Consider the following 106,418-nt stretch of genomic DNA (forward strand, 5'->3'; position numbering starts at 1 on the left):
ATCCAAAACGTTTTTTGCAGCCTGTTCGCAGCAGGATTAAATTTCTATTTGGAGAAATAGTTCAGGTCAGACCATTGTGAAAAATTTTGCAAAATGTGTAGAAAATAAATTCAAACAAAACTCATTATTAAGTGAGAAAGACGAGAGTAAAATTTTAAGCATTTGTTTTTTCATATATATGCAAATATTTTCCAAGTCATCAGTATAAATGAAATAAAAAAAACAACATTTCTGTTAATGATTCATTTTCTACATTTTCATTTGGTTGCAATTGAACCTTTTTGTTCATTTTTTGTTCTGTTTGCACCGTTGTCAATAAAGGTTGGTGAATTGAAGTAGGCACTTTACACATCCACTGAAGAAAATAGTTCCACAGCACATTTGAATAAGGAGGACTATATTTATTTATTTTCATTGAGAACGTTTGTGAGTGCTACATCGATTTTACATTTGTTAAACCGATGTAGCACTCTCAAAATGAATCTTGTGTTTCTTGGAAAACGTAAAATTGATAACTGCGGATGGATATGCGGTTTCAAAATCAAGCGTATTTTCTTCAGCAGTCCGTTGGCGCGGAGTCTGCAGGTTGGCTGTGCTACGAAATAATCTGTAAGTACATTTCTTCTGTCTGTTTTACTTGTAATGTATAAAATTTTAGGGATAGTTTTTAAATCGCTAGTTAAAAAAAAAAAATGCTGCTCGTAACAGATCGGATGACCGGAGTACACCAAAAGAGACTTAATTATTATTGTTATTTTTGCTTTTCTTTCGGGTGATAATTTTCCTGATATTGTTAACACACACAATAAGCATATTTTGGTGATCAATAACAGAGGAACAGCACTGATTAGGCGCATCTCCCCTCTACAGGTATCTTGGGCAGCGGCCTTTCCAGAACGAGCTGAGGCGGGGTTTTTTTGTTTTTAATTTGAATTATAGTAATGCACTCGACAACAGAGAGCTAAAGATGGGGCAGAAAAAATCTCTGGGGCAGAAAACGGAAGAGGGGGAGGTAAAGCTTCCTATCAAGCTAGAAGAATACTTCGCATACTCCTCAGAAAGTATGTAGTTGCGCCCCTGAATGTGACAGCCAATCAGAAAGCGCGGTGACGTAAGAAAGGCGGGAATCCCAAACAGTTGACATGGCAACTGAGAGTCCGTTGGACTGATATGTGGAAATGTTTATTACTATGTGTAAAGGTCATTTTTATATATGTTTATTATATGTGGTTATGTTTATTCAGTTAAAAATGTTAACTACAAAAAAACATAACTCACCTCCAAATCATAGTCCAGTAAGTAGAGCGGCTGCTCCCGCCGTCTTTTTATCAAACATCTTTTCTTTTGTTATGTCTTCTATCGCTTAAAATGAGTCCACAAACTATCACTACTGCTTCTACATTGTCATCCATGTTTGATTATTCTAAATTCACGTTTGGTATGTTGGGGTTTTTACTGGATTTTCTTCTGGAATCAGGATGTTTGTGAGTGGAATCGGTTAATGTGTGGTGTGTTGCTCCTGCCGTGTGGCTGGACACACGAATCAATCGAACCTATTGGACTTTTATCAGCTCGTGTCGTGTGTGGTCACAGAGGTTTGGAAAATCAAAATTATTTCTTGCGCGGCCCGGTACCAATTGGGTTGAGGACCACTGATCTCGAGAGCTACGAACACCGTGAAAGCTCAAACCACGTGTTTCAGCGAAGTTGTCCCCTACACACACACACACACACACACACATATATACATATATATATACTGTATATATATGTGTGTGTGTGTATTTAAGATGCTTTGTGTCAGTCAGCAACCCCTCTTCCATGACTTTGTTTTTTCTCTTTTTGTGCAGCTATATTGAAACGAAGCCTTCGTTTAATGAGTAATGGATACTACGACTCTAATGGGGAACCAACAGTTTCCTACCGAGAGACAAGAGTCATATATATTATATAAGCTTTTTTTTAGCTCTTAAGTTTAACAGTCATCTGCTGATCAATGCGCTTATTTTAACAAAAAACGCCCAGTAAACAGTAAAATTAAAGATGACTACCAGGATATCGATTTTCTTTTTAATGTAAAAGATGGGATTGTCAGTCAGTTACAACGTAATGGGATCATCTTTGTCATCTTGCTCTTGTCTGGTAAATACTCTCCTTCCACAAACAAGCAATTTGAAAGTTTTGTATAAAGTCTGTATTTTCTGTTATGTCACTGTCATCTTCTGCTCATGTTCATCAGGATGTAGCTGCATATTTTCTGCTCTGCACTTAAGACCTTCAGAGTCAATAGTTTCACTAACTTCAGTGGACATGGTAGGTTTTCTCTTCCTAATCTTAACTCTGATTTAAATATCCTGAACAAACTTGAGAACAAGCTGTTAATTTCAATGTTGTGACTAACTTTCTGTCTCTGGATAAGGATCAAGAAAAGCTCCCAGAGGGTTTCCACGAAGATCTGCAGGAGATGAAGAGGAAACTCAAATACCTTTGGCCCAACTTTGCTTCCCCGTCGGGGAATCAAACCCCAGTCTCCCGCGTGACAGACGGGGATACTCACCACTATACTAACGAGGAGATTTGAGAGCAACAGGCCATGCAGATTCTTTGGGATGCCTTTACAACAAGAACCTATAGGCCCAAACATTGTCATTCAGGTCTGTACAACACTCAGAACATTAAATGAATATTAGGCAAAGTGGTGTTTCTTTTTGATAAAATATTAGGCTTTACGATTTCCTTTTCTCTTAGTCTTGGTACCCCACCTAAACTTTGTTTTATACTCTGTCTTCAGGGAAGAACTCATCTGAATCCTGGACAATGCTGGGCCTTTGCAGGATTCCCAGGACGTTTATCCATCCAACTGTCCCATAAAGCCACTGTCACTCATGTGTCGCTGGGTCATATTCCTAAAATGATATCCCCATCTTCCACAGTCTCCAGTGCTCCGAGGGAATTCTTTGTCTATGTAAGTCAAGCAACACCACATGTATCACATATGTGTCCACCTATACTGTGGATGAAGGGGCTTTAAAAAGTGTTAGCAATGATTTAGTAACATATCACCTGATCTCATGCAAACTTTCTGTTTGCACAGATGAATTTTCTGCTTATCTCATCATGATGTTTTTAGATACACCAACTAACATTTTCATATATAGAAAGAACAGGATAATGAACTGCATTTCTATCTAATTTTGTCTCAGGGAAAGAAGAATATAAACGATGAGGAGAGTTTCTTGGGAGCTTTCCAATATGAAGAAGATGGCAGCAGGATACAGACCTTCAAACTTCCTGTAATTTGTCAAATTAATGTTTTATTAACCAAATACAACAGTTCTTATAGAAGCCCAGAGTGACTGATCCTGTTATAAATATTGGTAATTTTTTATAACATACAACCATAAGGTTCTTCAGACCAGCTTTAATTATGTCTTGACAGCAAAATACATCAATTTGTTATCACAAAACAGTCGTTTTTGTTGCCTCACAATAAGAAACAAATGAAAATAAACCCCAGTATTACTGGATAACATTTTGTTTTCTGGTTAGGAAGATATTAGTATAATTCCATGGTATTTAGAAAAATCGATGCAAAATATATTTACAGCAAGGACAGTTGAACTAGGCTTCCATGCACTTTATTCAGATCTCCTATGTTTCCATTGTCTTGTCTATTTGTAGCTATGGATTATTAATCTAACCCTCCTAATTTGTATCTGTCTTGGCTCACAGGATTATAAAATTGACTCCTTCACCCATGTGAGCCTACAGGTGAACAGCAACTGGGGCCATCCAGACTACACATGCCTCTATAACTTTAGAGTGCATGGAGAACTTGCTGCATGAAGAGGACACTGTCTTTCATATATGTGTTGTATATGTTTAATGTTTAATTAATTCAGTAAAAATATTAATTTACAGAGTGAAATACAGTCCTCACAACAACTAGCTGCTGTCAGAATCTGGGAAGCAGTGGCTGGTGTCAGAGCCTGGAGCTTGCCATTGTCTCGTGGCTGCTGTCAGAGTCTGGGTCTGTAAATAGCTTGAAAGGGGGAGCTGGTAATAATGCAAGTACCTAATCACCAGGACTAAAACACCGACGTTCCACCTTACTCTCATAGATGTGCTTCATTTTCTCCTGAGAAGAGGTCAACTTCTCCCTAGCCATTTCAACCCCCACATACAAACGATGCCTAAAACCATTGACATAGTCAGTTAACTTATTCGGAGGTTGTGAAGGTCTCACAGCATCATGCAACAGTTTAAGCGGCCCACGCACTGCATGTCCGAAAACAAGCTTGTGTGGACTAAAACCAGTGCTCTCCTGCACCACCCCACAAGCAGCAAACAGAAGCCATGGTAAACCATCCTCCCAATCCCAGTTTAACTCCACACAGTAACTACGCAACAAGGACTTGAGGGTCTGGTGGAACCTCTTGAGGGCACCTTGACTCTGAGCGTGGTATGCAGAATCCTGATTATGTTTTACCTGTAACAGTTTCAAAACTTGAGCAAACAAATGAGAAGAAAATTTGAACCTTGATCAGACTGGATAACTTTTGGAATACCAAAAATATAAATAAACTGGGTCAGAGCCTTCGCCACAGACCTAGCAGTAATATTACGGAGTGGATATGCAGCTGGATATCTTGTTGTCTGACACATTACTGTCAACAAATAATTATTCCCAGCCTTAGAACGAGGCAAAGGACCAACACAATCAATAATGAGATGTTCAAAGGGTTGCATAATTACCGGAATTGGATACAAGGGAACCGGCTTAATGTTCTGGTTTGGCTTTCCTGCCATCTGACATTTATGGCAGGTTGTGATGTATTCAGACATCCTTTTTTAACCGAGGCCAGAAAAATAATGCAGGATATAATTATTATAAGTTTTGAGGACCTCCAAATGCCCTGATTGATCATGGGAAACCCGCAACACTTCACTGCGAAATTTAGACAGAACAACAGTCTGCCAGAGTGGACCACCAACAAAATCCTCCCCATGTACCAACCATTTCCATACCAGTAATCCATCCTTCAACATGTACCCACTGGCCACACTCTCTTCCTCAGTGACAACCTGATCAAACACACGACGAAGAGAAGAATCTGCTCTCTGCTCTGCCATCAGGTCACTATGAGAAACAGACAAAAGAGAATGAGGGACATATACAGAGAAAAAAATCACTTTCCTCTGCTCCCACCCCCCCACCTTCATGGTCAGGGATAGATGCAGATTCAGCACGGCACATGGCTTGTGTCACTGCACAAGCTGTAAAAACCCCAGGGAAACACTGAGCACTCTCATCCAACTTTCCTAAAACGGGAAGAAGTTACTATGGGTGCAGGTAGCGGACAATCAGCCCACACCCGGGCACCAGCAAGATCATTGCCCAGGATTACATCCACTCCCACAAGAGGAAGTGCAGGGCGCACCCCAATGATAACTTCTCCCTGAACCAATTCACAAGTCAATGTCAGTTTATGCAGTGGAACTGGTTCCACCAAAAGCCCAATTCCCCGCATCAAAACATGGTCTCCAGTGTTGTTTTCCTCAGAAAAGGGTAATGCATAGCTCACAATATATGAATTAAGACAGAATGGGTCTGCCGCTGTTGTCACGGTTGCTTAGAGACGGACACTACGCAACTGCGGTGAGCTGCTATTGACCCGCGTCTTTTTAAACTGTCCATCTGATAGGTTGTTTGCTTTTGAAGCAACTGATGGCACATTTTGACTCACTGACCTTGAAGATGCATTTTTTCGTTCGGATAAATTTTCCTGAAACGAATTCTGTGAAGAAAACACATTTTTGTGGGTCAAAAATAAATTCGTCAGCCAAAAGTGCTGCGTTTGTTAAAGACGACGCTTTCTGTTCATTTAAATAAATCACAATCGTTCAGACACTTTTTAAACTCTTCCAACAAAATTAGATTTTAGATCAATAGTTTTTACTTTACACGAATGACACCATTTATCAAACAAAACGTTCTTCTCTTGTGCAAACTCAACGAATGTCTGATTAGCAGTTTTATTAAGATTTTGAAATTTTTGACGATATGCTTCAGGGACAAGTTTGTAAGCTTGCAACAGTTTTCTTAAGAATATCATAATCTAAACTCTGCTCAATAGACAAACTTGAACACACTTCTTGGGCTTTTCCAACAAGCTTACACTATAGCAAAAGGGACCAGAATTCCTTCGGCCAGCTCAAAGTAATGGCTATACGTTCAAATGCGCCATAATAAGAGTCAACCTCAGACTCACGAAATGGCGGAACCAATGTGATGTGCTTACTAATGTCAAAAGTATCAGAAACAGAAGAATCTGTGCTTGGTGGTTTTGGTGAAACTGCAGGTGCACTGTTTTGGAGCTCAAGAGCTCTGATTTGAAGATGCATGGCTTTCACTTCCAGCTCCTTGTTGCGGTTCTCCACCTCCCTGATATGGAGTGTGAGATGCAGATCCACAGACGGCATACCTTCAAGAGGTTTAAAGTCTTGGTTGATCTCCGAGACTGCAGCAGGCACATCAGCCAGTGCTGTGTCAACAACCGCTCCAAGTGCGGCGTCTCCCGACTTCCTCCACTGCAACACACCTTTCTCCACCAGTTTTTCACACAGGTTCCTTCAGTTCCGATTTTCGATCACTGCAAGATACCTGAACATCATAATGGTCAGCCACAATAAGCAGATCTGCTTTTCTACATTTTTCCAATTTTACCCAAGAAGGGGAACTCACAAAATCATCAAGAGAAAATCCCCCCCCTGCCAACAGAACGAGAGAAGACACGGAACAAAACCCAATTTCAAAATTGGGAGGGGTTTGAACAGACGAGCCCCCAATTCATGTTACGACCTGTCTAGGGATGGCAAGATCATAACATGAAGGATCTATTCTATTCAGATTCCAAGCAGCCAACACAAACAAAGTTGAACATTTTATAATGTCATTTATTTTAAAAAGATGTATTTTTACTGAGAGGTTACAAGTGGAGCATATGACTTCAGAGAGAGCTAATGCCAAAAACAACAAACAAATTAAACTATCTGAATATTAACCAACTTACCTAATTGAAAGTAAATAAACCAAATGACAAAAACTTACCTCCCTAACTAAGAAAAACATGAGAAACTAAGGAAACAGGAACAGCAGCTCACTCCTACAAACTCCAGAACTTTCCATGGTGTTAACAAACAAACAGTGTGGCCAGTTGGGTTCGGATGAGCTGAGGATGGATGGCAGGAAGTCCGTGTCTGCAGCTTTTATATCCGTCACCTCTTGGAGGCCACCAATTGGATGTCTCCGTCGTCTAGGAGATAATCCTAGACCAGCAAGATGACAAAGATGATCCCATGACGTTGTATCTGAGTGACAATCTCCTCTTACCTTGAAAAGCATATCAATATCCAGGTAGCTATCTTGCATTCTCTTGTTTACTGGGTGTTTTATTCGCCTACTGGCCCAAGATGGAAAAAATACAAGTGTTCAAATATGTGCATTGATCAGCAGATGACTGTTAAACTTAAGAGCTAACAAAAAAAATCAAGCTTATATAATATACCTGACTCTTGTCTCTCGGTAGGAAATTGTTGGTTCCCCATTAGAGTCGTAGTAGCCATTAATCGTTAAATGAAGGCTTCGTTTCAATACAGCTGCACAAAAAGAGAAAAAACAGTCATGGAAGAGGGGTTGCTGACTAACACAAAGCATCTTAAATACGCGCTCAGTTATGGATACGGAGCTGCTAGTTATGCTCATGTGGCACCCGAGTGGTGTCCCAAATAAATAACTGCAAGGGTTGTGAACAGAGTTTCAAAACAGACCAATAAAATTTACAATTATTTATTTAAAAGGTGAATAATTAAAAAGGAAGCACCGGCAGTCCTTGAAGGCAAAGTCAATAAACAAGTCCGTAACAGATTCTTAGCTGGCCCAAGGGGGGGCGGAGGGCGCGGTCCTCTACTGCTCCCGGTCCCTGGCGAACCTCAGCCACGATCCAGCCACTCCTGCTCCTACAGTCCGGCCGCCCGCTGCCCTCAACAGCGATCAGACGGGTGGTACTCTTTGGTGACCAGTCCGCCCGTCTCTAGTCCTCCGGTCCGCCTGGGCCGTCCTCCAACACCAACACCACTAACAACCAGCCCGGCTCCGTCTGTTTCTCCTCCTAGCTGTCTCACCGTCGATGGCTTATCACCCTTCCTGGTTTGCACGCTGCTTAATTAGATGCAGAACACCTGTGCCGCTGCAGTGGGGCGTCTCCCGGTGTACATGGCACGTGACCTCAAAACAACCAATCAAAAACATGCAACACAACACCCCAAAAATATAACTCAACTAAACCTAAGAAAAGTAAATAAATTCAAAATATAACAAGCAATCCAAAACAGCAATATAAAAAACATAAATTTAAACCAAAAAGAAAAACCAAGGCCACATTACCACACTCACCCAAGCTTCTGCGTGCCTCACCTGCTCCGCAGTCGGCCACCACCAGTATCTCCCAAGGTTTTCCGCATAGACTCCGGTCTCATCCAGCGTCCTCTTTCGGTTTGTCCGAACCTCCAGTCCGCGCTCAGCGAACCAGAAGTCGTAACTCGCCTACTCCATCGCGAGGTCTCCAAACTTTTGTTTTGTTTGTTTTGTCATGTGGTCCACACTCCTTACCAGTTGGTGGCGGTAATGCTCACCCAACGTTTTTTGCCAACCGCAAATAAATTTAAACAAGAAGAAGAAGAGGTCTCCAAAGGTTACATGATCAGGCCTTTCCGCTCCTCCCCGTCGAATTAGCCCGCTCGGCGTCGCTACCGTAAATACTCCGGTAAAAAATGTCTCATTCTCGATCTTTCCACCCCTCACCGTGGCCCGTTCCCCAGTATTAACAGCCTCATCCCCAAACCTCCTTTCTCCTTCTTTTATGCTTCGGTAGACCACGCAATTTCCCTTATTAAAATCGCCTGCGGGGGAGCCTGGCTCGCTAAGGCCGATATCACTGATGCCTTTAAAGTGATGCCAGTTCACCCCTCCGACTGGCGACTGCTAGGTGCTAAGTGGGATCGTTCCCTTTATTTTGCAGTAAGGCTTACCCCCGCTTGTTTGACAAGCTCTCCAAAGCCCTGTGCTAGATCCTTAATGTCTTAAGGCTGCCCACGGTCCTTCATCTTCTCCACGATTTTCTCCTTATCGACCCCTCCTCTGCCTCCCCCGGCCCGTCTTTAGCAAAGCTCCGTCGGCTCTTCCTCCGAGTAGGCGTGCCTCTGTCCGATGAAAACACGTTCGGGCCTAAACTTTGTTGTTGTAAAGGTATCCCAAACATTCTAAAGAAGCCAACGTCCCGCGGACATCCATCAACTTACTTCGGCCCTCAACCTCCTCCAGCGCACCGTGTCCTCTCTCTCCTCTCGCCTGCAGGAGATCACCTCAGCCGCTCCGGCTCGGGCTCTGTCCCCGCCCGTCGCACAACCCAGGTCTTTCCCAGCCGCATTTACTCTCTCTAACGTCCGCCCAGGACGCACATCCGGCGGGTCGTACTTAAAGCTCCGGTCTAAGATCCTGCAGGGCCAGTATGTGAATCTGGTCGCGCTGATCCTCCCGTCCTCCAAGGTCAACCAGAGCGTTGCCTCAACTGCAAGGCTCTGACAGCAGCCACCAGAAACTGGCGAGGTCCAGGCTCTGACACCAGCCACCGCTTTCGAGATTCTGACAGCAGCTAGTTGTTGTGAGAACTGTGTTTCACTCTTTGAATAAATACTTTTACTAAATTAAACATATACAACACATATATGAAGTTATAGATGTTGCACTCTAAAGTTATAGATGTTGGATTCCGGGGTTTTTCGTGTCTGGGTCCTTTTTTCGGCTAGTCACTAGCCTTCCAGCAGATGGCGCCACAGACTGCTTTTATTGGCGGGGCGTGCCGACCTCCAACACACCTGTTCAGCATCTCCTCATCATCTCTGGAGCTCAAGAGGAGCTGACTGCCAGTTCTTCGATGCCTGAGTGTTTGCCAGCAATGGTAGTCAGAGCCCTCCAGCGAAAGCTTTTTGTCCACTTGAGTAACTTCCCGAGTAATTCCTCTCGTTGTTCTCCTCCAGGTGTCCTCCTCGAGATGCTGAGTTCCTTTGTTAAGGGATTTTTCCCCCCTGGTTTTCCGGAACCCATTCCCTCGTGACGTCATGGAGATTACCCACTGGTTGCCCGAGTCCCCCGCACCTTCCCTGGGAAACGCCGTTCATCAGTCGGAACACTCCTCTGTCTCCAGCCCGCCAGATCCTGCCTGTCCGCCTTCCGCCGCCAGCTCCTGGACCCAGCTGGTTCTCAGACAAGCCCGGACCCATTGAGAAGACCCTTTGGACTAAACGACCTCGATCCAACAGTTAAACCCTCCCGGACTTTCACCATCTACTCTGCAATGTGCCGCATTTCCCGAGAGCCATATTTCCTGGAGCAGACGCACCTCTGCTGATTTTCTGATTATTCAATAAACCATTTTTACTGATTATCCGTTTCCCTGTGGTGTTCTGCATGTGGGCAAGAAAAGTAGACCCCAACATGACAATAGAGGCATGTGTAGTCTGGATGGCCCCAGTTGCTGTTCACCTGTAGGCTCACATGGGTCAAGGAGTCAGTTTTATCATCCTGTGAGCCAAGAGAGATACAAATTAGGAGGGTTAGATTAATAATCCATAGCTACAAATAGACAAGACAATGGAAACATAGGAGATCTGAATAAAGTGCATGGAAGCCTAGTTCAACTGTCCTTGCTGTAAATATATTTGTCAGATTTTTGAAGATACCATGGAATTATACTTACTGTATATCTTCCTAACCAGAAAACAAAATGTCAGTCACTCTGGGCTTCTGTAAGAGCTGTTGTATTTGGTTAATAAAACATTAATTTGATATATTTACAGGAAGTTCGAAGGTCAGTATCCTGCTGCCATCTTCTTCATATTGAAAAGTTCCCAAGAAACTCTCCTCATCGTTTATGTCCTTCTATCCCTGAGACAAAATTAGATAGAAATGCAGTTCATTATCCTGTTCTTTGTATATATGTGAAAGTTAGTTGGTGTATCTAAAAACATCATATGCTGAGATAAGCAGAAAATTCATTTGTGCAAACAGAAAGTTTGCATGAGATCATGTGATATGTTACTAAATCATTGCTAACACTTTTTAAAGCCCCTTCATCCACAGTATAGTTGGACACATATGTGATACATGTGGTGTTGCTTGACTTACATAGACAAAGAATTTCCTCGGAGCACTGGAGATTGTGGACGATGGGGATATCATTTTAGGAATATGACCCAGCGACACATGAGTGACAGTGGCTTTATGGGACAGTTGGACGGATAAACGTCCTGGGAATCCTGCAAAGGCCCAGCATTGTCCAGGATTCAGATGAGTTCTTCCCTGAAGACAGAGTACAAAACAAAGTTTAGGTGGGGTACCAAGACTAAGAGAAAAGGAAATCGTAAAGCCTAATATTTTATCAAAAAGAAACACCACTGGGCGTGCCGTGGTGGCGTAGCGGTTAGCGTGACCCGTATTTGGAGGCCTTGAGTCCTCGACGCGGCCGTCGCGGGTTCGACTCCCGGACCCGACGACATTTGCCACGTGTCTTCCCCCCTCTCCCCCCCCGTTTCCTGTCAGCCCACTATCATATAAAGGACACTAGAGCCCACAAAAAGACCTCCTGGAGGGGAAAAAAAAAAAAAAAAAAAGAAACACCACTTTGCCTAATATTCATCTAATGTTCTGAGTGTTGTTCAGATCTGAATGACAATGTTTGGGCCTATGGGTTCTTGGTGTAAAGGTATCCCAAATAATCTACATGGTGTGTTGCTCTCAAATGCTCCTGAGGTCATCGTTTGTACAAGTCTGGCACCGGAACAAAAAACTGAAATATTGAGATAAGAAACCTTAATACTGAAAATTTGCAATCTGGTTTATGATCGTTTTTCTAATAGCTCACCTTGAGACTCCAGAGCAAAGTTGGGCCACAGATCCGCTGGTGGTAGAAGGTAGTCGAATTTCTTCTTCATCTCCTGCAGATCTTCGTGGTAACCCTCTGGGAGCTTTTCTTGATCCTTATCCAGAGACAGAAAGTTTGTCACAACATTGAAATTAACAGCTTGTTCTCAAGTTTGTTCAGGATATTTAAATCAGAGTTAAGATTAGGAAGAGAAAACCTACCATCTCCACTGGAGTTACTGAAACTATTGACTCTGAAGGTCTTAAGTGCAGAGCAGAAAATATGCAGCTACATCCTGATGAACATGAGCAGAAGATGACAGTTAGTGACATAACATAGAAAATACAGACTTTCTACAACACATTCAAATTTCTTGTTTGTGGAATGAGAGTAATTACCAGAAAAGAGCAAGATGACAAAGATGTATAAACGACTAAAGAGGAGGAGATGAAATTTGAGAAGTTTGTGGCTGAGAAAGAAGAGAAGCGACAAAGAGCGCTGAAACAGTGTGAAGCAACTTTGGAGCAGAACATCCTGAAACAGAGACGGATTGAGAATTTAACAGAACTGATACTGTTACGTTTTAACTGAATGACAATGCCCTCCTTTACATTGAAAAGCATATTATTATCCTGGTAGTGATCTTTAATTTTACTGTTTACTGGGTGTTTTTTTCGGCTACTCCTGGCCCAAGATGGAAAAAATACAAGTGTTTATATATGTGCATTGATCAGCAGATGACTGTTAAACTTAAGAGCAAAAATAAAGGTTTATATAATATACCTGACTCTTAGACTTAAGACTTATTTTATTGTCATTGCTCAAGAAACATAAGTAAAACTGGTAATGAAATGTCATCGCTTGGCCACCGGAGCACATACAGAAACACAAGTGTGCCTATAATTACATAATAACAAATAATAATGTATTGCTAAATATATATATATATAACTTAGAATTTTCAAGCAGTCTCAGACAGTTTAAGTGATGGAATTGTTGAGCAATCTGATGGCCAGTGGGAGACAGCAATTTCTGAGTCTGACTGTTCTGCAGCAGATGCTACAAAATCTCCTGCCAGATGCCAACCGGATGAACAGACCATGGAGATGATGGGTGGAGTCAGAGAGGATCTGGGATGCTCTGGCTAAACAGCATCTGTGTGCAATGGTTTGGATAGGGGGGAGTGGAGTCCCAATGATCCTCTCCGCTGTCTTCACCACTCTTCCCAGAGACTTCCAATCTGAGGCCTTGCAGCTCCCAGACCAGATGGTCAGCAGGCTCTCAATGGTTCCTCTGTAGAAGGTGGAGAGGATGGGAGGCGGGAGGGAAGCCCTTCTCATTCGTCTCATAAAGTGCAGGCGCTGCTGAGTCTTTTTCACCAGTGAAGCGATGTGAGTTGTCCAGCTGAGGTTGTCTGTAATGTGAACCCCCAGGAACTCAGTGCTGATAACGATCTACACTGCTTTATCGTTAATGAGGAGTGGTATGTGGTTCGGTCGAGACCTTCTGAAGTTGACAATGATTTCTTTTGTCTTGTCAACGTTCAGGAGCAGGTTGTTTATTCTGCGCCAGTCCACAAGATGTTGTACCTCTTTTCTGTAGTTCATTTCATTGTTGTCCTGAATGAGTCCCACAATTATTGTGTCATCTGCATATTTCATGATGTGGTTTGTGTTAAACCTGGGACGACAGTCGTGAGTCATCAGGGTAAACAGCAGGGGGCTCAAGACACAGCCCTGGGGGGAACCAGTGTTCAAAGAAATGACATTGGAGATGTTATTACCCACACGGACAGACTGAGTTTTGTCAGTGAGGAAGTCCAGCAGCCAGTTGCATAGTGGAGTGTTGAAGCCCATGGAGACCAGCTTGCATACCAAATCCTGGGGAATGATCATATTAAATGCTGAGCTGAAGTCCAAAAACAGCATCTGTACGTGGGTGTTTCTTTTCTCCAGATGTACCAGGCTGAGATGAAGAGCAGTGGAGATGGCATCTTCAGTAAAGCGGTTAGATTTGTACGCAAACTGGAATGGGTCAAATGATGGAGGCAGTATAGACATTATGTGATCCTTAACCACTCTCTCGAAGCACTTCAGGATGATAGATGTTAATGCAATGAGTGGCAAATCATTCAGACATGCGATGATTCGTTTCTTGGGCACTGGAATAATAATAGATGACTTAAAACATGAGGGGACAATGGTCTGGTGCATAGACGTATTGAAGATGTTCGTGAGCACGTGGGCTAGCTGGTCTGCACATTCTTTGATCAGCCTTGCTGGAATGTTGTCAGGACCTGCAGCTTTTTATATGTTGACCTTCCCCAGGGATTTTCGCACAGCAGATGTTTCGAGCCTGTTCATCAGGGTGAGGGGTAGCTTTCCTGGCAGGAGTTTTATTTAAGGCTTCAAATCTTGAGCTCATTAAGGAAGCTAATGTCATCTCGGCAGGATGGAGATGTGGTTTTATAGTCAGTCACAGACTGGATGCCCTGCCACAGTTGTCTGGTGTAGCTGGCATCATGAAAGAAACCTTGGATCTTTTGACTGTAGGCATTTTTGCTGAGTTGATGGTACGTTTTAGATTGGCCCTTGCTGATCTAAGTGCGTTTTGTCTCTCGGTAGGAAATTGTTGGTTCCCCATTTGAGTCATAGTAGCCATTTATTGATAAACGAAGACTTCGTTTCAATACAGCTGCACAAAAAGAAAAAAAACAAAGTCATGGAAGAGGGGGACACAAAACATCTTAAATACACACACACACACACACACACAATATATATATATAGAGCCTGGTAGAATGAGGGAACCAGACAAACTTATAAATGGGGTTTTATTTCTCAAATACTCTAATAAAGGGATAGTAGTGTTAAAATTAATTTGGAGTTTTACATAATTGTGAATTTTTGTTAGACAAAAATCTTTCAGCTACTAGAATAGCAAAATCAAATAAATCCCTTTTCTTTTAAGCAAAGTTATGTATAAAACACTGTACTATAAGTTTAAAACTGAGTGCATAAACAACTGAAGCAGGCACGCTTTAAAAAATTAAAATAAATAAAATCACACAGACTTCTTACAATATGGTCAACTCAGTGTTATACAACATCTTAAAATACTCACTTAGTAAACTCTGCTTACTACTCGAAATTGCTGGTGGCAACTGGCCATTCGCTCTAACTGTCACTATAGTAAGGTCAGATTAACATACATTCAGTAAAATAACAACAGGTTATTGTTTAACTGTAACCTGATATCATTTAACAGAAACTCATAATATATTAAGACAGAACGAGCTCCACAGTTCTACACGGAAATCTTCTTTTTTAGGACAGTAGAAAAACCGTTAGGCACGTTAGCATACGGTAGCAAACAGTACAAAGCTACTCCTTCCGGTCTAACGTTTGTCATCCCTTACTCTATCTAACGAGTCGGCAAAAAGCTCAGGGCTCATCTACACACAGCTCCCTCTGGTGGTCATCATGAAGCCATGCTTTTCCACTATATATATATATATGTATATATATGTATGTATATATATATATATATATATATATACGTATGTTGCTCGGCTCAGGCACAGATGACATTCGGAGTTGTCTTTGCGAATTAAAAAAATATATTTTATTTACTTTTATACAAAAATACAGCTTGACATACTCGGTGCCTAACGCTCCCCAGAAGAACGGAAACCGAGCACTGCGTGGTTCCAGGAACACACGTCAAACACAGTCGCATTCAATGACATAAAGGAAATGTCAGTTACTAAGTTATCAAGCTACAATAAAAAATGGATGAACTTATTATAATAAACAAACCAAATTGGGTGGGGTACCGGTGAACTATAATACACACGAACAGTATAATAAATAAATAAACTAATGAATTCGGTGTCTCTTACACGCTCCCTCACTTTAGAAATGTTGTCTCGACATTCAAGTGTACCTGGTCATTAATGTATGGAGAATGGAATGGACATACAGGTTACAGTACAACTTTCTCTGTTTTACCAAGGCCGCCAGTAACCTTGTACACATTTCGTGGCCACTGTTCTGTCTGTGCAATTTGGTTCTCCAAGAGCAAAATATGTCAACGTCTGTGGTCTCCTTTGCTCTCTCTTTGGACGCGGACTTGGCTGTCTTGCCTCTACGGCCTCTTCAATGTTAGACCCACTTTCCACATCCCCTGAGACCACGATGTCCACATCCTCTGGCTTGGCAATGCCGGCACCCTCCTCAACAGTCTCTGCACAATCACCCTGACCATCCCCTGCTCTGTGCAGGGGTTTGTTGGCACAACTGTCCATTTGTGGCACAAATTCTGTAGCCATGGGGTCCGGTATACTGCTAGGCTCTGGAAGAGGCCATCTGAAAACCACATCAGAGAAATCCTCCTCTGGAGCTTCCTCCTCACTTCCCGTTTGTTGTGTCTGTTCCACACGCGTTCGCCTCCGTTTGTTGTCATATCTCTTCTTTGTATTTGTACGGGCTACAGTCATGTTCTCATCTGAACACAGAGGGAGGAAATCACAGGACAACAACATATTTAGGTGCAAAACTCTTGTTCTGCCTTTTCCATTTTCTGCCTCCAGTTCGAATACAGGACTTTCCTCCCCCATTTGACGCTTAACCACATAGATGTTATCTTCGCAATAGGAGCGGATTTTGCCTGGCCCTCCCTTTTCTGCCACATTTCTAACAAGTACACGGCTTCCGACTCGCAGTCTTGGACCATGTGTTCTCTTGTCGTACTGTATTTTCCCTCGGTCAGCGGACTTGGCTGTGTTTTTGGAGGCAATGCTGTATGCCTCAGCCATCCTTTGTCCCCATCTGTCCACATAGTCCTGGTAGGAACCCGAACCTTGCTCTCGCTCAAGGCCAAACAGAAGATCAACTGGTAACCGTGGCGACCTCCCAAACAGCAAGAAGAAGGGAGAGTAACTGGTGGCATTATTAACAGTGCAATTGTATGCACTTACAACTTTGTCGAGGTGATTTTTCCAATCTGTTTTCTGTTCCTCCGTTAGCGTTCTTAACATAGAAAGAAAAGTCCTGCTAAATCTTTCTGTTTGTCCGTTCCTTTGTGGGTGATAGGGGGTGGTGTGTGACCCCTTAACACCAGACAGTTCTTTCAGGTGATGTATCAACCTGTTTTCAAACTCTCGTCCTAAATCATGATGTAATTTTCTGGAAAACCAAATCTGAGACAAAAGTCATTAAACAGTTTATCTGCCACCGTTTTTGCTGATTTGTTTGTAGTTGCGTAGGCCTGAGCGAAGCGGGTATAGTGGTCCATCACTACCAGAATGTACTCAAAACCACCTCTGCATTGTTCCAAATGCAAAAAGTCAACTGACACCTTCACCACCCTTCTGGCTCGAAGACTTATTCTACTTAGATGGAAACTAAACGTCCCCCCGTCTCATGACCACTGGGTCAGAGAAGTTCTTTACAACCTGAAACTGGAAAAACTCAGATTTTCACTCAAGGGTTCCACCAGTAAATTTATGGAGACTTGGAGACCTTTCCTATCTGTAGTGGGTACCATGACTTTGCTACCTGATTCAGAAGGAAATTAAATTATCTGTAGGCCTTCTCATCGATATCCAATTCTTTTGTTTTTAACCGATATATATTCTTTGTCTTATAATTTATTTATTTTTATTTTATTTTTCTCTTTATTTGTATGTTGGTGTAATTTACTAGTACGAACGTAAAAATATATATTCATTTATTTACTTAGTATGAGTATTATTTTTTCTTTATTTCTTTTTCTGCCTCCTTTGGAATGTGTATGGATGGATGTGTGTGTATGTCGTGTTGCTAGAAGCTGTTGCAGGGACTGGATCTCTGCTGGCTGTTTGTCTTGTGCTTAGACCTGGACGGGGTGGGTTGGGTTCTGGGAGAAATCAGCTTGAACTTCCTCTTTTCTCTATCTATAACTACCGTGTTTTCATTGTACTAATGTTTGATGTATGTCAAGCACTGAATATCGCCGACACATTTTTTAATGCCCCTATTAAACTTCACTGTGATTGTTTAGCCTATGTCTTCCCACTACCATCTGTATTTTTGCCAGAGGTTTTACTTCTAAGGACTTTTTTTAAAGACCAGGTGTTTAAAATAAGTATTTTATAATAAGGTACAATGTTGGCTGGATGGGGGAGGAGTTTTTGCCCTGAATTATTTATTCTATATGTTGTATATACAAGTTGCACTGCTCCTTATGTAGATTTGAATCTCTATTTCTACATATCTACATCATATATCTACAGGATGGGCCATAAGTTTCCATAGAAAAAAAGAAACATTTTATATTGGACAACCGTTCTTATTTATATAATGTGCTCTATATGATTAGCATTGTTTTAATTACACATATTAATACGTGGACCATTTCGTGGTTGTTGTGCAACATTTCCAGTTTTCTGAAACTTGCAAATAAGTTTATATATAATATAAATATAAATAGAAACAGTTTTTCTAACGTCAACATCAGACCTATGTTTTTATTCACAAACCAGTGTATGAAAAAATATTCTTGCCCATAATTTGATAGTTAGAGGACACAGATCCGCCCCCTCCTCACCATGGACCCGAAGTCTGAACAACATGGAGGCTCTGAGAGTCATTATTAGACTGAGGGCAGCCAGACTAGTTTATTTTTACTAAATTATTTTGTTCATTTTGGCCACTGTTTCAGAAGTGCAATAGATATCCATATGTCAAAACATTTAAAGCCAACCACTGGATGATCTGAACCTGGGTTATAAATTCAAACTTTAATTAATCAAGAAGTCGGAGGAAACATTTAATAAATTTCTGTAAGCTCATCACACATTTTTCTTGGTTTTCTGAAATCTTTTTTCTTTTCTTTCAGACATTAAAATATATAGTGGGTCATTTTGTTTTAGTGTGATGTGCAGCTAAATGTATAGAAGTTGTGATATTTGTTAATGTAAAACATCAACTTCAACTCTCCCTTTACTACTTGTTTGAGGGCATTTAGCAGTTCTGTGTGCTTCAATGAGCAAAGGTTTTGACCGACCACTTGTTCTAAGCTGGAGTCTCTGTTTTTGTTTTACATTCTTTTTGGTGGTTTAATGTTTGTGATTCTGCCAAATGCAAGACAAACAGGCAGCATCTGCTATTTTTTTGTTTGTTTTAATTACTATTCTATTTTTAATTGCTCATTTTGTATTTGTTTTTCTCACATTCCACAAAGATCGGCCAGAACAAAAAGCATTGGTCAGTAAAAGCTCTGAGTCCAACTCACAAGGAGATGCTACAGTCATTAACTTAACTCTGAAAACCAGTTTCTGCATCGACGGCGTGCCTCGTGTTGCCTGCAGTGGCTCAGATGAACTGTCTGTCGGTTCTGCTCCCATGTTGACTCCAGCATTGATGGTTTACAGCCACAAACTTCAGTGGCTGAGACAACCGCCTTGTTTTTTGTTTGTTTTTTTCTTTAGGAGATCTGCAAGGTCGGGCGATGAGTGTATGTCTGAATTAACATCCAGTCAAACTGAAGAACAATGTTTTTAATTTAGAGCCATTGTAAACTGTGAAACAGCTGAAGAACCTGTACCAGCATCATTTAGGCATAAACCCAGTGCGAATACCAGTCTGTTACAACACATCAGCTATACCAGCATGGATATTTGATTGAATAAACTCTTAAATTTGAAAAAGGAACGTGGCTGAGATGGAGCTTCTTTTTTCTGTCATTGCTGAGATTTATTTTAAAGATGTCCTCCTGTTAGGTGTTTCTCTTTTTTTTCCCTCCACTAATGAAGTTTTGATTTCTGCTGAAGAAATTAACAAAATGTTTTCCAAAAAGTAAAGAAAAAACAACATGCTAACTCTGTTCTCTGTGTATTTGGACTGATGACATCACAAGAGGTACGAATCCAAAACTAATCAGCTGGTTTTAACATGTATTGGCAGATTGGCAAATTCTGACGCCTGTTGCATTTAAGTTGCAATGTGTTCATTATGTGTTAGAGCCATATTATTATAGCTTTAAAAAATACATAATACAGAACAAACATGAAAGTCTCTTGGTGACAAATTCAGTATAAAGTGACTTTGATTTTTATAGAAACGTTTGGATAGCAGATTAAAAACACCATGTGGATATCTGGTACTAACAGCACATTTAAGGTTAAATAATGACTATTGCATAACTAGGCACTTTATTATTGGCAATATGTAATAAATTCATATATATTCATAAACATACTTTTATGAACCCTAAGATCACAACATGCTCCTTTGAGATTTTTAAGATTACACACATTTCATGCAAGAAAACTTTAGAAATAAAACACAATGCATCCATTCTTAACTTGAACAGAACTGTATTTTATTAGATTCTGCAAAACAACTTTTAAGCATTATAAACAAGATTCATGAAAGAAGAAATGCCGTAAAGATACAGATGAAAACTATAATGTTTTATCACAAAACTGTAAAAAGATCAGATTAATTAATTGAGAGCTCAACCTTTATCAAAACTGATATGGTTAAAGCTGTTTTGATGGCTGTCAAAGTTCCAACAATATGCAAACAAAATAAAACAACAGAAGAAACAGGTGAAGATCTTTCATTTCTGTTTCTTCAGTTTTGTTTTTCTTTTCTTATCGGGGTTTGGAACAATTCTCTTTACTTTCAAAGGCCGCAGAGTGCAGGATAAGGCAGAGTCTGTGATTTCAGATTCAATCTCCAGTTTCCGTTTTTGTGCTCTTCTCCCACCTTCCTCCTCCTTCCCCTCCTCCATCTGCTCCTCTCCCTCCTCTTCCTCTTCCAGGTCAGCCGTGAGTTCAGCTGGCACTGCAGCTGCTTCATCTGTCAGCCAATCAACTTCCAGTGAAGGCACTCTGGGTATAATGGCATCCACCGTGTCTCTGAACATCTCCTGGTCTTCAGAAGAACACCGCCTGAACCCCAGAGAGAGGACGCTTTTGAGCCCCAGGAGCTCCGCCACGCTCTCGCTCAGGTGGGGCACCTGGCAGGCCGGCACGCCTCTCGTTGCGCTCAGAGCGATCAGGTGGTTCGTCATGAGCTGCGGTCTGACAGACTTACAAACAAGCAGCAGCCGGAGCTGGTTCCTCTCTAGTGCCTTGGTGACCTCGTTGATGCCGATGGCCAGCTGCCGTCTGGCCGCCGTATCTTTCCAGCCGTTTCTGGTCGGGTTGGGCCCCTGCGCCTCCTCACTCGCCTGGGGAACAGGCTCCGCAGCAACATCTGGTTTATTCTCCTTCTTTTTCCTCCACTGGTGAGGCATTTTCACCTCTTCCTTCTTCAGGCCTGTGGCAATTATTTTGTCCTTTAAAGTTCTCAGGATGAAATCCTTGTCTTTCGGTAAAAGTGGGCTCCATTTTGCACTGAAGGGTGACGTAAAGGAGGCCTTACTTCGGACCTGCTTTTTGAGAGCTTTCTTAGATGGTTTTGCTGCAGATGTCATGGCTCATCTAGATCACAAAACAAGAAAAATCAACTTAACACAGAAACTTTCCTGTATTTTCAGCAACATTCCTCACTATGATCTTTATGTAATGTTTTGAGGCTGTCTCTGGATTCCTAATTATATTTTTGGTCTTATTTCGTCTTATTTCTCAACCATTGCTGATTTGCTCCTAATTAAATGAATCCATTCTTTCCTCAACCTGTATAATTTTATCTGTTCCCATGACAGTAACACAAATTTGATGAATAAGCCTCTCCTGTTTCAAAACGAGGTTTCTTTTGCACCAGGAGTCATTAAAACTCATAAAGTTTGTGGCCATCTTTGCTTTGAGGCCATCAAGGCAGTTTGACTAGATAGATAAATAAATCTGACTGTCATCTAGATAGATAGAACATAATATATAAGAGTTTATATTTTTTCTGTTTCTGTGACCTGACTCGGATAAATAGTTCTCTGAAATTTCAACTTAAATGCCACATGTCTGAACAGAACAAAATAAAATAAAGTTAATCGGTATATATATACATATATATATGTGTATAGTAAATCTTTCTTGGGTTTTGTAACTGCAGGCTTCAGTGTCAGACAGCTGTTATTGAGAAAACCATAAGTTATTTTATATAAACTTATTGCTCAACAATTATGTATTAAACGTCACTTCGTTACTGATCCTGTGTAGGAACAATATATACAATTTATCGTTATAAAAATGTCCTATTGTCTTTGTTGAGGTTTGTTACTGCAGGCTTCAGAAGCTGTAATTCTGAGACAGTTTTAAAATGGGTTTATATCGACATATTTCTGATTTAAATAAACTAACGTTACCTTTCGCTGTCCTTTCACACGTTAACAATATAAAACACATAAAAGAAGTATGTTACTGTTTTAAACATACCTGCATTTATGTCGTCACGCTTAGTTTATCTTTATTTTTTTAATGTTGGATTCGTGTCTTCAGTCCTGCACGGGCTCACAGGGCGCTGCCATCTTGTTTGAATTTAAAAGTTTACAGTCAGAAACAGCGCCCACTAGCGTCATGGTGGCAGCATGACAATTACTGATAAGACGAGCAGAAAAGACTCTGGAGCATTATTGTCAAGGTTTTACACACCAAATCAAATAAACCGGGGCAGCAATTATTCAGGATTCATGTTTGGTGGGAGAAGAGGGGGTGCACCAACATTAGCCTTTTCCATAAAATAATTATTTTAGCTATTTTCTTCTGAGTTCCAACCAAGGGGCACACTTTGGCACGCCAAAGTGTTTTATTTGCACTGCAAATCTATCAGGATCTTGATAGATAACCTGCAATTTTGATAGGTTTTATCAAGATTGCACTGGAAGTTAGACAGACTTACCATGAGTTTATTTAAACTGCCAAGAACAAACACACACACATGGTCATCCATACAGAGAAAATATCTAAGTAAGGAAGGAAGTGCAAGAAAAATCTCAAAGAAATCACAGGAAGAAATATTCTATCCTGTCCATTTCCTAACTGCCTGATCCCTTTGGTAGTCCTTCACTGAAAATCTTGAATCGCTCTTAGTCTGATCCCTCCCCAATGGCATCCTGTCCCGAGAAACCTCACTAAAGGCTGAACCTCAAGACAAAATCTCCATCTGGTTCATAGGGATACTCAAACCCCTCCACCACGTTAAGGTGGCGATTCTGCGGAGGGGTCACCAGCCGATCGCGATGGATGTTTAATCCAAGGGATCCCCCATCCTGAGCAAGCACAAGGCAACAGTGGAGAGGATAACTCCCTTTAAAAGGAAGAAACCTCCAGCAGAACCAGGCTCAGGATGAACAGCCATCTGCCGAGGCTGACTGGCTTCAAGAGGGCAAAAATAAAAAACACACACACAAAAAGAAACACATTAAAACAAAGCTGTAACAGAATCTCTGAAAGAAGAAAAACACAGTTTTGACACCAGCCACCAGCCACTGACGAGATCCAGGCTCCGACACCAGCTACTGGCGAGGCCAAGGCTCCGACACCAGACACTGGCGAGGCCAAGGCTCCGACACCAGCCACTGGCGAGGCCAAGGTTCCGACACCAGCCACTGGCGAGGCCAAGGCTCCGACACCAGTAACCAGCCACTGGAGAGTCCAAAGCACTGACACCAGCCACTGCCAAAGCCCAGACTCTGACACCAGCCACCAACCACTGGCGATTTCCAGACTCTGACACCAGCCACCAGAGACTGGCGTGGTCCAGACTCTGACACCAGCCACCAGAGACTGGCGTGGTCCAGACTCTGACACCAGCCACCAGAGGCTAATGGGGCCCAGACACTGACACCAGCCACCAGAGACTGGCGAGGCCCAGACTCTAACACCAGCCACCAGAGACTGGCGAGGCCAAGGCTCCGACACCAGAAACTGGCGAGGCCAAGGCTCCGACACCAGAAACTGGCGAGGCCAAGGCTCCGACACCAGAAACTGGCGAGGCCAAGGCTCCGACACCAGACACTGGCGAGGCCAAGGCTCCGACACCAGAAACTGGCGAGGCCAAGGCTCCGACACCAGAAACTGGCGAGGCCAAGGCTCCGACACCAGACACTGGCGAGGCCAAGGCTCCGACAAGAGACACCAGCCACTGGCGAGGCCAAAGCTCCGACACCAGGCAGCAGCCACTGGCAAGGCCCAGACACCAATAGCAACCACCAGCAACTAGCCAAGCCCAGACTCTGACACCAGCCACCAGGAACTGACGAGGCCAAGGCACTGACACCAGCAACCAGAGGCTAGCGAGGCCCAGACTCTGACACCAGCCACCTGAGGCTAGCGAGGCCCAGACACTGACACCAGCCACCTGAGGCTAGCGAGGTCCAGACTCTGACACCAGCCACCAGAGGCTAGCGAGGCCCAGACTCTGACACCAGCCACCAGAGGCTAGAAAGGCCCAGACACTGACACCAGCCACCAGAGGCTAGCGAGGTCCAGACTCTGACACCAGCCACCAGAAGCTAGCGAGGCCCAGACTCTAACACCAGCCACCAGAGACTGGCGAGGTCCAGACTCTGACACCAGCCACCAGAGGCTAGCGAGGCCCAGACTCTGACACCAGCCACCTGAGGCTAGCGAGGCCCAGACACTGACACCAGCCACCTGAGGCTAGCGTGGTCCAGACTCTGACACCAGCCACCTGAGGCTAGTGAGGCCCAGACACTGACACCAGAGGCTAGCGAGGCCCAGACACTGACACCAGCCACCTGAGGCTAGCGAGGTCCAGACTCTGACACCAGCCACCAGAGGCTAGCGAGGCCCAGACACTGACACCAGAGGCTAGCAAGGCCCAGACTCTGACACCAGCCACCAGAGGCTAGCGAGGCCCAGACACTGACACCCGCCACCAGAGGCTAGCGAGGCCCAGACTCTGACACCAGCCACCTGAGGCTAGCAAGGCCCAGACACTGATACCAGCCACCAGAGGCTAGCGAGGCCCAGACACTGACACCAGCCACCTGAGGCTAGCGAGGTCCAGACTCTGACACCAGCCACCAGAGGCTAGCGAGGCCCAGACACTGACACCAGCCACCAGAGGCTAGCGAGGCCCAGACTCTGACACCAGCCACCTGAGGCTAGCAAGGCCCAGACACTGATACCAGCCACCAGAGGCTAGCGAGGCCCAGACACTGATACCAGCCACCAGAGGCTAGCAAGGCCCAGACACTGACACCAGCCACCTGAGGCTAGTGAGGTCCAGACACTGACACCAGCCACCTGAGGCTAGCGAGGCCCAGGCTCTGACACCAGCTACCGCTTCCCAGGGTCTGACAGCAGCTAGTTGCTGTGAGAACTGTGTTTCTCTCTGTAAATTAATATTTATGCTAAATTAAATAAACATTAAACAAATACAATACATATATGAAAGACGGTGTCCTCTTCATGCAGCACGTTCTCCATGCACTCTAAAGTTATAGAGGCATGTGTAGTCTGGATGGCCCCAGTTGCTGTTCACCTGTAGGCTCACATGGGTGAAGGAGTCAATTTTATAATCCTGTGAGCCAATGGAGATACAAATTATTAGGGTTAGATTAATAATCCATAGCTACAACTAGACAAGACAATGGAAACATAGGAGATCTGAATGAAGTGAATGGAAGCCTAGTTCAACTGTCCTTACTGTAAATATATTTTGCATAGATTTTTGAAGATACCATGGAATTATACAATTATCTTCCTAACCAGAAAACAAAATGTTATCCAGTAACACTGGGGTTTATTTTCATTTGTTTCTTATCGTGAGGCAACAAAAACGACTGTTTTGTGATAACAGATTGATTACCAATATTTATAACAGGTTCAGTCACTCTGGGCTTCTGTAAGAACTGTTGTATTTGGTTAATAAAACATTAATTTGACATTTTTACAGGAATTTTGAAGGTTTGTATCCTGCTGCCATCTTCTTCATATTGGAAAGCTCCCAAGAAACTCTCCTCATCGTTTATGTCCTTCTTTCCCTGAGAGAAAATTAGATAGAAATGCAGTTCATTATCCTGTTCTTTCTATATATATGAAAGTTAGTTGGTGTATCTAAAAACATCATATGATGAGATAAGCAGAAAATTCATTTGTACAAACAGAAAGTTTGCATGAGATCAGGTGATATGTTATTAAATCATTGCTAACACTTTTTAAAGCCCCTTCATCCACAGTATAGGTGGATACATATGTGATACATGTGATGTTGCTTGACTTACATAGACAAAGAATTCCCTCGGAGCACTGGAGACTGTGGAAGATGGGGATATCATTTTAGGAATATGACCCAGCGACACATGAGTGACAGTGGCTTTATGGGACAGTCGGACGGATAAACGTCCTGGGAATCCTGCAAAGGCCCAGCATTGTCCAGGATTCAGATGAGTTCTTCCCTGAAGACAGAGTATAAAACAAAGTTTAGGTGGGGTACCAAGACTAAGAGAAAAGGAAATCGTAAAGTATTTTATCAAAAAGAAACACCATTTTGCCTAATATTCATTTAATGTTCTGAGTGTTGTACAGACCTGAATGACAATGTTTGGGCCTATGGGTTCTTCTTGTAAAGGCATCCCAAAGAATCTACATGGTCTGTTGCTCTCAAATGCTTCTGAGGTCATCGTGTCCACAAGTCTGGCACCTGCACAAAAAACAGAAATAGTGAGTTAAGAAACCTTAATACTGAAAATTTGCAATCTGGTTTATGATCGTTTTTCTAATAGCTCACCTTGAGATTCCAGAGCAAAGTTGGGCAACAGATCCGCTGGTGGTAGAAGGTAGTCGAGTTTCTGCATCATCTCCTGCAGATCTTCGTGGAAACCCTCTGGGAGCTTTTCTTGATCCTTATCCAGAGACAGAAAGTTTGTCACAACATTGAAATTAACAGCTTGTTCTCAAGTTTGTTCAGGATATTTAAATCAGAGTTAAGATTAGGAAGAGAAAACCTACCATGTCCACTGAAGTTACTGAAACTATTGACTCTGAAGGTCTTAAGTGCAGAGCAGAAAATATGCAGCTACATCCTGATGAACATGAGCAGAAGATGACAGTCAGTGACATAATATAGAAAATACAGACTTTCTACAAACTTTCAAACTGTTTGTTTGTGGAAGGAGAGTATTTACCAGACAAGAGCAAGATGACAAAGATGATCCCATTACGTTGTAACGGACTGATAATCCCATCTTTTACAGTGAAAAGCTTATCATTCTCTTGGTGGTTATCTTGCATTTTACTGCAAACTGGGCGTCTTTTTGTCCTACTCCTGGCACAAGATGGAAAAAATACAAGTGTTAAAATATGTGCATTGACCAGCAGATGACTGTTAAACTTAAGAGCTAAAAAAAAGCTTATATATTATACCTGACTCTCGTCTCTCTGTAGGAAACTGTTGGTTTCCCATTAGAGTCGTAGTATCCATTATTCATTAAACGAAGGCTTCGTTTCAATGGAGCTGCACAAAAAGAGAAAAAACAAAGACATGGAAGAGGGGTTGCTGACTGACACAAAGCATCTTAAATACACACACACATTGTACATACACATACAGTATGTATATATATATATATATATATATATATATATATATATATATATATATATATATACTATATATATATATATATATATATATATACTATATATAGTGTATAGATAGATAGATAGATAGATAGATAGATAGATAGATAGATAGATAGATAGATAGATAGAGATACAGTATATAGATATAGATAACTGGGACAACTTCGCTGAAACAAGTTGTTTGAGCTTTCACGGTGTCCGTAGTTCTGTAGATGAACGCTCTGAACAAGCGCGTGCTTGTTACGCGCGTGCTTGTTATGAGCGCTGGGGGAACCGTATCTGATGGGGAAACGCGAATTGACGTAACACCTGTTGAGGTGGGTCAGGTTTGCCCTGTGTATTGTCTTGAAGGCTTGGCACCTGGTTAAACTGTGGAACAAATTGGTTTCCCCCAAACATGCAGAAGTTTGTTATTTTGAAGCTATTTTATGTATTTTATTCGGTCTGATAACTAATTGCAAAGAAAAAAATGTTAAGGAGAAGTATTTTTGCAAAGCATGTTCACTAGTCTAAGGTTAATTATTTAAGTGCTGAAGTCCTTAAACATTGCAATTTAGCAAATTGTTAATATTGAGTACAGTCTGGGGCGTGGGGGCTTCGCCCAGGACGCCAGACAGGTGAGGATCGCCCCAGGACAGAAGGCCAACTTTGTAACGGTCTTTACAAAGTCAGTTACAAAGTCATATTTCAGGCCAGATCACTAGCTGATCAGATTATTAATCTCTTATTACAGTGAGTTTAATATGTAAAGTGAGAAAACCATAAACTGGCTTTAAAATGTGTGAAACCTCTTACTATTTTGATGCTGTTTTCATGTTTACTCAATGAAGTTGTCAAATATGCAAAAAAAAAAAAAAAAGGTGCTAGAAGCACAACTGAGACTTTTGATATTTGCCTCAAAAGTAACTAAAATGATTTGAGCTCAAAAACAGATTACTCACAACCTTAAACAGAAAATGGGTTTGCATTTTCTGTTGATTCACCTCCTCAATTGCTGAGGTGCATTTGTGTGTTTTATATATGGCTTCTTAGAGTTGGGACACTCATGTTTCATGACTTATACAGGCAGAAAAATATTTTGGAGCACTGCAGATTGAGTCAATTGGGGGGGAAATCTTGTGACTATGAGCCAAGGACACATGAGTAATGGAGACTCAAAAGTAACTAAAATTATTTGATGTTGTGCTAAAAAACAGATTACTCACAGCCTATCGTGTATAAACTATCTCTAACATTGCCATCACAATTTCCTCAGAAATCTTACACAAAAATTAGATCTGGTTTCTTTGTCACTAAATTAAAAAACAAAGAACTTACTTTTACCGTGTTCCACCATGGTTTAGTTGAGCTATCAGGTCTTCGAAATCTGACTTTCTCCTTGAACTGAATTGCAACAAAAGTGAGAAATCTGAGTGGAACTCGTCTCTTATTGACAAAAGCTCCAAAAGCGCCTGATGACACATCAGCCTATGTGACATCACAATATTAAACAGAGGCTTTCCGCATATAATTAACTGCTGGACTTCATGAGAATGTTTTAAAACTAATTTTAGATCATCTTACAGCAAAAATTAATTCAACTCTTATGCTGTCAAATGAATGTATCTTTCTTCAAATCAGACAAAAATGGTTTGTCCTAAGTTTGCGTAGCAACATTTTTTGTTTGTTCATATTCCTTTATTTATTTAATCAGGTAAACCCCGTTGAGATCTAGATCTCATTTTCAAGAGGGACCTGAGCAAAAAGGAGAGTGGATAAATATGCTGGGGTTAGACCGAGTAAAGATTTATACATCAGGATCATTAAATGATTGTTTCTCCGTACACTTAAAGGAGGCCATTCAGCTTTACCCTACAAATCACAATGATGTGTCAGACGTCTACTACCGGTTATAAACCTTAAAGCGCAATGATACACAGTATTTAATGATTGAAGACATTTGGTCGAAGCATTCATATATAAAACATCTCCATAATCCAAAAGTGGCAGGAATGTCGCTGCTACCAATTTTCTTCTAGCTTTGAGTGTAAAACAAGATCCATTTCGATAATAAAACCCAATTTTCATTTTCAATGTCCGTAGTAGATTTGCTATGTGATTTTTAAAAGAGAGTTCATTATCTAGAATAAAACCAAGATATTTATAATTACTGACAAACTCGATTTGTGCTCCTACAGCAGTGGTAAGCAATAGGGAAGTTTCTGATATTTTTCTGGCATGTGAGAAAATCATTGCTTTTGTCTTGTCCACATTCAAAACCAACTTCAGAGTTTGTAAACGTGTTTGAACTACATTAAAAGCAGTTTGTTTGTGCTGCTATCATTTTAAAGATATTAAGAAATGTTTCCAGAGGTCACAAAAGGTCAATCTGCCCCACCCACCTTCTGCAAATCAAACAAAATCAATGTCAATCAACCTGACTACTTTTAGTCAGTTTGATTTTGTAAAAAGGGGGCAGTGAGCGGCTGGTTGACCTCTGACCTTTAAACTTTCTTTAATATCGTCAAAGCCAAAGCAGCACAAACAAAAATGTTTGCTGCACAAATGCAGTCGAGTTGATTGATAACCAATTTTTTCTGATTTGCAGAAGGTGGGAGAGGTCAGTCCCATACTTATTTGGAAATGGTGGCGCTATTTCCTATATTATTCATAGTTTCAATTATTTTTCCTTTGAAATGTTTTTGATTTCCAGTCATGATTAAAAGATAATAATGAAACACAATATATTTGTAAATATATTGATTGTACTCAATCAATATATTTATTGATTGATGAGTTACATTAATAATAACATTTATTTTACTATTAATGTGCTGCCGTAAAATAGTTTGTAATGAAAATGCGTTACATTGATAAATTAGTTCACAGTAAACAAATTGTATGTCTAAATTTATGCTTATAATGGTTAAAACGTGTTGAAATTCAATCAGAGTGGTTGTCACTTTGACCGACGGAAGCACTGCGTCGAAAGGAGGTGAGGCGAGGCAGCAAAATCTAGTTGGAGCAGCTTTATTTGGTGCTGCAGGTCACCATTACACCGACCAACATTTCCTCAGTGAAACAAAGAAGCTGGCTTTATCCTTTGGCCAATTCCACCCACACCAGGTAAAGGGGTGACAAACAAAACAAGAAATTATTTACACAAACCTAACACAAAACAATGGTACAAATAAATATTTACATGCATGCAAATTAGAAACAAACTAATCTTAAGGTCAATCAAAAGATTAAATTAAACTTAATAAAACTTTAAGAGCACTGCCCCTATTAGTTGACATGGTATGCTCCAGCTTTTAACTGCACCTGGAGAACTTGTCTCCCTTTCTGCTCCACCCTTCTGAGGAGACACACCCAAAAGGTAAGACTCAATTAACCCAACAAAAACACACTGAAATAAAGAAATGCAACAAAAAGAATTTGTTCTGTAAATAAACATCAATAATCAATAGGGATGGAGCCCCTGGACTCCATCACAGTGGCATATGTATTACTCTCTATTTGCACACATGACCATCTATACGGGCAAAATATCTAAGTAAGGAAGTGCAAGAAAAATCTCAAAGAAATCACAGGAAGAAATATCTTATTCTGTCCATTTCCTAACTGCCTGATCCCTTTGGTAGTCCTTCACTGAAAATCTTGAATCGCTCTTAGTCTGATCCCTCCCCAATGGCATCCTGTCCCGAGAAACCTCACTAAAGGCTGAACCTCAAGACAAAATCTCCATCTGGTTCAGAGGGATACTCAAACCCCTCCACCACGTTAAGGTGGCGATTCGGCGGAGGGGTCACCAGCCGATCGCGATGGATGTTTAATCCAAGGGATCCCCCATCCTGAGCAAGCACAAGGCAACAGTGGAGAGGATAACTCCCTTTAAAAGGAAGAAACCTCCAGCAGAACCAGGCTCAGGATGAACAGCCATCTGCCGAGGCTGACTGGCTTCAAGAGGGCAAAAATAAAAAAACACACACACAAAAAGAAACACATTAAAACAAAGCTGTAACAGAATCTCTGAAATAAGAAAAACACAGTTTTGACACCAGTCACTGCTTCCCAGGGTCTGACAGCAGCTAGTTGCTGTGAGAACTGTGTTTCTCTCTGTAAATTAATATTTTTGCTAAATTAAATAAACATTAAACAAATACAATACATATATGAAAGACGGTGTCCTCTTCATGCAGCACGTTCTCCATGCACTCTAAAGTTATAGAGGCATGTGTAGTCTGGATGGCCCCAGTTGCTGTTCACCTGTAGGCTCACATGGGTGAAGGAGTCAATTTTATAATCCTGTGAGCCAAGAGAGATACAAATTATTAGGGTTAGATTAATAATCCATAGCTACAACTAGACAAGACAATGGAAACATAGGAGATCTGAATGAAGTGAATGGAAGCCTAGTTCAACTGTCCTTACTGTAAATATATTTTGCATAGATTTTTGAAGATACCATGGAATTATACAATTATCTTCCTAACCAGAAAACAAAATGTTATCCAGCAACACTGGGGTTTATTTTCATTTGTTTCTTATCGTGAGGCAATAAAAACGACTGTTTTGTGATAACAGATTGATTACCAATATTTATAACAGGTTCAGTCACTCTGGGCTTCTGTAAGAACTGTTGTATTTGGTTAATAAAACATTAATTTGACCTATTTACAGGACGTTTGAAGGTCTGTATCCTGCTGCCATCTTCTTCATATTGAAAAGTTCCCAAGAAACTCTCCTCATCGTTTATGTCCTTCTTTCCCTGAGAGAAAATTAGATAGAAATGCAGTTCATTATCCTGTTCTTTGTATATATGTGAAAGTTAGTTGGTGTATCTAAAAACATCATATGATGAGATAAGCAGAAAATTCATTTGTACAAACAGAAAGTTTGCATGAGATCAGGTGATATGTTATTAAATCATTGCTAACACTTTTTAAAGCCCCTTCATCCACAGTATAGGTGGACACATATGTGATACATGTGATGTTGCTTGACTTACATAGACAGAGAATTCCCTCGGAGCACTGGAGATTGTGGAAGATGGGGATATCATTTTAGGAATATGACCCAGCGACACATGAGTGACAGTGGCTTTATGGGACAGTCGGACGGATAAACGTCCTGGGAATCCTGCAAAGGCCCAGCATTGTCCAGGATTCAGATGAGTTCTTCCCTGAAGACAGAGTATAAAACAAAGTTTAGGTGGGGTACCAAGACTAAGAGAAAAGGAAATCGTAAAGCCTAATATTTTATCAAAAAGAAACACCACTTTGCCTAATATTCATTTAATGTTCTGAGTGTTGTACAGACCTGAATGACAATGTTTGGGCCTATAGGTTCTTGTTGTAAAGGCATCCCAAAGAATCTACATGGCCTGTTGCTCTCAAATCTCCTCGTTAGTATAGTGGTGAGTATCCCCGTCTGTCACGCGGGAGACCGGGGTTCGATTCTCCGACGGGGAAGCAAAGTTGGGCCAATTTGAGTTTCCTCTTCATCTCCTGCAGATCTTCGTGGAAACCCTCTGGGAGCTTTTCTTGATCCTTATCCAGAGACAGAAAGTTAGTCACAACATTGAAATTAACAGCTTTTTCTCAAGTTTGTTCAGGATATTTAAATCAGAGTTAAGATTAGGAAGAGAAAACCTACCATGTCCACTGGAGTTACTGAAACTATTGACTCTGAAGGTCTTAAGTGCAGAGCAGAAAATATGCAGCTACATCCTGATGAACATGAGCAGAAGATGACAGTCAGTGACATAATATAGAAAATACAGACTTTCTACAAACTTTCAAACTGTTTGTTTGTGGAAGGAGAGTATTTACCAGACAAGAGCAAGATGACAAAGATGATCCCATTACATTGTAACTGACTGACAATCCCATCTTTTACAGTGAAAAGCAAATCAATATTCTGGTAGTCATCTTTAATTTTACCGTTTACTGGGCGTTTTTTTCGGCTACTCCGGGCTCAAGATGGAAAAAATACAAGTGTTAAAATATGTGCATTGATCAGCAGATGACTGTTAAACTTAAGGGCTAAAAAAAAGCTTATATAATATATATGACTCTCGTCTCTCTGTAGGAAACTGTTGGTTCCCGATTATAGTCGTAGTATCCATTACTCATTAAACGAAGGCTTCGTTTCAATATAGCTGCACAAAAAGAGAAAAAACAAAGTCATGGAAGAGGGGTTGCTGACTGACACAAAGCATCTTAAATACACACACACATATATACAGTATGTATATATGTATATATGTGTGTGTGTGTGTGTGTGTGTGTACGGGACAACTTCGCTGAAACACGTGGTTTGAGCTTTCACGGTGTTCGTAGTTCTCGAGATCAGTGGTCCTCAACCCAGTACTGGGCCGCGCAAGAAATAATTTTTGATTTTCCAAACCTCTGTGACCACACACGACACGAGCTGATAAAAGTCCAACAGATTCAATCGGTTTGTGTGTCCAGCCACACGGCAGGAGCAACACACCACACATTAACCGATTCCACTCACGAACATCCTGATTCCAGAAGAAAATCCAGTAAAAACCCCAACATCCCAAACGTGAATTTAGAATAATCAAACATGGATGACAATGTAGAAGCAGTAGTGATAGTTTGTGGACTCATTTTAAGCGATAGAAGACATAACAAAAGAAAAGATGTTTGATAAAAAGACGGCGGGAGCAGCCGCTCTACTTGCTGGACTATGATTTGGAGGTGAGTTATGTTTTTTTGTAGTTAACATTTTTAACTGAATAAACATAACCACATATAATAAACATATATAAAAATGACCTTTACACATAGTAATAAACATTTCCACATATCAGTCCAACAGACTCAGTTGCTATGTCAACTGTTTGGGATTCCCGCCTTTCTTACGTCACCGCGCTTTCTGATTGGCTGTCACATTCAGGGGCGCAACTACGTACTTTCTGAGGAGTATGCGAACATGTCATCGCCCCCCCAACGACATGAATTTGTACAAGTCATCTTTAATTAAGGTATCAATAATAATAAATGTACATATATGTGAATAAATTGCTGCCTACAGCGCAATTAAAAAAGAATGAAACAAAAAACAGGGCAATATTTCATAATGTAATATATTTGAGCCAAAGAGCCACTTCTGTTAGCCTGTGTCTAGAACCGCCTGTGTGCTGCAGGTCTGAGGTATTTTGTTAACATGTTTTCTATCATTCTTCTAGCTTGATAGGAAGCTTTACCTCCCCCTCTTCCGTTTTCTGCCCCAGAGATTTTTTCTGCCCCATCTTTAGCTCTCTGTTGTCGAGTGCATTACTATAATTCAAATTAAAAACAAAAAAAACCGCCTCAGCGCGTTCTGGAAAGGCCGCTGCCCAAGATACCTGTAGAGGGGAGATGCGCCTAATCAGTGCTGTTCCTCTGTTATTGATCACCAAAATATGCTTATTGTGTGTGTTAACAATATCAGGAAAATTATCACCCGAAAGAAAAGCAAAAATAACAATAATAATTAAGTCTCTTTTGGGGTACTCCGGTCATCCTGTCATGGTTTGATTTAGTTTGCGGACCAACATGCAGAAACCACACGCTGGATGGAAAAGGTAAGTGATTTATTTACAACAGGACAAATTATATTCAGTTCTCTGGACTTCGGCAAGAGGGCGAGGGTCGCCCGACCAGGTGGCCTGAAACGAGAGCTGAATTATAATGGGCTCCGAGTGAGAGAGTGTGGAGGAGGAATCAGGAACTTTCTTACATTTGGCGTGGATCTTTCAGAGCGTGGGGGTGAGGTGCCAGGGTCCGGCACGAGGGAGTGCAAGGCGGAATCGCGGGTGGTTGGAGCGAGATGGGGTCGGTGGAAACGGCGGAGCAGGCAGGTATTCTCGGCAAGTTCTTGAAAAGAGAAGACAAAAATTTCCTTAAACGAACAGGACTCAGAGAGATAGTCGCTACGAGTTGCACAACAAAGTTCTAGAAACAAGATCAACAGGTGAGGCCATAGTGACTACCGGTATGCGTTAACCATCTAGCGAAGACTGAAGGGTTCTGCAGCTCCTATATTCCAGCACGCTGATGAGACAGATCAGCTTCACCTGCGCTGGCTCCACAGACTCCTCACGAAGATCCTCGCTGAAAGAAGATGCAACACTCGCACTCACACTCTCATGCACACGCTCTCACACCGGAACTCTGACACTTCCGATCTGTTACGAGCAGCAATATTTTTTAACTAGCGATTTAAAATATATCCAAAAAATTGTATACATTACAAGTAAAACAGACAGAAGAAATGTACTTACAGATTATTTCGTTTTTTATTTTATTTATACTGATGACTTGCAAAATGTTTGCGGATATATGAAAAAACAAATGCTTAAAATTTTACTCTCGTCTTTCTCACTTAATGAATTTTGTTTGAATTTATTTTCTAAACATTTTGTAACATTTTTCACAATGGTCTGATCTGAACTATTTCTCCAAATTAGAATTTAATCCTGTTGCGAACAGGCTGCAATAAACCTTTTGGATAAAATTGACTCCTTCACCCATGTGAGCCTACAGGTGAACAGCAACTGGGGCCATCCAGACTACACATGCCTCTATAACTTTAGAGTGCATGGAGAACGTGCTGCATGAAGAGGACACTCTCTTTCATATATGTATTGTATTTGTTTAATGTGTTTAATTTAGTAAAAGTATTTATTTAAAGAGTGAAACACAGTCCTCACAACTAGCTGCTGTCAGAACCTGGGAAGCAGTGACTGGTGTCAAAACTGTTTTTCTTCTTTCAGAGATTCTGTTACAGCTTTGTTTTAATGTGTTTCTTTTTGTGTGTGTTTTTTTTTTTTTTCCCTCCTGAAGCCAGTCAGCCTCGGCAGATGGCTGTTCATCCTGAGCCTGGTTCTGCTGGAGGTTTCTTCCTTTTAAAGGGAGTTTAAAATTTTAAAAAAAGCAAGGACAAAAGTCCTCTCTGAACCATGACCTAATTATGAGTAAGAAGCAGAAGATGAGTTTAGTTTACATGACCTGGCGCACATTTAAAACAGATGATGTCATAAAAGTGTTAGAAGACATCCAGAATGGACTGGACTGGACTGTTCTAGTGTAAAATAATAAAAATAAAAAATATTAAGGTTTCAAAGTGTAGCTAGTACAATACTGAACTGGTTTAAAAAATAAAGCATTGCAGCATTATTTTTAATGGCAGTATCCTGGTCCTCTGGAAGCCTAGTGTTTGTAAATGAGCCAGACACAGAGATCGTACAGTGAGCATGTTTTACGTTCAAACATTAGCCAGGCATGGATGTTCTGTTCTATCAGCAAAATATATTCTCCTTGGATGGTGACCTCCAAGACGAGGTCACCCTCGTCTTGGTGACCTCAACAATGGTCGAGGTTTCCCTTTTCTAAAAAGAAAAACTTATACAATTGCTTCTACAATTTACCTTATATCAACTCCATTAGAGGCCAGTTGAGTAACAATTGCCTTGGCAAAGACCATCAAGCTGACATCTTGGGTAATTTTTATAAAGTTTTAATAATCTTGCTCTTGGAGTTTTTGCTTACAGTGAAAAGTTTTAAAGTGACAGGGTAACCACAGTGTCTATTGTTCTGCAATTTTGTCCCATTAGCCTATATAAAATAGGATCTACATTTTCCTGCCCAGGTCTAACCTATGTACGGTCAGCCCATGCTTAGGTCATGTGGGTTTAGTGTGGTCAGCCCACATGGGCTTCCCATGTTGAACCCATGATACTGAAACCACATGGGTCCCATGTAGCGTTGCCTATTTCTGTCCCATTCCCTTTTAGCCCACATTAATGTTGAATAAGGCCCATACATTTAGCCCAAATGGGCCAACAATATGGGTCCCATTTTAGGTTAACCATATGGTCCCATGCAGTTCGCCCAGATAAAACCCATGCCCACTCATTACCCATGTGGCCCACAACAAACCCAAGTGGGGTCCACCCAGGCATGCTGGCTGGGTCTTGGAATAAAAATGTATTCCTGCCAACAGGTTACGAATGTAGGGAGGTTTGAATCGACGACGGTCGAAACAGTAAGTGATAAAAGCGAGAACTGAAGGTATACTGAAAGGGTAGAGGGGTATTTTTCGAGCCGCGCAGAATTTGGCAAAAATTTTGTTTGTTGTGGGCTACATGGGTAATGAGTGGGCATGGGTTTTATCTGGCGTACTGCATGGGGCCCATATGGTTAACCTAAAATGGGACCCATATTGTTGGCCCATTTGGACTAAATGTATGGCTCATATTCAGCATTAATGTGGGCTATCTGGGAATGGGACAGAAATAGGCATTGCTATAGGGGACCCAAGTGGTTTCAGTATCGTGGGCCCAACATGGGAAGCCCATATGGGCTGACCACATTGAACCCACATGATCCAAGTCCTTTTTTATATGGGCTAATTGCAGAACATAGACACTGTGGTTACCCTGTCACTTTAAAACTGTTCACTGTATGTCAAAAGCAAAAACTGCAAGAGCTCACTGTACGATCTCTGTGTCCGGCTCATTTACAAACACTAGGCTTCCAGAGGACCAGGATACTGCCATTAAAAATAATATTTTTTCTTTTTATTATTTTACACTAGAACAGTCCAGTCCAGTCCAGTCTGGATGTCTTTTAACACTTTTATGACATCATCTGTTTTAAATGTGCGCCAGGTCATGTAAACTAAACTCATCTTCTGCTTCTTACTCATAATTAGGTCATGGTTCAGAGAGGACTTTTGTCCTTGCTTTTTTAAAATTTGTTGATCAATTGGATGTTCAGATATCCAAAAAGTTTATTGCAGCCCGTTCGCAGCAGGATTAAATTTCTATTTGGAGAAATAGTTCAGGTCAGACCATTGTGAAAAATTTAGCAAAATGTTTAGAAAATAAATTCAAACAAAATTCATTATTAAGTGAGAAAGACGAGAGTAAAATTGTAAGCATTTGTTTTTTCATCCATCCATCCATCCATCCATTTTCTGTTCACCCTTGTCCCTAATGGGGTCGGGAGGGTTGCCGGTGCCTATCTCCAGCTACGTTTCGGGCGGGAGGCGGGGTACACCCTGGACAGGTCGCCAGTCTGTCGCAGGGCTCGTTTTTTCATATATATGCAAATATTTTCCAAGTCATCAGTATAAATGAAATAAAAAAAACAACATTTCTGTTAATGATTCATTTTCTACATTTTCATTTGGTTGCAATTGAACCTTTTTGTTCATTTTTTGTTCTGTTTGCACCGTTGTCAATAAAGGTTGGTGAATTGAAGTAGGCACTTACACATCCACTGAAGAAAATAGTTCCACAGCACATTTGAATAAGGAGGACTATATTTATCTATTTTCATTGAGAACGTTTGTGAGTGCTACATCGATTTTACATTTGTTAAACCGATGTAGCACTCTCAAAATTAATCTTGTGTTTCTCGGAAAACGTAAAATTGATAACTGCGGATGGATATGCGGTTTCAAAATCAAGCGTATTTTCTTCAGCAGTCCGTTGGCGCGGAGTCTGCAGGTTGGCTGTGCTACGAAATAATCTGTAAGTACATTTCTTCTGTCTGTTTTACTTGTAATGTATAAAATTTTAGGGATAGTTTTTAAATCGCTAGTTAAAAAAAAAAAATGCTGCTCGTAACAGATCTGATGACCGGAGTACCCCAAAAGAGACTTAATTATTATTGTTATTTTTGCTTTTCTTTCGGGTGATAATTTTCCTGATATTGTTAACACACACAATAAGCATATTTTGGTGATCAATAACAGAGGAACAGCACTGATTAGGCGCATCTCCCCTCTACAGGTATCTTGGGCAGCGGCCTTTCCAGAACGCGCTGAGGCGGTTTTTTTTTTTCCTTTAAAATTTGAATTATAGTAATGCACTCGACAACAGAGAGCTAAAGATGGGGCAGAAAAAATCTCCGGGGCAGAAAACGGAAGAGGGGGAGGTATAGGAATATCAAGCTAGAAGAATGATAGAAAACATGTTAACAAAATACCTCAGACCTGCAGCACACAGGCGGTTCTAGACACAGGCTAACAGAAGTGGCTCTTTGGCTCAAATATATTACATTATGAAATATTGCCCTGTTTTTTGTTTCATTCTTTTTTAATTGCCCTGTAGGCAGCAATTTATTCACATACATGTACATTTATTACTATTGATACCTTAATTAAAGATGACTTGTACAAATTCATGTCGTTGGGGGGGCGATGACATGTTCGCATACTCCTCAGAAAGTACGTAGTTGCGCCCCTGAATGTGACAGCCAATCAGAAAGCGCGGTGACGTAAGAAAGGCGGGAATCCCAAACAGTTGACATGGCAACTGAGAGTCCGTTGGACTGATATGTGGAAATGTTTATTACTATGTGTAAAGGTCATTTTTATATATGTTTATTATATGTGGTTATGTTTATTCAGTTAAAAATGTTAACTACAAAAAAATATAACTCACCTCCAAATCATAGTCCAGTAAGTAGAGCGGCTGCTCCCGCCGTCTTTTTATCAAACATCTTTTCTTTTGTTATGTCTTCTATCGCTTAAAATGAGTGCACAAACTATCACTACTGCTTCTACATTGTCATCCATGTTTGATTATTCTAAATTCACGTTTGGTATGTTGGGGTTTTTACTGGATTTTCTTCTGGAATCAGGATGTTTGTGAGTGGAATCGGTTAATGTGTGGTGTGTTGCTCCTGCCGTGTGGCTGGACACACGAATCAATCGAACCTATTGGACTTTTATCAGCTCGTGTCGTGTGTGGTCACAGAGGTTTGGAAAATCAAAAATTATTTCTTGCGCGGCCCAGTACTGGGTTGAGGACCACTGATCTCGAGAACTACGAACACCGTGAAAGCTCAAACCACGTGTTTCAGCGAAGTTGTCCCCTACACACACACACACACATATATACATATATATATACTGTATATATATGTGTGTGTGTGTATTTAAGATGCTTTATGTCAGTCAGCAACCCCTCTTCCATGACTTTGTTTTTTCTCTTTTTGTGCAGCTATATTGAAACGAAGCCTTCGTTTAATGAGTAATGGATACTACGACTGTAATCGGGAACCAACAGTTTCCTACCGAGAGACGAGAGTCAGGTATAATATATAAGCTTTTTTTTAGCCCTTAAGTTTAACAGTCATCTGCTGATCAATGCACATATTTTAACACTTGTATTTTTTCCATCTTGAGCCAGGAGTAGCCGAAAAAGCGCCCAGTAAACGGTAAAATTAAAGATGACTACCAGAATATTGATTTGCTTTTTAATGTAAAAGATGGGGTTATCAGTCCGTTACAATGTAATGGGATCATCTTTGTCATCTTGCTCTTGTCTGGTAAATTCTCTCCTTCCACAAACAAACAATTTGAAAGTTTTGTAGAAAGTCTGTATTTTCTGTTATGTCACTGACTGTCATCTTCTGCTCATGTTCATCAGGATGTAGCTGCATATTTTCTGCTCTGCACTTAAGACCTTCAGAGTCAATAGTTTCAGTAACTCCAGTGGACATGGTAGGTTTTCTCTTCCTAATCTTAACTCTGATTTAAATATCCTGAACAAACTTGAGAAAAAGCTGTTAATTTCAATGTTGTGACAAACTTTCTGTCTCTGGATAAGGATCAACAAAAGCTCCCAGAGGGTTTCAACGAAGATCTGCAGGAGATGAAGAGGAAACTCAAATACCTTTGGCCCAACTTTGCTTCCCCGTCGGAGAATCGAACCCCGGTCTCCCGCGTGACAGACGGGGATACTCACCACTATACTAACGAGGAGATTTGAGAGCAACAGGCCATGTAGATTCTTTGGGATGCCTTTACAAGAAGAACCTATAGGCCCAAACATTGTCATTCAGGTCTGTACAACACTCAGAACATTAAATGAATATTAGGCAAAGTGGTGTTTCTTTTTGATAAAATATTAGGCTTTACGATTTCCTTTTCTCTTAGTCTTGGTACCCCACCTAAACTTTGTTTTATACTCTGTCTTCAGGGAAGAACTCATCTGAATCCTGGACAATGCTGGGCCTTTGCAGGATTCCCAGGACGTTTATCCGTCCAACTGTCCCATAAAGCCACTGTCACTCATGTGTCGCTGGGTCATATTCCTAAAATGATATCCCCATCTTCCACAGTCTCCAGTGCTCCGAGGGAATTCTCTGTCTATGTAAGTCAAGCAACATCACATGTATCACATATGTGTCCACCTATACTGTGGATGAAGGGGCTTTAAAAAGTGTTAGCAATGATTTAGTAACATATCACCTGATCTCATGCAAACTTTCTGTTTGCACAAATGAATTTTCTGCTTATATCAGCATATGATGTTTTTAGATACACCAACTAACTTTCATATATATAGAAAGAACAGGATAATGAACTGCATTTCTATCTAATTTTCTCTCAGGGAAAGGACATAAATTATAAGGAGAGTTTCTTGGGAACTTTCCAATATGAAGAAGATGGCAGCAGGATACAAACCTTCAAACTTCCTGTAAATAGGTCAAATTAATGTTTTATTAACCAAATACAACAGTTCTTACAGAAGCCCAGAGGGACTGAACCTGTTATAAATATTGGTATTTTTTTATAACATACAACCATAAGGTTCTTCACACCAACTTTTATTATGTCTTCACAGCAAAATACATCAATCTGTTATCACAAAACAGTCGTTTTTGTTGCCTCACGATAAGAAACAAATGAAAATCAATTCCAGTGTTGCTGGATAACATTTTGTTTTCTGGTTAGGAAGATATTAGTATAATTCCATGGTATCTTCAAAAATCTATGCAAAATATATTTACAGTAAGGACAGTTGAACTAGGCTTCCATTCACTTTATTCAGATCTCCTATGTTTCCAGTGTCTTGTCTAGTTGTAGCTATGGATTATTAATCTAACCCTCCTAATTTGTATCTCTCTTGGCTCACAGGATTATAAAACTGACTCCTTCACCCATGTGAGCCTACAGGTGAACAGCAACTGGGGCCATCCAGACTACACATGCCTCTATAACTTTAGAGTGCATGGAGAACTTGCTGCATGAAGAAGACACCGTCTTTCATATATGTATTGTATTTGTTTAATGTGTTTACTTTAGTAAAAGTATTTATTTAAAGAGTGAAACACAGTCCTCACAACTAGCTGCTGTCAGAACCTCGGAAGCAGTGCTTCGTGTTAAAACTGTTTTTCTTTATTTCAGAGATTCTGTTACAGCTTTGTTTTAATGTGTTTCTTTTTGTGTGTGTTTTTTTTTTTTTGCCCTCCTGAAGCCAGTCAGCCTCGGCAGATGGCTGTTCATCCTGAGCCTGGTTCTGCTGGAGGTTTCTTCCTTTTAAAGGGAGTTATCCTCTCCACTGTTGCCTTGTGCTTGCTCAGGATGGGGGATCCCTTGGATTAAATATCCACCTTGATCGGCTGGTGACCCCTCCGCAGAATTGCCACCGATTCGCCAACGATCGGAGCCGCACCGCGATTTCTCACCGAGATCGCGGTGGATCACAACCAATGCCCCATTATCAACCAGAGCCCTGGTACGAAGAGGCGCCGTACCATCAACCGAGGGCCTGCTGGGAACCGCCGCCGCGGTTTCGACCTGCGCCGCTCTTCCAGCCGGTACCGCCCTTCCATGCTCCATCTGCACGGCGCTGGGACTCGGGACCACGTGGGCAGCCTGCACCACGTTGGAACTCGGGGACACGGCGAAACTCCGTGCCGCGTCCACAACCTTCACAGCGCCAGCAACCCACATTGCAACGACCGTCACAGAGACGCCGAAGACAGCGGGCGCGCAACCACTCTGCCCAGCGTCTGCAATCCCGAGCGGAGGACCTCACGCTTCCTAACCAGGGGGGAGTGGGCCAGGCGCAGTCCACAGATGACGGGGGCCGGTCGGACGATCCAGACTTTTCTAAAAATGTCTGGATTGTCCACCGAATCATCAAGGTGACCCACCACCTACATAATGTTGCCGGGGACGCTACGGAGGACCTCCCGCCGTCCCTAAGGCGCCTCATGGACCACCTGGTGGGGGTCATAGTGCCCGCCTTCCCCACAGAAGAAACAAAGGCGAGGATCGAGGCTAACGCCAAGGAATGGACAGTTAACACCATCCAGATTCTGAGGCAGCACTACAAATCCTGTCTAGAAAGGAACCTGGACCTCTTATTAGAGACCGGTCCGGGTGATTGGGAGTCCACTTTCATCGTGGCTACCAGGTGGGCTCGGCGTAACCTGGGACGCCGCCTGCAGGACGCTACGGTGCACCAGGCTCACGCCTGGCTAGAGGAGCGGCTATCTCAACCTGAGCCGGTGGCTGGTCCCTCACGGCTCAGTTCTGGGACCACAACGGAACCACAGGTCCAAACCGCGGGAGACAATCAAGCTACTGTTCCGACACTGAACGTAGCCCGCCCGGGTTCCAATGTGGACGGTCGGGGAAAGACCTTTCAGTCGGTTGGAACCATGACTGATCCGGTTCCATCTGACTGGCCTTCGAGTCTGGCCGGGTCGGAGGCTGACGTAGCAGTCCCCAGTCCTTAACGTGGTGGAGGGGTTTGAGTATCCCTCTGAACCAGATGGAGATTTTGTCTTGAGGTTCAGCCTTTAGTGAGGTTTCTCAGGACAGGATGCCATTGGGGAGGGATCAGACTAAGAGCGATTCAAGATTTTCAGTGAAGGACTACCAAAGGGATCAGGCAGTTAGGAAATGGACAGAATAAGATATTTCTTCCTGTGATTTCTTTGAGATTTTTCTTGCACTTCCTTACTTAGATATTTTGCCCGTATAGATGGTCATGTGTGCAAATAGAGAGTAATACATATGCCACTGTGATGGAGTCCAGGGGCTCCATCCCTATTGATTATTGATGTTTATTTACAGAACAAATTCTTTTTGTTGCATTTCTTTATTTCAGTGTGTTTTTGTTGGGTTAATTGAGTCTTACCTTTTGGGTGTGTCTCCTCAGAAGGGTGGAGCAGAAAGGGAGACAAGTTCTCCAGGTGCAGTTAAAAGCTGGAGCATACCATGTCAACTAATAGGGGCAGTGCTCTTAAAGTTTTATTAAGTTTAATTTAATCTTTTGATTGACCTTAAGATTAGTTTGTTTCTAATTTGCATGCATGTAAATATTTATTTGTACCATTGTTTTGTGTTAGGTTTGTGTAAATAATTTCTTGTTTTGTTTGTCACCCCTTTACCTGGTGTGGGTGGAATTGGCCAAAGGATAAAGCCAGCTTCTTTGTTTCACTGAGGAAATGTTGGTCGGTGTAATGGTGACCTGCAGCACCAAATAAAGCTGCTCCAACTAGATTTTGCTGCCTCGCCTCACCTCCTTTCGACGCAGTGCTTCCGTCGGTCAAAGTGACAACCACTCTGATTGAATTTCAACACGTTTTAACCATTATAAGCATAAATTTAGACATACAATTTGTTTACTGTGAACTAATTTATCAATGTAACGCATTTTCATTACAAACTATTTTACGGCAGCACATTAATAGTAAAATAAATGTTATTATTAATGTAACTCATCAATCAATAAATATATTGATTGAGTACAATCAATATATTTACAAATATATTGTGTTTCATTATTATCTTTTAATCATGACTGGAAATCAAAAACATTTCAAAGGAAAAATAATTGAAACTATGAATAATATAGGAAATAGCGCCACCATTTCCAAATAAGTATGGGACTGACCTCTCCCACCTTCTGCAAATCAGAAAAAATTGGTTATCAATCAACTCGACTGCATTTGTGCAGCAAACATTTTTGTTTGTGCTGCTTTGGCTTTGACGATATTAAAGAAAGTTTAAAGGTCAGAGGTCAACCAGCCGCTCACTGCCCCCTTTTTACAAAATCAAACTGACTAAAAGTAGTCAGGTTGATTGACATTGATTTTGTTTGATTCGCAGAAGGTGGGTGGGGCAGATTGACCTTTTGTGACCTCTGGAAATATTTCTTAATGTCTTTAAAATGATAGCAGCACAAACAAAAATTGTTGCTACACAAACTTAGGACAAACCATTTTTGTCTGATTTGAAGAAAGATACATTCATTTGACAGCATAAGAGTTGAATTAATTTTTGCTGTAAGATGATCTAAAATTAGTTTTAAAACATTCTCATGAAGTCCAGCAGTTAATTATATGCGGAAAGCCTCTGTTTAATATTGTGATGTCACATAGGCTGATGTGTCATCAGGCGCTTTTGGAGCTTTTGTCAATAAGAGACGAGTTCCACTCAGATTTCTCACTTTTGTTGCAATTCAGTTCAAGGAGAAAGTCAGATTTCGAAGACCTGATAGCTCAACTAAACCATGGTGGAACACGGTAAAAGTAAGTTCTTTGTTTTTTAATTTAGTGACAAAGAAACCAGATCTAATTTTTGTGTAAGATTTCTGAGGAAATTGTGATGGCAATGTTAGAGATAGTTTATACACGATAGGCTGTGAGTAATCTGTTTTTTAGCACAACATCAAATAATTTTAGTTACTTTTGAGTCTCCATTACTCATGTGTCCTTGGCTCATAGTCACAAGATTTCCCCCCCAATTGACTCAATCTGCAGTGCTCCAAAATATTTTTCTGCCTGTATAAGTCATGAAACATGAGTGTCCCAACTCTAAGAAGCCATATATAAAACACACAAATGCACCTCAGCAATTGAGGAGGTGAATCAACAGAAAATGCAAACCCATTTTCTGTTTAAGGTTGTGAGTAATCTGTTTTTGAGCTCAAATCATTTTAGTTACTTTTGAGGCAAATATCAAAAGTCTCAGTTGTGCTTCTAGCACCTTTTTTTTTTTTTTTGCATATTTGACAACTTCATTGAGTAAACATGAAAACAGCATCAAAATAGTAAGAGGTTTCACACATTTTAAAGCCAGTTTATGGTTTTCTCACTTTACATATTAAACTCACTGTAATAAGAGATTAATAATCTGATCAGCTAGTGATCTGGCCTGAAATATGACTTTGTAACTGACTTTGTAAAGACCGTTACAAAGTTGGCCTTCTGTCCTGGGGCGATCCTCACCTGTCTGGCGTCCTGGGCGAAGCCCCCACGCCCCAGACTGTACTCAATATTAACAATTTGCTAAATTGCAATGTTTAAGGACTTCAGCACTTAAATAATTAACCTTAGACTAGTGAACATGCTTTGCAAAAATACTTCTCCTTAACATTTTTTTCTTTGCAATTAGTTATCAGACCGAATAAAATACATAAAATAGCTTCAAAATAACAAACTTCTGCATGTTTGGGGGAAACCAATTTGTTCCACAGTTTAACCAGGTGCCAAGCCTTCAAGACAATACACAGGGCAAACCTGACCCACCTCAACAGGTGTTACGTCAATTCGCGTTTCCCCATCAGATACGGTTCCCCCAGCGCTCATAACAAGCACGCGCGTAACAAGCACGCGCTTGTTCAGAGCGTTCATCTACAGAACTACGGACACCGTGAAAGCTCAAACAACTTGTTTCAGCGAAGTTGTCCCAGTTATCTATATCTATATACTGTATCTCTATCTATCTATCTATCTATCTATCTATCTATCTATCTATCTATCTATCTATCTATCTATACACTATATATAGTATATATATATATATAGTATATATATATATATATATATATATATATATATATATATACATACTGTATGTGTATGTACAATGTGTGTGTGTATTTAAGATGCTTTGTGTCAGTCAGCAACCCCTCTTCCATGTCTTTGTTTTTTCTCTTTTTGTGCAGCTCCATTGAAACGAAGCCTTCGTTTAATGAATAATGGATACTACGACTCTAATGGGAAACCAACAGTTTCCTACAGAGAGACGAGAGTCAGGTATAATATATAAGCTTTTTTTTAGCTCTTAAGTTTAACAGTCATCTGCTGGTCAATGCACATATTTTAACACTTGTATTTTTTCCATCTTGTGCCAGGAGTAGGACAAAAAGACGCCCAGTTTGCAGTAAAATGCAAGATAACCACCAAGAGAATGATAAGCTTTTCACTGTAAAAGATGGGATTATCAGTCCGTTACAACGTAATGGGATCATCTTTGTCATCTTGCTCTTGTCTGGTAAATACTCTCCTTCCACAAACAAACAGTTTGAAAGTTTGTAGAAAGTCTGTATTTTCTATATTATGTCACTGACTGTCATCTTCTGCTCATGTTCATCAGGATGTAGCTGCATATTTTCTGCTCTGCACTTAAGACCTTCAGAGTCAATAGTTTTAGTAACTCCAGTGGACATGGTAGGTTTTCTCTTCCTAATCTTAACTCTGATTTAAATATCCTGAACAAACTTGAGAACAAGCTGTTAATTTCAATGTTGTGACTAACTTTCTGTCTCTGGATAAGGATCAAGAAAAGCTCCCAGAGGGTTTCCACGAAGATCTGCAGGAGATGATGCAGAAACTCGACTACCTTCTACCACCAGCGGATCTGTTGCCCAACTTTGCTCTGGAGTCTCAAGGTGAGCTATTAGAAAAACGATCATAAACCAGATTGCAAATTTTCAGTATTAAGGTTTCTTAACTCACTATTTCTGTTTTTTGTGCAGGTGCCAGACTTGTGGACACGATGACCTCAGAAGCATTTGAGAGCAACAGACCATGTAGATTCTTTGGGATGCCTTTACAAGAAGAACCCATAGGCCCAAACATTGTCATTCAGGTCTGTACAACACTCAGAACATTAAATGAATATTAGGCAAAGTGGTGTTTCTTTTTGATAAAATACTTTACGATTTCCTTTTCTCTTAGTCTTGGTACCCCACCTAAACTTTGTTTTATACTCTGTCTTCAGGGAAGAACTCATCTGAATCCTGGACAATGCTGGGCCTTTGCAGGATTCCCAGGACGTTTATCCGTCCAACTGTCCCATAAAGCCACTGTCTCTCATGTGTCGCTGGGTCATATTCCTAAAATGATATCCCCATCTTCCACAGTCTCCAGTGCTCCGAGGGAATTCTCTGTCTATGTAAGTCAAGCAACATCACATGTATCACATATGTGTCCACCTATACTGTGGATGAAGGGGCTTTAAAAAGTGTTAGCAATGATTTAATAACATATCACCTGATCTCATGCAAACTTTCTGTTTGTACAAATGAATTTTCTGCTTATCTCAGCATACGATGTTTTTAGATACACCAACTAACTTTCACATATATACAAAGAACAGGATAATGAACTGCATTTCTATCTAATTTTCTCTCAGGGAAAGAAGGACATAAACGATGAGGAGAGTTTCTTGGGAGCTTTCCAATATGAAGAAGATGGCAGCAGGATACAAACCTTCAAAATTCCTGTAAAAATGTCAAATTAATGTTTTATTAACCAAATACAACAGTTCTTACAGAAGCCCAGAGTGACTGAACCTGTTATAAATATTGGTAATCAATCTGTTATCACAAAACAGTCGTTTTTGTTGCCTCACGATAAGAAACAAATGAAAATAAACCCCAGTGTTACTGGATAACATTTTGTTTTCTGGTTAGGAAGATAATTGTATAATTCCATGGTATCTTCAAAAATCTATGCAAAATATATTTACAGTAAGGACAGTTGAACTAGGCTTCCATGCACTTTATTCAGATCTCCTATGTTTCCATTGTCTTGTCTAGTTGTAGCTATGGATTATTAATCTAACCCTAATAATTTGTATCTCCATTGGCTCACAGGATTATAAAATTGACTCCTTCACCCATGTGAGCCTACAGGTGAACAGCAACTGGGGCCATCCAGACTACACATGCCTCTATAACTTTAGAGTGCATGGAGAACGTGCTGCATGAAGAGGACACCGTCTTTCATATATGTATTGTATTTGTTTAATGTTTATTTAATTTAGCAAAAATATTAATTTACAGAGAGAAACACAGTTCTCACAGCAACTAGCTGCTGTCAGACCCTGGGAAGCGGTAGCTGGTGTCAGAGCCTGGGCCTCGCTAGCCTCTGGTGGCTGGTGTCAGAGTCTGGACCTAGCTAGCCTCTGGTGGCTGGTGTCAGAGTCTGGACCTAGCTAGCCTCTGGTGGCTGGTGTCAGAGTCTGGACCTAGCTAGCCTCTGGTGGCTGGTATCAGTGTCTGGGCCTTGCTAGCCTCAGGTGGCTGGTGTCAGAGTCTGGACCTAGCTAGCCTCTGGTGGCTGGTGTCAGAGTCTGGGCCTCGCTAGCCTCTGGTATCAGTGTCTGGGCCTTGCTAGCCTCTGGTGGCTGGTGTCAGAGTCTGGGCCTCGCTAGCCTCTGGTGGCTGGTGTCAGAGTCTGGACCTCGCTAGCCTCAGGTGGCTGGTGTCAGAGTCTGGACCTCGCTAGCCTCTGGTGGCTGGTGTCAGTGTCTGGGCCTTGCTAGCCTCAGGTGGCTGGTGTCAGTGTCTGGGCCTCGCTAGCCTCTGGTGGCTGGTGTCAGAGTCTGGGCCTCGCTAGCCTCAGGTGGCTGGTGTCAGAGTCTGGACCTCGCTAGCCTCTGGTGGCTGGTGTCAGAGTCTGGGCCTCGCTAGCCTCTGGTGGCTGGTGTCAGTGTCTGGGCCTTGCTAGCCTCAGGTGGCTGGTGTCAGTGTCTGGGCCTCGCTAGCCTCTGGTGGCTGGTGTCAGTGTCTGGGCCTTGCTAGTCTGGTGTCAGTGTCTGGGCCTCGCTAGCCTCTGGTGGCTGGTGTCAGAGTCTGGACCTCGCTAGCCTCAGGTGGCTGGTGTCAGTGTCTGGGCCTCGCTAGCCTCTGGTGTCAGTGTCTGGGCCTCACTAGCCTCAGGTGGCTGGCGTCAGAGTCTGGACCACGCTAGCCTCAGGTGGCTGGTGTCAGTGTCTGGGCCTCGCTAGCCTCAGGTGGCTGGTGTCAGAGTCTGGGCCTCGCCAGTCTCTGGTGGCTGGTGTTAGAGTCTGGGCCTCGCCAGTCTCTGGTGGCTGGTGTCAGTGTCTGGGCCCCATTAGCCTCTGGTGGCTGGTGTCAGAGTCTGGACCTCGCCAGTCTCTGGTGGCTGGTGTTAGAGTCTGGGCCTCGCCAGTCTCTGGTGGCTGGTGTCAGTGTCTGGGCCCCGTTAGCCTCTGGTGGCTGGTGTCAGTGTCTGGGCCTTGCTAGCCTCTGGTGGCTGGTGTTAGAGTCTGGGCCTCGCCAGTCTCTGGTGGCTGGTGTCAGTGTCTGGGCCCCGTTAGCCTCTGGTGGCTGGTGTCAGTGTCTGGGCCTTGCTAGCCTCTGGTGGCTGGTGTCAGTGTCTGGGCCTTGCTAGCCTCTGGTGGCTGGTGTCAGAGTCTGGGCCTCGCTAGCCTCTGGTGGCTGGTGTCAGAGTCTGGACCTCGCTAGCCTCTGGTGGCGTGTGTCAGTGTCTGGGCCTCGCTAGCCTCAGGTGGCTGGTGTCAGAGTCTGGGCCTCGCTAGCCTCTGGTTGCTGGTGTCAGTGCCTGGGCCTCGTCAGTTCCTGGTGGCTGCTGTCAGAGTCTGGGCCTTGCCAGTGGCTGCTGCCTGGTGTCGGAGCTTTGGCCTCGCCAGTGTCTGGTGTCGGAGCCTTGGCCTCGCCAGTGTCTGATGTCGGAGCCTTGGCCTCGCCAGTGTCTGATGTCGGAGCCTTGGCCTCGCCAGTGTCTGGTGTCGGAGCCTTGGCCTCGCCAGTGTCTGGTGTCGGAGCCTTGGCCTCGCCAGTGTCTGGTGTCGGAGCCTTGGCCTCGCCAGTGGTTGGTGTCGGAGCCCTGGCCTCGCCAGTAGCTGGTGTCGGAGCCTGGATCTCGTCAGTGGCTGGTGGCTGGTGTCAAAACTGTGTTTTTCTTCTTTCAGAGATTCTGTTATAGCTTTGTTTTAATGTGTTTCTTTTTGTGTGTGTGTTTTTTATTTTTGCCCTCTTGAAGCCAGTCAGCCTCGGCAGATGGCTGTTCATCCTGAGCCTGGTTCTGCTGGAGGTTTCTTCCTTTTAAAGGGAGTTATTCTCTCCACTGTTGCCTTGTGCTTGCTCAGGATGGGGGATCCCTTGGATTAAACATCCATCGCGATCGGCTGGTGACCCCTCCGCAGAATCGCCACCTTAACGTGGTGGAGGGGTTTGAGTATCCCTATGAACCAGATGGAGATTTTGTCTTGAGGTTCAGCCTTTAGTGAGGTTTCTCGGGACAGGATGCCATTGGGGAGGGATCAGACTAAGAGCGATTCAAGATTTTCAGTGAAGGACTACCAAAGGGATCAGGCAGTTAGGAAATGGACAGGATAGAATATTTCTTCCTGTGATTTCTTTGAGATTTTTCTTGCACTTCCTTCCTTACTTAGATATTTTCTCTGTATGGATGACCATGTGTGTGTGTTTGTTCTTGGCAGTTTAAATAAACTCATGGTAAGTCTGTCTAACTTCCAGTGCAATCTTGATAAAACCTATCAAAATTGCAGGTTATCTATCAAGATCCTGATAGATTCGCAGTGCAGATAAAACCTGCACTGCACTGAAGGTTTGGTCTACAGTTCTCAAGTTAATGCACTGCTCTGCTATGCATTGCTATGGCAGGCCCCAGCTAGAACATTTCTGTAGAAATTTAAATAGGGCGTGCCAAAGTGTGCCCCTTGGTTGGAACTCAGAAGAAAATAGCTAAAATAATTATTTTATGGAAAAGGCTAATGTTAGTGCACCCCCTCTTCTCCCACCAAACATGAATCCTGAATAATTGCTGCCCCGGTTTATTTGATTTGGTGTGTAAAACCTTGACAATAATGCTCCAGAGTCTTGTCTGCTCGACTTATCAGTAATTGTCATGCTGCCACCATGACGCTAGTGGGCGCTGTTTCTGACTGTAAACTTTTAAATTCAAACAAGATGGCAGCGCCCTGTGAGCCCGTGCAGGACTGAAGACACGAATCCAACATTAAAAAAATAAAGATAAACTAAGCGTGACGACATAAATGCAGGTATGTTTAAAACAGTAACATACTTCTTTTATGTGTTTTATATTGTTAACGTGTGAAAGGACAGCGAAAGGTAACGTTAGTTTATTTAAATCAGAAATATGTCGATATAAACCCATTTTAAAACTGTCTCAGAATTACAGCTTCTGAAGCCTGCAGTAACAAACCTCAACAAAGACAATAGGACATTTTTATAACGATAAATTGTATATATTGTTCCTACACAGGATCAGTAACGAAATGACGTTTAATATAAAATTGTTGAGCAATAAGTTTATATAAAATAACTTATGGTTTTCTCAATAACAGCTGTCTGACACTGAAGCCTGCAGTTACAAAACCCAAGAAAGATTTACTATACACATATATATATGTATATATATACCGATTAACTTTATTTTATTTTGTTCTGTTCAGACATGTGGCATTTAAGTTGAAATTTCAGAGAACTATTTATCCGAGTCAGGTCACAGAAACAGAAAAAATATAAACTCTTATATATTATGTTCTATCTATCTAGATGACAGTCAGATTTATTTATCTATCTAGTCAAACTGCCTTGATGGCCTCAAAGCAAAGATGGCCACAAACTTTATGAGTTTTAATGACTCCTGGTGCAAAAGAAACCTCGTTTTGAAACAGGAGAGGCTTATTCATCAAATTTGTGTTACTGTCATGGGAACAGATAAAATTATACAGGTTGAGGAAAGAATGGATTCATTTAATTAGGAGCAAATCAGCAATGGTTGAGAAATAAGACGAAATAAGACCAAAAATATAATTAGGAATCCAGAGACAGCCTCAAAACATTACATAAAAATCATAGTGAGGAATGTTGCTGAAAATACAGGAAAGTTTCTGTGTTAAGTTGATTTTTCTTGTTTTGTGATCTAGATGAGCCATGACATCTGCAGCAAAACCATCTAAGAAAGCTCTCAAAAAGCAGGTCCGAAGTAAGGCCTCCTTTACGTCACCCTTCAGTGCAAAATGGAGCCCACTTTTACCGAAAGACAAGGATTTCATCCTGAGAACTTTAAAGGACAAAATAATTGCCACAGGCCTGAAGAAGGAAGAGGTGAAAATGCCTCACCAGTGGAGGAAAAAGAAGGAGAATAAACCAGATGTTGCTGCGGAGCCTGTTCCCCAGGCGAGTGAGGAGGCGCAGGGGCCCAACCCGACCAGAAACGGCTGGAAAGATACGGCGGCCAGACGGCAGCTGGCCATCGGCATCAACGAGGTCACCAAGGCACTAGAGAGGAACCAGCTCCGGCTGCTGCTTGTTTGTAAGTCTGTCAGACCGCAGCTCATGACGAACCACCTGATCGCTCTGAGCGCAACGAGAGGCGTGCCGGCCTGCCAGGTGCCCCACCTGAGCGAGAGCGTGGCGGAGCTCCTGGGGCTCAAAAGCGTCCTCTCTCTGGGGTTCAGGCGGTGTTCTTCTGAAGACCAGGAGATGTTCAGAGACACGGTGGATGCCATTATACCCAGAGTGCCTTCACTGGAAGTTGATTGGCTGACAGATGAAGCAGCTGCAGTGCCAGCTGAACTCACGGCTGACCTGGAAGAGGAAGAGGAGGGAGAGGAGCAGATGGAGGAGGGGAAGGAGGAGGAAGGTGGGAGAAGAGCACAAAAACGGAAACTGGAGATTGAATCTGAAATCACAGACTCTGCCTTATCCTGCACTCTGCGGCCTTTGAAAGTAAAGAGAATTGTTCCAAACCCCGATAAGAAAAGAAAAACAAAACTGAAGAAACAGAAATGAAAGATCTTCACCTGTTTCTTCTGTTGTTTTATTTTGTTTGCATATTGTTGGAACTTTGACAGCCATCAAAACAGCTTTAACCATATCAGTTTTGATAAAGGTTGAGCTCTCAATTAATTAATCTGATCTTTTTACAGTTTTGTGATAAAACATTATAGTTTTCATCTGTATCTTTACGGCATTTCTTCTTTCATGAATCTTGTTTATAATGCTTAAAAGTTGTTTTGCAGAATCTAATAAAATACAGTTCTGTTCAAGTTAAGAATGGATGCATTGTGTTTTATTTCTAAAGTTTTCTTGCATGAAATGTGTGTAATCTTAAAAATCTCAAAGGAGCATGTTGTGATCTTAGGGTTCATAAAAGTATGTTTATGAATATATATGAATTTATTACATATTGCCAATAATAAAGTGCCTAGTTATGCAATAGTCATTATTTAACCTTAAATGTGCTGTTAGTACCAGATATCCACATGGTGTTTTTAATCTGCTATCCAAACGTTTCTATAAAAATCAAAGTCACTTTATACTGAATTTGTCACCAAGAGACTTTCATGTTTGTTCTGTATTATGTATTTTTTAAAGCTATAATAATATGGCTCTAACACATAATGAACACATTGCAACTTAAATGCAACAGGCGTCAGAATTTGCCAATCTGCCAATACATGTTAAAACCAGCTGATTAGTTTTGGATTCGTACCTCTTGTGATGTCATCAGTCCAAATACACAGAGAACAGAGTTAGCATGTTGTTTTTTCTTTACTTTTTGGAAAACATTTTGTTAATTTCTTCAGCAGAAATCAAAACTTCATTAGTGGAGGGAAAAAAAAGAGAAACACCTAACAGGAGGACATCTTTAAAATAAATCTCAGCAATGACAGAAAAAAGAAGCTCCATCTCAGCCACGTTCCTTTTTCAAATTTAAGAGTTTATTCAATCAAATATCCATGCTGGTATAGCTGATGTGTTGTAACAGACTGGTATTCGCACTGGGTTTATGCCTAAATGATGCTGGTACAGGTTCTTCAGCTGTTTCACAGTTTACAATGGCTCTAAATTAAAAACATTGTTCTTCAGTTTGACTGGATGTTAATTCAGACATACACTCATCGCCCGACCTTGCAGATCTCCTAAAGAAAAAAACAAACAAAAAACAAGGCGGTTGTCTCAGCCACTGAAGTTTGTGGCTGTAAACCATCAATGCTGGAGTCAACATGGGAGCAGAACCGACAGACAGTTCATCTGAGCCGCTGCAGGCAACACGAGGCACGCCGTCGATGCAGAAACTGGTTTTCAGAGTTAAGTTAATGACTGTAGCATCTCCTTGTGAGTTGGACTCAGAGCTTTTACTGACCAATGCTTTTTGTTCTGGCCGATCTTTATGGAATGTGAGAAAAACAAATACAAAATGAGCAATTAAAAATAGAATAGTAATTAAAACAAACAAAAAAATAGCAGATGCTGCCTGTTTGTCTTGCATTTGGCAGAATCACAAACATTAAACCACCAAAAAGAATGTAAAACAAAAACAGAGACTCCAGCTTAGAACAAGTGGTCGGTCAAAACCTTTGCTCATTGAAGCACACAGAACTGCTAAATGCCCTCAAACAAGTAGTAAAGGGAGAGTTGAAGTTGATGTTTTACATTAACAAATATCACAACTTCTATACATTTAGCTGCACATCACACTAAAACAAAATGACCCACTATATATTTTAATGTCTGAAAGAAAAGAAAAAAGATTTCAGAAAACCAAGAAAAATGTGTGATGAGCTTACAGAAATTTATTAAATGTTTCCTCCGACTTCTTGATTAATTAAAGTTTGAATTTATAACCCAGGTTCAGATCATCCAGTGGTTGGCTTTAAATGTTTTGACATATGGATATCTATTGCACTTCTGAACCATTGGCCACTATATAGTAGCTTATTTGCACCAGAGAATTTCTCTGCCGAGTTTTCTTGCAAGTGGCAATGGCTAAACTAAAAACATGAGACCGTGGTTGCTTGACTATTTCATTTTGAAGCCAATAAGCCATTTTTCAGTTTAATTTGTACAAAAATCCCAATGAAAATGAAATATATTGCCTCTTAGAGCTGCCGCTAACTGGAAAGTGTACCAAAAACAACAATGATGGAGTGCAACAGCAAATGCTACCACATGTATGGGTATAATGTTAAATTACAAAACGTCAGCCTTATAACGTAAAACAGTTCCCACCATTTGTCAATACCAAACGTTTAAGATCTTAATAAGCAAACCATTTGACTTGTTTGTAAAATTGTGCTTCATCAATGCTGTACATTCGTCATTAAAAAGCCACCGACTTCTACACAACTTAAGAAGAAGAAGAAGAAGGTTTTAGATCAGCCCTCACAAACCTGCAACTCAAACTACAGGAATAAATGGGGTTTTGTTTTCAATGTAAACTACATGTTACAGTTCTTGTGTTGTCTTGTACGAGATTTCCTTTGTTACATATATTTACTGAAGAAAAAGTGTTTCGGTAGGAGTCTGAAACACTTTTTTACAGTTTCTAATCCTACATAGGCCTAAAACAGCCACATGACTGACCACAGTGGTATGAAAACAGAAGGAAACAATAAATGGTGCAGCGGCACGATGGCGGACTGGAGAGGATAAACATGTTAAAAGGTAACTGCCTTGTTGATCATCACTTACATACTGTAGCTATATGAACAGGTATGTCATACCAGCCCCCTGCTGAGAATGTCTGTAGAGAATGAAGAAATAGAAACAAAATTCACAATGCCAAGGCATCCTCTGGAACGTCCGAGCGTCGTGTTTTAGGAGCGGGAGCGCATGTCAACAGCACTGTAACTGTAAGGATATCTCAGGCATAGCATGACTTCACATTCAGGATGATGATTGAAGAGTTTTCACCTCCCAGTGGACTGCAGGAGTTCTTAATGAGACCACCGCCCGGTCACGAGGTTGGGTGACTTGTGGAAGATGTCACTGTTGAGCTCGGGCGACCCGCAGGTCCAAGTGAGGAGAATCCAGAAGCTGAAGGTAACGACGCTTGTTTGTGGAGCAGCAGTGAAACGAGCCGCTACTGAAGGACGAGACCGACCTGAAAGACGAGCATCAGCAGATTATTAGATGAGCTCTAACACTACATTTATTCACTTAACAAACAAACTAACCAACACTGAAAAGATCTGATGTCAATAAATACAATGGAACTCTTAATAACGTTAACCTTAAAACTTAGTAAAACCTTTAATTGTTTTCAGATTCAATGCATCATCCTTGTGGAACAGTTCATAGTCGTGTGCATCATTAGTTTTAGTTTCTGTGTTCAGTTTATAACATAAAATACAAAAGTTCACAAAGAAACTGAGTTAGCCAATCCTACAGGCGGCGGTCTGAAGGAAGCAAGAAACAAAGACAACAAAGGAAAATAAAGCAGAAAAGAAAAGAAGATATAGGACACAAGGAAAGAAGAAGCACAAAAAGGGGAAGATGGAAGGAAGTGAGATAGGAAATCTCACTTCCTATCTCACTTCCTTTGTCTCAGTAAATTAATATTTACTGAGACAAAATATTAATTATTATTAAGATGCTGCTGACCTTATCAGGATCCATAGGGGGACATTTCCAATTGTAGAGGTAATACTGCAGATTTCCATCTCCTATGCCGAACTTCAACTTCTCCAGAAACACCTTATTCTCCATCAGATCCAAGGCATTGAAAACATCAAAACCTTTCTGTCAAACACAACAACAAGCACTGAGATGACGAGTCACCTTAGGTTTCTACATTTAATTGTATACAGTTCAGATATGTACATACACTGTTTAAAAAGAGACATCACATTTTTTTCCCTCAGTTCGTCAATAAATCAAACTAAACATTCCCTGTTTTTTATTTGCTAAATACCAGATTTTTACTTTTAAACAATTTGTAAAATTGTGAGCTTGTAACGAGTTTAATTCACAACCTGATTCACACTAGCAGATGCATTTAAAGGTAACACCTCAAAAACACTGATAGGCAATGATATCAGGAGAAGTGTTGATCTCCACATGTCTGCTTCATTCTTGGGTACAACTTCCTGAAGGCGCCACGTTTATCTCTTCAAGTACTTATAGAAAATTATTAACACCATGGGAATGTCCAGATTAAATATCTCAATTTTACTGAGACATGCTGCTTTCATGAGCAATAAAAGAAAAACAGGTGAGATTTTATTATCACTGTTATCAAGTACATTTTTATTGGTAGTGTCATTTTAAAATGATAATAATTAATGACAGAATTTCCTTCTTGGTAATTGCTTCAGTCTTACCAAGCTGCCAACAAAACTAAGTTACAGAAGCTCTGGGTGTCAAAATTTGAGCAAGCTATTGTGGAAAAACCTGTGGAAGGAAAACCCAAGTTATACCAAATATAAAGAAAATGTATGTAAATCTACTAAATTTGAAGAAAATGATCTAAACACTTCCAGAAAATATTCTATCCCTTTCTTTACTCAGATATTTAGCAAAAAAGGAATGATTTGGTAACGGTAAATGATCAAAACCACAAACGGTTTAATGTCAGACAGCGAGGAAAACTATGCTTAAATGTTTTTACGCAATATGTGTAAATATCTGTCATCAACTGTGAAACTGAGGTTTTTGGTAGGAAGTAGCTAGTTACCATTTTTGCCAGGATCAGTGCATCATTCATTAAGTCCAGTAGTGGCGTTACAGTATGAACACTGTAGAATGAGTAAGCTGCCTTCAGGCTCCTATGTAGAGGGTGGTGCATCACAGTTGAGGGTAAAGTGTAGAAACTAGTGAAGTCTGTCAGTACGCCACCTGCAGTCTGAAAGAGAGAAAAGCTCCTCTTTTTATAAGAACAACAACAAAAAGAGTTGTTAGCTTGAGGACAGGAAGTAGATGTACAGACCTCTACAACGTAAGTGTCAATTATGTTTTCCTGTGGTAGGAACCAGTGAGCAACCTCTTCTTCTCCCATGGACGGTGCGAGGTGGAAACGTCTCAGGTATTTCTGCAACAGCTCAGTGACCTGGTGGAGGTCACGTCTCTCCATCAGCCGCAGGCCTCGAGTCTTAGTGCTCTTCATGCAACAAAGAAGCAAAAACATTTGTTTATTTTCTCTTACTAGAAGAAAAGAGTGAGATAAGTGTAATCATTTACATCTGGTAGCCTGTAGAGCTTCATGGTTCTTTGCAACGTCATGTTTCTGCTAAGATGGGAAAATTTCACTTCCACGAGTTTCCTCGGGTTCAACGAACGATGCCAGTACCTGACGGGGGGGAAAAAAAAGACAGGGTAATGAAACGGGAAGATGCCGTGCCACCATGTTCTCATGTTCTACATCGAGTACGGTTCGTCAGACCTGCATGTAGACACGGGTTTAGGGAGCACAACTCCGGCTGTATACACCGCCTGGAATATTCCCTCCAGGTTCACCCTCCGTGTTATCTCTCGGATCAGCACAGGAGCAACACGCTTCGAGCGCAGCTTCTTATGAACACAAAGGAAGTTGATTTCTACCATCTTCTTTGTCCTGCACCAACAAGGAACAACAAGGGTTGAATCACTGCCTGAGTTGCTGCAGAACCTATAGACCCGGTTAGCTGAGCTCACGTGTCATAGACGCGTATGTCTGCAGGGATGGCACTGATGAATCCAACAAGCTTCTTATTTGAGGACACTCGTACTCCACAGTGCCACTGCGGTAACCAACCAGGTGGACGCAGAGCCCTGAGGGACAGCGACATTTCCAGCAAGTGGATAATAAAGTAAAAGTAAAAGGGCTGGTGAGAAGTTTACACAAAGTTATTAATTTGGAGCTTTTAAAGATTCACTTGAACTTTTTATTGTTTCAGCACGGAACAATTACGCAGCAGAAAGCTTCAGTGATTACCGTGCTTTTTATTTCAACCATACAGCCTCAAAAATATACCAAACCCTATAATCAGTCTTTTTGTTGTCGGTACAATTTTTCTCAGTCGCTTTGGTACATTTGTCAGATAAGAAGTAACTTTTTATCCATGACATCAAGCATGTTCTCGGAGGATTCAAGGTGAAGCTTTCAAACCCAAGAACAGTTATCCAGCTGACCGGCACGGTGGGGGCAGCATCATGCTGAGGGTTTGACTGTTTCACAGCAAGTTGTTAAGATTTCTGGACAATAAATTGTCCCAGAAGTTATTGAGGAAAAAAGGAGCTAGTTGAGACCGATGTATCAGACTGAATTTGTCCTTCAGTCGTTTTTTAGCTGAGCAAGAGAGACATGAGAAAAACAATCATGCAAATGAAAATCACACAGAATTGGTTTTGTAGCACTTAAAGCAAACTAATAACAATAAAGCTTTTTTCTATTCTTCTAACATTAAGCTTCTAAAACGGCCCTAATCTTAACCCATATTGAAAATTTGTCGCTTGAGTTTAAAAGCTAGGTCTGTGCCAGCAAGCCAGTCAATTATAATCAAGTACCAATTCTGTCAATAAAGGCGGTTAAATAGCCACACAAAAATATAACAGAACCTTGTTGATGTCTACAAAAAGGATGTGGCGTCTCTGCAACGTACTAAATAACCGTTGTCCTAATATTAGTGAAGGTATATGCAGATTTTTGACTCAGCATGTATAATTTATCCCTGTGAGGACTAGAGAAAATCTGAATAAAGTAAAATTTAAAGTTCTGTTTAAAATTACTCAAATTTGCCCTAACCTAAAACTATATAGTGGTTCAAATGAAATTAAAGCAGACGTAATATAATGATATTCATTCACACAATGAGTGTATGTAAACTTCTCACCATAAACAATCGCAGAAGGTACTTACCATTTGAGAAAGTTTGGTGAATAATCAAATCTGAACATGTTGTCATCATCCTCCACATAGTTTTCATTTAACAACGTGTACAACTCTTTCAACTACAACCAGAAAGACACCTTGAATTAGATCATTATTAGTGACCTCATTAGTTTCTTCTACCCAATACAAGCATCCCACTTACTACATCTGCATTACTAAGATCCAAAGTGTCCCACATAAAGCCTTGAGGTAAAGAATATGGCTCCTGTCTGATGTTTTCTTTGTCAGCTTCAATTGGACCGTGGCTCGTCACGACTTCATCTACAAAAATAGCACATCTCTCTCTCAGTGGTGAATTATTTTCCAAACAACACAAGAAGAAAGAGAACATTTTCTATATTTTAAATGTCAAAAAGTGGAAGAGTCTTTTTTTAATAACACTGCAGAAGAGCTGAGAGGTTAAATCCTGCTTGTGTTGGTCCTAGGGTGACCAGGCGTCCGCATAACCTGCTACAAAGACGGGCAAGAGTTGGGATGGAAACTGCTTAATATAATGACTCACAAAGGAAAAGCTTGGATGTGCAGTATAGCTAACACTCTTCTGCAGCACTGAACCCTGAGCAACTCAGAAGGATGAAATAAAAGTCATTAGTTAGAAAATTAATGTCCTTCGTAAACATTTGCTAAACAAAACAGCGTTTACTGCAGCACAGCAACCATTGATTGTACTTTTATTTGCTGACTTTATTTGAAACTTACTTAACTTTGGGACAGGCTGGGTGTCCCAGAACTGGTATTTGTGCTTGGTTGCCTCGTCGATACTCTTTGCTGGACCCTGGCAGGACAGCAGTTCCATGGCTCTTTGGATGTCCTGGAGCTTCTGAATGGGCAAGCCAGGGTTCTGAAAGCATAAACATGACATGTATGTAAGTCTTTAAGCTGCTTTGGTCATGTAATTTTTTCCTGCACAATGTGTGATGGTTTGACTGTTCTTATTAAGCTAATTTGGCTTTCTGGATTCAAGCCTAGTTTACAGAATAAGTAGGAGTTGAGTAAGCTTGGTGCTGACTATTACTGCAAACAACTGTATATCCTGAAGTTGTAGCCTACCTGTAATGCATTACAGAAGTATTTATATCTTGAAATTTGTCACATTTCTCCACTTTACAACTGCAAACTTCAAAGTAGTGTACCAGTAAATTTCAGGGCAAGTAATTTGCTTCATGTGTTATATAATTAAAACAAGTAAAGTACCATAAAGTTTTTAAAAAAATAACAAACCATTGTTCAAACCATCACCACAAAATGGAAAGAATACAGCACAACCTAAACTGATAGAGGATGAGGAGAGAAATATGAAAAAGCCAAAACTTTTTGTGCAAATTGCAATGTGGGATAAGAAAATAAATTTTATCACCCAACCACATCATGGTGTGGGGGAGGGATGTCCTCCTCAGAGGAAGAGACAGCTGGTCTGAAGTGATGGAAAGATGGAGTTCAAACTGCACAAAGGTGGACTTTTAGATACAACTAAGGCAACAGGTTACCTTTATTTAGTGGTATGAGAGTAAAGGAAGATGAATATGAATGCACTCAATATTATTTGCAATTTTATTTATAAAATCAATTATTAAAAATGCACGACTGGTCTTTATAACTTTACAATTATACTATTATACTTTGCATTGGTATGCCATATAAAATCAAAATAAAAGACACTGACGTTTGTCATTATGAGGAGTCAAATAATAAAAAAAAAATATTCAAAAGCTATGAAAAGTTTTTTCTTTTTTCACAGCACTAATATGGTGCAGCTCCACTGTCATCCTTCTCATCACCTTGATATCCTGAGAGTCAGAAGCAGAGTCAGATTTGGCTCCAGAGCCCGAGCTGGGCTTCTCTTTTTTCCTCTTCTGCTTCTTCTTCTTCCGCTTCGCTCCCAGCTCTCCCCCCGGACTGCTACACACACACACACACACAGGACAAAAATGACTAACTGACTCTGCTGGACACACACACACACACACACGCACACACACACACACAAAGCTAACCTCAGCTACAGCAGCCACTGACAGCTGAGCTACTTGCTGCTAGCCGACTAACGGTTTGCTCTAATGGCTGTCATGTCATCCAGGCGGGTAAAATAACAGGAACAAATACAAAAAAAAGGTCAAATATTCTAGCGATATAAAACAAGTTAGACTAAAAAAAAAAACTCTAAACAATTGCCTGTCTGTCGCTTAGTTGTGTTTATGTCAGCTAACACTGACTAGCTAACTGCGCTAGCCTCAGGCTGCTCGCAGTAACGTTGGGGCATTTCTGCCCCCGCACCGCCGGGACAGGCCACCCTCACCCCTGCAGATGCTCATTCTCCTCTTCGTTGTCTCCGTCTATCCCACACGTATCCTGGTCGTCCAGCTCCAGGCTCTGCTGGCTTGCCGCGGACTCACTGTCCTCCGCCATCATCAAGATGCTTAAAAAACTGCCAGCAAGCGGTTTTTTTTTTGTTTTTTTTTTTTTTAGCGGCTCACTGACAGGAGGCGAGAGATGGGAGAGAAAAAAAAAAATAAAAACAAAGAAAGTGTCGGGAGGGAAATAGCACCCCCTGGAGGATAAAGTGAGGTGGAACAGACATTTGTCGTTTGGCAAAACTCCCACATACACACTGGCGCTTCATGACCAAATTTACCAGCGGAATAGAGGTAAATGTTTTTTGTTTGTTTGTTTAATGATATATGAGGGCACAGAACGAAAAAATGAAAAAGAAAAAACAAACAAACAATATTTCATTGTTTAATATAAGACAACACATGATAATTCCTGGAAATTAGCGAGTAACCAGCTTGATACCAATGTTTTAAGCACTACAGAAAGCCTGCTGAACAATCAATACCTTCTGAAAAATACATGAAGAACTGGCTGTCTGCGGGTAAAATAAAAACAAATTATGGACGAGGCAACTCTTTTTGCCTCGTTCTATGTTGTATGAAGAGATACTGAACCAAAATGATGAAATAGAGTTTGGGACCCTTTTTGAATTATTATAACCTTTGAACATTTTCACATGTCAGGGTTTCCCACAGTGTATTATAAGCCTGGGGGGCCACCAGGCCTAGTATTTTTTATGTATTTTAATCATTGCCTTTTTTAAGACTTTATAGTTAGGGTTGGTAGGGATTAATCTTCCAGTCTTCCAATAACGCATAACTATCAAGTGATATTTTCAAATTGCTTATCAACTTTAAACATTATTTTAAACACAAAAACATGTCTGTCCGCTGGATGACTTAATTATGATGTGCAGTGTTAGTTTTACTTCAGATGTTACGTAACGCATGTAGACCAAAAAATACAATTTCTCTCTCATCTCACCAAACGCCTTTGTCCATGTTTGATGTATCCCCTACATGGCTTGTGGTAAACCATAAATAAGAGTTCTAATGCCACAAATAATTCCAGCTTGGTTGTTTATTCAGAATAACAGGCTTAAAATATAATGCAACCAATCGATTTACACCCTCAGTATTCTGTATTGCTGCTCCACCTGGAACTGGAGGTTGTTGTGGGACACTGTAGAAGAAAACCTCATTCATTACAAAAACTGACAGAGCAGAGGTAAGAACACAACTATACACATTCTGTAACATGATTACTATGGGTGCATAAATCTTAATTGGATTGATGATTTAATAGTCAGACTCAGAAGCATCACAAATGGACACTACCATGTTTTCAAACAATAATAAAAAATTAAAAAAAAACACACTGAAATAAACATTCATTCTCCAAAAACCAAAGAACAGGGTAGCTTCACGTACAATCACACTTAGCTTCATCTTTCCTGAAAAATCTACATACTCTCAGGGAACTCTCAGGGAATTACTGTAAAGGCTTTGAGGATTGCAGCAGCTGGTAGACACTTTCTGAAATGTCTGCAGTGTAGCTGTAGTAATATCTGCGTGCTGAGGAAAGCACAATGCATGCTTCCCTTCACAAGGGAAAGAGAGAGCGCTGAGGTAGAGGAGGAAAGCTAAAGGCAAAGCAAAGGTACAAATAAATAAAGTTGCAGAATCAGGTTGTTCAAAGGCACTTGGATTATGTGTGTAAGGAGAAAAAAAAAAAAAGCTAAAACGCAGCAGAGTTAGTAGGCAAAATATTACGCAGCATTTGTTTCAGCTCCAACAGTAAGAAGAAAAAGCCCTTAATATGTTACAAAAAAGAAAAAAACTGCCCATTTTCAGGTAAAATACTTCACGTTGGCATTTAAAATAATAGAGGTTAACGTTTACAAAAAAAAAAGCATCTGAAGCAGACGTATAAAAGTGATGCATAGCCTTAAAAACAAAAATATGCAAATCAGTGGTTCAGCAAATATAAAACAACCTTCATAAGATCAACTTCACAATTATAAAGAGTGAAACTACGTGTTTTGTAGTGGTGATTTACCAGCAAACTGGTGTCACATTATCTGTTTCGGCTAAGGAGCATGTAGTCATTTAATCTGATCAGACCTATCAGGTGACGTGAACAACCGTCATACTGAAAACCATTTAAAGTACAGGGTTCACATGTTTATATTGAGGCTGATGCTGCAGTAGGACTCAAAGCAGAGTCTACAGATTCCTATTAAACTGTACAGTCACATGTCCTGTAGTGCACATGTGCTCCAAAGCCATTAAAACCAGTCACCGTGGTTTTACTGGGGTTTTACTCTCACTTTAAATGGGTACTTCCTGGGATTTTGCCAATATGGCTCAAGAAAAAACGGCTGCTACGATCAAGTCATCGATTATTTCCACCACAGTCCATTTACACCTACGAGGCTCCTTATATAAAAAAAAGGCATATATTTGTTGTGCATAAAATCTCCCAATATCTTGGCTCCAAAGTCTGTTTGTCAGCCGCTCAGTGGTCGTCTGGTAGATGTTCCTAGAGGGACCAGAATTGTTCAGTACTGGACTTAGAAGAGATCCCAGTGCTGAAATGTGTTCTCAGTGCTTTCATAAGAGCAAAAGGTGAGAATTTAAAAGCATTTATCCTTCATGGTCTTATTGAAGCAGTCGAGGAGAATTGGCAGTGGGGAGGTTTACATTTTTGTTTGTTGATAAAAACAGGTTCATGTTTGTTTTCTTGCATTTTTCATTCTGTTCATATAAATTCTCTATGTAAAATTATCATAGTGTAAAATTCAAAGAAATCACAAGTTCATCTTCAAATTCCAGCATGTTTTTAGTGTAAAACCCTCCCTTTTATGTGCATCTGAACATTAAATACAGGTCTACCTTAATAAATTAGAATATCATTAAGTTTATTTCAGCACACATCACACTGAGTGACATATTTCAAGTATTTGTGTGAGAATTTGATTGATAATGGCTTACAGTAAATGAAAACTACAAATTTAGCTTCTCAGACTAGTAAAAAGTAATGTTTAATAATAAAATGTAATAGTATGGCTCATAATATATTAGAGGCAGCTAAATTCTCCCAATAAGCATCAAAATTAGTAGAAATAAACACTTTAGATATAAGATAATGAATCTCTACAAGTATTAAACAATATCCTAATTTATTGAGATGCACCTGCAATGTGTTTAAAGTGAATTTTAAAACTGGGTTGTTACACTGAAGTCACTTTGCATAAAGATTTTTACACAGAGAAACTTCCAGAAATGATTTTGGCAAAATTATGGCTTGTGATTATATAATGTGGACAAACTAGAAAAATGTAAACCTCTCCCTTGACCAGCCTCTGCAACTCATTTAAGGTTGAAGGCCAGCAGGGGGCGCTCCTCCCTTCTCTGCCAGGGGCTTTTCTTCTCCTCTCCATCCTCATGTGCTGCATCATCATCTGGGGAGACAGACAGCAGCGCGTGATCAGTCCTGAAAGTCATTTCCTCCGGCGTGGGCAGAGGAGGAGGAGACGCCGGGGAGGCCGAGGGTGGTTCCTCTAGTATTTGGACATCCTCGACTGTTTTCCCCTCCACAAGCCCTGATAACTGATTCTCTCCCTTACGCTCAGCTTTGTCTGACAGGGTGGGTCCTCTTTTCCCGCCCTCAGCCTCTGGGCTGCGTTTCTCCTCAACGCCGCCTCCCCCCTCCAGATCATCCACATACACCAGCTGGGTGTAAGCTGTGGCTGGTGTGGCAGTCTTTCTCTCGGAGGCCCTCTCTTCCCGCTCTGCGTCTCCCCCTCTGCGCCCCGCTCTGGGCTCATTCAGGTCCACACCAGAGTCCAGACTGGCATCGTTGCCATGCCTACCACTGCTGTCATAATCTTGCTGATCTCCTGAGCTCTGTGAACTGTTTTGACAGCCCGCCCGCTGGAGGTCGATGTACGAGTGGCGGATATGAGCGTTGGAGCGTCCGTCCAGAGACACAAACCAAGCCCGGGGGTGAGGCAGAGGTTTTCCTCCTCTCAGCTCCATTAAAGTCTTTTCAGCCAACAAGGTATCCTCTTTGTTTATTTCAACAAGAGCCGTTTCCCCAAGAGCAGTAGGGATAGACAGAGACTCCGACAGGCCGAGAGCCTCTGCCTTGCCCTGCTTGTTGGGGTCCGGGGCGCTGTTGGACGGGCTGGGCCCCAGGGGCTGCTGGGAATGGGAGGCATTGAGCTCAGCCTGGATGGTTTCCAAGTCACTTTGCTCATCGGTCTGCAACAGGAGGGCCTGACCAGACAGCGGGTGTTCACCAGGGAGGCGCATGTAATGTGCGGGGATCACCAGTGTGGGGCGCACTCTGGAGTAGCCCTCTCCCGCACTCAGCAGGTCCACCGAGCCGCAGCAGAGCAGCTGGCCCGGTCGGGAGAGCAACTGAGGGTTGGGGCGCTCCAGGTGGTCTACAGAACGGGACAGCAGGTGGTCGGGCGCCCTGCACTCCCCTCCTTCTCCTCTGCAGGGGGAGTGAGGCGGAGAAGACGGAGAGATGCAGTCAATAATGCCAACGCTGCTCAGCTGGGTAGCAGACACCTGGCCGTGATTGGACAACGAGAGCGCATCTGAAATCTGGTTGCTGGATGAGCAGACGGAGGTGTACGACTGACGGTAGCCCCTCTCTGTCCCGCAAGACAGGGCCGCCTTCAGCTGGAAAGTCTCTGCAGACTGCCGGTAGTCCCTACTGCGAGGCGTCAGGTTGCCGAGGGACGAGCCATGGTGGCTGTTGTTGCCGAGAGAGCAGCGGCTGTGTTTGCTGAGGTGGATCAGACTCTGCTGACGCTGAGTGGGCTCGTACGAAGAAGGCTTCAACATCGGCGTGGTCATGTCAGGCTCGGTTGCTGTGGAAACAAGCTCCAGCTGCACCTAAACAAAATAACATTTGGTCAAATAAATTGTATTAGACTCATTCATTCAGTGTTGAGTACAGCTGTAAAGCACCGGACTAAGAAAATAAGACGTGATTTCTTTAGCAGAACAGTTTTTTAGTTCAAGGATCTTAAACATGTTCAAAACATTTTATGTTTTTAAACATCTTTCTTACACACCCTCCACACCTGACTGGTCAGAGAAAGTTACAATAAAATCTCCAATAAATATTCTCTCAAAGTTTTCTGGAATTTAGCAAACAGAAATAATTTTGGTAATTCTGTTCGGGCTAACTTAACTTCAGAGAGTGAGAAAAAATTTGAATGTTTCTTTTTATTATCTTTAAATATCTGGTTTCACCTATAAATAAAGCGTTTCAAATTTAGGCTTTTAATCAAACATCATATTGCAGTTTGTTATCAAACTGTGCAGCCTGAACCTCAAACATTTTCAAGGATTTTATACAGAATTCAAGCACTTTCCAAACCCAGAGTGGTTAAACATAACATATATAACCTTTAAAACCAAAGGAGGAACTGGAATGTAAGATGAATGGATCATTTGAGCCCTAAAACCTGGATGGTTTCAGACTGAACAGGTTTTGGTGCTCTAGATGCACAAGACTTCCCCATTCTGTCACTCTTGCTCATCTTTGATTCTTCAAACGTAGAGAGGAGGTGTAACGCTGTCAGAGTGAATCCTTTCTGAAAAGCTTGCAGGCATTGCAGCCCTGACTCACTGAGGAGGCAGATACACTTACTGCTTTACTCTCCACAATCTAAATCTGGGGACAGACTACATGACTTTCGCAGTCTTCGCAAATTTTGGAAAGACATGAAGTTCACACTGGAAGTTCAGCAGATTATTGCTTAAAGAAAGAATTTTTATCTTTCTGTTTATACAGTATTTTAAATGTTGGCTGTATGTTAATAACCTTTCACTATTTAGGTCAAAGAGGTCACGGTGAAATTTATTTACAAAGCATGTTTCCAAAAGCACAGGCTGCACAAATTGCTCTACAAGGAAAAAAACAACCAAAATGCTAAAAAGCATCAAAAGGTAAATGAATCAAATCAAAGAGTTTAAAAAGCTTCACATTTTAGTCTTAAATATCTGAGTGTCTCTCTCTTTTCTTCATTTTTACCACTAAGACAAAATTAATACAAGTATATAAAAATAACTAAATAAAAATCACCTCATTGCTTTTGTAGTGGCTCTATTTTATTGGCTTTCAGTGATCGATTCACAATAACCGACTGCGACAAGATTCAACCACAAAAACAAACTTGTGCTGCTGACTGACAGAAACTACTGCAAACCTTTACTGTCTTGCAGTTGGTGGTAACATTTAGTCAAAAAACGTTGACATGTAAAAAGCAGAAGAGTTTGTTTTCTTTATAAAATGAATAATTAAGTAGACAGACCTCATTGCTGATGAGGTTCATGTGGGACATGGAGGTTGCTTGATCCTTCTTCGTGCTGTCAAGACCAGCTGACACAGTGAACTTGCGATGAGACCCTCGAGGCTTCAAACAGCGGCGTCTGTTCAACACAGACACAGCGGAGCACATGAGTTAGTCGTCTAACTTGTGTTATTTCTATATGCTGTTGCATATAAAACAACAACAACAAAACACATAATTTTTCCCATCATTAATACTCAGCAACCCAGATGCTTACATCCAAAAGAAGGTAAATTGTATTTGTAACGCTACTGGAGTGTAGCATTAGAAAATACAGTAAGCTAGGCGGCTTTAAATTAATGCTCTTTAAGCTGCCAAGGGGAGCTACTTTAGTGAAAGAGTGCTGCGTCTTTAGTGTACAAAGGAACGTTATCGCAGATCCTTCCTCTAATTCTTTTCTTTTAAGTATGTAATTTCTAATCACTACACAGTATTTTTCAAATCATGTTTTAAATTTCCCCTTACTGCACAGTCTTTTATTCTTATTTGTTTGTTTTTGTATTTTTATTTTTGTGTGAATCTGCATTTTCTCTCCCAGGAAATCCAATTGTAATCCCAAATAGCTTTGCATTAGGTCTGATGAAGGTATTTTTAAATGACTGACTTTCAGAGTCCTTGACAAAGGCAAAAAAGCAACGCCTTGTGAATCAGTAAGACATGTTGCTGTAAAAAGTTGATTATTATACATACCGGCAGTAGTACAAGAGCAGGCCCAGCAGGGACAGCAGAATAAAAGCCATGCCTCCAAGTATGGCCAACAGGAACATAGTATGGTAAGCGCTGATGTCTCTTGCCACTATTGGACCTGCAAAAAAAAAAAAAGAACTTTATTGACTAAAAAGACAAAGAAACAGCTCCTAAGAACAGAACAAATAAACTTTACTTATAATTTTTGTCTAATTTCTTACCTGAGTTCAGAGGAGACATGGCGGCCACCCAATACCCGAGCTGGGGAGCGAGGTAGGTCAGAGTAAGCTGGTTCCCCACCTTCTGTACCTGACCCAAACTGCTCTTGATCCAGGCACCTTAAGAGGCAAAACCATATTGATTAAAATCTAACTTAGCCAAAAGTTACAGTCTCTCAAAGAAAAGTTCAGAAGAAAGTGACAAAGTGAAAACTGGATGATCCAGACTAAATTCCCATCTGACTCTTCCTCATTAGGTCATTAGGTAAAGACAATGGAGCACTATTGTAATCTTGTGCAAGAATTATTATCAATCCAACATAAGAAGTAGTATACAGTTGTTAGAGCTCCACAATTTTCAACTTTGCATTAATAGTTTTAAATGGCGAGAATGATTTAACTTTAAATAAGAACATACCAATCTTGTGAACAAGAAAATCCCCAATTTGTCTTCTTATATTTTTCCCCCTGCCCTCATTTTCTCTTGTTCTTTCACAATTTGTCGACATGTAAAGAATAGGTAACATGCTGATTACTAATACTCTGTTAGCTTGTTGTGTAACACAGAACAGGAGTGTATGCTACCCTGAAAAAGACCAAATTTGGTCACTACGCCTTGGTCAATATTACTTTTCTTTGAATAGTGATGTAAAATGAAAACATTTTTACTCAGTCCATAAAGTGACTTTGATAAGAAGCCTGATGCATTGCTTCAAAAGACCAGAATACCTCGGGCATAACAGCTGCTCTCTCAGAGTACCCAAGTTAAACTACAACAAGCATTTTATTTGCACAGTTTGAGGATATTTGACTAAAAGCTAGAAAAGTTCAACTTTTGAATCGGAAAGGATGCAATATCCAAACCCACCACAAGGAGGCAGCCTAAAAATACCAGCAGAGAGCCACAAAAAGGAAATCACTAAACACAGCAGCAGTTTGAGCAATGTCGTTACAATAAAACCACAACAAAGCCAAAGGCACTGATTGATTGGCTTACAGGGAATGTGCACTTAGAGGAAACATTCAATGGAGCCTTTACACTTCTGTGTTTTAGAGACAAATAGATGATATTTACACAAACAAACAAGAAATATTCAGGAATTTGCACAGACATTTAAAAAAGGGAAACTTAAAAGGTAGGTGGGGTAGTTTTTAAGAGCTAAAAATATAAATACAATAGAGGTCAAAGGGTAAAAAACATGCCAGCCAGAGGAAACAGACAGGAGGAATGGAATGAGAGATAAGAGAAATGAAAGACAGGATGAAAGAAATGAGAGCAGCTGTGTGACTCAGCTCCTCTCACTGTGTTCAGGCCTGCTCGGATCCACTGAGGTCCTGTCTGAACCGTTTCCACAAGGGACTCCTCTCAGAGAGCGGCTGACCCGTTTAATAGTGACATTTAATGACTGTTCCCACGCTTCCACACAATGCAATGCAGGAAAAGTAAAATAGTGACTCCTAAAGCTTTGCAAACATTTAGTAAGCGCACAACCCTTTCACTCGTCCATGCAAAGTCAACACAGCCGGCTATAGTTAGTAGCAGGCTCGTCTCAGGGAGCTGCTCTGATTTGCATCCGACTCCCACCTCAAGATGAAGGTGCGTCTGTTTGCAGACCGCAGACGCACACAGAGGCAGCAGGTGAACTCGATCTGTTTGTATATGACATCATTTAGCTCCATGCCAGCTTGACATCCAACAAAGCAACAGCTCGTCCGTTATACAAGACAAACAGGTTTCTGTGTGTCGTCCATGTGGACATTTCATAAACAAAACCGCTTTCATTGTATCCCAGCTTTTACCAGGCCCCAAAAGCGTTAAAGGATTTCAATGTTTCCTCATTGTTGGATGGTTATCATGGCTACATAACTCCAAATATGTATTTTAAACAGCCATGTGTCCAGAGAAGAGTCTTATTCAGAAGTGAAGGCTCTGTTGTCACTCAGTTGGTGAGTTGCTAAGGAACGTGGGGTGTAGCCTGGAGAAGGGTCTGGGCTTCTGTTGTGGAAATATACGCCAATACAGGCTGTGTTTCTGTCCTCTTTAGGTTCCCATCAGACTATTCTCAGTAAACTCTGGCTGTGGATACCTTGAGCTCTTTAAAGATTCGTGTTTAAAGCCTTTAAACAGAATCTGTCGAATCCTGAGATAAGGTATAACTGGACGATATGGCTGAAAAACCTTCCACGACATAATATAGTCATTATGAAGAGTACCGTACATGTAGTAAGAGGATAAATGTCATTTACTGCTAGCTTCTGCAGGCTATATGTTGACATAAATGTTACGATTTCCTGTTAGTCCACTCATCTACCACTACCAAACTATTTCAGTTCTAGATAAAACATTGCAGCACATCTAATTTCACCAGGAAAAAAATGTCCTAAAAACATTTTTCTGCACTGGAAGAGCACAAATATGACAAAGACATAGAAGAAGTCAGGACATGTGAGCCTAATGTGGCTGCAGAGGAATGTTTAATAGTTCAGGCTTGCGCAACTTATGATCGCTTCATTGTCTTTCAGAGCCAACTGTCCGAGAGGAACTGGGTGTGTCCCACAGTGGGACGTTTGATAAACACAGATTTCTGGAAAAACATCAGAAGGTATGTCGAGGCTTTAAGCGTTCATAAACCAACGCTGCAAAACTCTTTGCTATTGTTTAGTTTGGGATTTAGCAGAGCCGGGGGAGATTATGCATTCATGGGCCAAACCTGTGATGTCTAACACTACTTTGATTTGCAGATTAATGTGGAACTGGGTCTGGTCATTGTATGACTTCATGAATCAAGTTATTCATTACTGACTCTGACCTGAGTGGCTGCACAGTAAGAGAATGCACATGGTTTGTAATAATTTTAATACTGTGGTATTTTAGTTAGTGATTTACCTTTAAGTGAAGATTCAAATAATTACATGAAGCAACCTTGACCTTTGACTTTTTCATCTTCAAAGTGGCTCTGCTTACCAGATCATTTAAGATGAATCCCTTTTCACCAATAGCCCCTCACTCTTCACCCATTACCTGACATTTTGAAGAGGTAGTGAGTCCCAAATGTTTTTATTTAGCAGAGGGGGAGTGCTAAGGGAAACGGTTTAAAAAATGACTTTTTGGTACTTGCAAATCACCTGACAACTGTAAATATTTTCTCAGTTAACATGTTTGAATGGCACAGTAATCCCTGTAATGTATAACTTCCAACACTTGATAGCACCGTTTATGGTTTCCCCACTGTTGAACCATAAAGGATATTTCTGTTCTATTCTATTAACAAACTCCTTTATCCTCCCATCTCAACTTTGTTTGTTTGATTTTTCTTAGATTTGTTGTGACTTTATGGAGATTTTAAAGTACAAATAGACTAGCTTGTGCATTTAAAGTGCTGTGAGATGCCATTTCTGTATTTTTAATCTTAGACAAGTCTTTCAGCTTTCAGAAACTTCTCCTGAGTTTGAATTATTTGAATAAATAACTTGTTTCTGAAGCCAAAGAGAAAAGCTTTCAGAGATACAAACTTGGTGTAAAAGAGCACCACTGCTGTTTAAGTGACCTCAACCTAAAGCAGGGCTATCCTGTGTCTTCATCTCTAAGCCAAAGTCACAGCCGAAAACAGACACTCTCCCTAAATGTCCTGAGCGAATGCTGCCTGATTCGCTGGCGGTCTCCATCATTTCCTGCTATTCCATTTTTCCTCAGTGCTCCTGATTAGAACAAACATAAATAAAAATAGATCTTTTGGTCATAAAACCCTGGATCAGATAAGCTTTATTGTTTTAATCAACCTGATTATTACAGAAAAAAAGCTTCAGATTCATACAAACCATAAAGTTAGAAATAGTATCTTTCATAATTACCTATTTGCTGAGCTTGTTTTCTTTTATATTCTTCTGTGATACACAATCATTGATTAACATTAGTTGTGGTATTTCATACATATTAAAACACAAATAAATTTCAGAGTGTAATTGTTAAAAACTCAATAGAAAAGGGTAAAACAAATAAACCTGAAAAGCCTCGAAACTTGTTTGATTTTGACAACTAGTGAAATTAGTTATGCACATTAAATTCAAAAACATATATAATGACTTAGTGTCACATATTCCTCTCTACTCAGTGTTTGAAACTCACTCCTACTTACCTAAACGAGGGTCAAATCTCCAAGCAGGGATGTGATCATTCTCCCTCAAGGTGCTGTCTGCCGGCAGAGGAACGGAGAACGTGATTGGTCCGTTCACCTGCAGCTCCGCTCCATCACTGGCCAATAGGTGTACAGAGATGGCTGCTACTGGAGTCAGCTCAAACTTCTTCTCTGTGCCTGCGAGAGCACAAGAGAGAAAAATGCAGCAAAACGGAAAGTAAGCGAGAGGAAGGTAACAGTGCAGGAGGAGGGGTGGAGACAGGAGCAAACAGCGGGGTTGTTACAAAGAAAACCAAACAACTTAGATAAAGGAGAGTCATTCAGCCGGACAGGAAAGGAAGCAAGGGAAAACAGGAAGGAAGGAAACAGAGTGGAAAGAAACCTGGATACAAGAAGATGTTGAGTGTCACAAAGCAAGAACATGCCAGCAGGAAACATATCTGATATCTGGAGAGTTGCTCAAGCTTAAGGAGAATTGGGGATGTACAAAATTATAACACATATCAAGACGTGGATAAGAGTCCCTGAAAGCTATGGGGCTTGTGTTAGAACAGAGAGCACACAAAGGGCTTATTGTGTTTCAGTAGATGAGACTGAAAGGCCTGCAGAGGTAGTGGCTGTACTTCTCCTGACTCACTCAACTCCCTCACTGCAGCTTTACATTCCTCTCTGCTGTGACTTGTTTTAAAAATGGCCCTTTATCTACTTTGTGCTGGAGCTGTAGTCTGACCCTCACCTGTGCTGTTGCTGCCCAGAACCTGCAGATGGGGAAAGTGCTGGATGCGTGACGGCGAGCTTGCCACAGTAAGCAGAGCAGTCAAGTTGGCGAAGGACGTGTCGGCAGGAAGACTGAGAGCTCTGCGCAGGAAATGGATGCTGGGCTGGCCTCTTAATCCTTAGAGAATAGCAGACAGGTCATAGAACAATTTATTCAAATCAAATAAGGCAAATATTTTAAAGCTCGCAAAAACATTGACGGTTGAGACTGATAAGACACTTTCCATAACCAAAATAATGGTTTCAACTTGTTGTTTTCCTGCTAATATTAACAACATGAACTAAATTTGGTGGCTGGATTCTGATGATTTCCAGCCTAATCAGAAGTAAAGTTAAAATGCATCAAGCTCCAGACAGTAGAAACACCATATTACTCGCTACCAGGTTGCTTGCACGCTCTTCAGTGCTCTTCAGTGTGGACACCGTTACTGAAGGAGAAGTGTCCAAGTTAGTCATTTTCTGTATCAGTAAGGACAACAGGAAGAATGCAGTGATTACAGCTATGAGTCAGTTGTTTTGTTTTATGTTTGTAAATCCCTCATTCACAGCAACAGCTAAACAATGTTATCATCAGTTCAGGGTTGTTTGCATTCGCTGATTAGAAGAAAGATTAGCTTTTTAGGCTACAATCAACTGTAAAATCAGCTGATTCCAGTCACCAGAAGCAGCTCTACTCCCTTAGACATCAAATGTCATTCTGTTGTGGACATATTCTACACAAATACAGCATAAAACTAAAAGAAATGGCTAAAATTACTCTAACCCTTTTCATTTAACTTCCTGTTTCACCATGTCTCTTGAAAGCCAAAGAATGTGTAATTCAAAACAGTAACATTAGCATTTTTTTTGTTTGAAAAAATCATTTTGAGATGTTTTGTAGGATTTGCTTTGTTGTGTATACGGTTCACGTTAACCTGAATGACTAATATTCAATTCTTCTTTTGCGCTTTGACAGCTCCTCAGGACATTATTTTATTTGCATTAAATGTGCTACTTCAAAAAGATACTTGGAAATGTTATTTGCACTTTAAACATCAACTATGGTAGAATCCTGGCTTTTTGGGGGGGGAAGGTTATGTGCAGCAATTTCAACCTTTTTGTAAGACTATAATAAGGCCTAAAAAATCTCACAACTTTGACCACAATTTTTTGAAAAAAGGGCCAGAAGATCAGTAATTATAGGCCTTAACAACCAAAAAAAACCAAACACTGCAACATTCTGGAGGGACTGACTAAACATGAGCTAAAAGGCCAAATGTTGCTTTGAAGCTACAATAAAAGCTGATATAAAAAACAACTAATCAAACTCAAGAGTTATGGTTTGATTTTCTTCTAAAAAGAAAAATAACCATTATGATTGAGGTCTTGAGGATTTCAACTGACGGAGAAATAAACCCCACTCGAATCCCTCCTGGAACAGCCGTAGAGGAAGACATGTGCAGGAAGTAGAAGATCAGGGGGTTTTCAGCATATTTCTGCAGAACGCATTAGATTTTCCATCTGATTAGCAAAAAGCTTGCTTTTCAAGTTCTGGGCCTTTAATGAGTTTTTGCCCACGGAGACAAACTAGCTCACAGATTTGTGCTTCCTTGGTTTACGGTCCAGATGTGCCCACTGTGCGTTTATATACAACACCTGGGACACGGTCCGCCATCCAAAGCAATACCAGAAGACGCAGGAACTGCAAAAACCATTTTTGCCACATGCCGTAGAAAGCTGATGATGCTGCAAGTCACTCATGAAATAGTTAAACCAGCTACAACTCTCCTTTTACTTTTTAACTTACTTTTCTTAAATATATTAGGTAGTTTGTTGCTTTTTCTTAAATTAAAGCAAGGAACAATTTCACACATTATTCTCATGAACACAGGTATCTTATCTGCAAGTCTTCCAGCTCTAAAAAAACATTTGCTGCACCCAATAAGACATTCACAACCCTGCTACAATAATATTTGCTAAAAAGAACGATGCCCTTTAAGACCAATACCCAGAGACTAACAAAATGCTTGTGTGTTGGCTAAGTTTGCTGGCAGTGATTAAAGCAGCTCTAAAGTTTAGCTGAGTGTGTCCTTTAATAGAGCTTTTAGGGATCAAGATTGAGCAGTATTATGAATTAGGGGAGAATAAGAAAGCAAAAACACAGTGTACATTTTCAATTACAGTTAATAGTAAAAAAAGAACTTTGAGACTATATTACTTTGCAGATTTTCAATGAAGAAAATCCAAAATTGGAGTAAAGAAAGTAAAGGGGAAATTTAGTCACTCAATTTGTTTCTGTGTAGATGTCAAAACCTAAAAACACTGCAATAAATACATGCATTTTTTCTCACCAGTGTTTGTTTCCGCATGTTTTACAAAGCATTTTTACTTTTCCCGTCCTTGCCTAATGCATTTTTATAAATTCAGTCATCAATCAGGCTTAATGGAAGTAACTGGGGATCGATGCCGTAAAGATAATGCACAGGTCAAACTTTTCTCTCAACCATTCTGACGCCTACATCTGACATTTCCCTGCAGAATAAAAACAGCTCCCATGTAATTTCTCATATTTGCTGCCCTTTATGTACTTATCCCATGCTCATCCATACGTTACATATTTAATACAATAAAAAGAGCGCATGTAGCCAGACTCAGCAAGGTGATGTCATTGTGGCCTGTGTAGAGAGCACATTCCTGAGCAGTGAGGCAGGCCCAGCAGCCTGCCAGTGCTCCCGGCTCCACTCTTTTTCTGGTGCTGTGTGATTTTTTTGAGCCTGCAGAATTAAGTCCACTTTCATGTTCCTTTCTAAAACTTGCTCTGAACATTCAAGTTTTGACGTCATTTCCTTTTTGTGAGGCTGTTTTTTGCAAAACGAAGCAATCCCTTCACTGATCTGTGTGTTCTCTCCTTCAACTTTCCTTTTTCCCTCCACTTTTTCTCTTCTCATCTATTCCTCCTTCTGTTGGACACTCTCTGCCCATCCCCCTTTCTGGCATTTACCCCCCCATCCTCCCAAACTGCTCCAACCAGCACCCCATAACCCAGAACACTGTATTCTTCCTCTCCCCTTTTATTATGTTTATTTGGTGCCACACGCCAAGGTTTATTATCCCCAAGGTGCTCCTGCAGCAACACAAAACACGGTGAAACAAAAGTGTTGGAAACTGCACTCCGGCACGTGCTGAGCCTCATGCTTTCAGGAGGTTTTCACATTAATGGAGTCTGCTGATTTTTTTTTTTTAACTCTTTGTCAGAGACAAAAAGGATGAATTACACCCCCGCTGGTCACAAATACACAAAAGAGCCAGCAAACAAAGAAAGTGAATTAATTCACATGACTAAGACAGCCTTGTCTAATGTCATTTTGTCCTGAACAAAAAAGCTAAACTACAAGGACACAATTGTGAATCATTTTCCGCAAATTGGATTTCTACTTCTACTATCATTCAATTTGCACAAATGACTTAACGTTTTCTATTGAAAGCCATTTTCTGTATTCATTCTTTCACGTTTAATCTACTGAAATTCTAAAATTTATCAACAGTAAAAAATGTTCAATGTTATTTATCTTACAACGATTTTAAAATCTATGCAAAGACTTCTGATGGCGTCAAAGGATGTTTTTTGGCAGAGTTTGCACAGCTATTTTCTGACAGCCTAAACTGCGCAATGAATAACAGGGGAGTGGGAAATTCAAAATACCACAATTTGCTAGATTACCAAAGGCCTGGGTGCAGATTAAGTTTAAGGACCGTTTTCATGAAATTGCCTGCAGTTTAATTGCAGGATGAGCCCGTCTTCAAGCCGTCATAAATCGACCACTCCAGCTCCAGCTGGCCACATTTAACAATGACGTGTGCAAACAAAATTATGCCAGCTTGCAGAACCAGCTGATAACAGCAGAACTGTTGCTGCTGCAGCTCGCCGCATCGAACCACATCTTACTGAGTGGCTCAGAGTCGTACCAGCCGGTCATTTTCTTATGGAAAAAAAAAAAGAAACAAACAAATTCTACTCATTTTTAGACTTTTATTTTCAATTAAATACATTATGTTCTTGTTTGAACAATTTCTGTTTTGCAGAGGATGTTTCACATTGAATAGAAACAGACTGTCTTCTCTATAAATCATTATCTAAGGGAAACGTGGCTGCTATATGACAGCAGTCTTCACTTTTACAAATCTATCATACTTCATAACAGACAGAGGTTGAAAGGTCAAACAGGCTTCCTGTCCTCTGATTGTGCATTTGCTGATTTGTCTAAATATACTCAAGAATGGACATCCTGTGGCAGCCATTTGGTGCAAAAGTACCAAGTGGCAAAGGGGGGAAATAACCCATCTGAATAATTAATAGATAAAACAACAAACATGGACTTCTTTTGAGCAGCATTTCACATTCTTGCTTTATTTCTACAGAAAACTGCTGGCTCCGAATCTTCATTCAGTAACAGCTTCCACACCAAGAGGTTTGGCTGTCTGGTACAAACCTCTTGGCATGGTGACTGAAAAGATCAGATGTAGTTTCTGGCTAGCTGGGCAATATGAAAATTGACTACCCTAACCTGAAATTTTGGTGAACAACCAAATTCTGGGAGAATCTCTAAAACTTGAGTGTGAGGATTTCTGACAGCATTTTCAGCACTACAAACATGTATAACAAGCCTTTATCAGCTTAAAACCACGTAAAAACACTTATTTACCTTGTAGACTTGACTTAATCTCCACAACATCTTCATACACCATCAGGGTAGCGGCTCTTTCTGGAAGCAGATCCAGACTGATGGAGGAAAACACTAGAAAAGAAACAAACCACACAGTGAGCACATCACTCAAATTCACTGCCTGATTAACAATCAGCCAACTACCTGAGCAATGTACTGATCGTTATCAGACATTACAAGTCATTAATGTTGCATTCTACATATTTAATAGCCCAACTTTCATCCTGTGTCCAGCGCAGGACTGAAACCTGACCTAGCAAACTGTAGCTCTTTCCTCTTCCTTCCTTCTTTTCACTCCTTCATTGTTCAGAGCTGGTAAGCGTGATAATCCAATTGGCTGCTGTTCTGTTCCCTCATAATAACCTTCCCCAAATAAACCCCCCTGCATCCCCTCACACACACAATACTACAGGCTCTTGGGATACATTTTGACGGTGTGTGTGCGTTACTGAAAGGGAGGCTTAGGAAGACCCCTTGCTGGGTTTTGGCATCTAATATAATAAATTAGTAATGAAGCACTCCACTCATCATAAGCTCACACACATGCAGTGTCTATTTTACACACAAACTGGTGGAAGGGACTATAATGTACAGATAATAGAAAGAAACATTCTCATTGGAAAAAGTTCATTGTTGTTTTCAATGCTTTTGCTTCATAATATCTCACAAACACCTACCCGGCAATTTGGAGGGAGTCCAGGGAACAGAGTTTGGCACATATCCCTGTCTGGTTGCGGTGACAACAAGCGGCGTCCCAAGGCGGTAAGGGAAGCGCAAATACGTGTTGCCATCAGCTGACGAGGTTTCTGTGGCTACAGAAGTGTGATTGGCGAAGAGCTGTATGGTTGCTCCGAGCAAGGGCTGCTGAGTGCTGGCGTCACTCAGATGAACCTTCAGAGTCACTTCTGTGGACGCAACAAACAAACAATCCAGTCAGAGCGCAGCATTTACCATCTAAATCATAGTGAAAATTGAGTGATATATAGGTGAAAAACATAGAGGTGTTATAATTACAGTCATCTAAAATACCATCGTCTCATTATCTGGGCTTAGTTTCTGTGCCAGACGTTTGGCCTCTAATCCACATCCCAGAAAATGAGAGCCGTCTGACCATTTTCTGGGCCTGAGCCAATGGCACTTCCCCTCCAACACAATGGACCATTTCCCTCTGTCAAAGAAGCCTTGGACCAGATGGAAAAGCAGCTGCCTTTATAAACAACTCTAATGGAAGTATGGAATACAACTTGCTACATCACCATAGTGGTACCAGTAATATAAGTATATAAATAGATATTTTTCTATACTCTGCCGAGCAGCAGTGCAACATGGAGGGCTGATTGCCTCACATGTGGCTGCCCTGGAGGGTCGTAAAAGAGTCAAGCTGATTTAGATGTTTAACTGGTAAGTCAGAGCATAAAAACTGTTTGCAACTGCTTTTGATTAGCACTAACAGATCAATATTTCAGCTTTCCAACTTTTGAGTGTTGTGTGAATAGAGTGAATAATTTCACTTTTTGGATGTTTGTTGACTGGCAACAATTTTAGCAAACCTTTTTTGACCGTCAGCCAGGAATCTAAACAACAACAAATGGAGAGCAAAAAATAAAAGTACCAAATTATTTTCACTTCCCTTTAAGAACTTAATGAACTGTTTTTTTTTTTGTTTTTTTTAATAGTAATGAACTAAAAAAAGAGGAAGATGTAAGAAGGAAGCATTACAAATAAAAACATTAAAAAGGTATTAATTTCTAGATGCCCATTTCTAGAAGTAATATAGTAATACACTATCACTTTTATTGTTTTTTTATACTTTAAAGGATTATGTGTCAATAAAGAGCCACTTCATTTTTTCATCACCACATTAATCATACCTTCAACTTTATCATATTTGGTCACATTTCAACCACAACATTTAATGCATTTTAAAGTGTGCTAGAAAAACACAAAGTAGGGAAAAACATGATGCATGGTTTTCACCTTTTTGCACAAATCTGAAAATTGTGGTGTTCAGCTCTATTCACTCTCCCACCTCTTCAAAAGCTAAGTGTAGTTAATTGCCTTCATTAATCAGCTTAATATAATAATTTAATATAATTTAATATGAGAACAGTCCTCAATACAAATCCAGCTGTTCTGTGAGGTTTGTTAGAGAACAAACAGCATCATGAAGACCAAAGAACACAGCAAACAGGTCAGGGAGAAAGTTGTTTAAAGAAAGGTTGGGTCAAAAAGAAATACCCCCAGTTTTGAACATCCAACAGAGCGTAAATCTTAAATCATCAACTGTAAACTAGAGCTGCACAATATATTGGATCACGACTGTCATCACGCATTTGGATAAAACTGCTTGGAGGCAAAATGTGGTTGACTGCTACCGCTCAAGTGACAAGCGTTTGATCGGTGGACTGGGTTCTCACTACTCTTGATGTCAAACCCAGATGTGAATTTTTGTGACAAGCATGGTAAGGTTCATGAAAAGCAGAGACGACATCACAACAAACGTAAAAAATTAGGAAAATGTGAGTTTTTCATAAGGCAGATCATCCTCACAATATTAAAAAGCAACAATATTGGAGTTGAATATCTTCTTAGGATGATGCAGTTGTACTGTAAGCTTTCTAAAACATGGCGGTCCACCTAGACTGACAGGAGAAGAAGTCTGGTAACTCTAGAGTAACTCAGTTGGGAAAATCTGTTGACCTCCTTTAGTTGTCATTTACAGACAGTATGTGGGGAGAAAACCAATACCGTACATTACTCTGAATACACCATCCAAAACTGATGCCGAAAATTCAGGGCAATACTGGATGAAAATCTGTTAGATGGTGCAAAAGACTTGAGCCCGGGGCACTTTGCCTTTCACCAAGACAGAAACCCAAAACATAAAACCAGAGCTACTTTGGATGAAAGTATAATCCTTTGACAGTTAGAGTCCAGATCTAAATTCTTTTGTGAATCTATGGCTAGACTTAAAAATTGATTTCCAGATGCTCTTCATCCAATCTGACTAAGCTTGAGCTATTTTTGGATCATATAACAGGCAGAAATTTCCAAGTGTAGATGTACAAAGCAGGTAGAGACATTCCCCAGAAGACTTCAGTAGCTGTTATTGTTATTGGAGTAAAGAAATGGTCCTACAAAATACTAACTTTTCAAAGTATGTTTTTGACATAAAGTAGAAGGTTTAACCTTCAAATATTTTTTATGGGACAATTGTATTTATCTGGAAATGCAAAAAGTTTTAAGAGGTCGAATTAGGTCGAATTCAGTGGTGGATGTTGTGTGTCTTGTCTCTATGCTGCTGTAACTGTGAAATAATTTTCCTGCTGGGATGAATAAAGTAATTCTATTCTAAACAATGCTTCAAGTTTGCTTTAAAATAACCTGTAGGTCAGTATGAGTTATTTCTTACAGCAAAATGAGGACAACATAATGACAGTGAGATAGACTTTTATTTTGCATTTTATCCTCAATTCCTGCTTATTCCTTTCATACTACAGAGCCAAAGGTGGTTTGGTTTAAAAATACTCAACTCAAATCACATGCTGAAACCAAACATCCATTTTATCCTCATAGCCCAGAGTACAACAAAAACAATCTCAGTAGAAAAACACTATATTTTTCACAAACACACAAAGCCACAGTCCTCCAGTTTTTGTTACATGACAAGAAGGACCCAGTCTGACCCATGGCGACCTCTCACTTACAGCTAAAAGGTTTCTCCACCTCTCTGTCTTCACTAAGCCGTGTTCACTCCCCCGAGCTCTCCGAAGCTGGATTTTGTCACAACTCCCTCTTGAAGCCCCACCCTCAGTGGCACACACACCAGCATACCTATCCTTGACTAGACATGTTACCCACCCCCCACTCAGGGATCCTCTGGTCAGTGGGAAACCACTCTGTCGACATGGAGAGGAGAGTTCAGCCACAGTGCAGGCTCCACCTAACAATAGTTCCTCTGCCAGAGATAAATGGGTGGAAGGTAACTGGTGCTTAGTGCGAGGCCAGATTTGGCAGAACAGTGTGTCAATCTCACGCTGAACAGATGATTATCCTCCAGAGTGAAGATCTGCTTCAAGTCTTTACCTCATTCACTACCACTCTAATGCAAGCCTGGATTTCTTCCCCCCTCAACAAGAAAGTCTCCACTGCCTTTTATGACCTCACGTCCTGTCCCACTCCCACAGATATGCTGCTAGGGGTACCAGCTGTGTTCACTTAAAAAAGAAACACTCCCCTGAGAGAGTTGGGCTTAAATCACAAGTACAAATCCAACAGTCTCCTCCCAGAGCTCATCCAATAAATCACTACTGAGGTGACATCATGGTTAAACAAGCTAAGAGTCTCCCTTCTTTACTCCAACACACAGAAAAAAAGGAGGCGATCAGTCTGGTCCAAGCCTCTATATTTCCAAATCTGCCTCTTCTTATTCACCGACTTCCTATATGTGGGTGGAAAATAGAGGCATGAAAGCGTTTGATCTGACCAATGCTGCGATCTCAGATTAATTATCACCTATGACAGCAGCCAAAGCAGCAGGGTGGCTCTCTGTTTGGATGCAAGCAGAATCAATGACCACACAAAGAGCGCAGGAGGAGGACAGAATACATGTGCATGTTTACTCATGCTACACCTTGGATTATGTTTTAGAGAGGCCATTCATTGGTGCACCTTTCACCAGAGGCGCAATGAGCTGGTAATGGATGGTGCGGCTGGCCTCCACTGGGTGTGTGAAATATTTAGATGCTGTTCCAAACAGGGGAAGAGAAAATGTTGTCTTACTTGCACACAACACTTAGCGTAATAATAGACGCTCTAGGATTCACTGGTGTAGCATAATTAGTGGTTATCTCACCACTAGGGGTCAATTGAGGTTTTAACAACCAAACACTGGTTTTTAACCTCATATCTGGTATTTATAGAAGTCATTCACAGGGCTTTAAATATATTGTATTGGATAAATAATCTATATTTTACCTAATAAGCTATTTTTCCAGTAAAAATAGTACTTTGTTAGTACTGCAAACATTTGCATGTTCGATGAGTAACTTTCACTTGTGGGTTCGTTGAAGTTCACCAAAAAATGGGCTGGTGACCAGGACCTGATAGATTTCAGTGTGACTAGCCAGACCTAAACTCAAAAATCAGATCAGTGAACGCACCGCATTAAGAGCTACAGATTGCACTGAGAACAATCTTCAGTCACGAAGACATTATTGAAAGAAGAAGACTATATGTTATTAGAAGCTCCAAAAAAGAAAACTTTCATTTTTCATGATTCATTCAGGCTGCAAGAGAGCAAGGCGTCCTGCTGATAACAGGAAGGCTGAACAGGATATAGCAAAGTTTAATTCTTTCAGAGCTTCTAATTGTTGTCCGTCAATGAACACGCCGAGTTTGGAAATGTTGGTAAACTTTTGGAGATCTCAAGAATGAAGGATCTACAGTGTAAGATCAAAATAATTTATAACCTGGAAAGATTTAGTTTTAAAATGTCTTTTATTAAACCAAAGTTTGTTTCTAATAGGACAAATAATCAATTTGAAAATAATTTTGATTTATTTACACGTTTTTAAAAGAGCATGTCAGAAAGTATTTATATTCTTCTCAGAAATCAATGGGAAACTCTTTACTGGCATTACAGTAATCAAAACCTTTGCAGACCAGCTTTTAGCACGTTTCCATGGATATTTTGATGATTTATCTTTGGTGATGTGTCCAAATCTTAAAGTTTAGAAGGCGTCCTTACCATCACCTTGATCAGATTCAGTCAGGATTTGGGTGAGCTGTTCCAGAACATTAATGTTGCTATAAATCAGAAAGAATTTGCTAGTCAAATTAAAGGATTGCTTTATAACCCTTACCTGTTAGGAGCATGAATAATTTTGGCTTTATTCCTAAGAGAATATATATAAGAATTATAATTTTAGAAGAGATAGCATGTCAATAGCTAAATACTAAATAGATATGAGATAATGAAAGAGGTTTCAAATGTCAGCTTTGACATAATTTCATCTATGTTTTGAAATAACCATTTCACCCACCAAATCCCCAGATTTTTCTTTTCTTTTACAGGACTCCCCTGATGTTGCCTCTTCTCTTATTACAAATAATTATTGACCACTCACAGTTGAAGACTTAAAGTCTTATGTCGTTCTCTTATATATAATAAAGGCAATCTGTTATTCTCAAAGAAATGCCAATCCACGTTTTCTGATAAACCTTTAAAACTCACAGATAACCAATTACAAATCATGCAAAACAAACCACACCAGGTATTAAGAGTGTGAAAAAATGCTATACTGCGGTTTTAAATAATACTTAAAAGTAAAAAGAAGTGAGTCAAATGTCATAACAAATAGTTTCACCACTTTAGCACAGAGCAGTAATCTGAAAAAGGGCCAATTCATCATCTCAATTAGAAGCACATGGTTAATTAGAAAAACATCCTGCAGTCATGTGAGAAGAGTTAAAGAGCAGAAGACGCCTTTCACTGCATCTTCTGCTGTTATTCTGCAGACACTATGCAGTATGATGGCAATAAACATGCTGGAATATTAATAATTAAATTCAACATTTGAACTGTAATAGTGTAACTGTATTACTGGGTTGACTTCTTCAACTACAACAAATGGATCACCAACACCGAAAAGAAAATGAGGAGCTTGAAAAAAACAAAACACAACAAAAACAGGCACCTCCAACTTTATTGACACCTCCAGAGTAAAAAGACTTAATATTAAAATATCTTTTACTGCATTAGCATAAGTTCTAACTGATTATCTAATAAGTAGACAACCTTAAATTTAAAGTTAATTTCTTCATTGGGGGAGGATTGGTTTGCTTTTACAAATAAATCAGGCCAAAAATTAAGGTTTCTTGTTAAAATAATTTACAAACAAGCATAATATCAAACTGGAAACAAATTTCTACAAAAAATAATGACAAAGATATTTTATAGTATAAATTAAATGACTGAATAAAGATTTACCTCGTTTAACGTCTCTGAACTAATTCAAGAGCGGTCCAACCAGTTAGTACTGGTCGTGGATATAATGACAAGTGGATATAATGTAGACAACTCGAGTGTCTGACAAAGACACCAGTGTCTGAAAGGTCTAATCAATGGTTAGTCAGTACTGGCTACCATTACAGCATAAAGACAAAAAAACACTCCAAGCAAAGCAGACAAAGGATTATTGAAAAGTACAAGTCAGTGGATGGATACAAAAAAATATCCATCCATCTGAATATGCCATCATTAAGGAATGGAAGGAAAATGTGTAAATCTACCTAGAGCAAGCTGTCCTCACAAAATGAGTGACAAGATGGAGGCTAGTGAGAGAGGATTTACAAGCCTCAGCAACTGAAATGAGAGAGTCAAGAACTATTGCCTGGGTTCTTCAGTCAAATGACAGCGGCAACGACAAAAACACTGTTAAAGAAAACTCATCAAGGCTTGACTAGTCTGCCAAACGGCATGTGGGAGACTCCATCCATTCTTTCTGGATGAAAGTTCTTTGGTTTGCATCAAACCGTATTTGCAGCAGATGTATTACTGACTATCATCTATCATCAGCAAGTAAAGATGCTTCAAGTCAGAACGCAAGATGTGTGACGTCATGTGAAAAGAGCGTGACCTTTGGACTGATGAGACCAAGATTGAGCTTTTTGGCCATCAGACAAGGCTCTGTGTTTGATGGACACCAAACACTGTACATCACCACAAACACACCATCCCACTGTGAAGCATGGTGGTGGAGGTATCATGCTGTATGGATGCTTCTCAGCAGCCTTTCCTGGAAAGCAATTTAAATAGCAATAATTAAGACGTTTAGCAAAAAAGTTTGGAGAAATAGCAATATTATGCTTCGCAGCTGAACTATATCAAGTTTGTTTTCAGTTCCACTTTAAAAATATCTCTGTCTTACAACATAACTTGACTGGCTTTTTAAGGAAATAATTGACCTTTTTAAAATGTGTCCAGATGTGCAGTGTGGAAAGAAGTAAACGGACATAAATCCCACCTGATATCACAAAATTTCTTAACATCATGCAGCCCTACAACACATCTAAAAGTTGCAGGATGCCAGATGTTGAGGTCTGAGACCCCTGGTTGAAAGCAAGAACTGCCCTTTATTCAAATAAATCCTGCAGATTTTGATGTTTCTTTCTGTACTACAAGTTGCTGTCTGTTTGAAGGCTGCTGGGGGAATCCCAGTGTACAACCAAGGCAAAATATGAAGTGAGTCCCAGTCTTTTCAAAGCTTAACAACCAGTATGATCCAAATTAATAATTTTTAATAGGAAAAAATAAACAGAAATCCTTACTCTGGATCATTTAAAAATCTAACCCATTATCTGAAAATCTAAGCACAATTTTCTACGTGTATAGTAAATAATATGTTCAGATCATCATAGCTTTATTTTCCATTAGATAAATAACTAATTTCTATCAAGCACTGCATTTCTTTCTGTCCTCACTTAGACTTTTCCCTTCAGTTAATTGTGCATTTTGTTACTTTATTACATAGTTCTCTCTTTAAAATTCGCAAGCAACGACTTATGCTTTGTAAGGGGGGAAAAAGTGAATATTTTGAAGTAGACTGCAACTGAGTAGAGACTCTGACATACAAAATTATTCTAGCTTCTTTATTTTAACTCCTCCACAAAAAAGTGAGTCTGCTTGTCTGGTTAGCTTCTTATACATTGCAGGGTCAGTGCTGCTGTTTACTTGTAAAGTAACAAATAACATGTCAATGTGAAAAAAGGGCAAACAAAATGGGAGGACAGGATCTTATGTGCCAGCACGGATCAAAGTTGGCAATGCAAAACATACACAAATCCCAAGTTTAAGTAAGGTAGCGCCACTACTGCAGGTAAGGAAACAAGCTAGAGTCGGGTCCAGACTGCTATTTTTACCTGCCTCTGGATTTAAAGGTAATGCCAGCCTCATTAACGCACCAGCAGGGGGAGATAATTAGATTACGTCATCAGACTGAAGAGCAAATGGACTCTCTTTAGTTCCTGTCAAAATAGAGGCTAAAAGGTCACTGACCTAATCTCTAAATGCAGCGCTCTTAATGCTCTGACACAAGCTAGTCTTCACACCAAGATCTAGTGCTCTAAAGCCAAGCTTTGTTAGATGGTGATGATGTGATTTGGTTTGTCTGCATCACAAAATGTTTCTCCCTTCAGGACGCAACACCATGCCTCCTCCGGGCAGCAGTAACGTAAACGAGATCTATATCTGCAGGGAGAATGACTGTCTGGCTCCACTCATCCAGGCTGCTTGCATGATACATCAGGATGAAGGCCGAGTATCGATCTGAGCTTGTTCTCCTTTGAGACAACTAAAGGTCAGTCTGAGGCAAAGTGAACACCAGAGGAGCAGAAACAAGAGACCCGAGGACAGAATGAACTTAAAAGTTTCACAATCTTGAAAATTATCAGGATATTTTTTATTTTTTTGCATCTCATTTTAAATCAGCAGCTTAAAGGAAACCCTGTCTCCACTACAAACTCTTAGGTTATTTAAGGGGAAAGTTACTGTATGTTTACATTTACAATCCCTCTGTAAAAACAAGTGCTGAGACAGGCCCAAATGTAGGCCAGCCATCAGTAAGTGAACACAGACAACAGCGACGTGTGTGTGCTTGTGATGATAAAAGTGATGAGTAAAACAGATGTGATTCCATGTTACTAGCTACTATGACAAGGCAGCTTTGAAGATAGCAACTGGATGAGATGCAAACAGATAACTGGGATTTATAGCCGCTTTAAATCTTTGCTGGGCTTTGCTTTGTGTGGTGAAAAGACACCCTGACAGATCTGTTTATTGTACAAACCTGCCAGAGAAGGCAGGGTTATGTTCACTTTACACATCCACTTTGAGGCATCTGTAGCTGCTGTTATCTGCACTGTTGAAGTACTCAACATTCACCTTCAATCCATTTCATAATCCTGTTTTCTGTTATCATATTCTCTGCACGGTGACTAAATTGAATTTTAAGACTATTATAATGGAGTAAGCTACTAGCGTCTACATCCAGGTAAACACCTTTAATTAGGAGAGCTTGTTCATAAAACTCAGCCATGTTTGGTGCCTATTTCAGTATTTAAGATATCACAAAATAAAATATACCAGTAAAGATCATGTCTCTCAGGAGGAACTGAAAGAGAACAATCAAAAGTCTGCAAAGATGTTTTGCAGCAATTTGTTTATTAAGTCTTTTCTGTATGTTTACTAGTTATCTTAAAATGTGGTGTGAAATTTTGTTTTTGTGAATTTTGAATAAAAAAAATACTAAATATAGTTTGTAGTAAAAAACACAAACATTTTCTTTTGTTTTGGATAATGTTAAAAAGTAAATCTCACATAAAAACAGCACAGAAAGCAGAACAAAAACATTTTCACTGAATGTTTTGTTTTGTAGCATTTTGGCTGAGCTTTGCTTTATAAGTTCAAAACACTGACATTAAAAATAACTCAAACTCACATCTATACATTGAAAATCATATTGTAGCACAATTTTAATGCATCACTCAACATAAAATTAATTTTATTATGCTGCATCCAGATATGTAAAAAATAAAATAAGAAGAACAAATCACTTGGCTGTCAATTGCAAAAAGTAAAATAGTAATTTAAGTGAGCATATCAACACATAAAAACCAACAATTAAAGACAGATTTTTGTTCTGTTTTATCTCTTACATAAACTTGTGCTTTAAAAATAATAGAAATACGGTTATCTATTGTTATTTTGTGCTGTTTCAATATTTCACCCCACAGATAAAACAACAACAACACTGAGAAGAAATTAAAGTGAAGATAATAAACCGGGAACCTGCACTGGTTTAAATGTGGTCACTGATTTAAACAAGGATGCTCAGTTTTATAGGTAATATGGTAACTTCCTCACACCTAAAGCATGCAATATTAATATCGAAATACTTGAAATAAAGTGCACTATGTTTTAACACAAAGAAGAGCGTTAAAACTGTTTACTTAAGAAAAACAAGGCTAAGTTAAAAATACAAATCCCAACAGCTGGAGTCTTTAAACCATCCTGGGGTTTCCAGATTTGAAATGTATATATTCCCGTAGGTTAGAGTGAATTATTAAATTATGGGTTTAATCTCACAGTGTATTATCACCACTTTAAAGAGGGTAAACTTCTTGTTTTAGTGTGTTTCCAGCTAACATGCTAACGTTAGCTTGGTTAGATTCCCCCTCAGCATCAGAGCTGACTAGCCGCTCCGCTAGCCTCTACGGCGGCCAGCTAGCCTTCCTTTCTGACCGCACAAAAAAAAGCAAAAACATTAAATTAACTTTTTTTTTCGTTTTTACCTTGCGACGCTGCGCCCTCCGCTGAGGTTTTGGCTGCAGCTCTGGAGGTAAGGTATCCCAAAAGGCAGAGCACAATCACAGCGGTCCGGCTCCGGTCCACAGCCCACATCATTGCAGATGTTGGTATCAAAGCAAAACGGCTCAAGAAGTAAAGTAGAAACCAAACGTTTGGACTTTAAAAACTCACTGCAGGTCAACAACTGCGTTTATTCCGCAAAAAATGCGACACTCCATGTTTCTGCGGCATCAGCAGTCCTGGTTTTATGCCCGGAGAGCTGCGTTTCATCTGCCCCGTCGTGCGTCCCCAGCCCTTTTTTTTTTCTATCGACGGGCCAGGGTCAGGGAGGAAGACGGCCCCATTCCTCTGAGCCTCATGCCCCAGAACAGCACCAACAGGCGGCTTGCTCCACGCGCAGCACCGCTGACATCTATGGAGGTCTACCGCCACCTACTGGTAAAGAAGCGCAATGATTTCTGTTCATTCCTCAGTTTGTCCTCATATAATGGTAAATTCACTAATTCGGCGTTTCCCAATTCCGGTCCTCAGGCCTCCCTGCCCTGCATGTTTTAGGTGTTTCCCTTCTGCTACACACCTGGATTGAATATATGGGTGATCAACAGGTTTCTGCAGCACTTGATGGTCATGCAATCATTTGAATCAGCTGCTCTGGAATAGAGGCACATCTAAAACATGCAGAGCAGGGAGGCCTGAGGACCGGAATTGGGAAACGCTGCACTAATTGAAAAGCACTGGATTTACAGTTGTTTAATTAAGAAGCAAATGAAACTTGAAAATATTTTTAGTTTAAAACCTTATTTATTTATTTATTTACCTTTTCTAACGGTGTTATTCACGGTGATTCACTTTGACAGTCAAGGCTGACAGAAATAAATTAATTCACAATATGCTTCAGCAAAGGGATATGTAATGTTTTAAATTTGAAAGACTTTTGTAATGATTTTCACATTTATTTTATTATAAATGTAGACATTTTACATATATGTTAATATTTCTTAATGCACTTTAACATTTTATATAAGCTCATGATTATTAAGATCAATCTGTGTTCAGTTTATCTATTTATTTATTATCAGATGGATGGATGCTACCTACGCTATATACTGTCACATAGATACGTCTACAATAAAATATAATTAAAATGTGATTATTTTTGTTGAAAATGTAAAAGTTAGTGTGTTATCATTGAGGATTTTGTTTACATTGCAGAACCTTTTCTATTCTGCTGTGTATTAAATCTTCTTTGCCTGTCATATTCTATAAATGTACTTTGGTAAAATCCATACATAATTAGTGTATTTAAGGGTCTAGAAGACACTGACATAGAGAAAAAAGAACAGATGTAGTCTGTAATGTGACTGATGTTTTTAATATTTCTATCTTCTTTATGTTTTCATAAAAGAATGGCATATAAATTATTTATGGAAAACCAAAGCCAAACATTTTATTTTATAATTTACTTTTGCACCCAAAAAACAGGCTTGAAAAGTAAAAGAAGATGAAAAACTCAGTTTAAATTGGACATGGGATTTACCTCGACATTAAATAATGATTTAGGAGACAAAACAGGAACGTTGCAACACATTTTGATGTGTTGCTGCTTTTTCATTTTACACTTTTACCTTCTAAATTTCAAAATATAAAAAAAACACATGGTTTGTTAGCATTTATGTTCCACCAGGACACCATTACGTTTATTCCAGAGATAATCCAAGCTGATAGCTCATAAAAGCCCCACCAACCATTGCTAATCCACCACTAAAATCTACGGTACTTTCCTGGTTCTGGTTGGAAGACGCTCCGGATCCACAACCAGGAAATCTTAGTAGCAAACATGTTTGGATACGAAAGCTGGTAAAAATAGATGGCACTGAGGAATGTTGCTTGTTCACCTTTCATATCTTCCTTATTTAGTGTTGTGTTAAATGAAGATCTTCATGTTTGATTAATGCCCCAGGCAAATAATTTGAGTCACAATGATACACTAATCTGAACAAGGCATGTCTTATCTTATTAATTATCTGTATTACTTTATGGCAAGAGCAGGCAGGTTTCAAATATAATATAATGTTGGTGTGTCTAATTTAGCTCATAATACCTCTAATAGAATCCTGTATACTTAAACTAAGCTTGATTTTTATTATTTTGGTCATGTTTTGCAAAATCATCCAATGTTTCTCTAATGTGATGCTTGTTTTCTCCTGAACTACTGTTGTCACATGTTTACCTGTAAACTCCCTTTTTGGCCACACCTACAAAGTAAAGCTAATTGTTAGTGAGAAGCTGTCACTCAGACATGAAGCGCTCTACTGCCATAATCTTCTTTCTGAACACTGTTAATGTCATCTCTCTTGGTAAGAATGACCTTTGCTCAAACTCAACTATAAAGTTAAATGTTGTTTATTAAATGTTATGCTTTGGATGTTATTGAATGTATTGGTGTATACAAAATGTTACAAAATCATGTTTAGAAATAGGAAGCACGTGTTTTTCTTCTGTATCCAACTTTAAGTGTTTATTTCCTCTTTGTTGTTTTTCAGTTCCCCATGAAATAACATATTTTCTGGGCTGCTTTGAGAATGGCAACACTGCGGTACAATTTGAATTTGATGGTGAGGAAATGTTATATGTTGACTTCCAAACAGACGAGATAGTTTACACTGTACCCACCTTCATTGATCCTGACCCTGGCCAGGTTTTAGTTGGCATGAGTATCCTTCGTGATGCTCATGATAACAAGGAAGTGTGTTCAGAAATACTAGGTGTGCTGAAATACAAAGATAAATCTCCACAAAAAGAAGGTAAATAAACCCTATCGTTAATTTTCTGTAATAACAATGTTGATAAAATGCTGGTGAAACTTTGGTTTGTTCTTTGACTTTCGTTAGACGCTCCGAACTCCATGATCTTCTCCTCTAGAGAGGTGGAGCTGGAAGTTGAAAACAGCCTCATCTGCTTTGTAAATAATTTCTATCCACCTTCCATCAACATCAGCTGGACAAAAAATGGCCACCCAATATCAGAGGGGGTGTCACTCAGTCGATATCATCCCAATAAAGATCAAACCTTCCGCCAGTTCTCAACTTTGACCTTCACACCAAGTGAGGGGGACATTTACTCCTGCACTGTGGAGCATCCCGCACTGGAGTCGCCTACAACAAGAATCTGGGGTAAAGAGTTTTATTATATATGCAGAATATTACAAAGACCAATAAAGGCTGTTTCTGTGTGTGTAAGGCATTTCATATATTTATTAACTTTGTCTACAGAAGCAGAAATCATCAAAAAGGATGAAAGTCTTTGGCCTGATATTTACTGTGGAGTCGGTCTTGGTGCGGGCTTGTTGGGAGTCACAGTCGGAGTGTTTTTCATTGTCAAGAGTCAACATGTAGCATAGTTTTTTAGTTTTTAAATATGGTAAATTGTTACAATCTTCAGGTATTTGGGTTATGGTTCTCATTTGTGTTTTTTAAAATTCTTTCCTTGTTTAATTTGTTTGTTAGGTCTTGCCATATTCCATTCATTTCTGTATTCATTATTGTCAGAAAGGTGTTGTCATAAAGTTTATTACTTTGTGTTTAATTTCTTAGTTTATTCTTGTGCTTTCTTCGTTGTACATTTAGTAGTTGTTTTAGATCAGTCTTGTTATTTTATCCTTAGTCTGTAGTTTCTTTTGAGGCTCCCATCTGTAGTTGGAACTCGGAAAATCCGACTTCCCACTCTAAAAAAGCAACTGGAACGCCCCCTGAATTTGGGCTTCATACTAAAAATTTTGGAGAAATTCCATTTACCCTAAGCTAGGGTAGTTGGAGTAACTTTGCATTTCAGTCTGGTAGCACTTCACATCAACAACATGTTGTGGTGTAAACATGTTTATTTTACAAGACACACTTGTAGTTCATCTGCTGAATAAATTAAAAGTGGTGTTTTCTCAAGGAAATAAAGCTTAAATCAATGTTTTTAAGAGATACTGTAAACAATGGCTGCTCTGGCATCACCATGTTGAGATACCCACTTCTCCAGCTGTGCTGTGACCTCAGGAGTGACATTAGTTCAGCTCCTCATTGTCTGTTGCTGAATCTTTCTGCTCTAGCCTCTGTAAGTTTTCTTTTTATTATTCATAACAATTTTATTTAGCCAAAGATGGTCTCTGTTCTTGGGTCCCATGTACAGCATCCCATAATTTTTTGCATACTGCTCATAAACAAAATGTTTTACACCACATTAGATGTTATTTTTTAAATTTATGAGGCCCAAATTATAGTTTACCTCAGGATTTCGTGGGGTGGGCACTTAATGTTTTTTAAATGACTACATAAGAAACTGAGACTGTTGTGGAGAGCTGGACCACTGCCTTAACACACATCTTTCAATATATGTTTGGAAAATAAATACAAATAAATATTTTAAAAAATTATAAATACTGTCTGTATTTTTTCACCCTTGCTTAATAAACAAAAAACTGGTGTGAGTGTTAAGCTGTAAGCCATGTTTCTATGGTTTGAATTGATGTTACCCGTACTACGAAGGATGATGATGAAGAATGAAACAGTTAAAAGGAAAAAAAGAAACTTACTCAGACTGGTAGAAACACAGAGAGAGAATATGAAACAAATGAGTGACATGAAGAAAGGCAACAGGAGAGTCAAACACTTGATTATTTCTTACATTTATTCTTTATACTACTAAAACCGCATGTTAGACAGATTATTTGACATTAACAGAATTAGAGAACAAAAACTATTTATGGATAAGCAAGCGCGCCACGCCTGCACTGAAAACAGTAACATTCGTCAATTTGTTTCTGTACTTCCTCATTGTTGTTGATCAGAACCAGTTAGCTCTCACTCGGATCTCTGTTGCCAATCTAAGAGGATGGCTCAGGCTCAGGGCTGCTCTGTTTTCCTGGTGCTTTTTCTGGCGTTTTCACCAGGAGGTAAGTCACTTTAAGCTAATGCAACTTGTATTTTTACTGCTTTCCAATTACAGTTGCTTCTGTGTTGTTCAGATGTAAAATGTGCTTCTGTAATCATTGAGCATTTGCCATTTTAATGAAAATATTTCCTTATTTTAGGTGCTTTCTATTTGTCTGTGCTGGAACGGTGCCAGTCTAGCTCAACTGACGGTCATGATGCCGTGTTACTGGATCAGGTTTACTTCAACAAAATACTGGAAGTAGAATACAACAGCACTGTAGGAAAAGTGATTGGGTACACAGAAAAAGCTGAAGCACTTGCCATTATTCTAAACAATAATCCTGAGTTTATTACGCACGAGATATGGAAAACAAACCTCTGCAAAAGAAATACTCCACTGGCACAAAAACTACTAACACCAGGTAATTTACAGACAAGGCAGCACAAGGGAAATCAAATTGATGTATTTTTCTGGATGAAATACACATCCCTGGATTGAATACAGTCTAGTCTTTTTTGTCTTGTCCATGTTTTCTAGTGGAGCCCTACGTTCAGTTGAGGTTAGAGAAGGCAGAGTACAGTCAACATCAGCAGATGCTCATCTGCAGCGCGTACGACTTCTATCCAAAGCAAATCAGGGTGACGTGGCTGAGAGACGGAAAGGAGGTCACATCTGATGTGACATCCACGGACGAGCTGCCCAATGGGAACTGGCTTTATCAGATCCACACCTACCTGGAGTTCACACCTAAACCTGGAGAGAAAATCACCTGCATGGTGGAGCATGCAAGCCTCAAGAAACCAAATCTTTATGACTGGGGTGAGAATGTCTGCATGCACACAGAAAATGTTTATATGAATAAACCATTTTATGCTCAAGGCGTCAGCGGTTATTCATCTAGACTGTCTTCCTTATGAAAACACTTCAATGATGAGCACCCCAAATATTATGATAGTAATTTGATGACTGTAGTCAAACCATGTCAGATCTGACACATTAAGTTTGTGTCAAACTGAGACACAGTGTTTAACTTCCTCTCTAAATTCAAAATCTTCTTTGTTTCATAAGATGGCAAATGGATAGATGAATGCATAGATGGGTGCACTGGCATAAATGTGAAACCAGACATTGAAACAAATATGGAACATTTCAGTTTAATTCTGTGTTTATGATAAATCTGATTTTAGAGCCGGAGCCGGATTCAAAGTGGAGTAAGATTGTTGTTGGCTCAGCAGGGCTGCTGCTCGGTTTGGTGTTTTCAATTGCTGGCTTCATCTATTACAAGACAACATCAAATGGTGAGGCAATATTTCACTTTAAACTTAAAAACACTTTTATAGCTGACTTCAGTATCTAAATTATGTTCATGTTTAATTCAATTTTATTGAAACATTTTCTAACCTTTTTTGGTATGTTTTTTTTTTTAAACCCAGGACGGGTGGTGGTGCCTACAACAGAGGTGAGTTTTATTCTCTTCATCTTTTCTGTGTGCACCTGTATACACCTGATTAATAACTTTATTTATTTGCTATCTAGGATGTATGTCCAGAAGAAACCCTTTAGGCTGCAGAAATGTTGAGAAGCCCCACACACATCTATCAACCACTGGAAACTGGTCTTAATATTTGAGAGACTACAAGCCTTCACATGCCTGAAGTTTTTATCATTTAGCCTTTTACACATTTCTGCAGACAAAAATATTGCAGCATATTTATTTCATACTGTACTAACACACTATTGTAAAACTGCAATAAATAAACCTGTTCTTTGTCATTTTCTTCCAGTTCATCACTGGGATGATACAAATACAAAGTCATTGCATTTCATTTTAAAAACCTTTAACGTCGAGATACTGCCCAAACAATCCACATCACTATCTAAACCAATCTTCTGACTAATTTGAAATCAAACTAACAAACTGCACCCGTTTTAAAAAAAAACAGCCATGCAAACAAGATTAATAATTAAAATTTATTTTAACCTTCTGTGTTTGTTTAACTATGTGTATAGGGTTAGGAATAGGATTAGGGTTAAATTAAAAACCACTGAGCTTGGAATCTCAGTCCACTAACCAGCAAGTCAGTGAAGTGACAAAAAAACAGGAAAACCAACAGGAGAGAAGTGGCAGATTTTTGTCTTCATCTGTTAGAAAGCAATACAAATCTGTTTAAAACTGAAAAATATCCAGACAATGCATTCATTAGGTGATTACCAATTATAATGATTATAATGTGATTTTCAGTTTATGCAATTTGGGATATGTCAGTAATTTTCTTTTTAGAATATATTTCTTATACTTTTTCTTTTCTTAAAGTCACTACAAGTGAGTCTCACTTGTGAAAAGCCCTGAGGCCCTGATGCTTCCTCATACTTAACAACAAAGTTAATACGCGTTTGTTTGTGAGAACGGTGACTTATCCTGATTCTCTGAATAGCCACACCTAGCACTTAATTACGAACTACTTGGACACCTTCACTGTTATGACAGGTGGTGCAAAGGAATGTTGTTTGTTCACCTCTCAGCTCTGCTTTTTTATTGTTACTAAAATGTAGAGAACCAATTTGGTTTGTTGATCAAACAGTTTAGGTCAAAATGGCCCACTAAGCTGAATTAGACCTACAAGATTATAAACTATTCTTAATTATCTGCTGAAACGTAGGTTTACCTGACAGAGGTGCATTTCTCTGGTAGCCATATTTAGCTTGGAATATTTTTTATGCAGCTGAGGAATATGAGGTTTTATTGTATAATAAAAGAAGAAAACCTACAGGTTCTGAATGAGATTGATAGGACAAGGAGTATAGGGAGGGTAAGAAGTAGTGCAATGGAGGAATGCAGCAAAGACACAACAAACACTGAAGCAGAAGTAGAAAATGATAAAAGGAACCAAATGAGCTAATCAGAGGTACAGCTGTGGCAGGTACGTCAATTGCTTTTCTTGCTTTTTTGACAGCAGAGCAGATGAGAGTCCCAACAACTGAGGTATGCTCTTGAATTCAGTCAATATATTAGTCATTTCTAGAAACATTTATCTAACTCAGTGATTTTAAAAAAAAAATTTTACATTATTTTTTTCTTTTATACATTCTACAGGAGATTCCCGAAAACAACCTTTAAATATAAGTTTAGCTGGATCAGTTGCAAAAGGTGTTGAGTTTGATTGCAGCTTCTCCCTCCATGAAACACTGGACAAGGGACCAAACATTGTCCAGCTTAATGCTTTGTTTGGCATTTTTACAGGACCCATTTTAAGAACTGCAAGGCCACTTCAATCTGATTTTAAGGTTGTGTAAAAAGTCCACAAAGGTAGTGAAAAGTCCCTTTTTTTTCTTTTGATTTATCATACAATAATCTAAATTATTGGGTAACATTTTCAAATTAGAGCTGGTCCAGTGTTCCTCTACACCCTCAGCAGGGTCCTGGAGGGTGCATGGGAGTTCGCCCAACCAGTCTACATGTGTTTTGTGGACTTGGAGAAGGCGTTCGACCGTGTCCCTCGGGGAGCCCTGTGGGGGGTTCTCCGGGAGTATGGGGTACCGGGCCCTTTGATACGGGCTGTCAGGTCCCTGTATGACCGGTGTCAGAGTCTGGTCCGCATTGCCGGCAGTAAGTCGGGCTCGTTTCCGGTGAGAGTTGGACTCCGCCAGGGCTGCCCTTTGTCACCGATTCTGTTCATCACTTTCATGGACAGAATTTCTAGGCGCAGCCAAGGTGTTGAGGGGATCCGATTTGGTGGCCTCAGGATCTCATCTCTGCTTTTCGCAGACGATGTGGTCCTTTTGGCTTCATCAGATCGTGATCTGCAGCTCTCGCTGGATCGGTTCGCAGCCGAGTGTGAAGCGGCCGGGATGGGGATCAGTGCCTCCAAATCCGAGGCCATGGTCTTGAGCCGGAAAAGGGTAGAGTGCCTTCTCCGGGTCAGGGGGGGTGTCCTGCCCCAAGTGGAGGAGTTTAAGTATCTCGGGATCTTGTTCACGAATGGGGGAAGAAGGGAGCGGGAGATCGACAGGCGGATTGGCGCAGCGTCTGCTGTCAAGCGGGCGCTGTACCGGTCCGTCGTGGTGAAGAGAGAGCTGAGCCAAAAAGCGAAGCTCTCGATTTACCGGTCGATCTACGTTCCCACCCTCATCTATGGTCATGAGCTTTGGGTCATGACCGAAAGAACGAGATCGCGGATACAAGCGGCCGAAATGGGTTTTCTCCGTAGGGTGGCTGGGCTCTCCCTTAGAGATAGGGTGAGAAGCTCAGTCATCCGGGAGGGACTCAGAGTAGAGCCGCTGCTCCTTCACATCGAGAGGAGCCAGTTGAGGTGGCTTGGGCATCTGGTCAGGATGCCTCCTGGACGCCTCCCTGGTGAGGTGTTCCGGGCACGTCCCACCGGGAGGAGGCCCCGGGGAAGACCCAGGACACGCTGGAGGGACTATGTCTCTCGGCTGGCCTGGGAACGCCTCGGGATTCCCCCGGAGGAGCTGGAAGAAGTGGCTGGGGAGAGGGAAGTCTGGGCCTCCCTTCTGAAGCTGCTACCCCCGCGACCCGACCTCGGATAAGCGGAAGAAGATGGATGGATGGATGGATGGATTTTCAAATTAATCTGTGATGTGACAAAACATATTTAAAGGATGTCACTTTATTAAAAATCATTGTGAAATCCACTGCATCAATTACAATTAGATTTTTGTCTTTTAGAGAATAGAAAAAGTGCAAAATTTGGGAAAACCAATCAGTTTTATTTGTGGCATACTTATCGAGTCAAGATCAATGATAGACTTTTCCATGGCTGTGTCAAAGCTCCTGCTTGAATGTACTTGAATGAAGTCGATTACTCATATCATTATTTATTTTATTATTTCTGCAAGCATGAAAGTGTGTAAGCGTACTGCTTAAAATCTATATAAATGTGTGTATTTTTATATGAAAGAACAAGATGATTTGTACAACTCATTTTTATGTGTATTCCTGATAACTATTAAATAAATTTTATAATTAGCAGAAAATAAATTAAAATGTATCTTAATTTATATATTTGTTTTTACCTTTATGTGACATTTAATCAAGTTGTATTAGTCAAGTTGGTAAGAGTGAATTTCTTTTTCAGTTTTTGAGTTTTTTCCTTTAGTTTAACCCTCTGCTTGATAAGAGATATCTATAAAGAGTATAAATACACACAGCAGCAGATGTCAGAATGTGTTTATCTACTTTATGTTCTACTTTTGTCTTGGGCAAATTAAAGTACATACTTCAAACATAAATTTCATGCTAAGAGAAGAAGAACCTGTTATAATTGTTGTGATATTTGCTGAGGAATCTTTCAGAAGAAAATCGTTGCACCAGACCTAATAAATTTTTTAATTTACAGTCAAAGCTGGAGAGATTGGTGCTCTGTGGTGAAACATACATGATACTAAACTTTACCTGTCAGTTAGAAAAAGAAAAATCATTGCTATTTGCTAAATAATTCATATTAAAACTGAAACAACTGTCACAACTTGACCTCTCTACTGTTTGAGTTCTGAATAATAACTAGAGGCGTCTCCAAGACATTACATAAACACAGTCCATCCCAAAAATTAAGTACAGACATTGGTAAAAGCCCCAGATATTAGATTATAAAAACAGCTTTTTCAACGTGACATACCAAGTTTCACAGATAAATGCGCCTTTTATATAAGTTGTTCTGAATGACTGACAAATTAAAACCCTAATGTCTGATCAGTAACTAGAAGGGAACATTCGCCTGTAAGACTCTACGCAGGGCTTATTAGCCCTCCGCTCTGCCTGCGCCAACGCCGCCTTTATGCTCCAACATAATGAGCCGCTTTGGATTTTATTTCATTTTTCTCTTCTTGTTAATCAAAAGCCCGAGTGTGATTTTATTCCTGTGTTTCGTCATTTATGTTTACATCCATTACAGAACCCGCTAGGGAAGGAAAAAAAGCAGCTGAATCTGGTCGATGCAGGCAAAGTGATGAGGATGTAGGTCGTTTCGTCCAGCATCCGTCTCATTTATTTACAAACACGTCACGGATCTCTCGTCCTTGTCTCTGCGAGGATGGCGTCAGACCCAAGTGATGGACTGTGCTGTTCCTGTCCCGGAGGTCGATACCAAAAACCAGGTCAGACGGGGGTGGTACCTCACCGGGCAGCGATAAGACCCGCAGGATGCTTGATAAGAGATGACTATAAAGCAGAGACACAGAGCTGTGCAGACAGAGGGTAGGACCCAAACCAACTGGTAAGACTCAACTTCTTATTTCATCCACAGGATATTATTTGTTTTACCCTACAGATGAAATACTCTGAGCCAGCTAGAGAAGCAGCAGCTTTAAATTAATTATGTTTGTAATTTATCACAAATTTCTGTTTCATCAAAATTTAGTTGATGCCATCTGAAGGAAGACGCAGTGAAGTGAAAGATGAAATATTTCATTCTGATTCGGTATAGGGGTCTGATAGAGATTAATGCCTGTAATATATTTATAAATCCAATAAAAGCAGGAATGTTTCCATCACTGAATTAATGTAGTGTAGTACATCCAGAGACATTATTTATATTTTGCCCGGATTTGATCTATTGTTGCAGACAAATGTGTTGGTCTCACTGGTAAATATGTGCAAAAAGCCTGGAAATAAATTTTCAATCACAAAAGCTTAATTTTGCTATATTTTAGAAAATGTAACTTTTTATCCCATGAACCCAGAGGCGGTCCTAGCCTCTCTGATGCCCCCATGGCCCCCCCAACCCTGCAACAAAGTTGTTGCTTTGGGGGACTTAAGAGTTGGGGCATTTGAGGACCGGATGGGAGAAGAAGGAAGTGTGCGCTTATGCCGTCCCCCATAAGATGCCACTCTGGGCTTTCGCCCATGTCGCCCATATCGAAAGCCACCACTGCCGGTACCTCTACCATTACCTTTAAAAAATAAATGTAACCAAACATTTATAGCTTAAACGTTACTTTTAAGTTGATCTGATTTCTTGCAACTTCCTATTAGTGATTCAGGAGTTCCTTTTTCCTGGGAAAAATCTGAATATAATGTGGCACAGTGAACTATTTCTTTCAACTATTTTCCATTACGCTGAATCAGGATCCTGTGGAGGATTGTTGTGCCGTAGTTCCTAAAAACCAATCAAAATCCTGGAAATCCCCTCAGACGAGGCGTGCTAAGATCAGCAGCAAACAGGGTGTTCTTACTCAGCACAACAACTTATTACTGATGCATGTAAACAACACAAAACTAATTCAGAGAGGAACTGATCAAACGACACCCCACCACTACTGCATTAACCCAACGCTGCCCTGGATAAATGTCGCCACTGCAAGAACTTTTATTTATGTTTTTCCACCACATGTTAAGCACACTAAGTGCTGTCTTACTAATAATAATAAGAGGGCTGCCAACCATTGCCCTAGCATTGAGTTTTTTTTTTTGAGGACTGATGGATTTTATTTCCCATGCTAAATAAATGTGCTCATACCAGAAGTAATAAATAGAAAGTCATGTTTATTTCACTGCGACAGACTGGCGACCTGTCCGGGGTGTACCCCGCCTCTCGCCCGGAACGTAGCTGGAGATAGGCACCAGCAACCCTCCCGACCCCATTAGGGACAAGGGTGAACAGAAAATGGATGGATGGATGGATGGATGTTTATTTCAAGGCTTCTTAGACTATCTTTGTTGTCCATGTCTGTGTTTATTTGTAACTTTTACCACCAGTTGCTGACCTACATGTTAATTTTAACTCATGGTCAAATATCTTGGCCTTACCCTGTTTCTTTTTAACAAGCGTGTTTGTTTTTCTGTTTCCTACACAGCTCTTCTTTGACACAGATTTATCTTCATCCTAATGGGTCTCATCCTGTCTGCCTGGCTGAACGGCCCAGCAGCTGACGGAGTCCCCTCTTCTTCATCAGCTTTCATTCCGCTGGCCGTCCCAACCTCGTCCAGAGTCGCCCTCATCCTGAACTCCTCCGCAGTGTCTCCAGGAGACAGACGCTCACACTGGAGCTCGCAGCACCACTCTCCTCACTTCCAGCTCTCTCAGTGCAAGCAGGAAGTGACACGCGCACCTGCCGAGCTCAGCAGCGATGGGGTCAGGGCCGAGGTGGGGGTGGAGAGTGGGCTCCATGTGTGGGAGGTAACTTGGAACCCTGAGCACAGAGGAAGTCATGCAGTCATAGGAATTTCGAGGCAGGACTGTCCTCTGCAAGACTCGGGTTATAAAGTTCTGGTGGGTGGAGATTCCCTGTCTTGGGGATGGGAACTACAAACCAATCAGCTCTGGCATCGTGGAGAAACTCTGGCGTGTTTTCCGTGTGAAAGGAGGGGGTCTCTTAGATTGAAATCCTCAGACTCACTGCACAGCAAAGAGACAGATGCACCTCTCCTTATTCCTGAACGCGTCCAGCTGGTCCTGGATGCTGATGCAGGGACTCTGGGGTTTGCTGTCCATGGCAGCTTCCTGGGTGTTGCATTCAGGGACCTTCCTCCTGGAGTGGAACTGTTCCCAGCAGTAAGCAGCGTGAGAGGAGGAGCACGGATTGTATTGCGCTATCTGAATGGAACTACACGTAAGGGTCCAACACTTGAATTGTCTTGATAAACCAAGTTTAATACTGACATATTTGTTTCTACTACATTTGCAGGTAATCCTCCTGCCCTGAAGGCTCTGTGTGGACTATCAATTCTGCAGAATTTAGGGCAACAAGGGCAGAACCAAGTGGACAAACTGCCTCTACCACCTTTACTCCAACACTACCTGCTTTCCTCTTTCTAATTCCCTTGCACATTTACATGCAAACGCTTTTGCATTTTCTGTTAAATACATTTGTTTGTATTGTTTGTACAATACAAGCAAGTTGTTTGTACTGTATTGTATCAACTATTTATTGATAGTTTTATAATTGAGAAACTCACTTTGGATAATGGTATTTAAAAACCTTCACACAAGCCTGATAAGGACTCCTTCAACTACAAACACATGTAAATAGTCTGAATGTTTGTTTTATTAAACCAGACTTGCGGATACATAAACCTTTTCCAGGTATCAGATCTTTCTTTTTTCCTTTTACTTCTGAAATATTAAAGCACCGTCAGTACGGCCTGTTCAAGCTGGTAGATGGAAATGTCACACTAAGCTTAAAAACAGTCATGCTGAAAACAATATTCCTAAATTGTTGAAATTGATTTTAATACTTTGAAGCAAATGTGATTTCAGGTTGTGATCCAGAAAATGCAACTTTGATGAGTTGTAAGAAACATCCAATGATGAGTGCAAGTGTATCTTGTTGTTTATTTTACAGCATATTTTTTTGTTCATGCTATTGAAATGATTAAAACTGAAAAGTTCTAGTATTTATTATTCTTCCTTAAATGTCATCGAATTCATAGTTTTAAATTAAGTTAAGCACAAAATTATCCACACCTGGCAGATTTAAATTTCATATTGTTTTCTTTCCACCAACAAGTGCATTTCTGATGTGAAATAAGACAGGTATGTCTCAAGAGGCAATAAAACAATGTATACTGGGTATCAGCTTTGAAAAACAAAACAAACAATGTTTACATTTTAATTAAAAAAATCACTTGTCAAAAATGATTTCCATAATCAATGGTAAAATCTTCATTGGCATTACAAGACCACCTCATCCTCTTCCCACAGGTTCAAATTCCAGTTTGAACTTTGACTGGGCCACTCCAAAATGTGGGCCAGTCAAAAATTTTATTTTGAACTTATCTACCAATTTCTGCCATCCAAACATGCATGTATATTGATGTTGACATGTCATTTCTGTGTCACTGTTTGTTTTGGGCAATACTTGATGGTGCAATTATTACTCCACCAGTATTTGATGAACTGTGTCTGAACCGCTATTG

General features: G+C 40.5%; 10 protein-coding genes and 3 long non-coding RNA genes across 20 annotated transcripts; 6 read left to right on the plus strand and 7 right to left on the minus strand.

Annotated features, from left to right (window-relative positions):
* Window positions 1–2,014: 2,014 nt before the first annotated feature.
* Window positions 2,015–2,566, plus strand: LOC114140429 (uncharacterized). Its single transcript, XR_003594582.1, has 3 exons — window positions 2,015–2,142; window positions 2,240–2,313; window positions 2,420–2,566. It is a non-coding gene; the product is annotated as an uncharacterized LOC114140429 (long non-coding RNA).
* An 8,355-nt stretch (window positions 2,567–10,921) lies between these two features.
* On the minus strand, window positions 10,922–32,981 carry LOC114140388 (SUN domain-containing protein 3-like). Of its 4 annotated transcripts, none has more exons than XR_003594566.1 (5): window positions 32,821–32,981; window positions 27,301–27,391; window positions 27,063–27,202; window positions 26,887–26,960; window positions 26,666–26,780 (listed from the first exon to the last, which is right to left on the minus strand). XR_003594566.1 is itself a non-coding variant. In XM_028010213.1 (5 exons), the coding sequence occupies exons 1-5, from the start codon at window positions 32,863–32,865 to the stop codon at window positions 31,393–31,395; spliced, it is 414 nt and encodes a 137-aa protein (XP_027866014.1). In that variant the 5' UTR covers window positions 32,866–32,981; the 3' UTR covers window positions 31,309–31,392. The 4 variants fall into 4 exon arrangements, 2 of the variants coding, with proteins under 2 accessions (XP_027866014.1, XP_027866006.1); XM_028010213.1 differs by lacking the exons at window positions 26,666–26,780; window positions 26,887–26,960; window positions 27,063–27,202; window positions 27,301–27,391 and adding exons at window positions 31,309–31,458; window positions 31,768–31,806; window positions 32,180–32,269; window positions 32,510–32,683; XM_028010205.1 differs by lacking the exons at window positions 26,666–26,780; window positions 26,887–26,960; window positions 27,063–27,202; window positions 27,301–27,391 and adding exons at window positions 31,629–31,806; window positions 32,180–32,269; window positions 32,510–32,683.
* Window positions 20,324–22,598, minus strand: LOC114140369 (ribonuclease P protein subunit p38-like). The gene is made up of 2 exons (XM_028010181.1): window positions 22,345–22,598; window positions 20,324–21,453 (listed from the first exon to the last, which is right to left on the minus strand). Exon 2 carries the CDS (start codon window positions 21,444–21,446, stop codon window positions 20,586–20,588), a length of 861 nt encoding a protein of 286 aa, XP_027865982.1. The 5' UTR covers window positions 21,447–21,453; window positions 22,345–22,598; the 3' UTR covers window positions 20,324–20,585.
* On the minus strand, window positions 22,731–26,556 carry LOC114140409 (SUN domain-containing protein 3-like). Its single transcript, XM_028010226.1, has 5 exons — window positions 26,466–26,556; window positions 26,160–26,333; window positions 25,830–25,919; window positions 25,418–25,456; window positions 22,731–23,283 (listed from the first exon to the last, which is right to left on the minus strand). The coding sequence occupies exons 1-5, from the start codon at window positions 26,508–26,510 to the stop codon at window positions 23,218–23,220; spliced, it is 414 nt and encodes a 137-aa protein (XP_027866027.1). The 5' UTR covers window positions 26,511–26,556; the 3' UTR covers window positions 22,731–23,217.
* Window positions 32,982–32,984: 3 nt separating the features above from the next.
* LOC114140422 (uncharacterized) lies at window positions 32,985–33,473 on the minus strand. The gene is made up of 3 exons (XR_003594579.1): window positions 33,333–33,473; window positions 33,157–33,230; window positions 32,985–33,050 (listed from the first exon to the last, which is right to left on the minus strand). It is a non-coding gene; the product is annotated as an uncharacterized LOC114140422 (long non-coding RNA).
* A 1,610-nt stretch (window positions 33,474–35,083) lies between these two features.
* Window positions 35,084–36,504, minus strand: LOC114140415 (uncharacterized). Of its 2 annotated transcripts, none has more exons than XR_003594576.1 (3): window positions 35,504–36,504; window positions 35,251–35,412; window positions 35,084–35,179 (listed from the first exon to the last, which is right to left on the minus strand). It is a non-coding gene; the product is annotated as an uncharacterized LOC114140415 (long non-coding RNA). The 2 variants fall into 2 exon arrangements; XR_003594578.1 differs by having other exon boundaries at window positions 35,251–35,387; window positions 35,504–36,498.
* Window positions 36,505–38,790: 2,286 nt separating this feature from the next.
* On the plus strand, window positions 38,791–49,388 carry LOC114140348 (SUN domain-containing protein 3-like). The gene is made up of 9 exons (XM_028010145.1): window positions 38,791–39,049; window positions 40,526–40,616; window positions 47,465–47,604; window positions 47,707–47,780; window positions 47,887–48,001; window positions 48,089–48,201; window positions 48,334–48,507; window positions 48,748–48,837; window positions 49,211–49,388. The coding sequence occupies exons 1-9, from the start codon at window positions 38,962–38,964 to the stop codon at window positions 49,322–49,324; spliced, it is 999 nt and encodes a 332-aa protein (XP_027865946.1). The 5' UTR covers window positions 38,791–38,961; the 3' UTR covers window positions 49,325–49,388.
* A 2,875-nt stretch (window positions 49,389–52,263) lies between these two features.
* On the plus strand, window positions 52,264–54,428 carry LOC114140359 (ribonuclease P protein subunit p38-like). Its single transcript, XM_028010169.1, has 2 exons — window positions 52,264–52,407; window positions 53,299–54,428. Exon 2 carries the CDS (start codon window positions 53,306–53,308, stop codon window positions 54,164–54,166), a length of 861 nt encoding a protein of 286 aa, XP_027865970.1. The 5' UTR covers window positions 52,264–52,407; window positions 53,299–53,305; the 3' UTR covers window positions 54,167–54,428.
* A 648-nt stretch (window positions 54,429–55,076) lies between these two features.
* On the minus strand, window positions 55,077–63,549 carry nmt2 (N-myristoyltransferase 2). Of its 3 annotated transcripts, none has more exons than XM_028010124.1 (12): window positions 63,325–63,549; window positions 62,807–62,927; window positions 61,728–61,869; window positions 61,171–61,289; window positions 60,996–61,087; window positions 59,792–59,908; window positions 59,541–59,711; window positions 59,339–59,447; window positions 59,088–59,258; window positions 58,836–59,003; window positions 57,764–57,901; window positions 55,077–57,263 (listed from the first exon to the last, which is right to left on the minus strand). In XM_028010124.1, the coding sequence occupies exons 1-12, from the start codon at window positions 63,435–63,437 to the stop codon at window positions 57,243–57,245; spliced, it is 1,482 nt and encodes a 493-aa protein (XP_027865925.1). In that variant the 5' UTR covers window positions 63,438–63,549; the 3' UTR covers window positions 55,077–57,242. The 3 variants fall into 3 exon arrangements, with proteins under 3 accessions (XP_027865925.1, XP_027865933.1, XP_027865918.1); XM_028010132.1 differs by having other exon boundaries at window positions 62,807–62,924; window positions 63,325–63,540; XM_028010117.1 differs by having other exon boundaries at window positions 58,836–59,258.
* Window positions 63,550–64,421: 872 nt separating this feature from the next.
* fam171a1 (family with sequence similarity 171 member A1) lies at window positions 64,422–92,088 on the minus strand. The gene is made up of 9 exons (XM_028012288.1): window positions 91,609–92,088; window positions 80,934–81,161; window positions 80,236–80,328; window positions 75,513–75,671; window positions 74,777–74,953; window positions 70,644–70,760; window positions 70,426–70,540; window positions 69,697–69,814; window positions 64,422–68,269 (listed from the first exon to the last, which is right to left on the minus strand). Exons 1-9 carry the CDS (start codon window positions 91,718–91,720, stop codon window positions 66,731–66,733), a joined length of 2,658 nt encoding a protein of 885 aa, XP_027868089.1. The 5' UTR covers window positions 91,721–92,088; the 3' UTR covers window positions 64,422–66,730.
* A 1,791-nt stretch (window positions 92,089–93,879) lies between these two features.
* LOC114141634 (H-2 class II histocompatibility antigen, A-U alpha chain-like) lies at window positions 93,880–96,048 on the plus strand. The gene is made up of 4 exons (XM_028012291.1): window positions 93,880–93,981; window positions 94,168–94,428; window positions 94,516–94,797; window positions 94,897–96,048. The coding sequence occupies exons 1-4, from the start codon at window positions 93,924–93,926 to the stop codon at window positions 95,022–95,024; spliced, it is 729 nt and encodes a 242-aa protein (XP_027868092.1). The 5' UTR covers window positions 93,880–93,923; the 3' UTR covers window positions 95,025–96,048.
* Window positions 96,049–96,430: 382 nt separating this feature from the next.
* Window positions 96,431–98,322, plus strand: LOC114141632 (H-2 class II histocompatibility antigen, E-S beta chain-like). Of its 2 annotated transcripts, none has more exons than XM_028012289.1 (6): window positions 96,431–96,563; window positions 96,702–96,965; window positions 97,082–97,363; window positions 97,732–97,842; window positions 97,978–98,003; window positions 98,081–98,322. In XM_028012289.1, exons 1-6 carry the CDS (start codon window positions 96,503–96,505, stop codon window positions 98,105–98,107), a joined length of 771 nt encoding a protein of 256 aa, XP_027868090.1. In that variant the 5' UTR covers window positions 96,431–96,502; the 3' UTR covers window positions 98,108–98,322. The 2 variants fall into 2 exon arrangements, with proteins under 2 accessions (XP_027868090.1, XP_027868091.1); XM_028012290.1 differs by having other exon boundaries at window positions 97,780–97,842.
* A 3,307-nt stretch (window positions 98,323–101,629) lies between these two features.
* Window positions 101,630–105,580, plus strand: LOC114142104 (SPRY domain-containing SOCS box protein 2). Its single transcript, XM_028013186.1, has 3 exons — window positions 101,630–102,777; window positions 104,357–105,112; window positions 105,188–105,580. Exons 2-3 carry the CDS (start codon window positions 104,389–104,391, stop codon window positions 105,316–105,318), a joined length of 855 nt encoding a protein of 284 aa, XP_027868987.1. The 5' UTR covers window positions 101,630–102,777; window positions 104,357–104,388; the 3' UTR covers window positions 105,319–105,580.
* Window positions 105,581–106,418: the final 838 nt, after the last annotated feature.

This window comes from Xiphophorus couchianus, chromosome 3, assembly GCF_001444195.1.
Source record: "Xiphophorus couchianus chromosome 3, X_couchianus-1.0, whole genome shotgun sequence".
NCBI classification, from domain to species: domain Eukaryota; kingdom Metazoa; phylum Chordata; class Actinopteri; order Cyprinodontiformes; family Poeciliidae; genus Xiphophorus; species Xiphophorus couchianus.

Coding starts and splice junctions, on each gene's coding strand:
- LOC114140369 (XM_028010181.1), bottom strand. CDS start 21,446: ATGACATCTGCAGCAAAACCATCTAAGAAAGCTCTCAAAAAGCAGGTC.
- LOC114140409 (XM_028010226.1), bottom strand. CDS start 26,510: ATGCCTTTACAAGAAGAACCCATAGGCCCAAACATTGTCATTCAG. Junction 25,920..26,159: donor CGAGGGAATTCTTTGTCTAT/GTAAGTCAAGCA, acceptor ATTTTCTCTCAG/GGAAAGAAGGACATAAACGA. Junction 23,284..25,417: donor TCACCCATGTGAGCCTACAG/GTGAACAGCAAC, acceptor GCCCTCTTGAAG/CCAGTCAGCCTCGGCAGATG.
- LOC114140388 (XM_028010205.1), bottom strand. CDS start 32,865: ATGCCTTTACAACAAGAACCTATAGGCCCAAACATTGTCATTCAG. Junction 32,270..32,509: donor CGAGGGAATTCTCTGTCTAT/GTAAGTCAAGCA, acceptor ATTTTCTCTCAG/GGAAAGAAGGACATAAACGA. Junction 31,807..32,179: donor TACAGACCTTCAAACGTCCT/GTAAATAGGTCA, acceptor CTTGGCTCACAG/GATTATAAAATTGACTCCTT.
- LOC114140348 (XM_028010145.1), top strand. CDS start 38,962: ATGGATATGCGGTTTCAAAATCAAGCGTATTTTCTTCAGCAGTCCGTT. Junction 39,050..40,525: donor GCTGTGCTACGAAATAATCT/GTAAGTACATTT, acceptor CTTTTTGTGCAG/CTATATTGAAACGAAGCCTT. Junction 48,508..48,747: donor CGAGGGAATTCTCTGTCTAT/GTAAGTCAAGCA, acceptor ATTTTCTCTCAG/GGAAAGAAGGACATAAACGA.
- LOC114140359 (XM_028010169.1), top strand. CDS start 53,306: ATGACATCTGCAGCAAAACCATCTAAGAAAGCTCTCAAAAAGCAGGTC.
- nmt2 (XM_028010117.1), bottom strand. CDS start 63,437: ATGATGGCGGAGGACAGTGAGTCCGCGGCAAGCCAGCAGAGCCTGGAG. Junction 61,870..62,806: donor CTGACTCTCAGGATATCAAG/GTGATGAGAAGG, acceptor TTATGCTTTCAG/AACCCTGGCTTGCCCATTCA. Junction 61,088..61,170: donor ATCTTAGTAATGCAGATGTA/GTAAGTGGGATG, acceptor TTCTGGTTGTAG/TTGAAAGAGTTGTACACGTT.
- fam171a1 (XM_028012288.1), bottom strand. CDS start 91,720: ATGATGTGGGCTGTGGACCGGAGCCGGACCGCTGTGATTGTGCTCTGC. Junction 81,162..91,608: donor GGAGGGCGCAGCGTCGCAAG/GTAAAAACGAAA, acceptor TTGCGTCCACAG/AAGTGACTCTGAAGGTTCAT. Junction 69,815..70,425: donor CTGCTCTTGTACTACTGCCG/GTATGTATAATA, acceptor TGTGTTGAACAG/ACGCCGCTGTTTGAAGCCTC.
- LOC114141634 (XM_028012291.1), top strand. CDS start 93,924: ATGAAGCGCTCTACTGCCATAATCTTCTTTCTGAACACTGTTAATGTC. Junction 93,982..94,167: donor TGTTAATGTCATCTCTCTTG/GTAAGAATGACC, acceptor GTTGTTTTTCAG/TTCCCCATGAAATAACATAT. Junction 94,429..94,515: donor TAAATCTCCACAAAAAGAAG/GTAAATAAACCC, acceptor GACTTTCGTTAG/ACGCTCCGAACTCCATGATC.
- LOC114141632 (XM_028012289.1), top strand. CDS start 96,503: ATGGCTCAGGCTCAGGGCTGCTCTGTTTTCCTGGTGCTTTTTCTGGCG. Junction 96,564..96,701: donor TCTGGCGTTTTCACCAGGAG/GTAAGTCACTTT, acceptor TCCTTATTTTAG/GTGCTTTCTATTTGTCTGTG. Junction 96,966..97,081: donor ACAAAAACTACTAACACCAG/GTAATTTACAGA, acceptor CATGTTTTCTAG/TGGAGCCCTACGTTCAGTTG.
- LOC114142104 (XM_028013186.1), top strand. CDS start 104,389: ATGGGTCTCATCCTGTCTGCCTGGCTGAACGGCCCAGCAGCTGACGGA. Junction 105,113..105,187: donor CTATCTGAATGGAACTACAC/GTAAGGGTCCAA, acceptor CTACATTTGCAG/GTAATCCTCCTGCCCTGAAG.